We start from the raw sequence: 144,179 nt of genomic DNA, 5'->3' as shown, positions 1-144,179 counted from the left end.
CCCCAGGCCCCCAGATTTTTTTTTTAAATATCCATTCAGCATATTATTTGTTTATATTTCTATTGGTATTTTGGTTCTAAGCATTTAGTCCACCCTACTAGTGAAAATAGGATCATCACTGTAATTTCCACTGGAGATAATATAACCAAGTGCCAAACAAACCAAATTAGAATATAAATAAAACAATCAAGCAATCTATAAAGGGCTGAATATATAGCAAAGTTCAGTAGGCTGTGGATGTAAAACATACATTTGGACAAGATATATATATTTGCAATAGCCATTTCACTAGAGAAGTGAGATAGGAAGTCAAATTATAGCGCTATTTGAGCTCAGTGGTGATTTTGTATATAATTCATTCAAGAATTATGGCAGTATATAGGACAATAAAATAAAGTCAGTCATTTGAGGACATTTTAGGTTCATGGAAAAATTAATACCCATAATGATATGATTTGGGGACATCTGTGGACCCTTGGGTATTTACCAAAGAAGTGGAAGAGACACAATATATATAATGTATACAGAAGTTAATTGGAGGGGACTGTGTTTAAAGGGATGTAAGGGCATTTGGCAATCTATTATTCTTTTATGCTTGTTTTTTTTCTTTCGCATGGCGGTCCTAAGTTTCTGCCTACAACCAACTGCATTTCAGGGCCAAGTTAATGATTTTGTTTTTAACTATTCAGGTCTTGTTTTCTTCTAAAATTTACAGAAAGGCAATGGTTCTATGCTATGATTTATTATTTTTCTTTTATTATTAAATATAGTGTTCCTCTTCCACAATGTTGGTACTTCCAAAGCTCACTATTTACAATTTTCTTTAAAATTTCCTATCATGTAACTTCAGAATTTATTTTTTAGTAAACTCACACATTTAGACCTAAAAAGAGTTCTCAACTTGAAAGATTCTACATATATTTCTATTTTCATTACAATGTTGAAATTCACATTTGAAAAGAAAACTCCCATCTTACCCACAGACATAGAATGCTTCTCTACAAAGCCATATACCTCCCTGGACTATCTTCAGATATTAATAGGTAAAAGGATTCTTTGCATTTTTAGTCGCTTAAGCTTTTGTTCAAGATCAGTAATAATAATAGTAACATTTATAAATTAAATTGGTTCACCAAATATTTTTGAGCATATACTATTAGTTACATTCTTAGGATACAAAATTATGGAAGAAAGATAACATCTATAGCTTAACAGAGGTTATATATATTGCTAGAAATGGATAATTCAGTAATTGCAATGAAAGGGTATATATGCTATGCTCTGGCAAATATAAAGTAAGTATAATATGATTGAAAAGATGTGCTATACAGAGAGAGAGTTTCCAAATCTATGAGGATGTTTCGAGCAGAATTAACAGCATGTTTTAAGTGCTAGAAAGAGAAAAAGTATGTCAAGGTGGAGAATGATAAGTTTAGTAGAGTTTCCTGAGTTATGACAGAAAGATAAAACTGGAGATAAAACATACTCTCTTATATTGTTTGTGCTGTGGGTAATCTAAGCAGTGGGTGACCTTAATCTTGTCCATAACTTACTGTGTGTTTTCAGTGGAAATAGAATTCTTCAATTTGTTTCTGTTTCCTGTTCATTTTAGAAAGAGTTGATCAAAGAAAAAATAATTTCCTATGATTTGTACCTGAAATATGTGTTTGGAAGAAAATCTTTTCATAACAGATGTACTATATAAAGAATATCAGGATGCACTAAAATCACTCATATTCTCCCTTTTATGACATGATTGCTCAGTTAATTATATACGTCTTAAACATGTAAAGAAAAAAGAACAGATGGTAAAGGCTCAGTTAAAAAGAGATAAGTCCATGAAAATAACCTTATTCATCATAACTTGAATTTCCTTGCTCAATTTATGTTGTTCTATGGATCAGAAAATGATGCTACTATTGAAAAAAAAGGAAAATTCCAGAGCATAATTCTAATATCAAACCACCGATGTATCTCAACAAATGTCACTTTACTCCTATTGCTACTGAAGAACAAACAGAAAGCAGTATTTCTTAAGTGTCCATAATAAAAAAAAATTTGCTTGAAAGAAGCTAGTAAACTCTGGGTTGAGAAGACAACTATTTGGAATCTTAGAATCCTTTGTAATCCAAATATTACGGAAACAAAATCATAAACACAGTAAAGCCTCTTTAATCCCATTATACAGAGGTCAAGTGCTTAGGAAATGTGATCCACTCCTCCCTAAAGATAAATACATATATTCTATAAACAAAAAAATTATTGAGCTTTCTTTGCCAGACTTTTCCAGTTCATTAACGCATACTTGTATCCACCAATTTGCTCATTCAGAGACCTGGTGTCATTTTATTACCTCTTTCCCACTACTAAGCTCATGAATTCAATTTTCAAATCACATCAACTTTTCCAAAAGTAGCCCCCTAACTGGTCTCCGTGAATCCATTCTTACCAAATTATAATCCATTCTCCTCAAAGCTTCTCAAAGCTTCTAGGGGGTCCTTGTAAAATGTTGATCAGATTTTGCAACTTCTGTGGTTAGACCTCTTTAATGGCTTGCTATTTCCCTAGGAAAACCCCAAATCTCACTAATTCCTACATTTTCCAACATCTGCCTTACTCTATAGCTACTTCTGGTATTTTAGGCTCAGCTCACTTGTGGTATAGAATAAAGATCAATGTAAAGATTTTTAGAAAGTTAGTTAACCTCTCTAAGCTCAGTTACTTCCTGTGTTAAATGAGATTACTAATAATAACTGTTGTGTACGGTAGTTGTAAAGATTCGATAAAAAATGTGCCATTTTTTCTGATAGAAAATTCTGTTTTAAAAATTTCAGCTTTATTGAGGTATAATTGACAAATTCTAAGATATTTAAAGTGTACACCATGGTGATTTGCTTTATGTATACATTGTGAAAGGATTCCCCCATCTAGTTAATTAATACATCTGATAGAACATTCTTAATATGCAATTTATACATTTAGTTTCTTTAACAATAATAAAGTCATTTGCTCTTTTAAACAGGAGTTATCTCAATTATATATATTCATGACAGTTTGAATCTATGATGAAAAAGGACTATGTTTCATTTACCATTATTTTCAGACGGCCGACCCTCTGCCTGGCCCAAAATGTACAGTCAAAACACTTGGTTGAGTGACTAAATATTACGAATAAAGAGATCACATGAGTAAATATAGAATGGGGCCTAGATCTGTCCTTAAGTTATAATGTTTTCTTTTAGGATAGGTATTAGGGTAACCCACTGATTGATTAAAGTGAATATTGATTACATTTCTCAGACATATGCCTGGCTAGATTCCATGGTCGACTTCTTTTCTCTACTACAGAGAGTCAAACTTTTCCGACCTCCTTCTCTTAGCAGTATACCTCCTTTAGCAGCTTGCTTTACTAGTGTCCCTGCCTCACACAAGACAGGCTGGTTGCCAGGTTTGTGCGGAGGAGAACAATGGCAGAAAGCTATCCCATGAGTGGACCTGAAATTCCTAGAGCCCCCAACACTCCTGCTTCACATTTACAAGAGGTCCTGGCCCTGCTGTAAAATGAAGATCTGATATGAAGGCAGGCTATTCATTTTGCCTTGTGTAATATTCCTTTTAGTATAAAATGGAAACAAAAAAATATTAAAGGAAGGAACACACTAGTCATGGAATCCATTGTTCTGATAACATCTGTATCACATTTTACAGATGGACTTCAAATTTTCACACTTGTTCACAGCACTATTTACCTTTGATATGCTTCTATTAATCTAGGTGGGTGGGGAGGAGCCACAGCACCTTCTTTTCTGTCCTCTGCCTACACAGACCAGAGCTGGATGTATTTAGTTTCCTATTGTTCTACAATATATGAAAATGGAGGAAGGGGGACTTACAGGACCCCTGTAGAATTTTATGAGTGCCACGCTGAGAAGTGGGAAACAGTTCAGGTCTCTACAACCTCCAGCAGGATGAGAAAGGGATCTTGGGGGCTGCTGGCAGCTTTCTCTTACCAATGGAATCAGGTTTCTCCCTCACTAAGAATGCAGGAACTAATCTTCCCCAAATTTCATTTGTAAATTTTGTAAAATATGAAGTGACTTGAACTTTCCCCGTTCTGGGAGCTGAAGGAGTATTTCCAGGATCAGGCCCCACATTTGCATGTGCCCCTGAGCTTCTAGAGCCCAGGACGGCAGTTCAACTTTCATCTGGGTCTGGGATAGGACAGTGTCTGTTACTGACTTGGCTCTTTGAAATGGGCCTTCCTGCTCCTTGCTTTTTGTTTTGAGGCTTAGGCCATTGAAAGCAGCTCCTTATATTTTTTTCTCATTTTCCTTTTAGAAAGAACCTGTGTATTCCATGGCAGGACCGGCAGGATCTTGTCTTTAAGGGTCTTAGGTAAAATTAGCTGGCCTGGGCAGTGTGGCTTTTCCTTTGATTTGGGCATCCCACAATCTTTCTGCCCACTGACCCTCTCTCCTGCTTTGGGGCACATAGTGTCTCTGTCTCAGCCATCTGGACTACCGACTCTATCTGGCTCTTACTTGCAGCCTAAATCTTGAGCTGCTCATGTCACAAGCTCTTCCTTCTGGCCTCCTTGTTGGTCTCAACACCTAGGAAGCTTCCAGGACCCACTGCACCCACTCTGGGTATGCTTTTCTTATAATACATAAATGCCACTTTTATAAACGCAATTAAAGAACAGGATTATATAATTTTTTGCACTAACATGATGCATCTTTACTTCCTGCTGAATAGATATCACCATATCATTTACTATTCCTGATGACTTGTATGTTTTTTACCAAGAGGAAAGAAATGAAGACATTCGTAAAGCAGAAACTGTGTGAATTAGCATAATCAGTTCAAGAGAACGCAAGCAGCTGTGAGGAGTCAGCCATCTCTCAATCCTGCCTCATTTCCCTTTGTTTTACTTTAACAGCAAACTTAAACCTTGGCTGACTAAGCTCCTCATTCACCAGTTCTGCCCTTTTTGGAATTCAAGCTGAGTATGAAATGGGTCATACCTAAACAGACCCAGCCATCTCAATTCCCTTCCAATACTGGATAGTTGCATTTTATCTTCACGGTTAAATTGATTGAGGTTCAATACCCCAGTATAGCATTCCTGTGATGTAATCTGATTTGCAGCATCTCTCTTCTACCTTCCCATATCCCCATCATGTCATTACTGTTCTTAAAATGAAGTTTCTTACTGCATTCCTTTGTTTAGGCCTTCATTCTCAGTTTTTGATAATACTGTCTTATGAAGCAGATCCCTAACCTAGACTCAGGTCAACATTATTATTCAATTTTCCCTGAAAAATATGCGAGTTCTGCCCTTGAACTCCAGTCCATGTCTGGCTCCATTAGAGTAAGTCTTCAGATGTCAAATATTTGATGATTGCAATATGATAGAATTAGACTTTCAACTCTGAATTTTAGAGATATAAGATGTAATCTTTAAAATGTCTCAAACATTCACGTTTATTAAAGTAATTCTATTCAATATGATCTTCTAGCACAGGCAGTGTAATAGAACTAAAGATCGTATGATTCAGTCATGACTCTAGGATATAAGCAAGACAAACTTCATATTTACAAAAGTGTCACTTGCCTGGGGGGAGGACCGTGGTTATTCCCATTAGTGTGTTCCCATTAGTGAAATAGGTTACATAATAAATACACTAAACTCCAACAAACTTATATCTAAAACTTTGGAATTCCTTGACGTGTTAAGATGGAGCATCTAATAGGAGGGATGACTCAGGTAAGTTTGATACCAGGATATTAGTGCAATTAAACATCACTAATTCCCATATCTATAATCGCTTTGGAAAGATCTTACAACTAAATTTCAGCCATTTCTTTAGAAGTTTTTCAGGGCCCACACCATTCCCCCTCTGTGCTAAGTTCTTTTTATCTCTCACTGTGAGGGACGCACCTCACTGTACAACATACGATGGTCCCTACACTCACTGATCTATGAAGGAGCCAAGGTTATATACAAACAACTGCTATACAGAAAAATAGGCGTTATGCTAAAAATTTGAATCATGTAGAGTAACAGTAGAAAAAATTATTAATTCTATCCTAGACCCCACAAGCATTGTCAGAAAATTCTTCCAGGTGAATGTGACATTTATTTCATTTAAGATGTGTACTCTAGGCAGAAAGCAGAGATATGAGGACAGGGAACCATAGCAAAACTTGTACCTCTCTCCCCCAGGACTTTTAATAGATATGTTTTCAACACTTTCTAATACATTTATCTCTGTTTCACATATTCCTAGGTCATAGATGTGGGGCTCTGCTATTTCTTGCTTCATTTCAAGATTTAAATCCATAACAAGAAAGGAAAAACTGCCCTCACGTGACTTTTCAGAACAAATGGCCCATTTCCCCTTTCTGGGCTCCATTTCTTAAGTGTCCTGGTTTTCCACTTCTTTAGACTTCCTCCCCTGCCATCACCATTACCACTCTAAAAATAAGTAAATAACAAACATAAATGTCACCAAAGGTATACATCTTCACTTTGAGATTTTCATACCATTCCCTCTCTCTTGGGTTGCAGCTGCATCCCAGGGTTTTTGGCTTCCCCTTTTTAGCATCATCTTTATCCGTGGACCAATATTTCCCTGTTGTTTTAACTGTAAGAGCAGTGCTGTGGTCCTGTCCTGGCCTTGACAGATTAAAAGATTCCCTGTAAGTGTCTCTACTCTTTATGTTGCATAGAGGGTGTATCCTAAAACCTTAACTATTTTTTTCCTGAAAGAACAGTTGCTGCAATTGTAACTCTTTATAATTAAATATTCAATTCAAGCTTCAGAAGGGTGGTTAGACGAGGTAAACGTGAAGGCTCCTTCCAACCCCAGCATTATATAATTCTATGTGATTTTTCTCTGAAAAGGAGTAACTCTGGTTACTCTTTACCTTTAAAGGCGGGGAGCCTTTATCCTTAAATCTCCACAATTTTCTCTGTCCAGTGTCAAAAAAATGATGACTGAACCAATCTGTATCCTAGAGGAAGGAAAAGGAGGTAGTGCTTTCATGCTTCATGGAAAATTGTGACCGAGTTTTAAAGTGGATATAATAGAATGATACCATGATAATTACACTCAGAGTTTCTATCTAAATATCTTATTTGCATATCTAGTGTTTTTAAAAGATAGACTAATATTAACTAGTTATACACACCCTTGAACGCCTTCTAAATAATTTGTCACTTGAGGAAAGTGCAACAACTTAGGATTTAATCTGTTTTTAATGTAAAAGCAGATCACTGAGAGAGAATGAAGTTTAAGTATCGATTCAGAGGCTTCTGATATCTGAGGATGTTTCTTCCCACTCACACCCTCTTCAATTTTCTGATCTTTTTAAAAAAGGATAATAATTGGAACTTTGATACTCATCGGAAAGGTCTGAAGTTTAGAAAGATAGGTTTCCTTTCCCACTCCAAATACCCGTACACACACACACACGTCCTTAAAATGGTGGTTTGGGGACAATTTTAGAAACTGCTTGAGAACGTTAAGGGAATAAGATGGAATAAAATCTGAAGTAATATTCTTAAATCGTTTGCATTTGAGAGAATTGCTGGGAGTACAATGCAGTTTAGGATTTTTCAACCGGGAGTCCGTGTGTCCCTTACGGTCCTGCCACTACAGACCAAAAGCCTTGGAACTTTTCTTTTTTTTTAACTAGTAAAATAAAAATAACATGGAATTTACCATCTTCACCATTTTTAAGTGTACAATTCAGGGGCTTTAAATACATTCAGTCCTTTAAGTACATTACGTACATTGTTGTGCAACCAATCACCGTCGTCCATCTTCAGAACTCTTCTCATCTTGCAAAACTGAAACTCTGTACCTGTTAAACACTAACTCCCCTTTCTCCCCTCTCCCAGCCCCTGGCAACCACTATCCTTCTCTCTGTCTCTATGAATTTCACTAATCTAGGTATCTCATGTAAGTGTAATCATACAGTATTTGTCCTTATGTAACTGGCTTATTTCATATAGCATAATGTCCTCAAGGTTCATCCATGTTGTACTTGTGTCAGAATTTCTTTCATTTTTATGGCTGATATATATATATATTCCCATACATACACACACCCTACAATTTGTTTATCCATTTTTCCCTCGATGATGATGGACACTTAAGTTACTTACATTTTTTGGGTATTCTAAATAATGTTGCTATGAACATGGGTGTACAAATATCTCTTCAAGACCCTGCTTTCAATTCTTTTGTGTATATACCCAGAAGTGGAATTGCTGAACCATATGTTAATTCTATTTTTAATTGTTTGAGGAGCAACCATACTGTTTTCCATAGCAGCTGCACCATTTTACATTCCCAATAACAGTGCACAAGGGTTCCAAATTCTCCACATCCTCACTGACACTTACTATTGTGTGTTTTTTTAATTTTTAATTTTTTAATTTTTATTTTTTTGTCGAGGAAGATTCGCCTGAGCTAAAACATCTGTTGCCAATCTTCCTCTTTCTTTTTTTTTTGCTTGAAGATTCACCCTGAGCTAACATCTGTGTCAATCTCCTCTATTTTGTATGTGGGTCAGCGCCATAGCATGGCCACTGATGAGTGGTGTAGGTCCACACTCAGGAACTGAACCCGGGCTGCCAAAGCAGAGTGCACTGAACTCAACCTTCAAGCCATGGGGCCGGCCCTATTTTTATTTTTTTGATAGTACCCATCCTAATGGGGGTAAGGTAGTAGTTTTCATTTGTATTTCTTGAATTATCGGCAATGCTGAGCATCTTTTCATATGGCTTCTTTGGAGAAATGTCTGTATAAGTACTTTGCCCATGTTTTAAATGGTTTGTTTGTGTTTTTGTAGTTGAGTTGGAGGAATTCTTTGTATATTCTGGATATTAACACTTTATCAGATGTATGGTTTGCTTATAGTTTCTCCCATTCCATGGGTTGCTTTTGCACTTTATTGATAGTATCCTTTGAGGCATGGGAGTTTTAAATTTTGGTGTAGTCGAATTTATGTATTTTCTCTTTTGTTGCCTATACTTTTGATGTCATATCCATGAAATCATTGCCAAATCCAGTGGCATGACTTCCTCCTATGTCTTCTCCTAAGAGTTATAGTTTTAGCTCTTACATTTAGATTTTTGATCCATTTGAGTTAATTTTTGTCTATGGTGTAAAGTAAGGATCCAACTTCATTGTTTTACATGTGGATATACAGTTTTCCCGACACCATTTGTTGAAAAAAGATTATCCTTTTCCATTGCATGGTCTTGGCACGCTTGTTGAAATTATTTGATTATTTGCTCATGTATACAAGGGTTTATTTCCAGGTTCTCTATTTTATTCCATTGGTCTATATGCCAGTACTACACACATTGTTTTCATTACTGTACCTTTGTAGTAAGTTTTGAAATCAGAAAGTGTGAGACCTCCAATTTGTTCTTCTTTTTCAAGGTTGTTTTGTCTATTTGGGGTCTGTAATGGACTGAATCATTGTATCCCTCAAAATTCATACGTTGAAACCTAGCCCAATGTAATGGTATTAAGAGATGGGGCCTTCCTTCTGGAGGTACTTAGATCATAAAGGTGGAGCCTTCATAAATAGGATTAGTGCTCTTATAATAGAAACCACACAGAGCCCCTGAGTCCCCTTCCATCATGGAAGGATACAGGAAAAAGACGACCATCTAGAACCAGCAAGCCCTCACCAGAAATGAAGTCTGCTGGCCCTGTGATGTTAGACTTCCCAGTCTCCAGAACTGTGAGAAATAAATGTGTTTTGTTTATAAGCCACCTAGTCTATGGCATTTTGTTATAGCAATCTGAATGGACTAAGACAAAGTCCTTTGGCGTACCATGTGAATTTTAGGATGAATTTTTCGGTTTCTACAAAAAACATCATTAGGATTTTGACAAGGATTATGTTGAATTTATAGATCACTTTGGGTAGTATTGCCATCTTAACAATGTTAAGTCTTTCAAACTGTGAACATGGGATATCTTCCATTTTGTTTGTTTCTTTAACTTTCTTCTGTGATGTGCTGTGGTTTTCAGTTCAGGTGTTTTGCCTCCTTTGTTAAGTTTATTCTTAAGTAGTTTATTCTTTTGATGTAATTGCAAGTTGAATTGTTTTCTTAATTTCAATTTTAAAATTGTTTATTGTAGCATATGGAAATACAACTGATTTTTGCATGTTGCCTTTGTATCCTGTAATTTTGTTGAACTAATTTATTAGTTCTAACAGTTTTTTTTATGTGTAATATTTAGGGTTTTCTACATATAAGATCATATCATCTGAGAACAGAGATAATTTTACTTCCTTTCAAATTTGGATGTATTTCATTTCTTTTTCTTGCCTTACTGCTCTGCCTAGGACTTCTAGTACTACGTTAAAGAGATGTGGCAAAAGCAGACATCCTTGTCTTATTCTTGATCTTAGAGGAAAATCTTTCAGGCTTTCCCCATCTAGTCTAATGTTAGCTGTGGGTTTTACATATAAGGCCTTTACTATGTTGACATTTCTTTCTATTTCTATTTGTTTAGTTTCTTTATCATGAAAAGATGTTGAACTTTGTCAAACTCTCTTTCTGCATCAGGTGATCATGTGTGTGTATGTGTATGTTTTCCCCATCATTCTGTTCATGTGGTGGATTACACTGATTTGCATGGTGAGCTATTCTTGCATTTCATGAATAAATCCCAGTTAGTCATGGTGTATAATCCTTTGTATGTGCTGTTGAATTCTGTTTGCTAGTATTTTGTTGAGGATTTTTGCATCAATATTCATTAGGAATATAGGTCTATAGTTTTCTTTTTTTATTTACCTTGGAGTTTTTGGGACTAAAGAATCACAGGCTCCATCCCAGCTCTAGTGAGTCAGAATTTGCACTTTAACAAGATCCCCAGGTGATTTTTAATGCACTGCCCTAGGACAGTTTTTCTCACCATTGTTTTTATTAGGTTTGTTTTAATCACATCCACTTCTAATAAAAATATATATTAAAAATTTCCTTCTCCCCCATCTCAACTCAAATTCCAATCAAGTGCTAGGCAACAGTGACCCTTTTCTTTTATATCTTCATTGAGAATTATTGCTGTAAATGTTCCATTTTTGGTTTCACAGGGCCTTTGCCCTCAGAAGACTTAAGAGAAATTTTATTAATGTAAGTGTTTTTCTATTGACTTTAGCTTTTATCACATTCTCAAGTTGGCTTGAAAACCCCTAACTTGTTCAAACATTATGACTCTAGTGAAAATATATGGACTTGGAGATTACACTTAGCTGCATTTGTTTCCTAAACCTGCTGTTTACTATCTGTGTGGACTTGGGAAAGTTATGTAGTCTACCTAAGACTCTTGTCATTGGATTATGGTGAAGACTAGATGGCAAAGCCTATGTAAAGCTCACATACAGTGCCCTCCTTGTAGTAGCTCAGTAAATTTCAGCTACCACCTCGCACTTCTACTTGCCTTGCATTAAGCGGAGAAAGCGTAACTCTTGTGAGAGTCAGCCAATTCCCCCAATTCAATTCCTCCTTTCTGCTAGAGTAATAGAATCTGATTTTACCTGATCATGTAGTTGCCTAGAATAAAGACTATTTCCAAACTTTCTTAAATGTGGTCATGTAAAAAAACTAGAACTGTATGTAACAGGTGGGCAGTTTTATTAAAGCAAACAGCATTGCTCTCCTGTATCACCTTTGCCTTTTCTCTTAGCTGCTGTTTGGAGAGTGGATATGTTAGCTGGTGCTAGCGCAGGCAGCTTGAATCATAAGCTGTACTGCTCTTGATGAGAATCACAGAATAACAAGATAAAAGAAATTGGATTTCTGGACATCATTGGCTTTCATATCAGCCCTAGGCCACTTGTCTGACTAAGTTAAAGATCAATTTTTATCCTGATTAAGCTGTTAATATTTTGTACTTCTGGCCATGCAGAGCTGAAATTAGTCTTAGCTAATACAAACACTTGACCGAAAGAAGAATACATATAAGAATAAGTATGATGGTAAACAGGTCAAAAAAATGTGGTTTCAAATCACCCCTCAACTTTTTAGTTGAGTGAGAATATACTCAAACATTATGTTCTTCAACATACTAATTTTTAAAGGAGCAATAATAACATATACCTCACATAAATGTTGTGAGAATTAAATGAGATAATTCACTTGCAGTGTCTAGAACAGGAGTCAGTAAATCAAGGCCTGGGGCCCATATCTGGCCTGTGGGTCATATCCTGCTCTCTGTTCCTGTGAATAAACTCTGTCCGTAAATTTTTATTGGAATGCACCCACACCATTTGTTTATATTTTGTCTTTGGCTGCTTTCCTTCTAGAATGGTAGAGTTGTATAGTTGCAACAAATAACCTTATGTCCCACAGAGCCTAAATTATTTATTATTTGTCCCTTTAGAGTAAAAGATTGTGATTGAGACATAGAAACTGATCATTTGGTTATGTATTTTCTCTCCATGAAATTCTATAGTAAGGTGTTGTCTTGCTGTAAAGGGATTACATCACCAATCAACACTTAATTATGCATATGCTTAGGGATGGTTTTTGAGTGATGGATATGAGATTTTACTAATGCAGCAGTGTTTATTGACTAATGCCTTTGAGCCCTATGGCATACATCTGCGGAAGGCTGATATGGATTAAAGCTTAGTAGCCTTAGAGCAGAGAATAACAGATTGGTCAATACCAGATGAAACCCATGATCCATTAATTACTATTATGGGTTTAAAAAGCTAACCGACACACAAGCTCTTTCCCAAGCAATGTAAGATTCTTCTCCTCATGGGATGCAATCCACTAACCTTCACATATTAGAGGGCTTCCAGGCATAATCTATCAATTTAAACCCAATTGAATTGATCTACCTCAGGCCCCAAAAATCAATGATTCAAATAAAACAAGTATCCTGCAACAATAACGTGGTAACGTTAAAAGATCCAGCTCCTTCTTATACAGCTAAGACAGTGTATGATTTGAAGGAATCCTATTTATCCTTATTAGAAACCACCATAGTGTTTTGCATGTCTCTTGCTCTGGTTCTGATCGCAAAACTTTCCAGGTTGATTAACTAAAGTGAGTCTACTAGCCATTACAATAGTACTTTCAAATCAGAGTCAGGCTTTGTTCCCCAAGAAATATCCCAGGCAGTGCAGCTTTTCTCAGTAAACTATTTAAGCACTTAAGTTTGAGGCTTAGCTGTTGAATGGACCTCTGCCCCCCTCCTCAATTGAAGATGCCCATCATATGTTTAATCACATTCACCTTTCTTAAGGATTCAAAATTGTTACTGTCTTATTATAATAATAGGATCTTCAGTGTAGCTCTTTGTACAATTCACTTCTTTTATTTACAAGATTGAGAAACTATTCAATTTAATTTGATTCAATAAACATTTATTGTGTCCCATATATGGCAAAATATTCTGTCACTTTGAGGTGTAGGTTTAAATTACGCATGGTTCCCCCTCTGGTAGATAAAAATGCAATGTTATTGATACATATACGCATATCCACATAGTTAAAGGTAATAAAATGTAGCGAAGAGCCTCAATGAGGCAAAGACCTTAATGTGGGGTCAGTTTATCATAATTCAAATAACAGCTTTTACAATTGCTTGTACTATGATATTAGGTAAGCTTTTTCTGAGCCTCTGATTTCTTACCTGTAAGAAATGAAACTTACTATACTTAGTTTTCTCAGTTAGGATTAAATAAGATGGCATATGTTAGGAGTTTGGCATTTGGCTGGCCTTTGATTAATATTACTTCCCTTCTCTACTTTGAATCTACCTACAGGCATGGAAAAAAGAGCAATTCTAAGGAAGGAAATGCTAACACAAATGCAGAAACCAAATTCAAAACTAGGTATGGTTTTATAGGTAGAAATAGGCCATTCCTAGAAGCCAGAGAGGGTGGAGGCAAGGGTTTTGAAAATACAGGACAGTCTTCTCAATCTGGATGTAATATTTGTGGAATGGTGAAGTAGGAAATAAGGCTGGCTAGTTTTGTGAAAAGGGAAGTCGAAGGGTTAATGGAAAAGAAAAGTATAAAGAAACATCACATTACTGTTATTAGAATAATTACTGGAACATAGTAGCATCTCAATAAACATTTGTTTCAATTGAAGTTGAATGACTTTTAACACAAGTATTTTTACTCTAGTTCTATGTGTCAATTATTATTGAGAATGCAGCAGTCTCCTGTTCTTTGCAAAATACTTAGAAGTTAGAGCAGTGAGGTAGGTGACTTACTGAATGTCAGTCTAATAAAATGCTCCATAGTTTATTCTATTTCCCCACAGTGATTGATTTAATTTCAATTGCAAAATAGAAACTGAGAAATAAAAACACACAAACATACACATACACACACACACGTGCACACACATACATACACCATGTAGTAAGGTCTCTCAAAAAAACTCTTATGACACCGATACTGTTATCTTCTTGTCCTTTTCTGCCACTTTTTAAAATTTTTTTTTTAATTTTTTGTTTATTGCAGTAACATTGGTTTACAACATTGTAAAAATTTGAGGTGTACATCATTATACTTCTATTTCTGCATAGATTACATCATGTTCACCACCAAAATACAAATTACAACCCATCACCACACACATGTACTCAATTATCCCTTTCACCTTCCTCCCTCCCCCCTTCCCTTCTGGTAACCACCAATCCAATCTCTGTCTCTGTGTGTTTGTTTATTGTTGTTATTATCTACTACTTAATGAAGGAAATCATACTGTATTTGACCTTCTCCCTCTGACTTATTTCACTTTGCATAATACCCTCAATGTCCATCCATGTTGTTACAAATAGCTGGATTGCATTGTTTCTTATGGGTGAGTAGTATTACATTGTGTGTATATACCACATCTCCTTTATCCATTCCTCCCTTGATGGGCACTTAGGTGGCTTCCCAGTCTTGGCTATTGTGAATAACACTGCAATGAACACAGGGGTGCATGTATCTTTATGCATTGGTGTTTTCAAGTTCTTTGGGTAAATACCCAGCAGTGGAATAGCTGGATCATATGGTAGTTCTATCCTTGATTTTTTGAGGAATCTCCATACTGTTTTCCATAGTGGATGCACCAGCTTGCACTCCCACCAGCAGTGTATGAGAGTTCCCTTCTCTCCACATCCTCTCCAACACATGTTGTTTCCTGTCTTGTTAATTATAGCCATTCTGACAGGCGTGAGGTGATATCTCATTGTAGTTTTAATTTGCATTTCCCTGATAGTTAATGATTTTGAACATCTTTTCATGTGTCTGTTGGCCATCTGTATATCTTCTTTGGAGAAATGTCTGTTCAGGTCTTTTGCCCATTTTTTAATTGGGTTGTTAGATTTTTTGTTGTTGAGATGCGTGAGTTCTTCATATATTTTGGAGATTAAGCCCTTATCAGATGTATGATTTGCAAATATCTTCTCCCAATTGTTAGGTTGTGTTTTCATTTTGTTGATGGTTCCCTTTGTTGTGCAGAATCTTTTTAGTTTGATGTAGTCCCATTTGTTTATTTTTTCTGTTGTTTCTCTTGCCCGGTCAGACATGGTGCTTGAAAATATGTTGCTAAGACCAATGTCAAAGAGCATACTGCCTATGTTTTCCTCTAGAACTTTCATAGTTTCAGGTCTTACATTCAAGTCTTTAATCCGTTTGGAGTTAATTTTTGTGTATGGTGTAAGGTAAGGGTCTACTTTCATTTTTTTGCATGTGACTATCCAGTTTTCCCAACACCATTTGTTGAAGAGACTTTATTTTCCCCATTGTATGTTCTTGGCTCCTTTGTCAAAGATTAGCTGTCCATAGATGTGTGGGTTTATTTCTGGGCTTTCGATTCTATTCCATTGATCTGTGTGTCTGTTTTTGTGCCAGTACCATGCTGTTTTGGTGACTATAGCTTTGTAGTATATTTTGAAATCAGAGAGTGTGATACCTCCAGCTTTGTTCTTTTTTCTCAGGATTCCTTTAGCTATTCGGGGTCTTTTGTTGTTCCATATAAATTTTAGGATTCTTTGTTCTATTTCTGTGAAAAATGTTGTTGGAACTTTGATAGGGATTGCATTGAATCTATAGATGGCTTTAGGAAGTATGGACATCTTAACTATGTTAATTCTTCCAATCCAAGAGCACGGAATATCTTTCCATTTCTTTGTGTCTTCTTCAATTTCTTTCAGAAATGTTTTATAGTTTTCGGTGTAGAGATCTTTCACCTCTTTGGTTAAGTTTATTCCTAGGTATTTTATTGTTTTTGTTGCAATTGTAAATGGGATGGTATTCTTAATTTCTCTTTCTGCTACTTCGTTGTTAGTGTACAGAAATGCAACTGATTTTTGTATGTTGATTTTGTATCCTGCAACTCTACCATATTCGTTTATTACTTCCAAAAGTTTTCTGGTGGATTCTTTAGGGTTTTCTATATATAAAATCATGTCATCTGCAAATAGTGACAGTTTCACTTCTTCCTTTCCAATTTGGATCCCTTTTATTTCTTTCTCTTGCCTGATTGGTCTGGCTAGGACTTCCAGTACGATGTTAAATAGGAGTGGTGACAGTGGGCATCCTTGTCTGCTTCCTGTTCTTAGAGGGATAGCTTTCAGTTTTTCACCATTGAGTATGATATTAGCTGTGGGTTTCTCATATATGGTCTTTATTATGTTGAGGTACTTTCCTTCTATACCCACTTTATTCAGAGTTTTTATCATAAATGGATGCTGTATCTTGTCAAATGCTTTCTCTGCAGCTATTGAGATGATCATGTGATTTTTATTCTTCATTTTATTAATGTGGTGTATCACGTTGATTGATTTGGGAATGTTAAACCATCCCTGCATCCCTGGGATAAATCCCACTTGATCATGGTGTATAATCTTTTTAACGTATTGTTGTATGCGATTTGCTAGTATTTTGTTGAGGATTTTCGCATCGATGTTCATCAGTGATATTGGCCTGTAATTTTCTTTTTTTGTGTTGTCCTTGTCTGGTTTTGGTATTAGGGTAATGTCGGCTTCGTAGAATGAGTTAGGGAGGTTCCTCCTCTCCTCAATTTTTTGGAAGAGTTTGAGAAGGATAGATATTAAGTCTTCTTTGAATGTTTGGTAGAATTCCCCAGGGAAGCCGTCTGGTCCTGGACTTTTATTTTTGGGGAGGTTTGTGATTACTGTTTCTATCTCCTTACTGGTGATTGGTCTATTCAAATTCTCTACTTCTTCTTGATCCAGTTTTGGAAGGTTGTATGATTCTAAGAATTTATCCATTTCTTCCAGATTTTTGAATTGGTTGGCATATAGCTTTTCATAGTATTCTCTTATAATCTTTTGTATTTCTGAGGTGTCTGTTGTAATTTCTCCTCTTTCATTTCTGATTTTACTTATTTGTGCCTTCTCTCTTTTTTTTTTGGTGAGTCGAGCTAAAGGTTTGTCTATTTTGTTGATCTAGTCAAAGAACCAGCTCTTGGTTTTATTAAGTTTTTCTATGTTTCTTTGGTCTCTATTTCATTTATTTCTGCTCTGATTTTTATTATTTCCCTTCTTCTACTGATTTTGGGCTTTGTTTGTTCTTCTTTTTCCAGTTCCTTTAGGTGCATTGTTAGATTGTTTATTTGAGATTTTTCTTGTTTGTTGAGATAGGCCTGTATTGCTATAAACTTCCCTCTTAGAACCGCTTTTGCTGTATCCCATAAATTCTGGCATGTCGTATTTTCATTTTCATTTGTCTCCAGGTAGTTTTTGATTTCTTCGTTAATCCAGTCGTTGTTCAGTAGCATTTTGTTTAATCTCCACGTATTTGTGGTTTTTCTGATTTTCTTCCTATAGTTGAGTTCTAGTTTCATACCGTTGTGGTCAGAAAAGATGGTTGGTCTTATTTCAATCTTCTTAAATTTATGGAGACTTGTTTTTTGGCCTAATATGTGATCAATCCTGGAGAATGTTCCATGTGCATTTGAAAACAACATGTATTCTTCGGTTTTTGGATGGAATGCTCTGTATATATCTACCAGGTCCATCTGTTCTAGTGTGTCGTTTAAGGCCAATGTTTCCTTATTGATCTTCTGTTTGGATGATCTATCCGTTGGTGTAAGTGGAGTGTTCAAGTCCCCTACTATTATTGTGTTACTGTCTATTTCTGTTTTTATGTCTGTTAATAATTGCTTTATATATTTAGGTGCACCTACATTGGGTGCGTAGATATTTACAAGTGTTATATCCTCTTGTTGAATTGTTCCCTTGGTCATTATGTAATGCCCTTCTTTGTCTCTTTTTACAGCTTTTGTTTAAAGTCTAGTTTGTCTGATATGAGTACTGCTACCCCAGCTTTCTTTTCATTGCCATTTGCGTGGAGTATCTTTTTCCGGCTCTTCACTTTCAGTTTGTGAGTGTCTTTAGGTCTGAAGTGTGTCTCTTGTATGCAGCATATATATGGGTCTTGTTTTTTTATCCAGTCAGCCACCCTATGCCTTTTTAATTGGAGCATTTAGTCCATTGACGTTTAAGGTAGTTATTGATAAGAATGTACTTACTGCCATTTTTTAACGATTTTTTTCTTTTCTCATTGTTTTAGTAGTCCTTCTCTGTTCCTTTCTTCTTCTACACAGAATTGATGGTCACTTTAGTTTGACCTCTGTCTGAAAGCTCTACTCTTTAACTCCCCTCCTCCCTCCTTTTACATTTTCGATATAATATCTAACCTCTTTTTTGTGCATTTGTATCCATTACATTCTTATCATGGAAATAGATAATTTTTCCTATTTGTGGTCTTCTCTTTTCCCCTTAAATCAGTCCCTTTAACATTTCTTGTAGCACTGGTTTCTTGGTGACAAACTCCTTTAATTTTTGCTTGTCTGGGAAATTTTTGATCTCTCCTTCCATTTTGAGTGATAACCTTGCTGGGTAGAGTATTCTTGCCTGTAAGTTTTTTCCTTTTAGCACCTTAAATATATCGTGCCATTCTCTTCTAGCCTGTAAGGTTTCTGCTGAGAAGTCAGCTAATAGCCTTATGGGGTTTCCTTTGTATGTAACTTGTCATTCTCTTGCAGCTTTCAGGATTCTCTCTTTATCTTTAATTCTGGACATTTTGATTATGATATGTCTTGGTGTGGGCCTCTTTGGGTTTATCTTGTTTGCGGCTCTCTGTGCTTCCTGTTACTGGATGTCTGTGTCCTTCCTTAGGTTAGGGAAGTTTTCATCTATTATTTCTTGAAATAGTTTCTCTGCCCCCTTGTCTCGCTCTCCTCCTTCTGGGACACCTATATCACAGATGTTAGTGCACTTGATGTTGTCCCAGAGGTCCCTTAGATTGTCCTCACTCTTTTTAATTCTTTTCTCTTTTACCTGTTCACCTTGGGTAATTTCTTCTAGTCTTTCATCCAGCTCACAGATCCGTTCTTCTGTATCCTCTACTCTGCTTTTGAGTCCCTCTAATGAATTTTTCATTTCCAGTATTGTATTCTTCATTTCTGATTGGTTCTTTTTTATATCTTCCATTTCTTTGTTGACATTCTCACTGAGTTCATCTATTCTTCTCCCCAGATCAGTGAGCATCCTTAACACTCTCAGTTTGAACTCTCTGTTGGGTAGGTTGCTCATTTCTGTTTCACTTAGTTCCTTTTGTGGGGTTTTGACCTGTTCTCTTACTTGGAATGTATTCTTTTGCCTCCTCATTCTGCCTCTTTCCCTGTGCTTGTGTCTACGTATTAGGTAGGTCAGCTATGTCTCCTGTTCTTGGATAGGTGACCTTATGTAAGTGATGCCTTAGGAGGCTTCCAGTGTGCTTCCCTCAGTTCTCAATGTTCCAGGGGTGACCCCTATGTGGGCTACGTGTGTCCTTCTGTTGTGGCCTGTTTGCTCTCCCTGTAGGCATCCAGGGAGGCCGAGTTATGCTCTTGGCCAGCTGTCGTAATGCTCAGCTGCTTGTAGTTGTTGTGGGCCCTTCAGTCTCTTTATCAGGTGTGGGGAGCCGCAGCACAGTTGGCTGTAAGTTCTAATACCACATTTGTGTTGCAGTATTTCTTTTAAGTGAGTAGGCCCCCACCGTGGCAGGTTGTTAGGCTCATGGCCTTACAATTGCTGTAAGCCTCTAGCCTATTAGGTCTCTTGTCAGCTCTCTGAGGATTACAGCTGGGTGGGGCTGGACTCAGGCACAGGAGCACCCAATTGTTTCAGGCTTTGGAAGGTGGGCCAAACCCCCTATGTGGGTCTTTGAGAAGCACAAGTCTTCTGCAGCTGACAAGCCCTGATGCCCACAGGTCCACACACACAGTCAAGAAAGTCCTGCCTCCAGTAAGTACATACTTATCAATAGCTACTTTAAACGTCAATGGACTAAATGCCCCAATTAAAAGGCATAGGGTGGCTGACTGGATAAAAAAACAAGACCCATATATATGCTGCATACAAGAGACACACTTCAGACCTAAAGACACTCACAAACTGAAAGTGAAGGGCTGGAAAAAGATACTCCACGCAAGTGGCAATGAAAAGAAAGCTGGGGTAGCAGTACTCATATCAGACAAAATAGACTTTAAAACAAAAACTGTAAAACGAGACAAAGAAGGGCATTACATAATGATCAAGGGAACAATCCAACAAGAGGATATAACACTTGTAAATATCTACGCACCCAATGTAGGTGCACCTAAATATATAAAGCAATTATTAACAGACATAAAAACAGAAATAGACAGTAACACAATAATAGTAGGGGACTTGAACACTCCACTTACACCAACAGATAGATCATCCAAACAGATGATCAATAAGGAAACATTGGCCTTAAACGACACCTTAGAACAGATGGACCTAGTAGATATATACAGAGCATTCCATCCAAAAACCGAAGAATACACGTTCTTTTCAAATGCACATGGAACATTCTCCAAGATTGATCACATATTAAGCCACAAAACAAGTCTCCATAAATTTAAGAAGATTGAAATAATACCAGGCATCTTTTCTGACCACAACGGTATGAAACTAGAAATCAACTATAGGAAGAAAATCAGAAAAGCCGCAAATACATGGAGATTAAACAAAATGCTACTGAACAACGACTGGGTTAACGAAGAAATCAAAGAAGAAATCAAAAAATACCTGGAGACAAATGAAAATGAAAATACGACATGCCAGAATTTATGGGATACAGCAAAAGCGGTTCTAAGAGGGAAGTTTATAGCGATACAGGCCTATCTCAACAAACAAGAAAAATCTCAAATAAACAATCTAACAATGCACCTAAAGGAATTGGAAAAAGAAGAACAAACAAAGCCCAAAATCAGTAGAAGAAGGGAAATAATAAAAATCAGAGCAGAAATAAATGACATAGAGACCAAAAAAACAATAGAAAAAATTAATAAAACCAAGAGCTGGTTCTTTGAAAAGATCAACAAAATTGACAAACCTTTAGTTAGACTCACCAAGAAAAAAAGAGAGAAGGCACAAATAAGTAAAATCAGAAATGAAAGAGGAGAGGTTACAACAGACACCTCAGAAATACAAAAGATTATAAGAGAATACTATGAAAAACTATATGCCAACCAATTCGACAATCTGGAAGAAATGGATAAATTCTTAGAATCATACAACCTTCCAAAACTGGATCAAGAAGAAGTGGAGAATTTGAATAGACCAATCACCAGTAAGGAGATCGAAACAGTAATCAAAAACCTCCCCAAAAATAAAAGTCCAGGACCAGACGGCTTCCCTGGGGAATTCTACCAAACATTCAAAGAAGACTTAATACCTATCCTTCTCAAACTCTTCCAAAAAATTGAGGAGGGGGGGAAGCTCCCTAACTCATTCTACGAAGCTGACATTACCCTGACACCAAAACCAGAAAAGGACAACACAAAAAAAGAAAATTACAGGCCAATATCACTGATGAACATCGATGCGAAAATCCTCAACAAAATACTAGCAAATCGCATACAACAATACGTTAAAAAGATTATACACCATGATCAAGTGGGATTTATTCCAGGGATGCAGGGATGGTTTAACATTCGCAAATCAATCAACGTAATACACCACATTAATAAAATGAAGAACAAAAATCACATGATCATCTCAATAGATGCAGAGAAAGCATTTGACAAGATACAGCATCCATTTATGATAAAAACTCTGAATAAAATGGGTATAGAAGGAAAGTACCTCAACATAATAAAGACCATATATGAGAAACCCACAGCTAATGTCATCCTCAATGGTGAAAAACTGAAAGCCATCCCTCTAAGAACAGGAACCAGACAAGGATGCCCACTGTCACCACTCCTATTTAACATCGTACTGGAAGTCCTAGCCAGACCAATCAGGCAAGAGAAAGAAATAAAAGGGATCCAAATTGGAAAGGAAGAAGTGAAACTGTCACTATTTGCAGATGACATGATTTTATATATAGAAAACCCTAAAGAATCCACCAGAAAACTTTTGGAAGTAATAAACGAATATGGTAGAGTTGCAGGATACAAAATCAACATACAAAAATCAGTTGCATTTCTGTACACTAACAACGAAGTAGCAGAAAGAGAAATTAAGAATACCATCCCATTTACAATTGCAACAAAAAGAATAAAATACCTAGGAATAAATTTAACCAAAGAGGTGAAAGATCTGTACACCGAAAACTATAAAACATTTCTGAAAGAAATTGAAGAAGACACAAAGAAATGGAAAGATATTCCGTGCTCTTGGATTGGAAGAATTAACATAGTTAAGATGTCCATACTTCCTAAAGCCATCTATAGATTCAATGCAACCCCTATCAAAGTTCCAACAACATTTTTCACAGAAATAGAACAAAGAATCCTAAAATTTATATGGAACAACAAAAGACCCCGAATAGCTAAAGGAATCCTGAGAAAAAAGAACAAAGCTGGAGGTATCACACTCCCTGATATCAAAATATACTACATGCTATAGTAACCAAAACAGCATGGTACTGGCACAAAAACAGACACACAGATCAATGGAATAGAATCGAAAGCCCAGAAATAAACCCACACATCTATGGACAGCTAATCTTTGACAAAGGAGCCAGGAACATACAATGGGGAAAAGAAAGTCTCTTCAACAAATGGTGTTGGGAAAACTGGATAGCCATATGCAAAAAAATGAAAGTAGATCCTTACCTTACACCATACACAAAAATTAACTCCAAATGGATTAAAGACTTGAATGTAAGACCTGAAACTGTGAAAGTTCTAGAAGAAAACATAGGCAGTACGCTCTTCGACATCGGTCTTAGCAACATCTTTTCAAACACCACATCTGACCGGGCAAGAGAAACAATAGAAAAAATAAACAAATGGGACTACATCAAACTAAAAAGCTTCTGCACAGCAAAGGAAACCATCAACAAAACGAAAAGACAACCTAACAATTGGGAGAAGATATTTGCAAACCATACATCTGATAAGGGCTTAATCTCCAAAATATATAAAGAACTCATGCATCTCAACAACAAAAATCTACCAACCCAATTAAAAAATGGGCAAAAGACCTGAACAGACAATTCTCCAAAGAAAAAATACAGAAGGCCAAAAAACACATGAAAAGATCGTCAAAATCACTAACTATCAGGAAATGCAAATCAAAACTACAATGAGATATCACCTCACGCCTGTCAGAATGGCTATAATTAACAAGACAGGAAACAACATGTGTTGGAGAGGATGTGGAGAGAAGGGAACTCTCATACACTGCTGGTGGGAGTGCAAACTGGTGCATCCACTATGGAAAACAGTATGGAGATTCCTCAAAAAATCAACGATAGAACTACCATATGATCCAGCTATTCCACTGTTGGGTATTTATCCAAAGAACTTGAAAACACCAATTTGCAAAGGTACATGCACCCCTGTGTTCATTGCAGCCTTATTCACAATAGCCAAGACTTGGAAGCAACCTAAGTGCCCATCAAGGGACGAATAGATAAAGAAGCTGTGGTATATATACACAATGGAATACTACTCAGCCATAAGAAACGACGAAATCCAGCCATTTGTGACAACATGGATGGACATTGAGGGTATAATGCAAAGCGAAATAAGTCAGAGGGAGAAGGTCAAATACCGTATGATTTCCTTCATTAAGTAGTAGATAATAACAACAATAAACAAACACATAGGGACAGAGATTGGATTGGTGGTTACCAGAGGGGAAGGGGGGAGGGTGGAGGGTGAAAGGGATAATTTGGTACATGTGTGTGGTGATGGGTTGTAATTAGTATTTTGGTGGTGAACATGATGTAGTCCATGCAGAAATAGAAGTACAATGATGTACACCTGAAATTTTTGCAATGTTATAAACCAATGTTACTGCAATGAAAAAAAATAAAAAAATAAAAAAAGAAAAAAGAAAAGAAAGTCCTGCCTCGTGTGTGCGCCCCAACCTCCCCAAGCAGACCCAGTCTCTCCATGGCGGGAGCCCCACACACTCCGCCACCGCCGCACACTCTCCACCCACTCCTTGTGCATGCCCTGCCCCGCTAAAGTTGGCTCAGTTGCCAGGCTGCAGAGAATCCAGTCACCAATCTATGCAGGCCCACAAGTTGCCTGAGGGCTTGTTGTTGGGTGGGGCCAGTCTCTAGGGTGGGCTGCCTGCCCTGGCTGAGCTGGATTAAATCGGTGCTCTAGCGGGTGGAGCAGACCCTGGGCTAGCAGGTCTCAGGGAGAACTCCAATGGCGTCTGTATCAGCACGCTCACACCAGGCCACAACAATAACCGCCGCCAATGTCCCAGTCCCTGGAGAGGTCTCACCCCTCACCGAGATGCACTCAGGGCCTATTAGGTGAGTCTCTTGTCACCACAGCACTGTGCACCTTTCTTTCTGGTGATTTCAGGATGCTTTCTGAAACGGGTGAGTTTGCGCGCGGGCCCTTTAAGAGCCAGTTTTAGTTTCTTTGTGAACCGGGTTTTCTGGGGGTGCTCCCCAATGCTTTAGTAGCAGGCACAGTCAGATATTATGCTGCTGGTCTTGATTGTGCTGGGTCACAAAATGCCCACAGCGGGGGCGCTCCCCGGCTCAGGGCCCCGCGTCTCCAGGGAGGCTGCGTACCTGTGCGCTGCTCCCGGCGGCCGTGAAGCTGGCGGCTTGTGAAGGCGGCGTTTTTCCTCTCCGGAAGGGAGTCTCTGCCTCTTCCACCTCAGTTAGGATTGTCGGTTGTTGCAGGAGTTCCTCTTATGCAGTTTTCAGTTCTATCTCAGGGGTAATTTTTCCACGAGTAGTTGTAAATTGGCTGTGTCCGTGGGAGGAGGTGAGTTCAGAGTCTGCTTATGCCGCCAGGTTGACTTCCCCCGCTCCACTTTTTAAAATTTAAATCTCTAGTTTCCCAAATAAGTATATACCACCCAGTGTGGCATTCATGCTAGAAGCAAAGGACATCTATTATTTTTCCTGACTTAATCCTAGAGTAACGAGGAGGGTCATTGTTAGAAAGAAGGGGAACATACGAAAGTCTCAAATGTTGGAAGAAGAGAAGAAAGGAAATGTTCAAAGAAATCTCCAGTTTGGAAACCTCTAGTTACCATCTTGAGAACGGATTTATCCCCAAAGAAGCTGTTCTTTTTCTCATTTCTTATTTCCCTGTACTAATGATCTACAAACTATGAAAAAATAATTTAAAAAGTGAAGGACCTGCATGCTTGTTTTGATGGAATAAAGAAGAGAGAGAAGCTTAGAAGAGAGAGAAGCTTAGAAGTTTGCTTGCCACTCTATAGCCAGGCTTAAAAGGAGAAGAATCCCCCTGGTAAGGAGAGTAATGAGCAGTGAAATGACCAATTGTGAACAACAGATGGAAAATAGAAAAACAAAATTCTGAAAAAGTCCATCACCTAGATAATCAGCCCCTGAATAATTCATTGATGACCGAATTTCTTTTTCTCATTGCCTAAACATTTAGCAAAACTCACTGAAGTTACTCCCATGACTCTCCTGAGGTCTCTTTTACCAAAACAAATGCTCTTCCATAATGGTCCAATACTAAGTAAGAAAAGAACCAAGGAGGCTTTCTCCATTGGCTATTCATTGGTGATTTTGCAGTCAGCTAGGTTTATCCCTGCCTCCTTCCTTTTGAAATGGTTCTATCTGATCCATCCCCACTACCAATCCCTCAGTACCTCTCTCCTAGATTTTTGCTGCAATGTCCTAATTGTTCACTCTCACTCCAGTCTCCCTCGTTAACTACATGCTAGCTACAAGAAAAGTCTTCTAAAATGCACATCTCTTTAAAAATGTCCAATATCTGTCCTTAGAGAAAGCAGTATACTCCAAAATTTGTATTATTGCTTTAGACCTCCTTTTAGCAATTAAGCACATTTCTTCTCAATCTCACCTTTTTTATTCCAATAACTAGGAACAACTCTAGTCTGCTTACATTCAAAGTATATTTTATATCTTTTATATAGACGTATAGATATTAAAAAAAAAAAGAAATAGTGAGAGGACACTGTGGAGAAATACACTGACTGCCTTGACTTCATGATTGGACCACAATGGATGAAAATAGATCTGAACTTGAATTCCACATTGGTCTATCCAAATAGATTGTGTTCAATAAATCTGCATTTTAGCCTGAAAGTATGAAAGCAAAGAAATTGTACACTGACTTTTAACATAAGTTTTTAAAAATGTTGTCTTCTTGAAAAAGTTGAGCTATATACATAAATAATAATAACGCAAAATGATGAATTTCGTGCCTGATTCCAATATCCCCAGAAGATAAAAATCTTGTTTGATTTTTCATATGTTACTTGAGCTGACAAGGCTGTGAAGCACTGCTAAACCTTTGAGTTCCACCAACTTGTTTGTTTATATATGAAATGTTTCCTCTACTTGGCTGACACTGAATTAACAAGGGAAAAACATTATATTTTCCTTCCAAACTCAGATTACTTTATTCTATTCTGTTTATAACTGTTTGAATTCCATTATCTTCTCTGATGAATGAGAGAATATTATTTTATTTCATTTAAGCTACAGATCTAAACCCACAAGACATTACATTCATTCTTTTTTTGTTTGTTTGTTTGTTTATTGCAGTAACATTGGTTTATAACATTGTGTAAACTTCAGGTGTACATCATCATACATCTATTTCTGCATAGATTACATCATGTTCACCACTCAAACACTAATTACAACCCATCACCACACACATGTGCCGAACTATCCCTTTCGCCCTCCTCCCTCCCCCCTTCCCCTCTGGTAACCCCCAATCCAATCTCTCTCTCTAAGTATTTGTTTATTGTTGTTATTATCTACTACTTAATAAAGGAAATCGTACGGTATTTGACCTTCTTCCTCTGACTTATCTCACTTTGCATAATACCCTCAGTGTCCATCCATGTTGTCACAAATGGCTGGATTTCATCGTTTCTTGTGGCTGAGTAGTATTCCATTGTGTATATATACCACAGCTTCTTTATCCATTCGTCCCTTGATGGGCACTTAGGTTGCTTCCAAGTCGTGGCTATTGTGAATAACGCTGCAATGAACACAGGGGTGCATGTATCTTTACGCATTCATTCTTCAATAGAGAGAAAGCAGTAGGTTTTAATGATATGTAGAGGAAGCTCACAATATTTTAAAGCTCTGAAAGGTCATTGAAATGCCAATAAATGTAAGTGTAACAAAGTAATATGTGAACCGTAAACAAAAAAAGAAAGCAGCTTTTCTACTGCTCCACTGCTTGAACTCAGTTACTTAGTTGGCAATTTGTATCTATCTATATTACTGTCGTTCCTCAAGTTTATTGTAATTGAATGTAAATTGATAGCTAGGCCTGAGTCTTATTGAATATAACATACCCACTGTACATGTCAATGCCTGGCAGATAACAATTATTCTGTAAATGTTTATGTAATGAATTCTGTATTGGTTTCCTAAGGCTGCCATAACAAATTACCGCAAGCTTGGTGGCTTACAACAGAAATGTATTCTCTCACAGTTCTGGCAGCCAGAAGCCTGAAATCAAGGTGTCACAGGGTTAGGTCCTTCTGGAGGCTCTGAGGGAGAATCAGTTCTATGCCTTTCTTCCAGCTCTATTGGCTTCTTGGCAATTATTGGCTTTCTTTGGCTTGTAGACACATCACTCCAGTCTCTTCACGCATCTTCACATCTTCTTCTCCCCTGTGTCTCTGTATGCCCTGTTCTGTATCTTATAAGAGCACTCTCGTTAGATTTAGGACCCATTCTAATCCAGTATGGTCTCATCTCGAGCTTTACATGAATTATATCTGCAAAGACCCTATTTCCAGGAAAGGTCTCTGAGTTTCTGGGTGGGCATGAGTTTTTGGAGACTACCATTCAAGCTACCACAAATTCCATAATGAGTTATTTCAGCTAAGGCATTTCTAACTTGTAGGCATTTTTTTCATCACTCTTATCTGAGAAAGGAGACTAATTTAAATTATCAAATTTTGAGAGAACTCAAAATATATAAAGATAAAGTATAAATTACACTGAAAAACAAGGTTAACAAAGAACTTTTGAGACCTGAAATAAGAGCAATTGCAGAGAGCATGAAACACGTCAACTGACATATATTGAGGATAAAATGTAGTAAGAAATGAGGGCTACTAGTAAGACAATTCTTTAAAGATGTTTATCTTTTATCAAAAGGAGATGCAGGGGTGAGGATGATAGGAGTCTAGTAGAGGGCTCCATGGAATAAGGGAATCCATAAATAGATTTCAACCCATTTAAATGATAATTATATTATATTTTAGAGATTATATATATATATATATCTATTACACACACACATCCTATTAGTTCTGTTTCTCTGGAGAATTTTGACTAATACAAGTATTGAATGAGAATTAGAAAGAGATATAGATAATCCTTTTAGAATTTAGGGATTTTTATATAAAATGTTTAAAAAATTTTTTGTAGTGAATACTTGAAAAGAAAATACAAATTTCCATTAAAATATCAGTATGAACTCTAATGTATAATCAGAGGATAATAATAACTAAGAACTATTGAGAGCTTTTTATAAGTTTAACATTGTTTTAAGTGTTCTATATGAATTAAATCAACTAAGTCTCATACCAGCCCTATGATGTATATACTAGTATTACATTATTCCTATTTTACAAATGGAGAAACTAAGGCAGAGTGGTTGCCTAACTTACCCAAGTTATATATATATATAACTGGCTATTAACAGAGCCAGGATATGAACCCAGACATTTTGGCACCAGACCCTACATTCTTAAACACTGTTACACTGTCTCTCAATAGAAGGGCTGTGCTCAACTGGTGGGTGGGTGGCTAAAGTCTTCTATTCCTGGCTTACAAGGATACTGCCATATTTAATAGACCATAGGTGTATTAGTTAGGGTTTGCCAGAGAAACAGAACCAATAGGATATATATGGATATATAGAAAGAGATTTATTATTAGGAATTGGTTCATGCCATTATGAATGCTGAGAAGTCCCAAGATCTGCTGTCTGCAAGCTAGAGACCCAGAAAAGCCAGTGGTATACTTCCAGTCCAAAACCAGAGGCCTGAGAACCAGGGGAGCCAAGGGTTCCAGTACAAGTCTGGAAGCCTGAAAACCAGAAGCACCAATGTCCGAAGCAGTTGCAGATGGATGTTCCAGCTCAACCAGGGAGCAAACTTGCCCTTCCTCTGCCTTTTCGTTGATGGACTGGATGATGCCCACTGCCTTGGTGAGGCAATCTTCTTAGTCAGTCTACTGATTCAAATTCTAATCTCTTCCAGAACATCCTCATAGAGATAACCATAAATAATGTTTTACCAGCTATCTGAGTATCCCTTAGCTCAGTCAAGTTGACGCATAAAATTAATCATCTCAAAAGGGATCCCAGTTAACTAGAAAGTGTGAAGAGGTTTTATAAAAGTACCGTAGAAAATAGGACCTTTATACACGGTTCTGGTGTTAACTAAAGTATTAGGAGGAAGGACTGAAGACAGACACTCAGAGCAAAAGAGAATAATGAAAGGACCCAAGCAGTTGTTAATAATTTAACCTCCTGGAAGGCGATTCTGCTATGATGCAGATTTTTACAACAGCCTAAACTCTACCAGTTTCAATGTTTTTCTCACAAGAGACATTATAGATTTTGAGTAGAAAGCTTTTCAGGAGAAATGATATTCAAAATTGCGTTAAACACACTATGATGCAGGCTGGAGGTACTCTCAATATTGGCAAAGTTTGGTTTCTAATGCAAAGGACTAGATAACCAAAAGATGGTATTGAACTTGTGGAAGCTTGTGTGACATTCTGTCACAATCTTTCTTATCTAGAATACAAAGGAGGGATTCTGGTGGTCATAAAGGGAACTATGAGTAACAGGTTCATCAGCATCAAGCAACCACTAAAATTTAAGTTTCATGGCTGACTTTTAATCATCACTTTCTTAGAGACTCAGGAAAAGGTAGTTACTTAGCATGTGTTGGTTGAATACATAAGTAAATTATAGACTGTGACTGAAATTCCAGTGCATCATGGTAAAAGAAAATCATATATGCTGAAATCACATCAAAGCAGTAGAGACGGCTGTTATTACAAGTGTAGTAGAACTCAAGCGCCTTAGTGCACTGTGCCTGGTGACTTTAAGGTGAGACGAGATAGTAACAACACTATGCCTGCCCTGTCTTTCAAACTTGATTACCTTAGTTTAGGTTTGATGAGGAGTGAAGGCATCTACAGAGGACACCTTGTTGAAAGAAAGTCACGTGGGAAGCAATATTGCATAGTATTTAGGAGTACAGGCTTTAGAGCTAAATTTGGTATGATTCCTATCTCTCTTATGGAAAGGGAGTTTGGACAAGCCTCTTCTGTAATGTGTGGATAACAATGCCCCTCTCACAGTTAGATGCTATGGTACAGTCTCCTTTAAAGGTCAATGGCTTAACACCCAAAAGCTGTGCATTCCTCTTTCTGCAAAGCTCATAGTTGAAGCCAGGTTTAAACAATTTAATATTTCATATTAAAATAAATGCCAAAGGGCACTGGTGTGCATTGGACATAGTTCAATTCCTCTTCACTACTCTCTACAAGGAGATGACAGCTCATATAAAGTACATGGACACTTTTATTCATATTATTTTTGCAATTGTAATAATCATTAAAGTCAAAGATTTAGAACAGAGAAAAAAAGACCTACCTCTTGATATTGTGCATGGTGATCTATTTTACATTTTGTAGCACATACTTTCCTTACTTCAAATGACATCAACATTGGAAGAAATGAGCTTTTTAAAAGAAATCATAGCACAGATAAAACAAAAGAAAAAGGCCATTTCATTCCGGACAGAAAAGAAAAAAACAAATGTGGGAAATCTTTGCTTGGAATTCAACAAAATCTCATGAAGGGACCTAACAATGAACAGGAAAAAAAATAGCAGAATAAAAACTAGTTTTCTCATAGTTGTAGTTGCAATAAAATCTGACACAAGATTGCTTGGCTAAGAAAGTAAATGCAACTTGATGAATGATGCAGAGGTTAATGGTCTAGAAACTCCAGGACTGCAGCAACACCAGACAGAACATCTTTCTAACCCAGAGAATATGCATCATGATTAGAAGTCAGAGAAACACAAATTAGTGACAAAGACACTTAGACAAAGATGACTTTTGGTAGGATGTGCCAACTGAGAGGACACAGTGACAACAGAGAAATCAAAGAAAATATCAAGGTTCTATGTGCAAGTTAAAATTAGTTATTAATTCCAAACAATGAAGAGCAGATTTCATTCACTAGAATAATTTATTTCCTAGGAATTCTGAAGATAGATGCTGTCTTTAAAAGATATCTATTATTGAGATACAAGATGTTGGAATCATTATGAGCAAGCAGCAGAGATAATTAAAGTATATATTGAGATATATTGAAAATAAAGTTCTCATACTGTAAAAAACTTTGACCTTTACCTTAACAAATTAATAAAATGGCATTAAAATGGGAGAAAGTTAATAAATGTTATAAACATTGTTTTGTTAGCTGTACTCAGTGTTCTAAGTTGGAAGACATGTAATTTATCTATTATCCTAAATCTGTTCTAGGTAAATAGAAGGCAGGGCGTGACATAAATTTGTGAATATAATATGTATCATTTTATCAGGCAAAAGGAAAGCATCAGATTTCAATATATCATTTAATAATACATAATCTTTAACAAAGTAAAAATTTATTGGAATAAATTTGAAAGCTATATTGAAATAAATCTAATTCCTCCTACTAAATTGTTTTTCAAAAGAACTGGCAAATACAGAAGTAAGGTAGAAAGACCATAATTAAGGAGACAGGCAGATATAGGATCAAATACATTAAATATCAAATAGAGTAATATATAAAACGGAGTAAATATATAAAAGAGTAAATATAGCATTTACTGTAGCCCTCTCCACCTTTGTTGTGCAAAATAAAGTTTTTTAGGATGTTTTCTTTTTTTTTTTTACATGAAAGAATGGGTAGTATTATTCAATTACTAAGCATGAGAAATAAAGAGATATAAGCTATAGTCCTATTCCCACTTTCTAAATAGGGAAATGTAAATAAAAGAACAACTGTAATTTACCATGTAGAAATAAGTAACTCTAGTTCATTTACTCCCCCTCCCTGCCCTTACAAACCCCAATAATATAAACACTGCTGTCCCTAACTTCATCACCATATGTGAAAGTGTTTCCAAGGAGCATGCCTAGGGGATAAATTGCTAGGCCAAAATGTGTGTATATCTTTATTTTTACGGAATATTGCCAAACTACTCATGAAGATATTGTACCAATTTACCTCATTTAAGATTCTCCTCCATGTATATTAGCAAACTATTAAAATTATTCTTCTCACAGCATTTCTCAATTGGAGTTTCTTATCTGAATCACAGAACACAGAAAATGAATTGAGTGGCTATCTTCTCAATTCTCCCAAGGATGGAACATAACTAACTAGTACCATTCTAAGTGGACTGGAGAGAAGTAAATTCATTACGTATGTTCAATGCCTTAGGGGAGTATATCTTAATCCTCTCCTGAACTCTGATTGAGAAAAGTTGTATTATGGGTGGTAAGTGATATCCTGTTGAAGAATTAATTTGCATTTTGCTGATTAGTAATGAATTTCACTCCCTCAATTCCTATATATGCCAAGTTTTCAATTAGACCCTCTCTACCTGATGTTCGATTCCAAATTCCTTTCACCATCCATCCTACTCCAACTTAACCTGATCTACTTCTCTCTCTTTTTTTCATAATACTTACACCTTCTAAAACACTACATAATTATTTATCATTATTGTGCTTATTGACTAGTTCTCTGCACTAAACATAAGCTCACAATGCCAGTGATCTTTGTGTTTTTTCACTGATACAACCTAAGCACCATTATGTGGAAAATAGTAACTATCCAATAAAGAGTTGTTAAATGAATGAAGATTGGACATCTTTTCCTACTTATGGGGCATTCAACTTTCCTTTTCAGTGAACTTTGTGTTCATTTATTTTGCCTACTTTCAATTTTTTAATTACTCCTTAGGAGTTTTAATATAATATGGATACTAATCCTTTGTGGTCTTGAGCATTGCAAATATCCCCTGCTAGTTGCATGGTTGCTTCTTTTTAATGGTATTATGTGACATACAAATTTATTTTCCATTTAATCCAATTTATTAGTGTTTTCTATGATGGGTATTACTTTTGTGTCTTGTTAATCCTTATCTTCATAGGTGCAATACAGATTATTGACACTATATATAACAAATTTTAAAGTTTACTTTTCAACTTCACTTATTAATTAGACTGGAATTCATTTTTCTGTCGATAACAATAAAATAATTCAGTATATTTATCTATTAATATAACCAATTCCTTTGCATCTTTTATTGAATGATCCACTTACCTATTAATCTGTAATTCCATGTGTGGTTTACATTAATTTTTTACATATGCAAGGATTTGTTTCTGGTTTCTCTATTCCATCAGTCAATTTGTATATACCTGAACTATTAGAAAGCCTTCAGAATTACCATAGCTTTATGATAAATCTTAATATCTTGTAGAGTGTGTTCCTCTTCTGCTTGAAAATATTCTTCATTCTTCCATAAATTTTTAGAACCAGTTTGTCAAGATCCATAGTTTTTGTCCACTTAGATATAAATGTATATATCTTCTTTGATCTTAAAGGTGTTACAATAAAATGTATAGGGTTTTTTTTTTTTCCCATAACAGACCAGCATACTAACTAAAAAAAACATGTTTGAGCAGCTGATCATGATTATTTAAATTTATAGTATCTAATATTAACACAGCTGAGCAAACATTCTTCATTTAGCATTTTTTTTTAAAAAAATTATATTGAGGTTAAATCCACATAATATAAAACAATTTTAACATGAACAAATAACTTGAACAGTGTATGCACAATACTATACAAGCACACCTCTAGCTAGTTCCAAAACATTTTCATTTCTCTAAAGATTACCACATACCTACTCACCAGTCACTCTTCATTCTCTCCTTCCCCAGCCCCTCTCAAACATTATTCTATTTTCTATCTCTATGGATTTACGTTAGGAATGTAAATGGTATCATATCATATCATATATGGTATATATCATATCATATAAATGGAATCATACAATATGCAACCTTTTGTGTCTGACTGCTGTCACCTAGTATAATGTTCTCAAGGTTTATCAAATAGTAGCAAGGTATCAGTACTTCATTCCTTTTTGTGGCTGAATACTATTCTATTGTATGAATATACCACAGTTTGTTTACGTGTTCTTCCATCCACGGACATTGAGTTGTTTCCACCTTTTTGTTATTGTGAATACTGCTACTATAAACATGTGTTTATAAACATATTTGTTTGACTAACTGTTTTCAACTCTTTTGAGTATATACCTAGGAGTGGAATACTTGGGTCATATAACAATTACAGGTTTAATGTTTTGAGGAATCACCAAACTGCTTTCCATAGCGGCTGCAGCATTTTACATTCCCACCAGCAATGTGTGAGGGTTCTAATTTCTCCATATGCTCATTAATGCTTCTTATTTTATTTTATTATAGCCATCCTAGAGAGTGTGTAGTGGTATCCCATGTGCTTTCAATTTGCATTTCCCTAATGATTACTGATGTTGAGTATCTTTTCATGTGCTTGTTGGTTATTTGTAAATCTTTTTTGGAAGAAATTTCTATTTAAGCCCTTTGCACATTATTTTGATTGGATTGTTTGCTTTTTTTGATGAGCTGTAAAGAGTTCTTTATATTTTCTAAATACTAGACCATCATTAGATTTATGTTTTGCAAATATTTTCTCTCCTTCTGTAGGTTGTCTTTTAACTTTCTTGATAATGTCTTTTGATGCACAAGTTTTTAATTTTGATAAACTCCAATTTATGTTTTTTGTTTTTGTTGTTCATGCTTTCAGTGTCATATCTAAGCATTCATTACTGAATTCAAGGTCATAAAGAATTACTCCTATGTTGTCTTCTAAGAGTTTTACGGTTTTAGCTCATATTTAAGTTGTGGATCCATTTTGAGTTAATTTTTGTATATAGTGTGAGGTAGGCATCCATCTTCATTCTTTTGTATATGAATATCCAGTTGTCCACTACCATTTGTTGAAGAGATTATTCTTTTCCAATGAATGATCTTGGTAGCCTTGTTGACAATCAACTGGTCATAGATGTATGGTTTTATTTCTAGACTCCCAACTCTATCCCATCGGTCTATATGTAGATATTTATGCCAATACCACACTATTTCGATTATTGTAGCTTTGTAATAAGTTGTGAAATCAGGAAGTTGAGCACTTCGTCTTTGTTCTTCTTTTACAATATTATTTTGGCTATCAGGGACCCTATGCAATTCCATATTAATTTGAGTTTCAGCTTTTCCATCTCTGCAAAAATGGCCATTGGAATTTTGATAGGGATTGCATTGAATCTATCGTCAGGGAAAAGGGAGAATCCCCCTCTGCCCTTTCCCTTAAGGTTCTTACGGCTGGCCAAATAATTAAAAAACAGGTTAGCAGGAGAAAGTAATACCAAGTTTAACAACATGTATACAAGGGAGAAACCAGAGAAACTCAGTTTCTCAACAAATGGCAAAGGTTTTCACTTGAAATACTATCTTCAGCTAAAGACAAAGGAGGATGTTGGGGAGGGTAGTGGTTTGGGATTTCTAAGGGGAAGAAGACAATTCATATGGAGAGGAAAATGTAAATGTTTGTCAGACAGTTCTTTACAGGGCCACCTATAGAGAATGTGGCCAGAGAGACAGAAATCACAGTAATCAAGAGTATGTAGATTTAAGTCCTCTCCTTTTCGTACTGATAAAGGGTTTCTACAGATAAGGTGATCCCCCCCTCTTCCCAGTACACACAGGGAGATATTTTTACAAATGTAAATATTCGGTAAACAGAACTTTGAAAAGAATGGGCTTAGCAAGGACCCTGCCAGTCTGTCTATACCCAGAGTTAAATTCCTTTAGGCAGTTAGTGGGGGAGGTCAAATGTCCGTCAGAGAAAATAATCAAGGTAAAGAGACATATTTCAGGGTGGCCAATTTTGATCTCCTACACTATAGATTGCTTTGAGTAATATTGCCTTCTTAACAATATTAAGTCTTCTAATTAATAAACTTAAAATATCTTTTCATTTACTTAAGTGTTCTTCAATATATTTGTAGTTTTCAGCATAGAAGTCTTACTTCCTTGATTAAATTTATGCCTAGATATTTTCTTCTTTCATATGCTATTGTTAATGTAATTTATTTCTTAATATTTTTTTCAGAATTTTCATTGATGGTGTGTAGAAACACAACAATTTTTGCTTGTTGATCTTGTATCCTTTAACTTTCATAAATTTATTAGCTCTAGGAAATTTTTGTGGGTTCTTTAGGATTTTTTATGTATAAGATCATGTCATTTGTGAATACAGATAGTTTTACTTTTTTCCAATTTGAATGCCTTTTTTTAAACCATGTGCAAGGTACTTTTTATTTTATTTTATTGAAGCATAGTTGACATATAGTATTATATTAGTTTCAGGTGTACAACATAGTGATCTGATGTCTATATACATTATGAACTGATCACCACAAAAAGTGCACTAACCATCTGTCACCGTACAAAGCTATTACAATATAATTGATTATATTCTGTACGCTGTAAATTACATCCCCATGACTTATTTTATAACTAAAAATTTGTACCTTTTAATTCCCTTCACCTAGTTCACCAATCTCCCCATCCCCCTCCCCTCTAGCGACCACCAGTTTGTTCTTTTCATCTATGAGTTTCTGTTTTGTTTTGTTTTTTAGATTCCACATACAAGTGAAATCATATGGCATTTGTCTTTCTCTGATTTATTTCACTTAGCATAATACCCTCTAGGTCCATCCACATTGTCACAAATGGCAAAATTTCATCCTTTTTTATGGCTGGGTAATATTCCATTGTGTATGTATACCACATCTTCTTTATCCATTCACCTATCAATGGACACTAAGGTTGCTTCCATATCTTGGCTGTTGTAAATAATGCTGCAATGCACATAGGGGTGCATGTATCTTTTTGAATTAGTGTTTGTGTTTTCTTCAGATAAATACCCAGAAGTAGAATTGCTGGAACGTATTATAGTTCTATTATTAATTTTTTGAGGAACCTCCATAGCATTTTCCATAGTGGCTGCACCAATTTATATTCCCACCAACAGTGTATGTGGTTTCCCTTTTCTCCACATCCTTGCCAACACTTGTTATTTGTCATCTTTTTAATAATAGCCATTCTGATAGGTGTAAGGTGATATCTCATTGTGGTTTTGATTTGCATTCTGATGATTTGTAAGGTTGAGTATCTTTTCATGTGTCTGTTGGCCATCTGTATGTCTTCTTTGGAAAAAGGTCTATTCAGCTTCTCTGCACATTTTTAAATCAGATTGTTTGTTTTTTTGATATTGAGTTGTATCAGTTCTTCATATGTTTTGGATATTAACTCCACATTGGATATATCATTTCAAAATATCTTCTCCCATTCAGTAGGCTGCCTTTTCACTTTGTTGATGGTTTCTTTTGCTGTGCAAAAGCTTTTTAGTTTGGTATAGTCCAATTTGTTTATTTTTACTTTTGTTGCCTTTGCCTGAGGAGACAGAACCAAAAAATGATTGCTAAGATTGATGTCAAAGTGCTGACTGCCTATGTTTTCTTCTAGGAATTTTATAATTTCAGGTCTTATTATTTTTTTTTTAATTTTTTTTTTCCCTAAAGCCCCAGTAGATATTTGTACATCATAGTTGCACATCCTTCTAGTTGCTGTATGTGGGACGCAGCCTCAGCATGACTGGAGAAGTGGTGCATCGGTGCGCGTCCAGGATCCAAACCCGGGCCGCCAGTAGCGGAGCACGCGCACTTAACTGCTAAGCCACGGGGCCAGCCTGTATAATTTCAGGTCTTAAATTTAGGTTTTTAATACATTTTGAGTTTATTTTTGTGTATGGTGGGTGTAAGAAGCGGTCCAGTTTCATTCTTTTGTGTGTAGCTGTCCAGTTTTCCCAAATAGCATTTATTGAAAAGATTGTCTTTTCCTCACTGTATATTCTTGCTTCCTTTGTCATAGACTAATTGACCATATAGCATGAGTTTATTTCTGGGATTTCTTTTTTTTTTTTTTGTGAGGAAGATCGGCCCTGAGCTAACATCTGCCAATCCTCCTCTTTTTGCTGAAGAAGACTGGCCTTGGGCTAACATCCATGGCCATCTTCCTCCACTTTATATGGGATGCTGCCACAGCATGGCTTGACAAGTGGTGCATTTGTGCGCGCCACGGATCCGAACCGGCGAACCTCGTGGCGCCGCAGCGGAGCGCGCGCACTTAACCACTTGCGCCACCAGGCCAGCCCCCGGATAAACTTTTATATGTTCTACATATAAAAAAAAAAATAACTAAATAGTTTACATCCAAGGAACTTATTGAGATAATTAGACATTTTTCTCACTTCCCTTAATGTAAACCATACCAGAAATTAGAAATTTCTACAACACTTATAAAAGACCTTAATATAAATAGTCAAGAAAAAGATATCTTAAAGAAAATTCATAATATTGAGCAGTAACGAAAAAATATTTTCTTGTGACTATAATTTTTGCTTTATATGGCCATTAATCTGTTTGAAAATTTCTTCCCATCAAATATCCACAGAAATCATTTGAACCACTCACCTTCAATTGAGAAGAAAAACTTTTGAGAATATATTGGTGATTAGAGTAATCAGTTTAAGTTCTTTAGGGAAATACTGCCTGCAAGAAAGATGTTAAAAATTGGAGAATTGTGTACCATTAAATTGAGATATTTCTTTAACAGCTTAAAAGGGAAGAACTGTCAGAACAAAAGAAAAGTAAAGCTAAATGTGCATCAATCATTATTTTTAGGCATCATTTTTTTTTTTTTTTTTTTGGTGAGGAAGATGGGCCCTGAGCTAACATCTGTGCCCATCTTCCTCTATTTTGTATGTGGGATGCTGCCACAGCATGGCTTGATGAGCAGTGCATTGGTCTGTGCCCGGGATCTGAACTCATGAACCCCGAGCCACTGAAGCTGAGCTTGCGAACTTAACCACTATGCCACCGAGCCAGTCCCTCCATAATATGTGGCTGGTAAGGAGCTCTCAAATTTATTAAATGAGAATAGAATAAATATGTGAAGACAATGCAAGAAAGCATAATAAAATAAATCAACATTATAGACAAGGATATAGTAATTAAAGTTTGCAAGTTCCATCTAGGTATGTGACTTATTAGATCTATTTGGAACTATTAAAACCTTTATTAAACATAAGTTGTACTCCTGATTCAGTGCTCTGGACAACAGTCCACGTGATGCACAGTAAGGACAGCTTGTGATTCTTAGGATTTTGAGTATACACTTGAGGCTGGGTTAGAGCCCCAGCCTTCTTTGTTTGAAAATTACCATTGGTTTAGAACATGGGAAATTTTCATTGAGATCTCATTTGATTGAACTTTGGTTCTTTGACATTTACAGTACTTTCTTTGTAGAGATTTTGCTTGGATTATTTTAGTTTGTAGAGATCTCTAAGATTTTCTTTCTCTGTTGCTATTATTTTGGTGCCTCCCTTCCCCATTGGAAATTCTCACTCTTCTGATTCTCCTAGTCTGAAGACTGGCTGACCATATGCTCCATCACTATGGCACTAACTCTGTTTGCTTCTTTGTTGGCATGATTTGACTAAAGATAATTTGGCATTTCAATGGCCACTTTGGGGGTAGTTAGGTTCTCCCCAAACTTGCTTATGTAAGACCTTTCCCTTCTCATCACCTCTGCTCCTTTTTACATCTTTGATATTACCTTTGGGTCCCCTAAATCCTTTGATATGTCCTCCTTCAAAACCTCTACCTTCTCCAGCCCTCTGTTCACTCTTGCCAGATCTTTCCTTCCCACCCCAGCCCCTCAGCTTTCTTTAGTACTTGAACTTTCGGCCCCTTACCCCCATCAGGGGTTCTCAAGGGACTCAGGAACCCCAAAGCAACCACTGAGGCTGAAAAGGCTAACTGAAAACAGTCTGTATGTTTTATCCACTCCACGACCTTTGGAGACACCCAAATGCCCACTTGGTGTCTCCTCAGTTCCTCCCCACAATTTTACTCCACAGCCTCCATAAGATTACACATCACGGGCAAAAGAAAATCTTAAACATCTCCATCATAAATATTGTTGGGAAGCTTTAGTCTTCATATTAAGCAGCTAACCTCAACTTATCCCATCTTCCAGAAGCATAATTCAGATAAAAATATAAAGTGGGGCAAAGACAAGAGCCAACTCCTTTATATAAATAAGTTTTGTATTACTGTGTTTATGAATGACTCAGCTAAAATTTTAGAATGAAAGCTATATGATCACTATTTCTCTGTCTGTATGCTTATGATGTTTTTGTATATATGCATGTTATGCATATGTGATATTATCCTACCTCTGGATGGTATTATCAAATTAATTTATGAAATCTCTTAAAGGATTTCATAAAGGAGATCTTTTCTAATTGGCTTAGCGTTAAATAAGTACTTATATAAATTAAATATTCCTAAAACTTCTAGAAATATAGAAATTAACACAAATGTTTTTTTCAAGTACACATAATTTAGGTGAATCTTTGTGAAATAAGAATAGGTTAACATTTTTGGTTTAATAAAAACAGCTGGGCTGCAGATGGTCACCTCCTCGTTGTATCCTCACTTGGCAGAAAAGAGGTAAGAGAGCTCTGTGGGGTCCCATTTATAAGGGCACTAATATCATTCATGAGGACTCCACCCTCATGACTTATTTACCTCCCAAAGACCCCACCTCTTAATACTGTCACTTCAGGGGTTAGGATTTCAACATATGAATTTGGGAGGGACACAAATTGTGACAGGAGCACATGAACATAAGCATGCATTACTTTGGGCTCTTGCAGAGGTGGATTGTAGAATATGCTGTCACTTCCCACCCATTTTCCCTCAGGACATACCATTGTGAGGACTCACTGATTCAATTTCCAACTATTAGCATATGCATCTGTTTTCCTGAAGAATTTCTGAGCCAGCTAAACCTGTTATATCTGTGCGCTCAGAAGACAGAAACACTGAAAATTTAACAGCCCCTGGGAAAAATACTGCTTGATGTGGTATATATACCCCAGTTCCTTGCCCCTCGGGGGAAATAAGTTATCTGCGATGGTAACATGGCTGACCGCAGGGCTTGTATTTGTTTTGTTCACTGAGGTAGCCTGAATGCTGAGAATAGTGCCCAGCACCAGTAGTCACTTGATCTTTATAAAACCTGGCATATAGTAGAGGGTAGCTTATAGTCCATTCTGTTACATAAATTAATTGATGAATAGATTTTCTACAAAATGACACATAAATCAAAAGACAGTGCAAAGACCTGATGACATATGTCTGTGAATTCTAGTAAAACTATTGTGTTTTGGGGCCAGCCCGGTGACACAAGCAGTTAAAGTGCACGCACTCTGCTTCAGCGGCCCGGGGTTCACAGGTTCAAATCCCGGGCACGCACCTATGCACCGCTTGTTAAGCCATGCTGTGGCAGCGTCCCATATAAAGTAGAGGAAGATGGGCATGGATGTTAGCTCAGGGCCACTCTTCCTCAAGAAAAAAGGGGAGGATTGGCACCGGATGTTAGCTCAGGGCTAGTCTCCTCACAAAAAAAAAAACTATTGTGTTTTTGGTTGGTGGTGGTGGTGGTAGGGAATGGATAATACTTGCATTACTATAAATCACAGTAACTTAGTCAGCCATTGCTATTGTCGGGGGAAGAGGGAGAATCCCCCTCTCCCCTTTTCCTTAAGGTTCTTATGGCTGGCCAAATAATCAACAAGACAGGTTAGCAGGAGAAAATAATACCAAGTTTAATAACATGTATACATGGGAGAAAGCAGGGACACTGCGTTTCTCAACACAATAGCAGAAACTCTCGTCTTAAATACCATGTTCAGCCAATGACAAAGGAGAATTTTGGGGGTTGGGGGAGTCAGTTACAGGAGATTACCACTAAAGCACAGTAAACGAGAGTAAGGTTTATTATGCAGCCCCAAGGCCTCACCTTCCACATTGATAAGTCACTAGAAATGAGCTCATCCCCCTCTCTTCTCAAAACAGAGAGGGAGATACCTTTACAAATGGAGATTTCCCTTATAAATGTAAATGATTGTCTGGGAACTCCTCGCAGGGTCATCCAGAGAATGTAGCCAGAGAGACAGAACTCCCGATAAGATGGGCTTGTTGGTGCCTTTTCTATTATAATATTTACCCTACGTTATCTTTACAGCCATCATGATAGATCTGTTCCAGGAAGGAGTTACTATGTCAAATTCTTTAGGCAGTTAGTGGGGGAGGTCAAATGTCCCTAGAGAAAACAACCAAGATAAAGAGATAGATTTCACGGTGGCCATATCTTGATCTCCCACACTATGGTGAAGAAAATATGCATGGAGTCTCTAGTCACTGGAGATAATACAATCAAATTTACAAATAGTTAATAGTTGTAATTAAGTGAACCTGCCTATTGATCTTTGCTTATCTTACTATTGAGTAGTGAAAAGCAAGACTGAATATTCTCCTCTTGTTTTTAGACACTCAGTTGTCTGAAGGCAAAGGGACAGAACTAAGTGATTTATGAAGGTCTCTTATACCTCTTTGAATAAAAGCTTAGCCCAATCCCAATTAAATTAAATGCAAGGAGAAGTTCTAATTTAAAATAGAATTGTTTTTATCAGCAGTCTATATTGTCTCTTCCAATTTCTATGATATCTCGGAGGACATAAGAAATAACAAAAACAAACACAAACAAAATATCTACAAAGCCTTGTTACTCACAAGTAAGATGACATAAAACCTAATGTTAGAATTTTGAAGAACTCTTACAAATAGACAGATAAAACTGAACTGAGAAAATGATGATCTGAGCTCTCTCATGGCATCCACCAGTGTCACCTCATAAAACAGAATACTTTATAAAATATAGAAAGAGGTTTCGTACTCTACCCATCTCTTCCTCTAACTCTGAGTTCCAGGGCTTGGAAAAAAAACAAACAAATAAAGAAACATAAATGAAAAACTGGGCAGCCTTGTCTCTATTGTACAGGTAATATGGTTGGAGAAGTCTGAATCCTGTATCTTTCTGTTCTTCCCACAGTTTTTCTGTATTCACTCAGAGAGAGCAATTTCTTCAAGGAAGACAAGTAGAAGACACTTATCCCACCATAAGTGTGTGGAGAGACAGAGAGGCAACTAGTAGCACTTTCTGCTGGAATGCAATTAGTTCAATGCATCTGAGGACACATCCCCAAATCTTGGTGAAATTTCGCTTCTAAATATTTCACAATCTTTTCTACTCCACTGTTTTCCCCCAGACACTTCACCACTGCAAAAGCTTCCTAACGTCCCTAACTCCTTTCTTCTTTTAAGCTTCTTTTTCCCAAAGACCTTTTGAAATGCATATCTTAATAGATAAATCCTTTTTTAACAGCATTCAATGGCTTCTCAATGGTCTTAGAAATAAAGACAAACAGCTTATGAGGACCTTAAAGGCATGGCCCCACCTACCTACTGAGACTCCTCTCACGCTCCTTTCTACCTCCTCTTTGCACCTCAGTGACACACACTGGTATTCTTTAAGTTCTCTGAATGACATCCTCTCCTCGGCCTAATGTCATGGCATAAATATTGCCTCCACAGGGAATTTTTCCTCCCACTTTCCCTTTCATTTAGATCATGCGCAGTCCCTCCACTGGGGAAGACTTCCCTGACCACTAAAACTAGAGCAGTCTTTTCTATTCTCTTATATTTACATCTCTTATGTTATTTTCAATTATCTACTTATGTGACTGTTTGATTATTGTATTTTCTGCACTCCTTTGCATGCATACTCCAGGAGATCAGAGACTGTGTGTGTTTTATTTACCATTTTGTCCTCAGTAATTAACACAGTGCCTAGCACTTGGCAAATAATATATATGTTGAATGAATGAATGAATGGAGGTAACAGGAAAAGCTGAGGTTCTATAGAGTAAATCTGCATTAGATGAAGCCCTGCTAAGAAAATTATAATTCTGCACACCTAGCTTCACCTACAGCTGTAAATCAGAAAAAGAGAATCGTCGTCTCAGAAACACAGATAGAGAGGAAACAAGGGAAGTTAACACATCATATCAAAGGATTCTAATTATATATAACTTATTCTAGGGCAACTTAATGTTCAACATAAATAGCCTAGAGAAAGTTACCACAGAATACTACACTGAAAGAACAGAATCAAAGCACACCACTGAAAATTATCCATTATAGGTTCAAGTATAAAATTAAAATACTACTGAATATTTAGTAAGTTTTAATAGAATAGAATGAGAAATGGCTGTATTAAACATCACCAGAAAGCCTTATGGATAGGACCAACTCAGTTGAAAACTTGAAGGTTTGAGATGAAAGCACAAAATAAGATGATAAACATGATGAATATGCAAGGAAGATTACAAGGAAAGTAAACATGTAAGAGCACACATAACAGGAATACAGTAAAATACATTTCAATGTAAGGAAAATGAGACATGAGACTGATGGTCATTAATATCGAAAATCCACATTACGTGTATAAATAAAGCAAATTATGAACAAAATACTTGTTAGAAAATAGGCACAAAACTATCATTCTGTGAAAGTGATATCATTATCCTAGAGATTCATGTCAAGAACCGTGAAGGTTCAGAGATTTTAATGAGCTTGCCACAGTTCCATGGATTCTGGCAGAAGACAGGATACTCCTGGGTCAGAGACAAGGGACTTATCATAGAACAACATGAGGCATGAGCTCCATGTTTGCATCACTTTCTCTTATCTCCCAAGTCCCGTAAGTGTGATGTGGAGTATGTAGATGCTGCACACAAGTGGGTTAGTGTTAAAGCAGAGGAAGCCAAAGATTACGAAATCTCAATCCTTTAAAGAAGACTTCTAGTAAATCTTCCAAATCTTTTTCTTTTTACCTTTTGACCCCCTTCACTCATTTCTCCCACACACCACCCCCTGTCTCTGGCAACCACCAATCTATTTTCTCTATCTGTGAGCTTGGTTTTTTTGTTTATTTGTTTAGATTCCACATATAAGAGAAATAATATGGTATTTGTCTTTCTCAGTCTGACTTATTTCACTTAGCATAATGCCCTCAAGGTCCATCCATGTTGCCACAAATGGCAAGATTTCTTTCTTTTTTATGGCTGAGTAATATTTGATCATATGTATGTGTGTGTATATATATATATAAATACACACACCACAATTTTTTTTACACACATACACATATATACACACATACAATTTTTATGTATGTGTATATGTATATATATATATATACACATACATATATATATATACACATACATACACATACCACAATTTTTTTATCCATTCATCTATTGATGGACACAGGTTGTTTCCATATCTTGGCTATTGTAAACAATGCTGCAATGAACATGGGGGTGCATACTCTTTTTGAGTTAGTGTTTTCATTTTCTTCTGATAAATACCCAAAAATGGAATTGCTGGATCACGTGGTAGCTCTATTTTTAATTTTTGAGGAACCTCCATATTGTTTTCCATAGTGGCCGCACCAGTTTACATTCCCTTCAGCAGTGCATAAAGGTTCCCTTTTCTCCACATCCTCGCCAACACTTGTTATTTCTTGTCTTTTTGGTAATAGCCATTCTAACAAGCGTGAGACGAGATCTCCTTGTGGTTTTGACTTGCATTTCCCTAATGATTAATGACGTTGAGCATCTTTTCATGTACCCATTGGCCATCTGTATGTCTTCTTTGGAAAATTTCTATTCAGATCTGCTCATTTTTTAATTGGATTGTTTCTTTTTTTGCTATTGAGTTGTATGAGTTAATTATATATTTTAGATATTAACTCCATATTGGATATATCATTTGCAAATATTTTCTCCCATTCAGTAAGTTGCCTTTTCAGTTTGTTGATGGATTCCTTTGCTGTGCAGAAGCTTTTTACTAAGATGTAGTCCCACTTATTTACTTTTGCTTTTGTTGCTCTTGCTTTTGGTGTCAGATTCAAAATATCATTGCCAAGACCTATGTCAAGGAGCTTACCACCTCTGTTTTCTTCAAGGAGTTTTATGGTTTCATGTCTTATGTTTAAGTCTTTAATCCATTTGGAGTAAATTTTCCTGTATGGTGTAAGATAGTGGTCAAGTTTCTTTGTTTAGCAAGTGGCTTTCCAATCTTCCCAATCCCATTTATTGAAGACACTGCCTTTTCCCCATTGTATATTCTTGGCTTCTTTTTCAAAAATTAATTGACCATATATGCTCAGGTTTATTTCCGGGCTATTTAGTTCCATTGATTTATATGTATGTTTTTTATGTCAATACCATACTGTTAATTATTATACCTTTGTAATACAGTTTGAAATCAGGAAGCATGATGCATCCAACTTTGCTCTTCTTTCTCAAGATTGCTTTGGCTATTCAAAGTTTCTTGTGATTTCATACAAATTTTAGGGTTATTTGTTCTATTTCTTTGAAAGTTCCATGGGAATTTTGATAGGAATTGCATTGAATCTGTAGATTGCTTTGGGTAGTATGAATATTCAATTCATGAGCATGAAATATCTTTCCATTTATTTGTGTCATCTATCTCTTTCATTAATGTCTTATAGTTTTCAATATATAGGTCTTTCACCTCCTTGGTTAAATTTATTCTAGGTATTTTATCCTTTTTGATGCAATTTTAAATGGGTTTGTTTTCTTTATTTCTCTTTCTGATAGTTTGTTATTAGTGTAAAGAAGCACAATAGATTTTTGTGTATTAATTTTCTATCCTGCAACTTTACTGAATTTGTATATTAGTTCTAATATTTTTTGATGGAGTCTTTAGGGTTTTCTATACATAATATCATGTCATCTGCAAATAGTGACAGTTTTACTTCTTTAATTTCAAATTTAGATGCCTTTTATTTCTTTTTCTTGCCAAATTGCTCTGGCTAGGACCTTCCAGTACTAAGTTGAATAGAAGTGGGGAGAGTGTGCATCCTTGTCTTGTTTCTGATCTTAGAGGAAAGGCTTTCAGCTTTTCACCATTGAGTATGATGTTAGCTGTGAGTTTATCACATATGGCCTTTATTATGAGGTACATTCCCCCTATACCTACTTTGTTGAGAGTTTTTATCATAAATGGATGTTGAATTTTGTTAAATGTTTTTCTGCATCTATCGAAATGACCATATGATTTTTATCCATCATTTTGTTAATGTGGTGTATCAGAAGGACTGACTGGTGGATGATGAACCATCCCTACAACCCTGGAATAAATCTCATTTGATCATGTTGTATGATCCTTTTAATGTATTGTTGAATTGGTTTGCTAATATTTTCTTGGGAATTTTTGTGCCTAATTTCTTCAAGGATACTAGCCCATAATTTTCTTTTCTTGTGGTGTCCTTCCCTGGTTTTGGTATCAGGGTAATGCTGGCCCAAAAAAATGTGTTTAAAAGATTTCTCTCCTCTTCTATTTTTTGGAAGAGTTGAGAAGGACTGGTATTAATTCATCTTTGAATATTTGGTAGAATTCACCAGTTAAACTGTCTGGTCCTGGACATTTGTTTGTTGAGAGGTTTTTGATTACTGATTCGATCTGCTTTCTAGTAATAGGTCTGTTCAGATTTTCTATTTATGCATGATTCACTCTTGGTAGATTGTATGTTTCTAAGAATTTATCCATTTCTTCTAAATTGACTAATTTGTTGGCATATAATTTTTCATAGTAGTCTCTTATGACCCTTTGTATTTCTGTGGTATCAGTTGTAACATCTCCTCTTCATTTCTGATTTTATTTCTTTCAATCTTCTCTCTTTTTTTCTTGGTGAGTCTAGCTAAAGGCTTGCCAATTTTGTTTAACTTTTCAAAGAACCAGCTCTTAGTTTCACCAATCTTCTTGGTTCAGTTGTCTGTTGTCTTTTTAGTTTCTATTTCATTTATTTCTGCTCTAATCTTGCTATTTCCTTCCTTCTACTAACTTTGGGCTTCATTTGTTTTTCTTTTTCTAGTTCCCTGAAGTGTAGAGTTAGGTTGTTTATTTGATACTTTTCTTGTTTCTTGACAAATCTTCCCAATCTTTGCTCCAGGAAGAGAAAATATCTTTGTTTTCCTGCAAAGCAAACAAATCTGGCTTATGCCCTACAGGGAGACACTATCTCTATCTTACAAAACTGTTAACTATAGAAATACCTTTGAAAAGATAGCCTGTTAAAACAGCTGTAATGCCTCTGCTCTAAAGATGTCCAGCAAGCCAAGGCCTCCATGGAGAATTGGCTGGTAACAAAAAAAAGTCCAAAACATAAAAAGTTTAAATTTTTCTGCATATACAAGATAAGAAATACTTAGAAATGTATATCTTGTTTATGGATTGGAAGTCTCAACATTGTTGATGAGCACTTTTTCAAAATTTACATCCAAATTAAAAAACTTCTAATTGAAATCTCCAAGGATATAAATTTTTTTCCAAAGAATATCTAAAGTTTAATTAGTAAAATTTGTCAAGAAAAAATTTGATTTAAAGGGCTATTCAGATAATTTTTGCATCGTGAATAGTGATGGCTTTTAAAGTATATAATAATTTTTTAACTGTGTAGTATGATAACAGAAACAGATCATTTGATCAATTGATTAGAATATAATATATGACCTGAGTAACACTATCTCTTCCATATATACATATTTCCATTTCAATATACACTCCAATAGAGTCCTATCTGCATATCAATTTTCAAATGTATTTTAAAATGCATTTTCCTTAATTCTAATAAATCAATTCTTTCACATTTCAATATATCTGAATTCAAGATGCCTCTTAAACTTAACATGACATTGAAAGTTTATGTTTTCAAAGGATAGATATAACTAAATAGATGCTATGTCTAACAAGTTAGAAAATTGAGGAAATATGGGACTATAAAACAAATACTTGTTTTATATAAAGTAGTCATATGAGTTAATTTAAATAAGTATACTCATATGATTGATATTTAAGTTAAATAAGTATACTTATATGGTTGGTTTGTGTCTGTCTATCTATCTATCTATCTATCTATCTCTCTATCTCTTTATCTGTCACACACAAACATCTATCTATCTATCTATCAATCATCTATATATAAAAAGAGGGATCTCGAGTTTAAACCAAAAGAATGTAAACAGTTATTGAATCTTAGAATAAGAACGTCCTAATTTCACTTGCAGACTTTCATATTTAAAGAAATAGACTGATAAATTTAAGATCTCTTTATGCCAAAAATCATTAACAAAATTAAAAAAAACAATATGAGAAACAGTTTCATAGTACAGGAGAGAGAAAGTGTTAGTTCCCTTAATATTTCTTGTGTTCTTACAAACCAAGTAGAAAAAGGCCATATGAGGACACAGGTAGAAGGCAGCCATCTACAAACTGGGAAGATAGCTCTCACCGAAATTCAAATTTGCTGGCACCTTCATCATGAACTTCTAGCCTCCAGAACCATGCATGAGAAAATCAGTGTCTGTTGGTTAGGCCATCTAGTCTGTGGTATTTTGTTATGGCAGCTTGAGCAGACTAATACACTTGTAGACACTTTAAATGTATTTGATAAAATGTCATCTTCATTATTTAAAAAAAAAAAATCACTGAATTGAAAATAATGGGATGTTTACTAACCCTACTAGTAACCAATAGTGTAAAGATTGACATGAGGAGGGCTGTTAATAAAAATCATATTATCATTGTTCTGAAGTTAAGTTAAAAGAAGAAAAATAAATAAAATGTATTCTACAAGCGAAGACAAATAATATTTCACATATTATATGATTTTCACCTAAAAAAAAGGAACCATCTATAGTAAGACTAATGAGATAGTTTAGTAATACATTTGATTGGAAATTATATATTGAGAAACTTATACTGTTCTCTAAGCAAATAGCAGACAAATAGAAATGTAAATAAATGTAAATCTCTCATCAGAGAGAAAAATTTTTAAAGCTTCAAAATAAAATTTAAAAACCTGCAGGCATTTAAGAGGAAACTTCAAATCTTCAACGAAGTACCTAAAAGAACTCTGAATAAATAGAGAGTGCACAAAGGTTTCCTCCAATTTTAAAGATTTTTTAAAAAATTTCTCTATTTAAATGGTCTGTGTACAAATAAACACTACATTAAACCATTAACATTGGTTTACTCCTCTTGAAGATATTTTCGGCAATTTAAGGATTATTTTATATTCTTTTCCAAACTTTTAACATTCAAAATATACAAATGCTTAATTAGAAAAATATTTAAAAGTACAATGTTGACTTCAATTCATCACTAACCTGTAACAATGTGCAAAATACATGACTGCTCTGCAAAGTATTAACTCACATATTTTCCACTGTTTCTGAACAACTCACTCAAGAAAACATTGCTTTTTCCTGCATTGAGCATACACTATCTCAGGGCAAACATTTATATCTTAAAAGTAAATTTAATACTTATAAAATGATTACATGCATGCTATGCTATACAATATGCTGCCTACATAAGCATACACTTGGTTATAGATTGATCCAGGTCAACAACTGGCAAGTCAACAGATCAGTTTGCATAGAGCCCAGTCAAACACATCATTTAGAAATTTAGTAGCATCCAGAGACAGTGAGAAATGGATGTATTTTTTCATTTTTTCTTTTTTTTTTTTCCTAATGTAATATCTGCCTCACTTTTTGACTCAGTCCAAATATTTTTTGTGCTGGTTTCTGAAATGAATGACTACACGGCATCCTGAATTGAAACACTTTCTGAAGTTCTAATACTAATGTTTTAAAAGGTCAGTCTTAAAAAAAGGCAATTTAACTCCAACATTTCCTGCAACTGTGGATACTTTGACTTACAGTGTATTTAAAAAGATCCTTTGAGATGTAGCAATTTCAATATTTTAATAAAAGTGAAGTGATAGAATGGGGCACACATACTTAATCAAATATATCCATTAAAAACATTTAATAGCACATGACTCCTCATTTATGTATTTTTAATTTATGTAAGCAAATGACTCTATTGTGTGAGTATGGTATTATCTTTACTCAACATACCACATAATTCTCTGGTAGAATATTTACTTAATATTTCATATATCATGTTGTTTAGGGTAAAGTAATTCCTTATTGTTTGAATCTTTCCTCAGGGTTTCTCTCTCTCTTTTGCTCTCTCACTCTCTGTCTCTCTCTTTCCATATATTTATATATATATTTCTCCATATATTTATACACACACACACATAAATATACTATCTCTCATTATACAAAGTTCCTTGCAGTCAAGGATTACTCAGTTCTCTAACTCTAGTTCATAGCACAGTGTGCCAGGTTAATATAAAGTAATGAGTAAATATTAGTTGACTTCAATTTTACTCCATTTATTTAGGATTGTTGTTGTGGTACAGGTATTTAGTGCTTGAGATTAAGCTAAATTCATCATATCTGAAAGATTGAAAAGAGATAAATGATTGGTATAATTTTCTTCTGGCTCAATTCTCTCAACTCACTTATTAGCCTTAAAAAGGGAGAGAAGCTATGAGTAAAAATTATAAAACTCTGCATGACATAAGGGATTTATTTTGCCACACCCTCTAAATACAGTCCAACAAAAGTAGAATGCATTATTCTATTCCACCTTGCAATGACTTTTGCAACTTGACATGTAGCTACTAGGTAAATGCTGTTGAAAGGATAATAAATTTAAAAAAAAAATACTTCTGAGAATGTAAGTTTTGATTATTGAATAATTAGACCTTCATATGGGAAAGGAGAGATGTCACTGATATACGAAGAATCCTAGGAGGCAAGACTTCTGAGGACAAAAGTACATGATACTGGAAGTGTAGAAATCAGCAAATGCCTGGCTAGTCATACGTCAAAAGGCTCATCTCTATATTACAGTAAGAGTATATTTCATATACTGTCACCAATGCATTTGTTCCTTCCAAGTCATCAGAATCTATTATGGCATATTCTACAAATAGATGATATACATTTTTAAATCTCTTTTTGAATTTTCATATTTTGATTTATCATTCTCAGTAGACTTTATATGAAATGAAAGGGCAATATATGTTCTTTTTCTATTGTGGTAAAAAACACATAACATAAATTTTACCACCTTAACCATTTTTAAATGTACAGTACAGTAGTGTTAACTATATGCAGATTGTTGTGAAATAGATTTGTAGAATGTTTTCATCTTGCAAAGCAGAAACTCTATAGCCATTTAACAATAACTTCCCTTTTCCCCCTCTCTTCAGCGCCTGATAGCCATCATTCTACTTTCTGTTTCTAAGAGTTGGACTACTTTAGATACCTCAGATAAATGGAATCATGCAATATTTGTTTTTTTGTGACTGTCATATTTTACTTAGCATAATGTCCTCCAGGTTCATCCATGTTGTAGCATATGATAAGATGACCTTCTATTTTAAGGCTAAATAATATTCCATTGTATGTATACACCACATTTTCTTTACCTATTCATTGTTGATGGGCATTTAGGTTGCTTCTACCTCTTGGCTATTGCGAATAATGCTGCAATGAACATGGGAGAGCAGATATCTCTTTGAGATAGTAATTTCACTTCCTTTGGATATATACCCAGAAGAGGGATTGCTGAATTATGTGGTAATTGTATTTTTAATTTTTTAAGGAACTTCTATACTGTTTTCCACAGAGGCTGCACCATATCACATTCCCAGCAACACTGAATAAGCATTCCAATTTCTCAACATCCTCTTCAACATTTGTTATTTTCTGAGTTTTTTTGTTTGTTTTGTTTTCATAGTAGCCATCCTAACAGGCATGAGGTGATATCTCATTGCGGTTTTGATTTGCTTTTCTCTAATGATTATGTCGCTGGTGTATGCCCTAAACATCTCGAAAGAAGTTTCAAAAGTACTTAACACTTCCTCAAGGTTGTTTTCAGAGCTATTTTAGAAAGAGATACCATTGTCAATGGGCCTGAAACAGACCAAGCCCCACTACAAGAGCAGCACCTGTGCAGGTGAGCTGAGAGATGTCCAGAAGTTATACTTTGCTTCATTTTAACATTAAAATCTCCAGGAGGAGCCTAAGCCTTATTAACATAACATGCAATGTAAGTGAGACATTTTCAAACTGCACCCACGTGAGCTTATACTCACCACTTCACGTGATGATGAAACTTCCCTTTTGAATATTCATTCCTCACTTGAAATAAAAGACACCTACTTTCCCTTGCTTGGGGAGCCACAGCTTTGGAAATGATTCCACGCGGTCTCCTTATTTGCTGCAAATAAACTGTACTTTGTGTGACAACTACTTCTGGCGAAGGTTCTGATTTCAACTCACCAAGTGGATCCACTTTGTTTCAATAACAATTAGTGATGTTGAGCATCTCTTCAAATGCTTGTTGGCCATTTGTATATCTTCATTGCAGAAATGTCTACTCAAGTCCTTGGACCATGTTTTTAACCAGTTATTTTCTTTTTTTTATTGAGTTGTAGGAACTCCTTAATTTTGGATATTTACCCCTTATCAGATATATGGTTTGTAAATACCGTCTCCCCTTCCATAGGTTGCATTTTTACTCTATTGATTGGTTCTTTTGCCAAACAGAAGTTTTAAAGTTTTATATTGTCCCATTGTCTACTTTTGCTTTTTTTGCCTGTGCTTTCGGTGTCATACCCAAGAAATCATTGCCAAATCCAATATCATGAAAATATTTCCCTATGTTGTCTCTTAGGAGTTTTATACTTTCAAAGTTTTATACTTTCTTATGATAAGGTGTTTAATCCTTTTGAGTTAATTTTTGGTTTGGGATCATTGGTAGGCCCATATGTCTGGCCCTTAGTATCACTCTGTCACTATAATATGGGATGGAGATATTCCTTTCCCATTGTAATCCACTGCAACCAGGAGATGTTAAGACCAAATATTTTCTATTTTCTTACTATTCCAGTTCTGTTTCTTTTACTTTTTGACAGATTTGTTATCTTCCATCTTCTTTTTTAAAATTTAGATCTGCTTCATTCCAAAGCACTATTAGATTTACTGTTATATTTTATTCCTCATGCTTCTATTTTAGGAAATTGGTAACGAAGCTTCTCTAGAGATACCCATATCTTTGCACACCTACACTGATTAGCTGTTTCAGCTTTTAAGTGAGTACAAAATTTAGAACTTTACTAGATTGTCATCCATCAAAAGGGGTTATTTTAAGTTTCTTTAAACATTTTTTATCTATGGTATAGTCAGAAACTCCCATCACTTTTTTCTTAATCATTAGCCATGAAAGTTTTCCTTTTTTCTTTTGCCTTAAAGTCTCAAGAGTAGAGACTTTGCTCTGCCTTAGGAATGGCTGATAAAGAGAGGTTCATCCATTGCGAAGCTCTGAAAACATGACCTGTTCTCTGCTTCTAAGGATCAAGGTGATTCGATTCTATTTTTTATAGTTGAAATGACTGACAGTGAAAACTATAGCATTTCTTTTTGGGTAAATAAAGTTCTGAGATTCCTCTCTCTTCTCTCTCTCTCTCTCTATATATATATACATGTGTGTGTGTTCATGTTATACGTATGTGTGTAGACAAATTCTCTCTCTATATGTGTGTATATATATGTATTTATAAGATAATACAAATTCATAATTTCTCAGGAAAAAAATGAAGATATTAAAAGAATATCAGGCAGACACATGCTTTCCATCATTCTATTTTGTAGTGTATGAATGATCTCTGGAGAAACTGAATGACATAGGCCTTGCCATACCAAGTACTCTGACACTATCAAAACTATCTTCTTTTGCAGATGACTCAGGGCTTGCGGCAAGGATTCCCCCAGGTTATTCTAGGAATCTCTGTTTCATTTTTATGCAGCAGCAGGAACTCATCTGTCTTGATGATACCGATTCCATTTAGGACAAATCTAAACTCAGAAATAAGTCATTCTTACACAGAGCCAACTTCTGGTTATCCACAAGCTGAGGGAAGTCTAAGCAACAAATCCACAGAACTATGAGAAGTTTAAGTCTGATGCAAAGTAAGCAGAAATAAACATGTTATTGTGGGATTGAGTCATTATTGAAGTACTAAAGCATTCTATGAGTACGGTATCGAGCCTCTGAGCAAACACTGTTTTCCTGTTTCCCAAAATGTGCACAGACCCTCAGTCAGCAGTTCATCATTCAACAATCATCCTGGACCCTGGTTCATAAATCTAAAACCAAGTCATCAATACCATCACATAACATATCAGCCAGCTTTTCTCTTTTAATCAGTGTGAGGGAGACACAAATGAAATATTTCCTAGATACCTAAGCCCTTTAGTTTATACCTATTGTTTCCTAGTCTGTTAAGGCACAAAATCTAAATTCTACACTTTACCTATTTGGGGTACCAAAAATTACTCATACCCTTTTAGCATTCTTCTTAAACTCTTAAGTGCCCCATTTAAGTTATCCAAATAGGGACTTTCTATCCTCCTGTGAAAGAGAAAACACTGACACTTGATACTCCCCTGATGAACCTATTTTGTCCAGTTATATCCAAAATAGCAGGGCCGGCCCTGTGGCTTGGTGGTTAAGTGCGCACACTGCGATGCTGGCGGCCCGGGTTCGGATCCCGGGTGCGTATCGAGGCACCACTTCTCTGTCCATCCTGAGGCCGAGTCCCACATACAGCAACTAGAAGGGTGTGCAGCTATGGCATACAACTATCTACTGGGGCTTTGGGGGCAAAAAATAAAATAAATAAAATCTTTAAAAAAAAAAAAAAAAAACAAAATAGCAAATATTTGCCTCTTTCCACCTGTTTGCTGGAGCAAACTCAGAGAAAGAGGTATGTTATGGTGGGCTGTCAAGATTCATTCTTTGAAAAGGCCAAACTATTTTTGTACTTTTGAGGATGACAGGCAAGAACTCTGGTAAGACCCTTCATTCATTTTGCCACTTTTGCTGGTACACTCTGTTGACTACTGATACATAAATTGTGCATATAGTTGCTCCACCTTCAAACAAGAGATGATTATCTTCAAAAGAGCTGTTCTAGATCTGGAATGCCTGCAAGAAGGGGAGCGTGGCATCTCCCTCCCCAACTGGACGATTCTAAATTATTGGATGGACTTGAGATAGTCTATAAACTGGAGGCAGGAGATGTGAAATAGTTTGTTTGAAGGTAATGATGAGAGCAAAACAAAGCTGTATCTTACCTGTTCAGATCATTCAATAAACTTTTTACACTAGTATTATAATATATTGTCATTGTCTCTTCTTTTATACATCACTCCCAACACCATTAGGCTGTAAGATACAGGGAACAGGGATAACACCTTATTCTCTGTCAAATTTGCAGACACTGGTAAGACGCTAATACCTAAACAATGGGTCAATACACAATGGTTGAATAAATCCATATTGGTGTGATAAATTTATTTTCCTTTTCTTCTCTTTTCATATCATACCTTCAGGTTCTGTCAAGGATACTACTTTACTTTGTGATTTTATCATTTTGTATTACTTTTGTATTAATTCTTCCAGTCAATCTAGGAATGGTTCACTCTGTTCAAGCTTAAGAAGTGAAAATATAGATAAATATTTTTAGTTATTTCCTCAGTTGGTCTTCTTTGGACAAGCTGGGAAGTGATTTTTTTTCCTTGTGTTCTTTCGTGTGTATGTGTGTGTTTTGTAAGAACACAACATTAGATCTATCCTCTTAATGTATTTTAAAGTTCACAACAGGGTACTGTTAACTATAGGTACTGTGTTGTATAGTAGATCTCTAGAATTTATTCATTTTATGTAGCGGACACTTTATATCCTTTGAAAAACAATTCTTATGAAGTATGTTGAATATTTTATTTCCAAACTGCCAAAAATAAAAATAAATAACCACTGAATATTTATTATATACCAAACACTAGCTAGGGGCACTCTTTACTTAAAATTGTTTTTAATTCTCACAACAACCATATGCAGTAGATACAATTAACTATTATTCAAAGTTATGATCACAGGTATAATAAAGTTTTATTTGTGGATACTTGGGGATAAATGACTCATACAGATAAATTCTCATATATGAAACCAGTTATAAACAGATTTCTCGCTTTATATACTTTCACACATATATAAGAAAAAACACAGATTCTGCTATAAACATTAGCACTTGGGTACACCATGTGTATCAATCTTATTCCACTAAGAATCAAGGAACACTCAGAATAACAGCTGTAGAGATCTATATACATATGTACTCTACCAAAAGCCTGAGTTCAATTTATAAATTACTCATTTTGTATTATTTAAATGCTACAAAAGGCGAAGGAAATCTTCCACTTTGTAGGCAATTATGTGACAAATTAATGACAAAGGCCTTATGACCATCCTCTTGGAGGAAATAAATACATGCAAATAATTGTTCACATATTTTTTTAAAAGTTGAACAGCTTATTTCTATCATTTGGAAATACTGCACGAGAAGTGTGAATGATACTTGAGATTGTTATGGGAATTATTAAGATATAATGATTTTTCACAAATTTGTTACAAAGTAAATATATACCCATGTACCTATATTATAATAACCATTCTTTAAGGCTGCATTTCATTCCCTTACAAAGGAATTTCAGATAATTTTTAGCTAAGATTAGGAATTTAATGTCATCATTATTAATTAATCTAATTCAATTGCCTGGGTATCTCTCCTTATTTTTAAAATAAAGAAGTTATAATGATCACTGTTTTTACAACAGCAGTATTTGAGCCGCCTCTGGGTTACAGAATTTGTTTGATAATCTATGAGGAGTATTTTAATTTAAGTTATAAGCTAGAACGTATTGAAATAGAATAGAGTAAAATAGAATAGGAAATGAAAGTATGGTTCATGTGTAATAAGGAGAATTTTTTATAATAAACTTTTTTCTGTATGTATACATATATGTATGAGTATACTGGGTCAAGAAGAAAAAAAGTGTATTGTTATTGTGGATCATAATCAAAATTTTCCAAATCACTATGTTAAATCACTGGCTTTTGTGAAGACTTAGATTCTTTTGAGAATCAGATGAAATTTATGCATATGCAACATTTCCATACCAATTAATTATGATTTGCCTGAAGGTCTTCTATGGATTAACCCCATACCAAACTGAGAAATGCAAGTCAAGTAACAATAGACTATATATGTTCTAATTGCTTCTCCAGCTTTAAATGTCCTAATGATGGTATTTTTGAAGTTATTAAATAGCCCAAGTAGGAGATTAAGTGTCAGATGAAAATAATTAATTATAATAAAAATAAAGAAGGAAAAACACCTGGAATTTCAGCTGAAATGGGATTAGGTTGACTTAGATTGGGAGGTGATGAAAACGTAGCTCCATTGAAGTAATAATACATGGAGTCTAGGAGATGTGTACTGATGAGGATATAAATTCAGGGCCACCATAGGTTGATGAGAAGCCAATGACCTTCATTTATTCAATACCTATATATTAAGCATATACTATATGTCAAGAACATAATAGAAACTAGTGATACAGCAATGAAGAAAAAAAGATAAAAGTCCTCCCTTCGTGGAGCTCATGGGAGCTCCTTAGGGAGCTCTTCCCTAAGGGGAAAGGTGTGTGGAAGATGGTTTTGTAGTTGAGTGCTGACAAGGCAGGCATATAGACTATAGTAAGATGGGTTTTGTGAGAACAGTACTATGAACCAGAGGAAGTTTACATTAATTTGGTAACTTTAACAAGAAATATAGGAAAAGATGTTGGAGTAGAGTTTGTTTGTAGACACCTAACACTAGGTAAGAAAACAAGACATTTTGACATAATCAAATTACAATTTTTGTTTTAAATATAACATTAAAATCTCCTCTTAGGGTGTAGTTTCATTCTTGTTGAACAAGATTGAAGGTCAGGTGAATAAAAGATAGAATCCTAGGGCAACTTAAATATTATTCTGGAGAAAAGACTGTATAATTAATTATCCATCTGACAGAAAAAAAAAAAACCTATACCTATATAATAATCTAGATGAACAAAAAGAACATTGACTAAAATAACAACGAAAAACAAAATCTTCCAACCATATGTCCTCAGGATTGTGTTGTTAAGTATGTAATTTTCAAATAGCAAATGCATTTATAAATGATTTTAACCCTCTGTATGACTTCTCAATTATGTTAATATACAGATCCACAGACAAAAAAAAATACTCATGTCACAATTAGAATTGTTTGAATTTTTCAATAATACTATCAAAATGGTCTAGTCAGTAGGAAAAAATTAAGAATTAGTTCTCAACTTCCAGAAAATATTCTCATGCTACAGAAACATGTCATATATATTCTCTTTATGCACTATTTTAAAATTTTATGTAAAGAATGGAAAATTTAGCATTTTCAGCAAAAATTGAATTTATTTTACAAATCTGAATTAGAACAAAACAACTTTGGAACAATTAGACATCTGTTGTACTGTCTTCTCATTACATTCCTTTTAAAAAAGTTAACTGCAGAAATTTACATATTTGATAAAACACAACTAATCATATATAACTATTTTAGCATTTCACAGTATTTCATGACAGTTTTAGAATATTGAAGGCCAACTTTTGCACTTGAGAATGATATAAGTAAATACTGAATCATCTTTCCAATGGAAATTATTTCATAGTGTGAATTAACAGAGAAAATGTAAGATAAATCATTGATGATTTTTATTTTTACTTTTATCATCAAATTCCTCAAATATCATCAATTCCTCAAATTGGTTTGAAATTACTTACATCCATGTTACTCTATATTAACATATTCAAGAAAATCTATAATATAATTCTTGCATTTGCATATCATAAATAGTACAATTCCTGATGTGCAATAAAAATTCAATGTTTGGTGCGTGAGTGACTAAATGAACTGTATGAGCTGTATGACTAAATGAGCATCTGTAATCCTGTAACAAATGATCTAGGCAAAAATGATTTATCTAGAATCCCACATTCAGAAACACAATGTTTTGACATTCATAGTACAAAGGATACTTGGATTTGACATATATTTGCATTCGAAGAATAATCTCCAAACAAATAAAACAGACATATATTAACATCAGAGTTGAATGGAGTAGTTGGAAAAGAAGATTTTGCAATCACTAGCTAAAATCAATTTGTAAGGGGAAAAAGATACTGAAGGTAATTAAATTTGCAGCTAAGCACAAAGGAAAGAAAGCAACCTCCTAACAATGCAGTTTAGATGATTCTCCAAGCTAAAAAATGATTTACGGATTAATGTCATTGATGATAAACTGTTTATCCAATAGCATTTGCATTCCCTTGGTTGTAATAGAAAAATAAAATATAGCATAAAATGTATTAAAAATAAACAAAAAATTCCTATATACATACTTTTATTTTCTTAGATTACTCCTTATGAAATAGTATTCCAAAAAGATGAGTGAATTTTGAATGTGGGCTTTAATTTTAATGCAGGAGAAGAAAGACATACTACCAGTTTTCCACACACACACACACAAATAGACAAGATGATCTGTCATTACTGAGATATGTTTACACATAGCAATAATGACTTTTCCTACTCCAACAATCTCTTACTAGATTAAATAATCATTTTTAAATTTATCAAATCATGGCAATATGCCTAAAGCAATAGTTTTCAAAGTGTGGTCCCTTGACCAAGAAACATTATTTTCACCAGGGAACTTGTTACAAATGGAAATTCACAAGCCCTACCAGAGAACCATTAAATCAGAAACTCTGGAGTTGGGTCCCAACAATCAATACTTAGCAAGTCCTTCGGGTGATTCTGGTACATGCTAAAGAAATGTTCCCAAATAAAAAGATGCACATTGACACCAGAAGTGAATGGAGGAAAGTAGACATATGTTAACAACCATGTTTAATGGAGCACACTAAACCACTGCTTTAGATATCTGAAGTTCTTAGAGATAATCAATAAATTTTGTATATTTACAGATAAAAATTTGAGGACAAAAGGCGTAGATCTTTTACATACAGATTCCAGTTAGTCAACATTTTAGAAATAGTTTTTTCTATGGAAAAATCTTGATTGCTTCAATTTGTCAAAATTCACCAGGCCTGAAAACACTTAATCTAACTTTATTATTAAACATCTGTTTTATGAGACTAGTTTAACACTTAACTTTGCAACCATTTGGACAAGGGTGTGGGAAGCCCAAACTGACTGCCTCTTTCAAATTCTAAGTTGCGTTTCCAGGAAGACAGTGGGTAAAGACTCTGGCACTTATTTGTTTGATTTTTTACTCAATAATTTATTCAATTTTAAATTTATTAATTTATTCAAAAAATGTTTATTGAGCATTTACTTTATCCCAGGCACTAGATAAGAGGCAGATCTCACCTGTTGCTTCCTAAACAGGTGACATCAGTTTAAAGAAAGGAAATTCTAGTGGGTCACAGGGAGGGCCACAGAGAGGCCCACCTCTGGAATTTTTTTTAATCCCTGGGGACCATGAGTAGGTAGTTTCAAAAAGGCTGTTAGGTATCCTCAGTTTTTAAATATAAAGCTACTGATAATTCAGGAAAAAAATATATAAAAAACTTAGAAGTTTGCTTTTGACATCAGTCATTACATGAAACAGAATAATAATTTAGTTGCTTCTTACTGATAATCCTGCCATATTTGCATGTTCAATTTGATGTAGAACTTCAAAGGTTACTTCTATAGTTAGATAAATTCAAAATTTACTTCAAATCCACTGACACCTTCTGAAACCCACTAAGACTTTTTATAGTAGGCAGTGAACTGAGTACATGACAAAATCTCTAGTAACTTCTCAACACAGAAATATTAAACAAATATATTTAAATATAATAAATACTTAGTCTTCCTTGATACCAAAGAAACTTTTTTTTTAATCCAGAAATAAAGAGATCTTACCAAAAGAAAGCTACAAATAGAAATGCATAGATGTGAGTTGGTGCTACTATATAGCTCACACATTGTAAGTGGTTTGAACCTTGGTGAATCTATAGGGTGAAATCTACTCTTCTTCCAAATATATAAAAAAGAATTTTCTTCCATGTAATCTCTTTCCTCATTCCCACCCATATAAGGGAATATTTTGCTTTCCTATCTGCAAAATGAAAATGTAGCCCCCTTCTACCTCTTCATCTGTAAGTAGACTGTGTCAGAACAGCATATGCCTCGGTTCCCAAGACTAGAAGGGCCTCTAGTCGCCTTCCTCTGTATGGAATCTTTCCCCCCTCCACCCATCCCACATTGCCTGTTTTTATTACTTCCTCACTCATGCTGTACTAGATGCAGAAGTCTGGACACCTCTGGCGGGTGGGCATGTGGTGTTGTTCTGCCTCCTTCCTCCTTCGTCCCAATAAATTGTGAGAGTTGGGGGAAAAAAGCCTTTAGAGAAGTCAAGATGGTGGCATAGGTGGACTCTGAACTCCCTTCCTCCCATGGACACAACAGACTTACAACTATTCTTAGAAAAATTACTCCTGAGAGAGAACTGAAAACTGGATCAGAGGAACCCCTGCAACAAATGACAGTCCTGACTGAGGTGGAAGATGAAGAAATTCCCTTCCAGAGAGAAAAAAAAAAAAGCCACCTTCACAAGCCACAGGGCTTCACGGCTGCCCTGGAGCAATCCAAATGTACCCAGCCTTCCCTGGAGGAGTGGGGGACCTGAGCCAGGGAGCATTGCCACAATAGGCATTTTTTGGACCCAGCACAGTTGAGATGAGTTTCATAATATTTGGCTTTGCTGGCTACTAACAACCACAGGTAATATCTCCAGAAAAGCTGGGACATAAAGAAATTAAAGCTGGCTCTTAAAGGGCCCACACACAAATTCACCCATTTTGGAAAGCAACCTAAAATCACCAGAAAGAAAGGTGCACAGTCCTTTGGTGAAAAGAGACTCATCTGATAGGCTCTGGGTACATCTCAGTGAGAGATGAGACCTCTCCAGGGACTGAGACGCTGGCAGCATCATTGTTGTAACTTGGTGCAGGTGTGCTGACAAAGACACTGGCAGATGCCATTGGAGTTCTCCCCCTGGCATGCTAGCCCAGGGTCTGCTCCACCCACTAGAGCACCAATTTAATCCAGCTCAGCCAAGGCAAACAGCCTGCCCTAGGGACTGGTCCCATCCAACAACAAGTCCTCAGGCATCATCCAAACAGAAGTTCACTAAGGAAACATTAGCCTTAAATGACACACTAGACCAGATGGACTTAGTAGATATATATAGAACATTCCATCAAAAAACCAAAGAACACACATTCTTTTCAAATGCACATGGAACATTCTCCAGGGTTGATCACATATTAGGTCACAAAACAAGTCTTTATAAATTTAAGAAGATTAAAATAATACCAAGCATCTTTTCTGACCATAATTTCTGACGAAACTAGAAATCAACTATAAGAAGAAAATCAGAAAAGCCACAAATACATGGAGATTAAACAAAATGCTACTGATTGGGTCAATGAAGAAATCAAAGGAAAAATCAAAAAATGCCTGGAGACAAACGAAAATGAAAACATGACATGCCAGAATTTATGGGATACAGCAAAAATGGTTCTAAGAGGGAAGTTTATAGCAATACAGGACTACCTCAACAAACAAGAAAAATCTCAAATAAACAATCTAACAATGCACCTAAGGGAACTGAAAAAAGAAGAAGAAACAAAGTCCAAAATCAGTAGAAATAGGGATATAATAAAAATCAGAGCAGAAATAAATGAAATAGAGACTAAAAAAACAGTAGAAAAAAAATCAATGAAACCAAGAGCGGGTTCTTTGAAAAGATAAACAAAATTGACAAACCTTTAGCTAGACTCACCAAGAAAAAAAGAAAGAAGACTCAAATAAAAAAAAATCAGAAATTAAAGAGGAGAACTTACAACAGACACCTCAGAAATACAAAAGAGTATAAGAGAATACTACAAAAAGCTATATGCCAACAAATTGGATAATCTAGAAGAAATGGATAAATTCTTAGAATCAAACAACCTTCCAAAACTGAATCAAAAAGAAATAGGGAATTTGAATAGACCAATTGCCAGTAAGGAGGTCGAAACAGTAATCAAAAACCTCCCAAAAAATAAAAGTCTAGGACCAGACGGCTTCCCTGGTGAATTTTACCAAACATTCAAAGACTTAATACCTATCCTTCTCAAACTCTTCCAAAAAATTGAAGAGGAGGGGAAGCTTCCTAACTCATTCTACAAAGCCGACTTTAACCTGATACCAAAACCAGACAAGGACAACACAAAAAAAGAAAATTACAGGCCAATATCACTGATGAATATTGATGCAAAAATCATCAACAAAACACTAGCAAATCCAATACAACAATACATTAAAAAGATCATACACCATGATCAAGTGGGATTTATTCCAGGGATGTAGCTTCTGCACAGCAAAGGAAACCACCCACTAAACTCAAGGAAAAAAAAATATAAGGAAAGAAATAACAAGTGTGTGTGTATGTGTTCTGCTTGAACAAGATCTTTTATTCTGTAAAAAATAATTATGATATTAGAAAGATCTAATTTTTTATACTCAGAACTTTGATTTATGTAAGAGACATCATTAATCAGTAAATATTTCAAGCTTATTTTAATCTGTAATGTCTCTTCACTATGCTTCTCTGGAGAGTGATTTTATCCCTAGCTAAATTCTGCAATTTTTGAAGCATTCTCATTACATTTATCTTTTGCAGTTCTATAATCTCCTTGTTACTCAGATACATTTATATATATAGTGCTAGAATCTATATTGGCTATTCAAGTTTATCAATGGGAGTTTGGTGTTTAAGAGGAATATTGAGATTCTGGGCATTATCTCTGGTACCAAGACCTCCTTTTGATCTTAAAAAAGCTTTCCAGTGTTGATTAGCTGATGTATATGAAGGGATCATGAGATCCCAGGATATGACACTGGTAAGCATAACCCTAACAAAGTGGGTTCAGATAGCATTTGCAAAATCATCTCTTCTACCTTTCCTTATAATGCCTTCACCATAAATTATGGAATGTGGGTTGTAGTAAATTCATAGAGCATCATTAAATAAGAGACTGTTTAGCTGATCTGTCTGTACCAGGCTGGAAAATAATAATTGCAAATGTCTGATGACTAAAGAGATATGAATAGTTGCTAATGAACTGCACATGGGAACAAGTGAAGGATATTTACTGATAAAACCTAGGCATAGCAGTATCAACACACAGAGCTGTTTAAGCCCAATCCTTCCTCATTAAGGAAATGTTAAAATCCTTTACATGTATGTACAATGTAAATGTAATTTTCATGTGTCTTTCCAGATTCTCTATTCATTTGCTTAGTTCGTTAATTTTTTGACTCTCTCCTGTGAACACTGGTGATTTATGCTAAGTTGGTATTTTATCTGTAGTGATACGATTATTGTTGGAAATTCTTATTCTCTCACCCTGCTATTGCGCATATTTTATAGGTTCATAAATAAGTCACGACAGTGACTTACAGATAGATAAGACTACATAATAAAACATAAAAGTTGGTGTGAAAAAGGATCTGACTAAAATTACAAGAACTGTGATTTAGATCACACTCTCCTCTAACATCTGCAGGGGCTGGGGCAAGAATACAGATGAAAGCCCAAGTGCCATATGTCTAAATATACGACTTGTAAATCAAGTTAAGACCATGGCCCAGCCTGCATTCCTACCGTGAGCCAAGTTGCTCTACACTTTTTCTGATCCAAGGGCTGAATTTGTGATTTCTCTCATCCCCACTCCCCATCCCACCTCCCCTCTCCCAGTCTGGTAAACTCTTTGGAGAACCATGTACACACACACACACACACACACACACACACACACACACACACGGGAGCTCAATCAGCCCCATCCTCTGGCCTAGGGGCAGGTTTGGTTTAAGATCTCAAGATCTCTCTCCTGTAAGTTTTGTTTGCTCAATTGCTCACTGAACTTTCACAACACTCTTACAAGATCAAAATGAAAAAAAAAATGGAAGTTTTTGTTATTTCTGCTTATGATCTGGAGAGTACTATAAGTTCAATGCTATTTTCTTCTTCTTCTCCCCCCACCCTTTTTTTTTTTTTGTGAGGAAGATTAGCCCTGCGCTAACATCTGTTGCCAATCCTCCTCCTTTTGCTGAGGAAGATTGGCCCTGGGCTAACCTCTGTTCCCATCTTCCTCTACTTTATATGTGGGACGCCCGCCACAGCATGGCTTAATAAGCGGTGCATAGGTCCATGCCTGGGAATCTGAACCCGTGAACCCTAGGCCACAGAAGCAAAGTGCGCAAACTTAACGACTACGCCACTAGGCCGGCCCCAGCTTTCTTCTTTTGAGAGAAGCAAAACAAAAATACGACAAGTTTTGTAACAGTAAATTATTAAGTATACATATATAACATTTAAGATGATCCATAAATGTGGAAGAGAATATAGAGTTATATATATTTTTGAAGACACAGAAATTACTAAAGCATCACATTTGAAAAGGTTGTTGTATCAAGCTGTTTTAAACATTTGCCATTTTACTTTGCAATCCGATTGAGTTGCTTGTTTGTATGCAATATAACTACATCTCTGTATTGTTGATTTTTCTATTCAATGTTTTAAATTCAGACTTAATTATTCATGTCAAACGTTAATGATATCGTCTATGTTCCTCAATGTGTCTGCATTTATTAATTGGATTTCTCCTTTAAGGAAGAGCTGTCTCTTCTCTCTCCATTTATTTATTCAACTAGTATTTATGAATTCATGGATATTTGTTTTATTTCATGGATTGTGTCCAAACACTCCTGTTATTTTGTTGCCCAAATTGTTCCAGCTTTCGCTATTGGAAGCTCTTCCCGTTTGGCTCCTGTGTTCTTTCAACCTATCCTCATCCTTTTCATTGAGCAATTCAAATTCCATTTTATTTTAATCTTGCAGGGGTTATAAGATAATGATAAGTCCAGAAAATATATAAAACTGTATTTAGGATGTGATCTCAATTTAAGAATAATTATGTGTGGAACAAATTATATTCCATGATTTAAAAATCTGTTGATTATAATTTTCTACTTATTTTTGGAGTATAAACTATATATCATGATTTCAAAACTGTTATCTCTGTGTGGTGGAGAAAAAGAACAAATTTTATTATGTATATTTTTGTATTTTTAAATTATTTTGTAACGTGTTTTAATTTTATCGCGAGAAAAGAATTTTAAATTCTAAATAAGGACTAGATTGTGGTTAAGAAGCAAACTTTTTTTCCTTCAGTTTTGACTTCTTGAATTTGATATATCTACAGGACACTTTCAGAAATAAATAGATATCTGTAACCAACAGCAACAGTGAGTTTCTGTTAGTAACTGGTTTCTAATACAAGGAACTGGGGCTCTTGGAGAAGTGTTCGATTTTAGAGCCAGGGTAAGGAAAATATTGATGAGCCTAGAGCAACCTATGGCAGCAAAAAGTAAGGAAATACTTAAGGAAAAGGATGGGGCCTGTTGAAAGCACTCATTGTGGAAAATTCTACAAAACAATAGACCAGTGCTCTTTAGAACTGTCAAGGTCATGCAAGTCAAGGAAAGATAGAGAAACTGTCACAGATTTGGAGAATGTGGCTTGGCAACTAAATGCAGTGTGGGATCCTGGGCAGGTACTGAAACAGAAATACATTTGTGAAAAGACTGGTAAATCTGAATGAAGTTGGTGGTTAATTCAACAGGATTGTATCAATATTAATTTCTTAGTTTTAATGGTTGTGCATGATGTTAACATTACTTTTGGTCGTGATGTTAGGTGTTAACATCAGAGGAATCTGGGTGAAGGTTACAGGGAAATCTACATTATTTTGCAATTTATTGGCAATTCTGTTACCACACCAGGTCCGTTTTTGCCCACCGCCCAGAAAGCCAAACATCGAGTCGACGAGATTGCAGCAGAGAGAGGGTTTAATCCCAAGGCAGAAAGTGTGGAAACGGGAGAATGAATCTCAAATCTGCTTCCCCAAAAATAGGGACTCAGGGATATTTATGGGGTAGGGGGCAAGGTGGTCTGAAATGATTGGAAGTGAGGAGAGATGAGGTAATTGATGATCTGCGCAAGCGTAGTCAGGCTTCACGCCTCTTCGTAGGACACCTGTTTACAGAATGGCGGCATTATCATGCCCTGAGGGTGGAGTTCCAATCTCTTGCAATCAAAAGGCCACTTATTGGACACATGTCTGCGTGGGGCCCAGTTGATGGGTTGGTGGTCTCAATCTGGCCTGAAGTGGACAAGGGGTTAGTTCCTGAAAAAAATAGCTCAAACATCCATTACCATGGTGACCCCAGCTCCAGGGGGATGTTACCTATAGAAACCTAGTGGGAGTCAGATAGCATATTGCCCAAACAGCACAGTTAACAATGGGTAAGTGTATCATGCAGATTTAAGTCCTCATCTTCCATTCTGATAAGTTTCTAGGTAAGGCCATCCCCTGCTTCTTCCTGGTACAGGGAAGAAGATAAGTTTACAGATGGAGATTTTCTTTACAAATGTAAATGTCTCTTATAAAGGGCAACCAGAACTAAGAATGGGCTTAGCAGGGACCCACCCAGGTACCTGGAGATGTCTATGGTGATGGCCTTTTCTAGGGGCAGGCCTCCCATCCCAAACTTCTTTGGTTAGTTAGTGGGGGTGGGGGTCAAAATGTCATTCAGACAGAGACATATTTTGAGGCGGCAATTCCAATCCCCCATGGTTACTAGCTGCTTAATCATCAATGGCTAGCTGTTTACTGGTTTCAATTCTAAAATTAGTTTAAAATAAAAAGTTAAGCAAATTTATAAATTCATTTCTGACTTCCTCTTGACGTCTCGGCTATTAGAAGAGTTTTGTTTAATTTCCAAATATTTGGTGACTTTCCACATATCTGTCATTGGTTTCTAGTTTAATTCCATTATGGGCCAAGAATACATTTTGTATGATGTAAATTTTTAAGATTTGTTTTTATGGTTGATAATATGCTCTATTTTGATGAAAGCTGTATATTTATCTGAAAACTTGAAAAGAATAAGTATTCTTCTACTGTTAGACTATTTTAAATGTAAATTAGGGCAAGTTGGTTGATAGTTTGTTGGGTCTTCTATATTTTTAGTGTTTTCTATTTTTCCTATTGATTATTAAAAGAAGAGTGGTAAAGTGTCCAACTATAAATTTCCGATCTCTCTCTCCTTTCGGTTCTATCTACTTTTGCTTCATGTACTGTAAATTCTGGTTTTAGATACAAAACATTTAGGAATATTATGTCTTCTTAATGAACTGACTTATTTATCTTTATGTAATGTTCCTCTTTATCCCTGTTATATTTCTTGCTCTGATGCCTACTTTGTGCAATGTTAATAAAGTCATTCCAGCTTTCTTCTAATTAGTATTTTCACGTTACATATTTTCCTTTCTTTTACTTTTAAAATTTCTATGGCTTGCATAATTCTTGATGAAAAGTTGCTGTAATTCTTACTTTTGTTCTTTGGTATGTTATGGTTTTTTTTGTTTTTTCTAGACTTGTCCTTTCACCAGTGTTCCTAACCATTAATAATCAGGAAAATGCAATTTAAAGGAACAGTGATATATAATCACATACCTTCAAAGCCACTAAAATTAACTCATAGTAACCACTGTTGGTGAGGACATGGATGAACAGGAGCTCTCATACACTGCCAGTGACATAAGCACTTTGGAAAACTGTTTGGCATTGTCTAAAGTTGACTATCACTATACCCTATGACCAAGTACTTTAATATATGTTATACACCAACATAAATGTACGATCGTGTCTGCCAAAATATACATGTAAAATTGTTTGTAACAACATAATTTCTAACAGTTAAAAATTGGAGGTAAAATAAATGCTTATCAGTTCTAGCATATATAAATAAACTATGGTATATACATACAATGCTTACAATACTGCAAATAATAATACATATATAGAAATTATGAACAAACTGAAAATATATGCAGCTATATAGATGAATATCAAAAATGTATATTGAAAGAAACCACATATAAGAAAATACATATTCTGATACTATTGATACAGATTTCAAAAACAGACAAATTAATTCTATTATAAGACAAAATAATGGTCACCTTCAGGGAGGGCATAAATGATAACAAATTGAATAGATCATAGGTTATTAGTAATGATCTATTTGCAACTCAGTTGTTAAAATGTTTCTTCATTTTACGATAATTTATCATGCTGATCACTTATTTTACTCACATTTAAAAATAATAAAAAAGAAAAACTTTAGATATTTGCACAATTTCATGGTTAATTTTTATAATAATGATACAGAGTATTATACTCTACAAAATATCTTAGAATGTATTTAATGATTTTCTTCTTACATTTATATACCCTTGTTAGATATCTTAAGTCTTTTATGCAACACAGAGAAGGATAAATAATTTGAGAATACATGGAGGGATAGATAGATAAGTTAATAGATAGATATACAAATCATACATATATACATAAGTACAAGCATACATACATAAATAAGTGAATTACTGAAATCATCACAAGCTTGAAGAATCTATTTCAGTTATATACATATTGATTTCATGGGAAAAATTATATATCATATTTTTAAATTGGCAACATATTGTACAGTGTTAGGAAATAACTCTGTGAATATCAAGAACCAACTTACCTTTTTACTATGTTATTATATGAAATAAATGAGTTAATGTACACAGATTATTTTATAACCTATAAAGCACTTAAAATAAACTACATATATTTATATTTATATATTTTTAAGTATAATATTTATGTTTGAGGATGCGGTTACTAAGCTCTATGGCCTTTTGAAAAACAACAACAAAAAAGCTTGTATGTGATGATAGTACTGCTGCTAGATAGACCTTGGCAAAATCTCAGGACCTAAAAATAATATATATGAGGCTGATACGTTTCTAATAAGCCTCAAATACTAAAGCAAGTCTTTAGTCTAATTTTGGCTTGTGGTAGGCAGAATTCTAAGAATGACCCCCCAATGACCCTTCCTTTTGAGTGTAGGAGGAACTTGTGAATATGAAAAGATATCATTCTCATGATTATGCTAAGTTATGAAATACAGCTGACTTTAAAGTGGAGAGATTATCTAGGTGGGCCTAGTCTAATCACTTGAACCTTTTAGAAAACCAAGTTTTCCTCAGCTGGTAGCAGTAGCAGAAGGCAGAAAAGTAACAGAGATTTGAACTAGGAGAAGGACTCAATGAAACCTTGCTGGTTGAAGATGGAGGAGGTCGTGTGAGAAGGAATGCAGACAGCTTCCCGGAGCAGAAAGCAACTCATAGCTGATGCTAACAGCAAGCAAGAAAACACAGACATCAGAACTACAGCCACAAGCAACTGAATTCTGCCAACTGGAATGTCTCTTGGAAACAGATTCTTCCTCAGAGCCTCCAGATAAGAGCCCAGTCCAGTCAACAAACTGATTTCAGCCTGTGAGACACTGAGCAGAGGATTCAGTTGAACTTGCCTGAGATTCTGAACTATAGAATTATGAGATTATAAATGTGTTTTGTTTTATACCATTAAATTTCTGGTAATTTGTTATATAGCAATAGAAAACTAAAGCAGGCTTATTATAAAATCATCATTAGATCTCTAAGGTCTTAATAGATCACACACATTTAGTTAAGAATGACGAGAGACTAATTCGAAAGGTCATGGTGCAGAAAGCAAGCATTGTTGGCTGCCCAGTCATGATTTGGATCCTACTACATGCTAAGAGAAGAAATGCATTGGGTATAAATACTTTCATAAACAAGGTATAAAATCCTAAACAAAATATTGTGGATTTAGAAATCATACTTTGTTTTTTGAATCACCACTTTGCAGGAAAACATCAGCATTAATAGTGTTAAGTTAGTGGATAGTGAAGCAATGAGATCAGAGAAACCTGAATTCCTAAATCACCTTATGGAATCTCCCCACCCCAACCCCTCTAAAACTTACCATGGTCTGAGACATGAGAGAAATTTTCATTGAGTAAAACCACTGAGATTTTTGTAGTTTATCTCTTACAGTAGCTGAAGTTTAATAAAACTATTCCTTAAGGGAAAAAAAATCCGTTGAAATTCCCTAAAAGGAGCTAGATAATGGCAACATGTTCAAATATTACTCTATTATATAGTATTTCTATTCATCTATTTAGTGGGGTGGAGTGGTGGGTGGAATAAAAATTATCTGACTCAGCTCTATCAGTAAGTTGATAATTTTAATAAGCATCTAGCCTTCTTTAAAATTTTGTACCTATGAGCAACGCATAAGGTTAAGATGGAAAAGACAATGTAACCCATATTGCAAAGGGTTTAAGCAAAGACACATGAATGTCAGGGAAGTTAGGATTACAACTGATCTTAATAGATACATGTGTAGATTCATCCATTTCTCATATCAGTCAATATATAAAAGCTACATGAAAAATTGAAACATATTTTTAAGATGTAAAATTAATCAATTTTAAAACTACCAGTTGTATTTAGTCAGCAATAATGAGCGAAAGCAAACACCAATCTTAGACTGAATATTAGAGAACATTTTAAAACACAAGTACAAGTGGCCCCTCTTGTTTTTCCCCTTTAACTGCCAGTGCCCTTGGTTTCTTTATGATGTCACCACTCAACATCACTATTTGAACTTACAGTACTGAATTTCTGGCAAATCACAAGTGGGGGAAATGTCTGCACCAAGATTGTAAGTCTTCCTGTCAAATTTTATGTTTTAAAATGATGAAAATATTCTAGTTAGCTTTACATTTATTCTCTTGCATGTAAAGAGATGTTTGTTATATTATTATTATGCCATTAGCAAACAAGAGAGTATGTGTTTAGCAGACACATACATTCTCAAGCAATACCACAGGTTGTTTTGATTCAAGACTTAACTAGTTCATTCACTTCAGTAAAATATATACTTTTTCAATGTGATTCTTCATTTTTTATCATATAGTATTTTGGAACATACAGAATAAGAGAATTCATGGCTCTCATCAGGGATCTCCAGATTTTCCTGGAGAACAAAAATAATCAAAATCCATATCAATAGCTGTGATGTACACTGACACACACACATTCATAGACACACACGTATGCCATTGAATGATTTGGATTTGGTTAAGCATTTTGAGGATCTGATTTTACCTAACCATAGTGTTTTTAAAGGGATGTCTTAGCTAAAATTCAATTGCAAGAGAATTAGGAGTGTGAAGAGGAGAAAAATAATTCAATCATGGTTTTATGATGAAAAATAAATAAATGTCTATATTTCAGATATGGTAAGTTGGTAAGGTATTTTTTCCGGATATTTTTATCCACCTTGTTTTTAGTTCTGTTGAAGTCTGTGCTAAAAACACACATTTTTCTCATTTCTATTTTTCTGGCATAAATTAATAGCACATAACAATAGAGATTTGAGAATGCAAAATATTTCTCTAGTTGATGGTGGCAAGTGCTTATGCATAATAATGATGTTTTTAGAGTGATTTTGCATAAATTAATTAAAACCTTTCCCTTTTATTTTAATAGCCAGAAAGTAAACTTTGGGAGCCATGATAATTACATTCCAGGTAAGAAATAGTTTAAGAAAAAATTTTTTTTAACTGTATGATTAATTTTAGGGATAAGTGATTATTATCCTCCATTGAAAGTGATAAAGCAATAGCTGTCATGCAGTATTATTAAATATCACCTTTTTATTTTCCAAGACACCTTTCTCACGGGCTCAGTGAGCACCTTCTAAGGATATTTTGTTTTTAAATCCAAAGAAGATTAACCAAATATGTTCAGCAACATAAATGTGGACATATTTACAGGTTAGAAATCATACAATCAGATAATCTTACTGTTGAAAGGCAATGTAGAAATTGGATAAACAACTTCTTACCAATATCAGGAATGTGTTCTACCCCATTCCTGATAGATTTTATCAGGCTTATAATTGGTAAAAAAAATTCATTAATTGACAAGGACTGTCAATTGAATTTTGAAGGACGTCATATATCAAGTGAGTTTTCCTCATACACTGAGACTAAATGTGCCTTTCATTGTGCATATTTTCTCACTGATCCTGATTCTGTCTTTAGTAGACTCACAGGACAAGTCTATTTTCTCTTACACATAGTATTATTGCACATATTTAAATAGAGTGGGGATATCTCTCTCATTGGTCTCATGGAAACCTAAATGTCTTTAACTATTTCTAGTATAGTTTCCAAGTAACTTTACCCTCCCAATCCCAATTCTGTAGGTACTCTTTATTTGTCAATTTTCTTCATTAACATGCCACCTATAAAAACGCAGTTCTTGGGTATATAACATTTACTCTTGTAGCTTGGAAAATGATTACCAACTAAGACGATCTTAAGCATCAGCATGTAGATTTAATCATACATTTATGAAATATTTTATAACAGGTACTGTGCTAAGTACTTTAGGGGATACAGAAGTAGTTATCATATTTCTGTTCTCAATAGAATTGTATTCTAAATAAAAGAGTACAAAGCAAAAACCTAGACTGGCAGAGATAGAAAGATGAAAAGGAAGGAGCAAAACTGTTTCCTTCCATTTATATTACAGACTATATTAGTTTCACAATGACTACTTTATATAGTCATCTGTAAAGCTGGTCAAAATAGAAAAATCAATTTTTATTTTCTCCTATTATTAGCAGAGAATCTCAAACATCACCAAATAAATGAAGTCACAATTTGAATCATTTGTTTATTCATTTACATGAAATGTATTACCTTACCGATTTTAATTCTGAAGAAATTCTATTTACTCCAAAGTGTGTGCTTAATATTTTCTCATCTTAGTCAGTGAAGTAAACAGAAAATCATGGAATCAGCAATACTTTGCCTTGGCATTTCCCAAACCGCCACGGCCAGGAAGAAAACGGAGATCAATGCCTTCCCTATTAAGAGATAAGAGAATTCCTGTGAGTACTGAAAAGGTCACATAATTTTACTAGTAATAAACTTGTGAAAGCATATACAGTTATATATGTTACAGATAAACACTGACCGATGAGGTTTCAATGATGCTGGAAATATTTTATATCTTTGCATTCCAGTGTGGCTCTTGAGCATTTGAAATCAGGCTAGTGTAACTGAGGAACTAAATTTTACATTTCATTTCAATTCAGGTGTGACTTTTGAATACCAAATTGAATAGCACAGTTAAAGGTAATTCAAATTTTACTATTTGGAGAAAGTAGAAAGATCTATTTTACCTGCATTTTGCTGTGTAAAAATTGTCCTCTTATTTCATATTAGCGATTTGTTCAGTAACCCCACATTATAGAAAATATGTATCCAAGGAGCACAAAAGTCTGGAGATCCTAATGCTACAGTTAATATGAACATTCAGAAAATTTTCTCCTGCTGGAGAAACTCCCTCATTAGAATCATGGAGTTACTCTATAACCTGATGAAGTTTCCATGCTTCCTCATTTCCTGTAACAGAGAATTTAGGATTCTGAATATTGGAAGATAAATATCTCCCAATGTTTCCAGAGTCATCATGGGATATGAAAATGTTCCAAGAAAAGTTTTCACAAGACAAATGTATCATCAACTCTGGTTTATTTTAGAAAATGTATCCAATCTGTAGTGATCCAGGTTTCTTCTGTCTTCTCATGTTCTTTTCCATTCCTTTCTTTCTTCATTCAATTTATTTTTCCATTGTTTGTTAACATTCTTTCCAGAATTTGCTATTTTTGCAATTAAGCTTTTGCAAATATTTGAAGTTGAAAACAAAATGCACCATTCTATACAAACTAATGTGCATTAAATGTTACAGGTTTCATTATTGCAATTGCCTATCTGATAATACTCAATTTATATCTTGCCAAACAGGAGGAGTTTCAGGCTTTTATTTTTAACCACAGGTAGCCTTCTACATTCCAGAAAACTTGAATGTGACGATAGAGACCAGCATATACCTGAACATGAAACTATTCAATATTAGAGAATAATTAGTTTCTGAGTTAGCACAGTAATGGAGAGTGGGCAAGACATCCCAAGAATTCTCAAGAACACAGAATCAAAAAAAAAAACTCTCTCCTGATTGTGAAGAGAGGTTCAATATGTCATTAGTTAGCGGAGGTCTCTACCAATCTTAATGTAAAATCTTGAGGAAATAATGAAGATCCTCTAAATTGAAATTAAGCCCAAAATGAGGCATGACTATCCATTAGTCCAAAAAAGAATGAATTTGGAAAGGCAAAATAAACTATGAACTCTACAATTTATCCACTATTTATCAAAATCTAAGATCTTTTCATGGTTGAAGTTAGAATGTATTTGATATGGTGATAAAGGCTATTCACTCACACCCAAGTTGTTCATCATTATTTTAACCAATATTTCAGGAATATAATCAAGATAAATCAAGGGGAGGCCGCAGACAACCGTTATGGATGCACCATTCTCTAATGACAATTTCTGAAGGACCATCTGCTTATTTAGCTGCCAGGACACAGCCTCCATCTAAATCAACTCGTCGCCCCAAGGAAGATGCTGGTGTACAGAAGCCCTTAGGTAAGAAAGATAGAGAAGACAAGAAGGCAGAAAACAAGAAAAAGTCAGATTCAGAAACAGAACCCACAGCTTTACAGGAGTTAAGAAAAGATGCAAAGAAAGACAAGGATATAGAAATAGGCACTAAAGGCGAAAAAGACATTACAAAAACAGATGCCAAAAAAGACAAGAAAGATGCAAAGAAGGGCAAGGAGCCAGCTACAGAATCTGAAAATGAGAAAAAGGATGCAAAGAAAGATGCCAAAAAAGATAAGAAAGGTTCAAAGAAGGGCAAGGAGTCAGCTACCGAATCTGAAGATGAGAAAAAAGATGCAAAGAAAGATTCCAAAAAAGATAAGAAAGGTTCAAAGAAGGGCAAAGAGTCAGCTACCGAATCCGAAGATGAGAAAAAGGGTGTAAAGAAAGGTTCCAAAAAAGATAAGAAAGATGCAAAGAAGGGCAAGGAGTCAGCTACAGAATCTGAAGGTGAAAAAACGGATGCAAAGAAGGATAAGGCCGAGAAAAAAGACACAAAGAAACCCAATGAGAAGGGTGATGAATCAAAGGACAAGAAAAATGCAAAGGGGAAGGGGAGTAAAAAAGAAAAGAAAGATGAAAAGAAGCCCGGTAAGACAGATAGCAAATCAAAGGACGAGGCCAAGAAAGATGCCAAAAAGGATACTGACACAGAATCTGCTGATGCAAAGGATTCAAAGAAAGATGCAAAGAAGGATGCAAAGAAGGATGCAAAGAAGGGCAAGTAGCCCTTGGATAATAATTCAAAAGCATAGTTGATAAAACAATTTTAGTAGTCTGCAACTGAATCTATGAGAGTAAAGGGGAGTTCAATGAATTAATCAAATATTTTTTTAAATGGAGTAAAGAAGAATACAAAGAAAGACTCAGAGAAGCTTCATTAAAAATGTAACATGTTAATAAAAATTAAGAGATAATTCATTGAAGGACTTGAAGGATACTTATGCTAAATTTGGGGATATAAAGGATTCAGTGAAAGATCCCTAGAAAGATTCAAAGAAGACTATTCAAATAAGGATGTAAAAGTTAATGACGCTGAATCTGCAGATCCAAAAAAATAAATCAACAAAGTCTTCAAAAAAATCCAAGTAGGCGTATGTTGAATCCATAGATTCTAATGATCTGAAGCTGCATCCAGAGATTTAAATAAAGAAATATAGGAGCCATGTGAGGAAGTTAAACGAATTTCAGAAAGTTCACTTTCAAATAAATATGAATACAAATTAAAAGTAGCATTCCTCAAAAAAAAAAAAGAAAATATTATTACTTCCATGTGAGCCTATACCACCCTCTCTGAAGTGTAAACAGCCACAACCAGGTGGATGGATGTCGAATGTTCCACTTGCACACTCAGCTAAATACAACTGGTAAGTTAGTTTTGTTTTATTTCAAGCCAAATGATAAATGAATAAAGAATAATCGAATCAATTTAAAGGTTTGAATTGAGACAACATTCTTAAAAATATCTCTGTAATCTGCTGATTAGGTTTTTACTACAGTTTTATCAAGTTTGGGTTTTCTCATTATAAGAAATATTTGAAGAATCTGGTGGGAACACTACATGAATGAAGATTCAGAAAGTGTCAGTGAAAAGGTTAAAGGAAGTACAGACATTTATCGTGAGGGAGAAGAGACTGGCTTATGTTGTATGATAACTTTAACAATTACTCATTTAGAGTTTTTTTTTTTTTAAACAGAAAATAGTGAACAACCTCTCTCTGTTTAAAGAAGGATGAAAATCAAAATTTTCCAAATTACAAATGTGAGTAAATTTAAATGAGGCATATTAAAGAGATTCCTGATAAATTGCTAAATGTGTATACAAAACCAAATTAATCAGAATTCAACAGTCTAAGAGTGAAAATATCTACATGATATTATTTATATGTGAAAACAATTAACTTTATATGTTTATAACTATATTAAACTCTTTTGTGACCCATAAGCCCTATTAATATGAAGAAAAATAAAAAATAATATAAAGCAAAATGCAAAACCCTTGGACTTCCCAATTAGTGGCAATTAAATCTTTTCTGATTTCAAATGTTCTCTCTCAGTCTAAACTCAACATTGTTGCAGAACTTGCTGATTTTCTCTGCCCTTTATCCTTCACAGTATAAACTCTGCATGCAAGATAAAGCTTCTCCTTGATATTAAACAAAGGGACTCCTATTTCACATGCTGTCAAGAGCTAGCTTTCTATGAACAGTGAGGTATAATTGTTTCGCCTGCTCTTTAAACATTGGTCCCTGTCCCCTACATCAACTACTCAAGGCTTACTGGCTATTGTAACTCATGGTCTTCCAGGAGGCCCTACCTTGCTGATTGAGATCAGCTGTAATGACAAAGCGAGTCAAATCCTGACCCACTGTTCTCTCTCCCTTCTAGGAAACTCCTCATTCTCCCTCTGCTTGTAGTAAAATTCTATGTTCAGATTTTCAAACTTTTCTGGAAAGGTTAGCATCTCTCTGAGAATTTAAGGAATCATTTTAAATCCCCCTTTTCTTCTAAAAACAAAGTCTTTAAGATTATTATTTCAGTCTATCTAACATGGTATTCAAAAGTCAACTTTTAGATTCAAATTTAATGTATAGGGAAAGAACATTGAGCTTCTGCCTTTACCATTCTGCTGAAATGCACCAAGGTCACCAAGAACCTTCATGCAGCCAATTTCAAGAGCAGTGTCTTTTTATCTTAGCCTCTCTTCTCTTTTCTGTCTATATATTTCACTGAGTTATTCCACACATTCCCATGGCTTTATATACTATTCTTATGCTGTTGAATCCTACATTTTAAACCCAGTACTGACTTCTCCACTCAGCTCCAAATTCATATATACAAACATTAAAGCATCTACTCGACTCTCTTTCAGGTATCTCAAAATTAACAGGTCCCAAAGAGAACTCTTGACACCTGTCCACTTTACATTGCTGACTCCTTCAAATTATCCATTCTCAGCTTAAATTTTACCTTTCCAGACATTTTTAATAGATTTTACTTTTTTAGAGCAGTTTAGGTTCAAAAAAATTGATAAGAAGGCACAGAGATTTCCCATATATCCCCTGCACCTGGTACCTTCCCCCACTATCAACATCCCCCACCAGAGTAGTACATTTGTTACAAGTGATGAACCTACATTGATTATCATTATCACCTAAAGCCCATAGTTTACATTAGGGGTCACTCATGGTGTTGCACATTCTAAGGGTTTTTAAAAATGCGTAATGACATATATCCACCATTGTAGTATTATACAGAGTAGTTTCACTGCCCTAAATATCCTCTGTGCTCTGCTTCATCCCGTCCTTTCCTGTTACCTCACGGATCTTTTTACTGTCTCCATAGTTTTTCCTTTTCAAGAATGTCATAGAGTTGGAATCATAGAGTATGTAGCCTTTTCAGAATGGCTTTTTTCATTTAGTAATATGCCTTTAAGCTTCCTCTATTTCTTTTCATGGCTTGATAGTTCATTTCTTTTTAGTACTGAATAATATTCCAATGTCTATTTTATTTATCCATTCACCTACTGAAAGACATCTTGGTTGATTCTAAATTTTGGCAATTATGAATAAAGCTGCTATAAACATCCATGTGCAGGTTTTTACATGGACATGAGTTTTCAACTCCTTTGGGTAAATACCATTGAGTGCAATGGCTGGATTATGTGATAAGAATATGTTTAGTTTTGTAACAATACAATATTTTACACTTACAAATTTGCTAAGAGGGTAGATCTTTTGTTAAGTTTCCTTATCACACAAAAAATGGTAATAAACAAAGAGGATGGGAGGAAATTTTTGGAGGTTATGGATATGTTTATGGCATAGACTGTGGTAATGGTTTCACAGGTGTGTACTTAGCTCCAAACTCATCAAGTCATCAAGTTGTACACATTAAATATATACAGCTTTTTGTATGTCAAAAAATAAAAGGTATATATATACACATATAATATATATTCTCTCACACACACACATATATATACACACAGGTACATACATACATACATCCAAAAGAAACCTCCAAACTTTCTCTATACTGGCTGTACCATTTTGCATTCCCACCAGCAATGAATGAGACTTCCTGTTGCCCTGCATCGTCCACAGCATTTGGTGTTGTGAGTGTTTTGGATTTTGGCCATTCTAATAGGTGTGTAGTGGTATCTCATTGTTGTTTTGGTTTGCATCTTCCTGATAACATACAATGTGGAGCATCTTTTCATATGCTTATTTGCTGTTTGTATATCTTCTTTGGTGAGGTGTCTGCTAGGATCTTTGGTTTATTTTTAAATCAGGTGTTTACTTATTGTTGTGTGTTAACAGTTCTTTGTATATTTTAGTTAATATTCCCTTATCAGATATGTCATTTGCAAATATTCTCTTCCAGCCTGTGGCTTGTCTTTTGTTCTCTAGATAGTGTCCTTCACAGAGCAGAATTTTTTTTTATGTTAATGAAGTCTAGCTTATCAGTTGTTTCTTTCATTGATTGTCATTTGGTGTTGTATCTAAAAAGTCATCACCAAACCTAACTTCCTCTAGATTTTCTCCTATGTTATCTTCTAGGAGTTTTATAGTTTTGCATTTTTCATATAAATCTGTGATCCATTTTGTTCCAGACACGTTTCCCTGTCCATCCTCTCACTGTTCACATCCCTATTACCCAGCTACTTCTATCCTCCAACATACTTTATTTTTCTATGTAACACGTACAACCATATCTGTCTGTCTATATCTATCTATCTACTTATCGTCTAATCTAATTTATCTATCATATACCGATCTATCTAATCTAAATCACTTATTGCATATTACCTGTCTCCCTGACAAAAATAAAAGCTCTGCCAGGGAAGGAAAATTGTATGACTTATTTACTGCTGTATCTTCAGTGCACAGAACCATCTCAAATATGTATATACACGCATTAATCATACGTCAGGTCAATGATAAATACAATTTGGAGCACCTAGTGGAAATAACTTACTTGGGGAGGGCCTCTCCATAATCCCAAACCAAAATATACCAGTCTTAGCAAAGTCAAAGTAAAACAATTATCAGTGTCCTCTCGGAAAGGAAAAAGTCCCAAAGAAGGTAGTTGTGATAGTTTGTAGCAATCTGGAAATCAGGCTACACTGTTCTCTTATTTTGGTGTGCTGACTTATGGGAAATTTATAAACTATGTTGTGATTCTAAGGTTCTGTCTATACAGGCTGGCTTGTTTTTCTCCCTGACCAATTACGTTTATTTTTAAATTTTATCTATTTATTTATTTATTGCATAGAATGATGACTACTGAACACTGCAAGATTCCTAATTATGGAACAAGGATTTATTTATGTCCTTTATTAAGATGAAAACATGGATTTCTACATGCTATGTTGATTTGTTTTCTTTAAAAAAGTTGTAGCTTTTTCAAATTTTTATCATTTTATAATTCATACTTTCATAGTATTCTCAATGCAAAATAACCAATAACCATTCTATAGATAAGAGAAATGAGGTGCTTTACTTGAGCCAGAGAGTTATAACCACAGAAAGCCTCTTCCAGAAAGGAAGAAAGCATTCCAGAGAGGCATGGTTTTCAGTACAGTCTTGTACCTTTTTAGAACAAAGAACATACATTAAACACACCCAGGATACATTTTCACCAAAGTTTCAAAGAGGTATTTAGTTGCAAATTAGCAGGTCTATATGACCCTGATGTCTGGAAAGGGGCTAATATGGGCATTACCAATAGGGCATTACCAATAGGGTGTAAGAGGGGAAGTATGCATTCTTATCTTAAGAGAGTGCATTCTTTACTTTAATGGTTAAAGCAGATGTACAATGTATGTTTGATAGGCCATAAGTCAAGCTTCTTTAGTTCAAGGGAAATAAATTTTAAACCTAAACAGTTACCCCATAAACCTCAATATGCGAAAATCTCTTGTCAGTACTCATGCTTGCAACAGCATTTAAAAAAAAATACAGAAATAGACAAAGAATAGACCAATTTCCCCTTTTTCTCCACTCCCATCCTCAACTGACAATCTATATATCTTTTTTAAAAACAACTTTCCAATTGTTTGTCAATTTATCTGGACTGCTTGTCATATTATTGAATTGTAGAAAGTTCTTTATTGGAGAGATTTAATTTGCCTTTTTTGGAGGAGAGAGAGAAAGGGGGAAGGCAAAATTGTCCACTGACCATAAAGTAAGGTAAGTATTTTTCTTTCTTAAGTTGAAATCCCTTCATCTCTCGAAGTGGTATTGAACTAGATGATATAAAATTGAAGCTGGTGGGCCTACAGAGCAAGAAGGTTGAAGAATATAAAAATGGGTATCCTCTTGAATTTCACTGCTTTAACATACTCTCAAATTGTTTCCCTTTCTGCCCAGAAACAAGAATTATTCTTTTCACATTTGAAAGGAGATAAAGCACACAGAGTACTACCCATAAGATTCTAATTCTGCAACTATTTAACTCACGAGGATGTGGCCCAATCTCATTTCACACGGTTCTTCCCAGTGTAACTATGTTCCATCTCAAATGGTTAGCTCAGCTTGGAAGTTATGTTACCTAGCTTCCTACTCTTCCTATTTAGAGACTGGCATAAATAAGTAAAAAAAGTTTTCTTTGTGTCTCACTACATAAGAGCAATGAAGGATTTTATCCCCTCCAACATCCAGGGAAGAAAGCACAGGTGTAGTCTTTTGAGTCTTTACATGTAGCTCTGATTTCTGACCTAAGTTACCCAGTTCTTCCATAAGGACTACTAGGATCATCTAAAAATGACTTTACTCATCAGTTTAGGCCCTGACGTGTGGCAGAGGATTTTGGCTTTTTTCCAAAGCTGTATTATATGACCCAAATATGGGTTTTGAGCTCTGTTAGAAATATATGGAAATGATTAAAGAAAAAAGTTTAAAATTGCAACTCAAATGAGATACAGGCATTTGGTCAATAAAACAAAAATTTTATAATAAAACAATTGTTTATAATAAAACAATTAAAAAACTCCTCCAATCAATAAGAATTAATACCATGTCTCTAAGAAGTATCCAATTTTCTAACTTTTATTTATCTGCTGACTTTTTCTTCCTATATGACAATAAGCAGCAGGAATGACTGGCTGTCTAACCACAGGTTGTTTCTCTGATCTTTCTTTGCCTGATCTCCTTAGTACTAAGGCCAAAAGGGAGGTGAAACAGGATGGGACATAAATTCAAAGGCAGAAATCCACGTACAAGACAACCTCCTATTCAATAATCCTGCCATATGTTTCAGTTCTCAATTTAGAGTTTTCATCGCACAATTTGTATGTGGAAGATACTTTTCCTCTTTTACTGATTAATTTTCCCTTGAGTAAAACTGAGAACTGTAAAAATGAAATACAGATGTTCAAGAATTGCTACTTGTGTAGGCTTGTTGATCAGTGAATATATGATGAAGTCACTGTAAAGACTTGCAGTGATGGTTACAGATTTTCAGATGTGACTAAAATCACAGAAGAAATGTCATAAAAGAAAAACAAATCTTGTCTTTAGAAATGTATATGTTCTGAAAGAAATATGTCAGACCTCTGGACTCCTTATGTAGAATATTAAAGTGGCCCAATAGATCATTATTTAGGCATCTCTGATATTATAAGATGCTATAAATACTCCATAATATGACTTATCATCAGCAATTGTATGGATATTTGCAAGAACTTTTTGGTTGAGGATTTTTTTTTTCTTATGCATGTGTGTGCATATGTGTGTCTGTGTTTGTGTAATATTGTCAATATGACAGAGCAAGAAAGAAAAAAATGTTAAAAGTGAGTGTCATGAAAAATGAAACAACTGGTTGACTTGATACTTTGTAAGAAGTCTATTTTATGTAAGAGAGAACAAACATCACATTATGCCCAATGTAAAATGTACACTGATTTTCTGAAATTATGTGAACCTTTAGATATTACTAATTTTAGGTCTTAACATTTAAGTCTTTAATCCATTTTAAGTTAATTTTTGTGTATGATATAAGTAAGATAAGGGTCCAATTTCATTCTTTTGTATGTGAATATTCAGTTCTTCTAACAACATTTGTTGAAGAGATGATCTTTTCTCCATTGTGTATTCTTGGCACCCTGGTTGAAGCTCAGTTGACCATAAATGTATGGATTTATTTCTGGGCTTTCTATTCTGTTCCACCTGCCGATATGTCTGTTTTTATGCAAGTTATCACACTGTTTTAATTACTGTAGCTTTGTAATATATTTTGAAATCAGGACATTGATTCCTCCAGCTTTGTTCTTCTTTCTCAAAATGGTTTTGGCTATTTGGGTTCTTTCATGATTGATTACATGTGAATAATAAAATTGTTCTTTCTATTTTTGTTTAAAATGTATTCATATTTTCATAGAGATTGCAGTGAATCTGTAGATTGCATTGGGTAGTATAGTCATTTTAACAAAATTAAGTCTTCCAATCCATGAACTTGAGATGCTTTCCATTTTTTTGTGTCTAATTTCTTTCATTAATGTTTTATAGATTTCACTGTACATGTCTTTCACCTCCTTGGTTAAGTTTATTCGTAAGTATATTATTCTGTTTGATACTATTGTAAAAGGAATTATTTTCTTAATTTCCTTTTCAGATAGGTTATTGTTATTATTGAAACACAACTGATTTTTGTATGTTGATTTTGTATCTTACCAAATTTCTCAATTTATTTATTTATTCTAATAGATTTTTGTGGAGTCTTTCAGGTTTTCTACATATAAGATCATGTCACCTGCAAACAGTGGTAATTTTACTTTTTCCTTTATGATTTAGATGCCTTTTATTTTTTTTATCTTGTCTAATTCCTCTAATTGGGACTTCTATCACAATGTTGAATAGAAGGGCAAGAATGGGCATCCTTGCCTTGTTCTAGATCTTAGAGGAAAAACTTACATTTTCAAGGTTGAGTATGTTGTTAGCTATGGGCTTTTCATATAGGGCCTTTATTATGTTTTGGTAAATTCCTTCTATATTTAGTTTGTTAAGAGTTTTTATCATGAAAGCATGTTGAATTTTGTCAAATTCCTTTTCTACATCTGTTGAGATGATCATGTGACTTTTGTCACTCATTCTGTTCAAGTTGTGTATCACATTAATTGTTTTGTGAATGTTGGAACATCCTTGCACCCCAGGGATAAATCCCACGTGATCTGGTGTATGATCCTTTTAATGTGCTGTTTAATTTGGTTTGATAGTATTTTGTTGAGGAATTTTGCATCTATGTTCATCACAGATATTGGCCTGTAGTTTTATCTTTTTATGTCTTTATCTGGTTTTGGTATCAGAGTAATGCTGGCCTCATAAAATGAGTTTGCAATTGTTGCCCCCTCTTCTATTATTGGAAGAGTTTGAGAAGGACTGATGTTAATTCTTCTTTAAGTGTTTGATAGAATTCACCAGAGAAGCCATCTGGTCCTGGGCTTTTTTTTGTTGGAAAGTTTTTCATTACTGATTCGATCTCCTTACTGTTATTGGTCTGTTCATATTTTCTGTTTCTTCATGATTCAGTCTTGCTAGGCTGTATATTTCTAGGAATTCATCCGTTCTTCTAGGTTATCCAGTATGTTAGTTTATACAGACATACCTCATTTTATTGTGCTTCGCTGTATTGTACTTCACCGATATTGCGTTTTTCACAATTGAAAGTTTGTGGCATACCTGCATCGAGCAAGTCTATTGGCGCCATTTTTCCAACAGCATTTGCCCAGTTTGTCTCTCTGTGTGACATTTTAGGAATTCTCGTAATATTTCAACCTTTTTCATTATTAATTATATTTGTTATGGTGATCTGTGATCAGTGATTTCTGATGTTACTATTGTAATTGTTTGGGGGCGTCATGAACCACACCCATATACAGCAAACTTAATGGATAAATCTTGTCTGTGTTCCAACCGCTCCACTGACTGGCCTTTCCTCCATCTCACTACCTCTCCTCATGTCTCCCTATTCCTTGAGACATAACAATATTGAAATTAGACCAATCAACAAAAAATTAAAAAAAAAAGAAATTAGGCCATGTAATGACCCTACAATGGCCTCTAAGTGTTCAAGTGAAAGGAAGAGTTGCATATCTCTCACTTTAAATGAAAGTTTTAATTAGAAATAATTAGCTTAGTGAGGAAGGCACGTCAAAAGCCAAGACAGGCCAAAAGCTAGGCCTCTTGCATCAAACACTTAGCCAAGTTGTGAATGCAAATGAAAAGTTCTTGAAGGAAATGAAAAGTGCCACTCTAGTGAACATACAAATGATAAACAAGAGAAACAACCTTATTGCTGATGCGGAGAAAGTTTTAGTGGTCTGGATAGAAGATCAAACCGACCACAACATTCCCTTCAGTCAAAGCCTCATCCAGAGCAAGGCCCTAACTCTCTTCAATTCTATGAAGGCTGAAAGATGGGCAGAAGCTGCAGAAGACAAGTTTGAAGCTAGAGCTTGGTCCACGAGGTTTAAAGAAAGAAGGTTGGCCCATGAGGTTTAAAGAAAGAAGCCGTCTCCATAACATAAAAGTGCAAGGTGAAGTATCAAGTGCTGATGTAGAAGCTGCAGCAAGTCATCCAGAAGATCTAGCTAAGATGATTAATGAAGCTGGCTACACTAAACAACAGATTTTCAATGTACACGGAACAGCCATCTAGGACTTTCATAGCTAGAAAGGAGAATCAATGCCCAGCACCAAAGCTTCAAAGGACAGGCTATCTCTCTTATTAGGGGCTAATGCAGCTACTGACTTAACTTGAAGCCAATGCTCATTTACGATCCCAAAACTCCTGGGGCCCATAAGAATTATGCTAAATCTACTCTTCCTGTGCCCTATAAATAGAACAACAAAGCCTGGATGACAGCACATCAGTTTACAACATGGTTTACCAAATATTTTAAGCCTACTGCTCAGAAAAAAGATTCCTTTCCAAATATTACTGCTCATTGACAAAGCACCTGGTCACCCAAGAACTCTGATGACGATCGACAACAAGATTAATATTGTGTTCATGACTGCTAATAGAACATCATTCTGCAGCCCATGGATCAAGGAATTATTTCAAATTTTAAGTCTTATTATTTAAGAAATACATTTTGTAAAGCTATAGCTGCCATAGAGAGTGATTCCGCTGATGGATTTGGGCAAAGTAAACTGAAAAACTTCTGGAAAGAATTCACCATTCTAGTTGCCATTCAGAACGTCTGTGATTTATGGGAAGAGGTCAAAATATCAATATTAACAGGAGTTTTGGAAGAAGATGATTCCAATCCTCATTAATGACTTTGAAGGGTTCAAGACTTCAGTGCAGCAAGCAATTGCAGATGTGGTGGAAACAGCAAGACAACAAGAATTAGAAGTGAAGCCTGAAGATGTGACTGAATGGCTGCAATCTCATGATAAAATTTGAACAGGTGAGGAGTTGCTTCTTATAGATGAGCAAAGAAAGTGGTTTCTTGAGATGGAATCTACTCTTGGTGATGATGCTGTGAAGATGTTGAAATGACAACAAAGGATTTAGACAATTATATAAACTTAGTTCATAAAGCAGTAGAAAGGTTTGAGAGGACTGACTCCAATTTTGAAAGAAGTTCTACCGTGGGTAAAATGCTATCAAACAGCATTGCACACTACACAGTAATCATTCATGAAAGAACAGTTGACCGACGTGGCAAACTTCGTTGTTGTATTATTTAAGAAATTGCCACGGATACCTCAACCTTCAGTGACCACAACCTTAATCAGTCACAGCCATCAACATTGAGCCAAGACCCTCCACCAACAAAATGATTAAGACTTGCTGAAGGCTCAGATGATGGTTAGCATTCTTTTTGTAATAAAGTATTTTTAATTAAAGTATGTACATTGTTTTTAGACATAATGCTATTGCACACTTTGACAACAATATAGTGTAAATATAACATGTGTGCACTGGAAAGCTAAAAACTTCATATGATTCGTTTTATTGCAATGTTTGCTTTACTGCAGTGATCTGGAACCGAACCAGCAATATTTACAAGGTATGCATATAATTGTTCAAAATAGTCCCTTATGAACCTTTTTATTTTTGAAGCATCCCTTATAATGTCTCCTCTTTCATTTCTGATCTTGTTTGTCTTCTCCATTGTTTTCTTAGTCTAGTAAAATGTTTTTTAAGTCTGTCTATCTTTTCAAAAACCAACTCTTAATGGATTTTTCTTCATTGTATTTTTATTCTCTATTTCATTGATTTCTTCTCTAAACTTTATTATTTCTTCCTTCTGCTAACTTTAGGCTTAGTTTTTTCTTCTTTTTCTAGTTCCCTGAAGTGTAAAGTGAGGTTGTTTATTTAAGATCTTGCTTCTTCTTGTTTTTTTGTGTGTGTGTGTGAGGAAGATTAGCCCTGAGCTGACATCCATTGCCAGTCCTCCTCTTTTTGCTGAGGAAGATTGGCCCTGAGCTAACATCCATGCCCATCTTCCTCTACTTTATATGGGATGCTGCCACAGCATGGCTTGATAAGCGGTGCATCGGTCTGTGCCTGGGATCTGAACCTGCGAACCCCGGGCTGCCGAAGTGGAGTGAGTGAACTTAACTGCTACGCCAACGGGCCTGCCCCAAGATCTTGCTTCTTTTTTAACGTAGGTGTTTACTGCTACAAACTTTCCCCTAGTACTGCTTTTGCTACATCCCATATGTGTTAGTATGTTGTGTTTTTGTTTTCATTTGTCGTGAGATTTTCTAATTTCCCTTTTGATTTTTTCTTTGACCAACTGGTTGTTCAAGAATATATTGTTGAACTTGCACACATTTGTGAATAAACATATGCATATACAGTCCACCATGCTTTTGAGATATGTACCAAGATTACACAATGAGGAAATGATAGTTTCTCCAATAAATAGTGTTCAAAAGAAATGGATAGCCACATGCAAAAGAATGAAAGTAGACCCATATCTTACACCATATACAAAAGTTAGCTCAAAGTGGCTTAAAGACCTAAACATAAGACCTGAAAGTGTGAAGCTCCTAAGAGAAAACATGGAAAATCGTCATGACATTGGTCTTGGGAATGATATCTTGAATGTGATATTAAGACACAGTCAATAAAAGTAAAAAATAGACAATGGGACTACATCAAATGTAAAATCTTCTACACAGCAAAGGAAACAATCAACAGAATAAGAAGGCAACCTAGGAATGGAAGAAAATATTCACAAATGATATATCTGATAAGGAGTTAATAGTAAAAATATAAGGAACTTCTACAACTCAACAACAAAAAATCAAATAACTCATATAAGAAATGGAGCAAGGACTTGAAAAGACACTTGTCCAAAGAAGATATACAATGGCCAACAGGCATATGAAAATGTGCTCAACATCCCTAATCATCAGGAAAATGCAAATCAAAACCACAATGGGATATCATCTCACACCTGTTAAGATGGCTATTATCAGAAAAACAAAAGATAACAAGTGTTTGTGAAGATGTGGAGAAATTGGAACCCTGTATTCTGCCGATTTGAATGTAAAATGGTGTCAGCACTATGGAAAACAGTATGGATTTTCCTCAAAAAATTAAAAATAGAACTACCATATGATCCAGCAATCCCACTGCTAGGTATACATGCAAGAGAATTGAAAACAGGATCTCAAAGAGATATCTGCACTCCCATGTTATTGTAGAATTATTCACAATAGCCAAAACATAGAAACAACCTAAATGTCCATCAATGAATGAATGGATGAAGGAAATGTGATACATACATACAATGGAATACCATTCCACCTTAAAAAAGAAGGAAATCCTGTCATATCTGATGATATGGTTGAACCTGGAGGACATTATGCTACATGAAGTAAGTCTGTCACAGAAGGACAAATACTGCATGATTCCACTTATACAAGGCATCTAAAATAGTCAAACTCATAAAAACAGACAGTAGAATAGTGGTTGCCAGCAGATGGAGGGAGAGAGAAATGGGGAGTTGCTGTTCAACAGGTATTAAGTTTCAGTTAAACAAGATGGATAAGTTCTAGAGATCTGCTATACATCATCATGTATATGGTTAACAATACTGTATTGTGTATCTAAAAAGTTCTCAAGAGAGTAGATCTCATGTTAAGAGTTCTTATCACAATGGAAAAAAGAAGAGAGAAAACTAATGGATTATATAGCTCACCTTGGAAGTGCTACCCCCTCTACTACAGAATCTCTTATTTTGTACCTTTTTTGGAAAAGTACTTTTCTTGGCTTCTCAATTTTTGCCCATTCCTTATGATACTCCTTTTAGATCTACCAAATTTTCCAAGCTTTTGGATTTTATAAACTTTGTAAATATTTTGAGAGATGAAATCTGAGAGATTATCTCTAAATACCCACTAATGAGGAGACTGAGGTCAATAAAGATTGAGTTATACATCAAGTTTCCATAGCCTTTCAGTGACAAAATTTGGAGAGACCTCTGGTCTTCAACCTCCCATTCCACTGTTTCTGCTTATGCCTACTAAAAAAAAGTTTGATTATTGAATGTATGGCTCTACTCTCCTTTGTCACCAAAACATCTCTAATTTAACTTTTGCTTCGTAGCTCTATTTAAACACAGATAAATGGAATCACTATTTTCAGGCTTTATTGAAGAAAGGGAAATAAATTAATGTTCTAATCCAAACCATAGAAATACATACATTTTAATTCCACTCAAGAAAAATATATTTGATATGCAGAATACAACATTTCCTTGGTAACAATCAATATATTTTATTTCATCATTAATATGAGTTAAATGGCTGATAAAATTGCCTTTTTATTTTATGCTTCATATAGAACTGATTTTTAGTCCTGAATATATAAATTCTCATAAATGTACTTAGATATATTGTTAGTATTTTTTCAAGTGGAATGCAAATAAAACGTATAAATGTAAATGAAGATTTAAATAAAATTTAAATTATAATTCATTAATCATTAAATTTCAAGAGAAATAAGATTTTCTTGCAACAAATTTGGATGAGTGATACATTGTCTTGTTGCTTTCAACAAAACTTTATAATTTTAAGATAAATTGCTTTATGTTATTAGGTTTGATAAATAATGATTATTTGCTACTAAAAGAAGTAGGGAAAACTAATCTCTGTTATTGCAACTTTTCTGAAAATTGAAATTATGACAAAATATAAAGTGTCAAATAAGCTTCTATAAACTATTAAATGTTTTGATTTAGGTATCATCACCAGAAAAATATTATATTCTTTGTATTTGAAGAAAATCTCGACAAAATATATTATCAGAGAATTTAAGAATGTTTTCGTTAAGGAATTTTTTCATATGGATTGAATTATGAATGTAATATCCAAATATTTAGCCAATTTCTTAAAATAGTTTCTACTCCTTTCCTGATTGTCAAACAATTATGTTCATTGTCTCTATTTTAGACAATTAAAAATCTTCAATAATCATGCTGTCATGAAAAAAAGCATTAAAAGGTTTGTCGTATTGGCAATTTACTTATTTCTATTAATAAATACATATTTTAAAAAAGTAAATGTGTGACCATAAAAATACGTATATGTAACTATAGCTCCTGATTTTAGCAGAGTAGTGTATCCTGAATTTTAAAATATATTTATTATTGGATAATTTCAGTTTATCTGAATATTCCAAAATTTCTTAAATGATTTTTGTTGTGGGAGAATTTAGTTGTTTTTGAAATTATTTTTATTACACCTTAATGAAGAAAGCTTATATAATTTTGTCATACATCTTACATAATGTTCTCAAACATATTCCTAGAAGTGGAATAATCAATTATTTGAACATTTTAAGGCCTTTTGAGCCTTGCCACATTTTTTCTTCATTAATATTGTGCTAATCAGCATTCCCAGTAGTAGTTCAAACGTTTTACTCTCATTCTGCTCCCACTCAGAGCTAATATTGATATTGTACTTTTTAATATCATCTTCTTTTGTTGCGATATCAATAGCATGTTGTCAGTTTTATATTATTATTTTTAAGAAGTTAACTTTAAATTTTTATAATATATAACTAACATATTTTGTCAATGAAAGGGTAAGAATATTTTTGTTTCCTATGCCATAGCATGATTAGTAATTTAATCATTTTGTTTTCTCCTTTCTCCCGATTGTCCATTTTAAACCATATTCAGTTGCTTTTAGATCATATTTTTCACTTTTTATTTTATATAGCTGTTCTTAAAACACTCCTTGATAGTTACAATGTTTTTAATAATATTCACAGAAGTTTTATCAGTTTAACAGAAATAAGATTTCCTACAGTTTAGTTATTTAAGGAAGTGAGCTCTGAAGTCAGACTGCCTAGGTTCAAATCCAGTCAGTGTGTAACACTGTATAGACTACTTCATATTTCTCAGTTGGCCTCATTGTGGCCAAGTGTGTAAAATGTGGATGACGGTAGTGACTTAGGTAGTTCTCAGAATTAAAAACAGAGTTAATGTATATAACATAATTGGAACAGTGCCTGGTATATAATAAGCACTTCATAAAGGGCAATGCCAATTAAAGTAAATAAAGTAAATATAGGGTTTCTAAATGCAAAGCATAGAGCTAAGTGTTTCCCAAATATTATATTTCCCGAAGGAGAGAAGAGATTGGGCAAGATTTCATATTTGATATGGCTAAGAATGCTCCTAAACCAACATCAATCCACAGATACAAAAAGCTCTATAAAGGCAAGACAGGATAAACACAAAGCACAAGAGTGCAAGTGATGAAATCTAAAGATAAAAACAGAAGTCACTGAAACAGCCACGGGGTTGGGAGATACACTGCTCTCAAAGGAAGCTACAGATAAGAATGATGGTTGATTTTTCCTCAAAAACCATTGAAATCAGAGAAAATCACATCTTTAAATGTCTGAAATTAAAGCAAGTCAAAATTTCTATATCCAGTTCAAAAATGAAAGTTAAATGAAGGAAAAGAAACAGAGAATACATTACGGGAAATATATCCCTCCAAAAATAACAAATGTAGATATTCAGGCAAAAGAATAATCATATTAAGTGTAAGTAATTAATTATAAAACATAATGAAAAATAACGGAAAGGCAAAATGTAGATAAGTAAAAATTTAAAAAGATGATTCAGTAAATCAATAATAATAATGGTTTCTGGAGTTAAAGCATGCAGATTTAAAATAAAGGTTAATAGTAACAATGAAGATGGGGATTGGGTAAATATCACTAATGTGTTCTAAAATAAATGTAATATATTCTACAAAACAAACAAATATGCAAAAAGCTACATGCTGCTTACAAAAAACACAGTAAAAGAACAGAGAAAGAAAACTGGTATAGCTATATTACTCTCAAACAAAATGGACTTTAAATTAAGAAGCATTGCTACAGATTAAGAGGAACACTTCATAAAGACAAAAGGGTCGATCCACAAGGAAGATATCAGGAATCCAAATTTAAATGATCCAAAAAAGGCAGTATCATTATAAATACAAAGAGAAATATACAGACAAACAATTACAGTGGGGCACATCAATGGTCTGAATAGTTGATAGAATAAACAGGACAAAAAATTCCCTACACATTTTGAAGATGTACACAATATCTAAAAATATTTAAATATACCTTAAAAAGATGCAAGCTAATAATAATGACAGAATATATTTTATTTTTATTAAAAACAGAAACTATACCAAAATTGAAAATATGTTAGATACAGTGCAGCCCCAATAAATTTTAAAGATTTGAAATCATTCAGTGTAAAGTGTCTCACAACAGTGAAATTACACTAGATATTAATAACCACAAGATAATCCGAAAATTAAAAAAACCACTTGTAATTAAAGAAAATGCTTCTAAGTAATCCATGGGTCAAAAAAAATTTTAAAAAGATTTGAATAAAATTTGAACTGGATAAAACAGAAGATACAACATTTCAAAATGTGTGCAATATTGCAAAAGAAGTGAATAGAAGGAAATACATATTCTTAAATGTATATATTAAAAAAGAAGAGCTAAAAATCAGTGATCTATGCATCTATATAATGAAGCTAAAAAAAAACACAGAAAAACAAATCTCAAGAATGTACAAAGGAATAAAAATATTAACAGCAGAGAGTACATTAAAATTAATCAATAAAGAAAACCAGGAAAGATGAGTTGGTTCTTTTAAAAGAATAATAAAATTTCACATACTCTTAGCAAAATTGATGAAGATAAGAGAGAGAAACATAAATTTGCCAATATCAGGAATGAAAAGAAGTCACTGCAGACCCTACAGCCCTGACAGTGATAACAAATACAGATAATGAGCAATTTTATGTCAATAATTACGACATTTAAACAAATGGATAAATTATTTGAATAACATCCCTCAAAAAATTGAATAAGTAATGTAAAATCTGAATACTCTTCCATTAAATTAAATCTCCTATTAAAACAAAACAAAAAAACATTCCACAAAGTAAGCTCAAAACCAGGTAGAAACATTGGTGACTTCTTCATACCATTAAAGGAAGACATATTCCTAATTCTGTACAAAATTTGTCAAAGAAAAAAAGATGCAATACTTTACAAACTTTGCAACTCACTTTATGAAATTAGCCCACCACAATACCAAAATCTTAACAAGAACTTCTGAGAAATTGAAATTACAGATCAATCACTCTTAAGATTGTAAATACGAGAATTCTAAACCAAACAGTAAGCAAATAAAATCCAGTGATTTATAAAAATGACAATACATCATGACCAAGTGAGGTTTATGTTAGAAATATAAGGGTGGTTTAATATTAAAAAATCAATTTATTTCATCACATTAAGAGAAAGAGGGAAAACATCATATGATTTTCTCATTAAATTCAGATAAAATAGTTAAAATTAAATATTTATTTTTAATAATAAAATTTGATCATAAATCAGTAAGAGAGGGAAACTTCTTTAATCTGAAGAAAATGCTAAAAACCAAACAACAGTCACCTAAATTCTCCTCCTCAGATAAGAATAACAGATTAAAACAAAGAGGTCCTTTATATCACTAGTGTCCAACAATGTCCTGACTGGAGGTCCTATCCAGGGCATAAAGACAAAAAGGGGAACAAAAAGCATAAAATTGGAAAAGAAGGAATATAATTCTCAGTATTCATAAATGATAGTAGTTATTGCTTAGAGACTCCTAAATAATCTGCAAACAATTTAAAAAGTGAGTTAATTGACATCATTGAATAGAAAACAACAGAAAATATCAACAAAACTAACACATGGTTTTTTCAAAAGATTAATAAAATTGACAAACCTAGGCAAGACTAAAACAGAGCAAAGACTCAAATAAACGGAATCAGAAATGAAAGAGACATTATAACTGATACCATAGAAATACAGAGGATCATAAGACATTACTATGAACAATTATATGCCAACAAATCAGATAACTTGAAAGAAATGGATAAATTCTTAGAAACATACAACCTACCAAGACTGAATCATGAATAAATAGAAACTCTGAACAGACCAACGACACGTAAGGAGATTGAATCAATAATTCAAAACACTCCAACAAAGAAAGCCCAGGATCAGATGGTTTCACTGGTGAATCCTATCAAATATTTAAGGAATAATTAATGCCAATCCTTCTTAAACACTTTCAAAAAATGGAAGAGGGGGAACACTCCCAAACTCATATTATGAGACCAGCATTACCCTGATACCAAAGCCAGATAAGGACACCACAAGTAAAGAAAACTACAGGCCATTATCCCTGATGAATATAGATGTAAAAATTCTCAACAAAACATTAGCAAACTGAATTCCAGGGCATATTAAAAGGATTATACATGATGATCAAGTGAAATTTATCACTGGGAGGCAAAGACACTTCAACATATGCAAATCATTAAGTGTGATATATCACATTCATAAATGAAAGATAACAAATCATATGATCACCTCAACAGATAGAGAAAAAGCATTTGACAAAATTCAACATCCGTTCATGATAAAAACTCTCAACAAACTGGGTATAGAAAGAATGTACCTCAACATAATAAAAGACACATGTGACAATCCCACAGCTAACATCATACTCTACAGGGAAAGGTGAAAGTTTTCCCTCTAATATCAGGAACTAGACAAAGGTGCCCACTCTCACCACTCCTATTCAATACATTACTAGAAGTACTGGCCAGAGCAATCAGGTGAAAATAACAATAAATAAAAGGAATTGAAATCAGTAAGGAAGAATTAAAATTGTCTCTATTTGCAGATAACATGATTTTATATTTGGAAAATCCTAAAGATTCCATCAAAAAATAAATGTTAGATCAAATCAGGAATTTCAGTGAAGTTGCAGGATACAAAACCAACAAACAAAAATCAGTAAGGTTTCTATACACTAACAATGAATTATCTGGAAACGAAAGAAAACAATCTCATTTACAACAGCATCAAAAACAATAAAATACTTAGGAATAAATTTAACTAACAAGATCAAAGATCTCCACAATGAAAACTGTAAGACATTGATAAAAGAAATGGAAGAAGTCACAAATAATGGAAAGATATCCCATGTTCATGGATTGGAAGAATTAATATTGCTGAAATGTCCATACTACCCAAAGCCTTCCATAGACTCAATGCAATCCCTATCAAGATTTCAACAGCCTTTTTCACAGAAATAGAAAAAATAGCCCTAAAACTTGTATGGAACCTCAAAAGACTCTGAATAGTCAGAGCAATCCTGAGAAAGAAGAAAAAGCTGGAGGTATCTAACTTCCAGATTTCAAACTATACTACAAAGCTGTAGTAATAAAAGCAGTATGGTATTGGCATAAAAACAGACACTTAGGCCAATGAAACAGAATCGAGAGCCCAGAAACAAACCAATGGATACGCGGTCAAACAGTATTTGACAAGGGAGCAAAAGAATACTCAGTGGGGGATATGAGAGTCTCTTAAATAAATGGTTTTGGGAAAACTGGATAACCACATGCAGAAAAATGATGTTGGATCCCTATCTTACACCCCTCACAAAAATTAGCTTGAAATGGATTAAAGACTTAAACATAAGACCTGAAATTGTAAAACACCAAGAAGAAAACATAGGGAAAAACTTGACATTGGTGTTGGCAATGATTTTTTGGATATGACACCACAAACACAAACAACAAAAGCAAAGATCAACATGTGGGCCTATATCAAAATAAATGTTTCTGCATAGCAAAGGAAACCATCAACAAAATGAAAAGGCAACATATGGAATGAGTGAAAATATTTGCAAATCATGTATTTGATAAGGGATTAATATCCAAAATATATAAAGAACTCATACAACTCAATAATAACAAAACCAACCAATTCCATTTAAAAATGGGCAGAAGACGGGCCAGACCTGGGGCATGGTGGTTTAGTTCACTGTGCTCCGCTTCAGCGGCCTGGGTTCGGATCCCGGGAACAGAGCTGCACCACTCGTCAGCCATGCTGTAGTGGTGATCCACGTACAAAATGGAGGAAGATTGGCACGGATGTTAGCTCAGGGCTAATCTTCCTCAAGCAAAAAAAAACAAAAAGAAAAGAGGAAGATTGGCAATGGATGTTAGCTCAGGGCCAGTCTTCCTCAGCAAAAAGAGGAAGATTGGCATGGATGTTAGCTCAGGGCTGATTTTCCTCACAAAAAAAAAAAAAGAGAGCGAGAGAGAAAGAAAATACACTAGAAGGAATAGATTAAAATATATAAAATTAGCCTTGGTTTTCAATTTAACTTTAACATTTAAAGTTAGAGATTTTCAGATTGGATAAAAACAAAACTTGCTTCTTTATTTTAATAAGCAACAAACAAAATTTAATTTTATAGAAAGGTTGAGATTAAATTATACAAAAATATATACCCATCAAAATCTAAATAATGATATAGCTATATTAATACTAAACAAAATATAGTTCTAGTCAAGGCAAAAGTTGTATTAACTATAAAGGCAATCATAATACTTTTAAGAAACTTAATTTTTGAGAAAGTCAAAAATTATAAATAAAGTTGCATCTAGCAATAATACCTTCTATTTATATAAATAGAATAGAGAATCAAAAAAATGGCAAAATGACAAAATGTCTTGCCTACATTAAACCTCACCCTTTGGAAGATGATAATATATTTTTTTCTACTAACTGATACACGAGGGAGAAAAAAAGTAAGATTTTTGACAACAGAGTTAACAAATGTGTACTACTGGACATGTATTGAAATTACTTTCAACAATTAGAGTGTGAATATTTTGCAGCTTACATAATTTGGATAGTTACCAGGTCAGAAACAAAGTCTGTAAAATACAATGCTTTTTTAGAGGACAAGGATGACAATTTTATTAAAAATTTATAAGCAATATCTCAGGATATACATCTACACACATATACACACAGATATATACACGTGTGTATATGTATGTGTGTGTGCAATCAAATGTCTTAATCTTTCCTTCAGCATTTGAGAATTTTTGCAGTTATCTATAAAATATTCACCACTTATGGATATCCTATGATAAAGCCTTTAATTAAAAAAAAAAAAAGTATGGTTATTGGCCCCTGCTGTAGATCCAATGATATATACATGTAATTTCTCCATATAAAATCATCACATAGAATAATTATTGGAATAAAATTGGCTTTGAATTCCTAAGGCTTACAGTCAATGATTTATTTTCTTTTCACTAAATTGAAATGACGTATTGCATAGACATCGCTATGGCAGAGAACTTTTGAAAGTAGAGACAATGTTTAGGAAGAGTAGTAATAGTCAAGACCCCAGGTACATCAAGTTCTAAATTAAGAAACATAAGAAGTTCAGCAATATAGGTGTATTTTTGAAGTATAAATTTTTCTTCCATTAACACTGGCTATATAGCTTATCCCCAGCTGCAAACACTAATCCTGTCTGCACTGATCTATCATTTAGAGAACGTTACAAGAAGATGTCAAACAGCATAGAGATAATTGAGAAGACGAGCATGGAAAAATATGAAGGAAAGATACACAGAAAAAGGAAATTTATAAAGATCCTACTGGAAGTATAACAGAATCTTGGCTATGAAGACTTTTCAAGATGTTATTGTTCAAAGTCTATGGTATGTACTGAATCTTAACTTTGCTGAATTTTAATAATGTTTAATGGTAGAGTGGTATATGAGAGTCCATGACTTAGCTCAGATGTGATCCTTGTCTGCTGGCAGTCAAATCTCATCAACACATCCTCTGTCCAATCTTTGTGGACTATGCGTTCACTTTCTCAATGAGTTAAAATGTCTTTAAATGATCATCAGTTGAGTTTTGTAGATTTAGGAACATTTTTTATTATTGGCACTACAAAAATGAATTTAAAATAGTGAACTTATTTGCACAGAAAAATTTAATAGATTTTCTACTATGACTAATTAATATATATAACTACTTAGAGTAGGAGATATTCACATCATTTTCCCCATAAATATCTTCCTGCATAATCTAGAGAAAAAAGTAGCAGGGACAGTAATAAATGTAGATTTTATTACTAGACCACTGTCAGAATTTCTCTTCCTCTAATGGAAAGGGACTGACTTGTACTTTCAGCCACTCTTGAATTGTATTTATAATTATGTTTCCTAAAAGAAAAGAAATGCACAAGTTCCCTCTATCCACCCAAGTACTAATTAAACTTTATTTGTGCTTTTCAGTAGGACTTTCAGTTATATAACACAGAAAAAAACAGAAATTATTTAGACTCTAATTGTAATTTTACATTTTAATATTCCTATTTCTCATATTATTATACTATACAATAAACATTAAATTGCCAGAAGACTACAGTTGGTGATAAAAATAACAAAATATTTCTTAAATATATATTCAATATTGAATTTAATGTGAATCATATGAAAAACAACATCATTTCACATTCTGAAAATGTGAATAAACATGATAATAGAGTTGGTTGAAGCGCCCATTTATGAGCTTTATTAATTGAACAGTAGTAAAAATGTAAGAAATTTATTTTTATATCTGTGGTCCTAATTCCATATCAGAAATATCAATAATAACAAAAAAAGGAAAAAGTTCCAAATTAAAAAAGACAACTAATACAGATATATTTAAAATGTATATCACTACCTAATATCTACTTAATCTTATTTTCACGAAGTGTCAAGTACTGTTAATGAAAAAAGCAAATAGGAATCACAGAAAAGAGACAAGAAAGTTAGACGTCATCTACTAAATGAGAATTCATGTACCACATTATTTTATGATCAGAAAAATACTTTTAAAAGCAATGGCAAAATCCAAAAAGATTTCAATACTATAATCATACTTCAAGTCATTATTCAAATGCTTAATCTATAAAACATTTTTAAATTGAATTAACAGCAGCAGCAAAATCAACTAATATTTATTGATCATTATTTGCTAAACTTTTCTTATATTGTCACTAAATCCTCAGAACAATCTTAATATGTTACATCTGCTTAATTGAAGCTTAAAGAGATTAAGTAACATGAATAAATTTGCACAGCTAGGAGTAAAACCAGGATTTGAGTCTGAATTTGAATCCTATATGACACTAGCATTTAGATCATGGTTTTATAGCTTATCTTTTCTGAGATTTAGGGGAATTTTTCTTTAACATCTCAGCCTCAGTTTCTTCATAGCCTCATTTCTTTATCTGAAAAAATGTATAGTTATGCTAAAATTACATCGTATATGTAAAGCTCCTGCTAGAGAGTTTCTTAAGAAAGGCAACTAAGTGTTTAATGCATAATTGCTCACCTCCATTAGTCTCAAAGGAACCTCTCCCGCTGCCATTCTTCCCCCTCCCCGTAGCCTTTGGTGTGTCTCCTAGTAAGTACTGCACTCTGCTTGTAGTTTACATGAGTTGTATTTGCAAGAATATGCCGTGGTGAACAAAAATAGGGGAATTGAAAATATGCATTTGAATCCTAGTTCAAGCATTATGTAATCATAGGGGGGACGGGAAGAAGAATATAAAACACTGAACTCAAAGCAGAATGGAAGAATATCATTCACACCCAAATAGTGCTGATTCTAAACAGTATTAGAAAAAATGAATTGTACCTGGAAAAACAGGTAAAGATTCTTTTATTTATCTACCCACAATATTATTAAAGAATCAGCTCTAGCTAACAGGATATTTTCCAGAATATCTCATATGTCTCCGCCTTATCTTTACATATGTTATCAAGAAGTACTTCTGTGAGTCCTATTTTTTTCACATTTTTAATCAGTTTGTATTGTCTTAAATTCTGCTAACAATTAAACAGAATAAGAGGAAATTGATATATCTAATATCATATGAATCACGATGGCAAGTACACATATCTTATAAAGACCACTATAAAATTCTGTTTCATGTATGATTTCTGAAAGTAAGTAGTGAATATTGTTAACAGGCAAATTGTTGTTACATTGTTTTACTTTGACACTGATACTTTTTTAAAGTCACACTTATATCCATAAAAGGAAATTTAAATGAATGAGAGAGTTGGAGGTCAACGGATATTTTAAATCCACATACAATCAGACTCATACATTATTGAAATGCACTCGTCTAAATTAGAGGGACCTTAGGTTGGTTAACTGGTAATTAGGATAGTGGGGTTTAAGTCTAAGGTTTGCCTAGAGAGATGATTTAATCATTACTGGACTTTAGTTTTTCTTAATAGCATGAAGGCATTGAAAGAAACTTTAATATCCCAATGAGTTAAACTGTATAGTTTTAAAACTCATTAATAAGCTGAAAACAAATATTTTTAATAAACGGCAAGTCATACATACCAAAGTCAATCCTGCATTGCATGTGATATTTTAATCTATAGTAACATAAAATATTATAAAAGCCACAGACATAAAATTATGACAGATAAGTGATTTCTTGTAATCCTTCATAATGCCCAGGTCAACCACTGGGAATTATAAAACAATGAGTAGTAAACACATTATTTCTGACAAAGAAACATTTTCAAATATCAGACACTCTGCTGCTTCACTGACATTTTAGAAGACTGATACCCAAGATTTTATCTCTGGTAAATTTTAAATGCCAGCATGTTGTCTATCACTATCTTTATGTGCTATTTGAATCCAGTTGCATGCATCAAAAAATAATAATGGAATTTAGCTCATCACGGCAGAGCATAACAAAATCACTACAAGTTAAAATTAAATTGAGAGGATCCTAATATTGTCCCATTTTAGTATGAATCTAGGAAAATATATTTTTCATTCATAATAATTGTATTAATTTAACATATTTTCTAATTAGATGATTTTACTCTTCTTTGAATAAATGTTTTTTATGCATTTTAATTGTCTTCCTAGAGTGAGGATTATGCAATTAAGGTCAATAGAAAGAACTTTAGAAGTCAGGTGTTACACTATACAAAATTAACGAATAAACTAAATTTCCTGCAGTAAATCCAACTACTTACAATAAGAGATGTTAATAATTCTAAGACATTTTAATGATCATCACTAAAATCTCAATCTAGAAAGCTGTATATTTGACTTGAAAAATAAACTATAGATTTTAATATTATGCCTCTAAAATTATATAATATTAAAATAAATTAAAATTTATGATAGGTGGATTTAGGGTACAACGGGAGTCATAATACATAGAAATATTTATTAAATAATTACAACAGTGAACTTATCCTTTCATTGTAAGAGAATATAAACTAGTATTTTGTTTTACTTTTATGAATAATTTTAATTAAAATTGATTCTATATGCATTAAAAAGCATTTGAAAAATTTAAGTGAGTCTATGTAAAATATGAGCTGCCCTGGTGGTCTACTGGTTAACATTCGGCAATCTCATAGCTGTGACCTGGGTTCCTTTCCCTGTCAGGGAACCAACCACGTGTCTTGTCGGTTGTTATACTATGGCAGCTGTATGTTGCTGTGATGCTTAAAGCTATGCTACCAGTATTTCAAATATCAGCAGGATGACCCATGGTGGACAGGTTTCAGCAGAGCTTCCAGACTAAGACAGACTAGGACAAAGGACCTGGCCACTCACTTCCAAAAATTGCACATGAAAACCCTATGAACAGCAGTGGAGCACTGTCTGATAGAGCGCCAGTAGGTAATAGGATGGCACAAAAATACCAGGCAAGGATCCGCTCTACTGTACACAGGGTCATTAGGAGTTGGAATCTACCTGATGGCACTAAAATATAGAGTATATATATGTATGTATGCATGTGTCTGTGGATGCATGTGTGTGTGTTCTATTTCAGAAATGCTACATTAGAGTTTTAGTTTGTTTCCTTGGAACTCTTTACTGTAGACGTATAGAAATATCTTTAAAAAATTGAAACATATATAAATCAAGTTCTGAATCACAGGTAAATTCTGGCAGAAATAAAGGTTTTTCTAGAGAAATTTCTAGTGAGACTGTAAGCACTTACAGAGTAGATAGTCCCTCTCTCCAAAATAAGATATAACTACTCAGAATAATGTCGTTTATGTTTGAGTGCTATCCATTTACTTCTTCAGAAGTCTATGATGTGGCAAGTTTAGTCACATTTCTTTTTGTACCTAGTTATCTTTCCCCGGATCCCTGTGTGTTGAGATAATTCAGGGCAAGCTGAGGAAACGGAGCTCTGACCAACTTTAAAAATATTCTGTCTACAATTCTCTCTTCTCCCTCTCACTTTATGTGTGTGTGTGTGTGTGTATGCGTGTCTCTCTCTTCTCTCTCTCACTTTATATGTGTGTGTGTGTGTACGCGTGTCTCTCTGTCTCTCTCTCTCACTTTATATGTGTGTGTGTGTGTATGCGTGTCTCTCTGTCTCTCTCTCACTTTATATGTGTGTGTGTGTGTGTATGCGTGTCTCTCTGTCTCTCTCTCTCACTTTATGTGTGTGTGTGTGTGTGTATGCGTGTCTCTCTGTCTCTCTCTCTAACCACCATTGTTTTTTCTATACTTGTAACAGTTCTTATGGGTTGGCGAAGACAGGGCAATGCCTTACGGTGGTTTGCTCTATCTAACGAAATTAGGACCTTGAACTCCCAGAGAATGAGGGAGACACATCTGAATCCCAGTAGCACATTCTGTTTTTCCCTAAAATTATCGTGTAGCTGTATGTGAACAAATATTCCAAAAATAATGAACGACCAACACATTATATTTATATATTATTTTATATAAATGTTACATTGCACACTAAACAATAAACAGCTTATTACCAGTATTTTTAGTATTAATAAGAATTAATTCTACAACAATAACAGATTTAAAAAATTGTAGGTTTACCAAAATATCACTGTTTTTGATATTTGAAAATAAATCAGAAGAATCACTAATTGGGAAAATAAGAGATTTGAAATGAAAAGAGAGTCACTACCAATAACATAAGTTTCAATTAACCAGGAAGATATAATGATTCTAATCTTTTAAGCACCTAATAATAACACCTAAAAACTATAAAGCAACAATTGACTGAATTAAATGGAGACACAGATCCAACATCCTTTTGGGAGAATTTAGTTCATCTCTCTCTGTAAATGATAGACATTAAATATCAGTAGGAATTTTGAAAACTTACCATAATTAATACCTGCATATACTGGATAAATATATAACTTTCCACTTAATAATTAAGAAAACATATACCTTTTTCTCTATGATGCAATGTCCACTCATAAATATTGATCTCATTCAAGCCTCTAAGTCTCAAGAAATTAAAAAAAAATCTTTGGCCACAAATTGATTAAGTTAAAAATCAAGAACACACATAATTTAGGAAGATTCCAAATGTTTCAAAATTAATAAATATCCCTATATAACTCAAGGAAGAAAGGAATTTTAATAAAAGCAGAAATGAAAACTAATGACAACACTCTGTAACAAAACTTGTGGCTCTAATTAAAATTGTACTAGAGAAATTTCTACAATGCAACTTAACAAGTTACAAAAACTAAAGCAGAATAAAATTAAATATCAAAGGAGAAAGGGAAAAATTATAAAAATAAGAAATAAAAAGAGAAGATCAACATATCAACAAAAGTGAGCTTTTTAGAAAAAACAAACAAGATTCACAAGCCTTTAAGATTTCAATACTAAGACTGACTAAGAAGAAAGAGAGAAGGCAAAAAATAGACCATGTCGGGAAACTAAAACACATATAAAAACAGAGGACAGTAATATTTTTAAAATGACAGATGGAAACTGTGAAACCTTTATCCCAATAAATTTGAAAACTTACACTTCCTGAGAAAACATATTGTTTGTCAAAGCAGACTCAAAAGAAAAAATGGTTACCCTAGCCATTACAAAACCCATAATGGTTTTTAAAAATCATGCCACAGAAAAGGTCAGGTGGAAGCAGTTTTTACTTCCTAACATTCAAGGAAAAAATAAATCAAATTTAACACAACTGTTGCAAAAAGTGCAGAGAAACACATCCATATCACTTTAACCAAATCTCATAACCTTGGTACCAACTCTATAAAGACAATATTACAAGTAAAATTACAAGCAAATCTCACACTTAAACATAGGTGCAAAATCTTAAATATCCTCAAATCAAATCAAGAACAAATAAAAATGAAATACATCCTGAACAATTTGAACTTATCAGAGGAATGTATTGTTTTTTAGTATTAGAAAATAAAATAACATAAACTAATTAACCTGTATATGAGAAAATCAAGTAATCATCCCAATAGTTATAAAAAAAGGGGATTAAAAAATCACAATCTGTTCATTATTTTCAAAAAATCTTACCAAAATAAGCATAAAATGAAATGTTCTCCCCTTGATAATCCTTAACTATTATAAAACTTAAAAGTAAATACTATATCTATAATGTAAAACATTTAAATTACTTATTTTACAACCAGAAACGAGTAAAAGGCATACATTCTTACTGGTGTTACTTCATATTTTACTGAAGACACTGACTAGTGCAATAAGTCAAGTAAAGAAAATAGAGAAGGGGATAGGAAAAGATAAGTCAGAGCCTTTATTTTTACAGATGATGTAGAAAAAAGAATCTACAAATAGATTGTTAAGATTAATAATGGAACATAGTAGAATGTATACAAAATAAATATTTGAAATTTAATTGCACTTTCATATTACAGCTAAAAATATTTTGAATATCTAATTAAAATATATCACTTAATATAGCACCAAAAATTCTAATGTACCTAAGCGGTAAAATCTAAGAAAATGTAGGTAACATTTTTAAGAAAAAAACTCATATATAGTATTTATAATATTTCTATATAATATAAAATTTATATAATTTATGTTTAATTTATATTTAATATACATAAATTTTACTGACATATATTAAAGGAGATATTAATAAATCAAGGGATATCACGTATTCATGAATTAGAAAGCAATATCACAAGATGCCACATTTATCAAAAATTAGATATAAATTCAATTTAATTCCAATCAAAATCCCATTAGGATGATGGAAATTAACGAGCAGAATATGAATTTTAAGCAGCAAAGGGCCAAGATTGTCAAAGAACTCCTAAAGAACAAGACTTATCTGCCAGATAACTATCAAGTATTATTTTTAAAGATGCCATAATTTTGGCAGTCTCATATGACAGTGATATAAACTAATCAATATTTTCAACACATATGACTGCAGAATTCAAGATTGAGATTATATACAGGATTCCTATAAATCTATAAGACATCCACAAAGTATCCAGAAGATAAATGGATACACACAGAGACAATTTACAGAGGAGGAAATATGAAAGCTCAGTAATTCTAGTATGATATTGTGTATTTAAATGTCAAAAACACACACCTTAAAAATATAATTTTTAGGAATTCATACATACGTGATAAAATTCTAAAGAGAGATAAGCAAAAGATAAAAACAAAATTGAGGCTGGCAGTCCTCTGGGTGGGAGAAGTGGGAGTTGTAGTCAAGGAAAGGCTACTGGGGAGTCCATGAAGACTGGAAAGTTCTGTATTGAAAATGATGGTGGGCTCACAGATATTTATTTTATTCTTATTCCTTATATGTTTCATATTTTTTTTTACATTTCATATAAAATTGAAAAATTTAAGGAACATGATGGTAAGTTACACAAAGAAAGTAAAAAATATGAAAATGCAATATAAAAACTTTCCAGAGAGAATAAACATCTCCACTCATAACAAACACAATAGCATCACAAGATTATCTACAAAGAAACAAAATTCTGACTGACATCAGACTTAACATCTAGTGGAATTCTAGCCAGCAATGAATCAATATTAACCAAGATAGTCAGAATCTAGACTCTTATACCCAACCAAAGTAGCATACACCACTGAGGGTGGAATAAAAATATTTTCAGAAATGGAAGCACTCCAAGTCAACCACCCAATGACTTTCTAAAAGTGAATTACTATTACATGTATTTTTGCAAATGATTAGTCAATGAAGAATCAGGAACTATAAGAAATAATGATGAGAAAGAAAGACTGTAAAATGTATAATTAATTCTAACCATTATTAACTAAAAAAGAACCTAACAAACAAAATTGGGTCTTTTTCTAATTTTTAATTATATTATGCTTCTTTTTGCTTTGTTTTGTTTTGTTTTGCTGAGGAAGATTTACCCTGAGATAACATCTGTTGCCAATCTTCCTCTTTTTTTGCTTGAGGAAGATTAGTCCTGAGCTGACATCTGTGCCAATCTTCCTCTATTTTTTATGTGGGTCACTGCCACAGCATGGCTGACAGTGGTGTAGGTCCGCGCCTGGGATCCAAACCTGTGAACCTGGGCAGCCGAAGCTGAGTGTGCCAAACTAAACCACTATGCCACGGGACCAGCCCCAATGTTATGCTTCTTTAACACTTGGTCCTGAATGGTAATAATTTTGATTCAAGAGAGACTTAGGTGGTCTCATTTTAATCTGTGGCACAAGATGTATTTTTCACTGCAAGTTCTGCCGGAGTCTTTCAGAGGTGATATAGGAAGATTGTACAAATTAAACACACACACATACATGCATACACACCTGCACTTGTGTCTATGTGTGTTATACATTCAACAAATCCTAAAGAGGAGTGAGCATAAACAGAAGAACACCCTGCACCCTTAACACAGAGGCACTATGGCTAGGCTCCAGTAAGTACTATATGCAATACTTTCAATGTTTGGTACCTAAATGCCACATGGGAAGATGAAGGGCTCTGTCGTTCAAATTCTGTACAGTTGTTTTAATCATTCTCTCTCCTTGCTTGTCTTTAGTATACACAGGTAGATTATTAACATAGTTATGACTGTTGTGCTCACTCACAGGATCACAGTTGGGGTTAAAAAGAATAGAAATTCATTGTGGGAATCAAAATGTGCTTATCTGGAACTTTAAGGGGCAAAGATCTCTTTATGGATAGAGGTGCATAGATTACTTCCCTGAGATGAAGAAATCCTCTCCTGGAGGAATTAGAATAAAGAAAGATTTCATTTTTCCAGAAATTTCAAAGTATTATTTTGAGAATGGAGGCCTTTTCTAGGGCTAGTAAGATGTATCTCAAATCAAGCTTATCTCACAATTGGCTTCAGGCATTAAGGAGTAGGTAAGGTCCAGTAGGTCTACTGTGTGAGATTTCTTTTGAAGTACTAGGTATCAATAAATGGAAATCTGAATTATTTTTCTAGACTGTTTTTCTTTTTACTTTTTCTCTCATGAAATGCTAGGTGTCTGTTAGGGCTGCAACTTGAAAATAGGAGCCAAAATAAGCTTCTGGTTGTTTTTGGAGCAGTGAAGTTTAACCAAGACCTAGTTTATGAAAAATCTGAAGGGGATATAAAATTTGTGAGGAAGAGCAGACAACACACTTTTCATTGAAATCCTGAAGGCTTGGAGAATGTGCCAGTTGGAACTGAATCCTACTATAGTGTAAATGCTGCATTATTGAATATCTGCTTATATACTTCCGTGCCTTGTAAATATAACATTGCTGCTAAGCAACTATGGAGCTGCTTAATAAAAATCAATTCCCCTGGAAGATGACCCAATATTGAGCTGTTGCAGAACGGGTGAGTTGACACAAAGCCCTGGGGGGAAAGCCCTGAAGTTTAAATTTGAGGTAAAAAGAAGAAAGCTTTTCTTCTGCCATCAGCCTTTGCCATGTTCTGTAGCCACATTTTTTAAATAAAATTCTTGCTAAAATTAATTAAAATCGATACTTGTTTTCCATATCTAGTGATCTATGCATGTAATGCTTACTGGTCATAATCCTGTAGAAGAGGGTTAGAGGTAGAATGTGTTAATTCTGAAAAATGTGTTCTAAAAAATTTTTTCCAACTCCTCTCTGGCCATGACATCACCATTACTTTTGATGGCTCCCTTACAGAAATCCACTCTGCAAGCCCAGCACCTCTCTGCTGGTGACCCCTGCTCTACCTCCCCTTCTCTACTCCCATGCTGAAGAAATGGCAGGGTTCTCTGTATATCCAAAGCACGAGTCCTGATTCCTCACGGTTCTCACCAGGGAGATGGCATCTTCAACTCCGCTGGGTTACTCCTTTGAGACTGACTGAAATTTAGAATTTTTCAAAAATAGGTTGCTTTTCTGCTTTATTGATTTGGTGACGCTACCATAAATTGCTTCTGCCACTGATGCTGGAGGAAAGAAAAGGACAGTGGTACCGCTAATTTCTAATTTCTATTCTGACATGTGTGTCCAGGGACATCTCACTCTCTCCCCACTGTGATTGCCTATGACTTTATAGTCCTATTAAACCTGGTATAGGAGAAAATGTCTATTCTTGTAGTCCAAATGTTTGCCTCATATTCTGCCCTATTTTCCAGGATAAGTAAGAGTAGGAACATCCATTCTCTTCAAATGAAAATCCTTTATCCTCAATGTTCAGTTTGTGCCATTTACAAGATTCCAATGGGACAAAATAAGTACATTTCTCATGTGAAATTTAATAATTTTTAACATAGTTGAATCTTTTGATCAATTAAAATATTTCCTCTAGAGATATATTACGAAAGGCCAGTCTATCTTTGTCAGGAAATATTTTATAATAGACATATATTCAAATTAGCTTATGTCAATAAAAATGAGAATTATGGGAAGAATTTAGAGATATCTCTCAGAACCCAAGGAAAGAAATGTAGCAAGAATCCATGAGACTCTGGAGCCGGGAAATAGAATGTTGGGAACTGAGGGAATGTATCAACCCACAGCTATATATATATATTTTTGTGTGTGTGTGTGAGGAAGATCAGCCCTGAGCTAACATTCATGCTAATCCCCTTTTTGCTGAGGAAGACCGGCTCTGAGCTAACATCTATTGCCAATCCTCCTCCTTTTTTTCCCCAAAGCCCCAGTAGATAGTTGTATGTCATAGTTACACATCCTTCTAGTCGCTGTATGTGGGACGCAGCCTCAGCATGGCCGGAAAAGCGGTGCATCGGTGCGCGCCCGGGATCCGAACCCGGGCCAACAGTAGCGGAGCTTGTGCACTTAACCGCTAAGCCACAGGGCCGGCCCCTCAACCCACAGCTATATAGACTCTCATCTACACATCTCTGAGCATATCCTTTTTCCACTCTTTTCTTTGGAGTAGATGAGTTTGGTCTGTTTCTGAGAGTATACTGAAAGGAAATGGCTTCCCTAATTCTGATTTTAAATAATTTCTTTTTACAAATATCCAACATAGACCAACTTGAGTCTCTTAATCTCAACTTTAAATTTCTGGGAGGTAAAATTTGGTTCCACAGGGTAAATAAATCATACCGGTCTGTGTGTGTGTGTGTGTGTGTGTGTGTGTGTGCATATTATCCTTTCAGTGAACAATAATAAAATAAGCTGTTGTCACATTTATAAAGATGTAGTACAGGAATGGAGAGTAAATGATGGACGGAAAAAGTGTACTATGAATTCTAAACTACTATCTTATATCTCACATTATATCATTATTCATCTATATCATTTTCTATCTTATTTAAAGTTTTATAATTTTACATTTTTAAGTCTATCTACAATTTAATTTGGTAGAAGAAATTAGGTAAAAATTTAAATTATATAATGGCTAAAATCAAGGGGTTATCTAATAAGAATAGAGAAATAACATTATCAACAATAACAAAGGAAAATGACAATAAAACAATATTTATTTATTGCTTTATCAGAACCAGCCACCATTCAAAATATTTTATATAAATGTCTTGCATAATCTTCATAATTACTGATTAAATAAATTATAACTAATAATTATTCAATTTTGCAGATGATGATACTGCAATTTCATCTGAAGTCTATTTTGCGGGATTTAAACAGAGCTAATATTAAAAAAAAAAAAGCTGTCATACTCAAATCCTGTATTTTCTACCATTATTTATTCTGCTTTTTATAAAACAAATGTGAACTACATCATTTCCTACTAATAAACAATTCATTCCAACAGCTATTTTTTAATCTTTATTCACTGAATTTGGAGGATTTTTTTAATAAGTATACGAGAGAAAGAATAAATTAGAAATAGCTGGTTATTAGAGTAATATGCTTCAGGCAGAACTTAAATCATATGTATTCATTATCTGACCAAAACGCAAAGATATCTGCGAAACTCTTTGTCTCAGTCCTATGTTTTATGTGATACTCTTTTATGAAGAAAATTTAGGTAAAGCTATGCATTGAGATTTCAGGCTAGAAACAATAAACTATATCTGTTGGAGGGATTTGGAAGTGATTCCAAAGCAGAAAGTATTTACAAGCCTTCAAAAATTTCCAAAGCAATTTAAGGACAGCATATGATAACTCAACCTCCTGGAGTTATTGAGCTGATCTATGCAGCAATAACTAAGAAAACAAAGAGCAAACAATGTTGGTATTCACTTGTTATATCATGTCATGTAAAATATGACAGATCTTTGAGGACTTATAGCCTTGGACAGTGGAACCTTGTTAAATTGCTTCTAAGACTATCAAGAATAGGTCAGCTTTTAGGGAACCAGAAAACAATAGAGAACTGGGGTGAGCTTGTCATATAGGGTATCATGTAAGATGAGAGGATAGAAATAAGACTATCTGCTAATGATCAAGAAAGTTCTCGAACCCCTCCTACATAAGGATTTCCTTGGTATACATGAATTGAAAAATTGACAGTTAATGCCAAAACTTTCCATGCATGCATGTACACATCCCTGTGTACAATTAATTGACTGGATTTTTCATTTCTGTTGTTTTTGCATCATAAGGACAACATGCATTTCTTCTGCATTTTTTGCTTTTATAAAGTTGAAAGTTGCTTGGATTTTTTTTTGTTTTAAGTTTCTATGTAACTTTGATAAGGTAGGTTTTCCAAGTACTACAAGACATGAAATAGTCATACTTTTTTTCTCAAAAAAATGTTTCATGCCTTACATTGTCACATAGGTTTGATGGCTAAGTCACTTATTATTGAACTTTGGTACTTCAGGTTAAGGGAATTTAAGTTATTTCTGTAGAAGAGTTGACAGTCATTCTGTAATGATACTTGAAACCTGATGAAACCACCTAAGTGACAAATATGGGGTCCAAGTAAAGCTAACCGATTTTCAAAAGAGGGGTAAGGGAGGAAGGCTAAGAGGAAAAAGTGCTATTAATACAGTTATAAGTAGCTCAGTTTCACAAGAGATGGCAAAGATCCAAAACCATTACTCTGTGGGTTTACACAGTAAAGTTTTCCAAAGTTTCTTCTTGAAGTATACAAAAAAGTTTGCCTCAGAGAAGGAGGTATTAACCTAAGGTCTATAAACATCCAAAACTGTGCAAGTTTTGTGGGTATTTGCATTATTTTTTACACAAAGTTTAGCCTCTTTGAGAAAGTGATAGTCCAGGGAAATCATGAAAGCAATTCTGAAAAGAGACATTCAAATTCCCTTTGCAACAGATATCTTTGTCAAGTCATGAAGGAACAACTTAGTAAAACCTGGATCATTCTCTTCAAAAATGAGAGGGGAGTGAGAATTGTTTTAAGATAAAGAATTGCTCAAAAGCTTACTAATAATGTGGAATACCTATGTACCTATCTACCTTGGTCTTCTTTCAGTCATCTTGGCATTTTGACATCACGCTCTGTCAGATCTATTTTTTTTAATCCCTCGGACAATAATTCATTAGTAAATGTACCAGACGGAAGAATTCTGGAGCTTTGATCCTCATTCAATATGGTATCTGGGAGATCTAATAATTTCTAAGAAAGCATAGCTTCCTTTTCAAGCTTCTCCTTGTTAAATGATTCAAATAAAACTCCTGCTCTCAGCCTAATCTGGAGTGTAATGCATAATAAAAATAAAATTTTCTGTGGAAATAAAGTTTAATATGTTATGAATGAAAAATATTATTATGAGCAAATATTAGGGGGGATATCAGGAGAGTGACTCTTAGTTCTCCTACCAGACTGAAGTATCAGGGGAAAAAATAACAGGAAATCTACTCAAGGTGCCGAATCTGTTCAAGAATTAATTTTACATTTCTCAAAAAGTTATAATACATGCTAAATTTGTTTACATTTCTTAAGTTACTGCATGCATAAGAAAATAGCTGTCATAATTACGCTTGCAATTTTTATAATTGGCAATAATAAAAGAAAGAAGTTTCATAGCATATAGAGAGGGTCAAAGAGTGACAGAACACAGAATGGTGGGGTTCAGCCTTGGGATAAAGGAAGTTAAATCAAAAACATACATGGGCATTGGAAATGCATTTTTGTAGAGAAAAAGATAAAGGTATGATTTTTTGGGTACCAAGATTAAGAACTACACAATATGTTTGAAAATCTAATGATATATCTAGAATAAAAGAATCCTTGAGACAATTTTAACATGAATCACCTCTAAAATATTTCTCTTGATTGTTTCCTGGAGTGTCTACATGAGCATGTCAAGTGATATGGATCACTACCTTTCAGAGGAGAACATTTTTGTCTTTGACTATCTTTGACTTTTAGATGTTCTCTTTACATCCAGATATAAACTGTGCCTATGCATATTCTAATCTTCTAGTTTCATTTCTTGTTCTGCCCCCCAAATGCAACATCTATTCAACTTCAAATATATGTGAAACCAGACAAAATGGAAAGATGGAGACTAATCTCAACTGCTGGTTCCTAGTCCAAGCTCAGATCTAGAGATATAAATGAATGAATGTCAAATGAAAGCTAATAAAAAACTCGAAACCTGGGTAAAGAAAGTGGCCAAAGATTGAGGGAAAGCAGCAGCCTCTGGTAGCAGAAGTTCCCCACCATGGTCGGAGAACAGGCTGTGGGACAGCTTTTCTCTCAAGCACATTGCCATGGGAAGATCCCTGCCCTCTGCTGCTCCTTCTGGGCAGAAAAAAGATGCAAAGTAAGCATCACGGTGGCACCAGCATTGTGAGGTGCAGGTAGAAATCAACATAGGATGATTCTTCTTTTCCTGTCCTTCAATCACCCGAGCATCTTAGCCAACCAAGGAGAACAGCTCTCAATGGGAGTGATTCCCTGAATCACCTAATGGGAGTGAAGCCAGAGAGGGGAATCAAGACTATGACGAAGGGAAAAGTCTCCCACCCATCAGGAGCCCTATCGGGAATCGCATGTAGATGAAGTGTATTAAGAGTCTTCAACCACAGCATTTTTGACTTCTCAATTATTTTTTTAACTCATATCATTCATTTATTATTTTTTAGAATTTTAATAGACTTCGTGTGTGTGTGCAAGGCAGTTATCCTACCACTGTTATATTTTCTTCTTTTCATTACCCTATACTATATACTATACTATATATTCTAATATAGGATTTCTTTTTTGGTTTAAATTCTTTTGTCCTCTCTGTCAGTTCTCTTTTAATTTCATATTGTTGTATTAGCTTCTCATTAATCATTGCTTGTAGAAGAGTAACAAAAAAGAAAAAGCTTCATGCCAATTGATTCAGATGATTTAGCAGGATAAGTAACTTCCTCCCAGGAACAGAAATTTTCTTTGTCTCAAGTAAAGCACCTTAATGGAATAATGGGATATTTGGGCACAAAGTGGCCTTCGAAGCATAGCTCACATAGAAGACATTTACATTAGAGAAAGTTAATTTCAATCAAGAAGAGATAAACAGGGATTTTTTTCTTTTTTTGGTGAGGAAGATTGGCCATGAGCTAACATCTATTACCAATCTTCCTCTATTTTGCTGAGGAAGATTGGTCTTGAGCTAACATCTGTGCCCATCTTCCTCTATTTTGTATATGGGATGCCACCACAGCATGGCTTGATGAGCACTGCGTAGGTCCCCACCAGGATCTGAACCTGTGAACCCCGGGCCAACAAAGCGAAGCATGCAAACTTAGCCACTATGCCACCAGGCCAGCCCCCCTTATTTTTTAAGGGAAGGGAGGGAAGCCGGCAGTCGGTGCTGGAGACAGTTATCCTAAGAGATAAGGGTCAGATAGCAACAACAAAGGGCATAAGAAAGCCAGAGGAAAATTCCCCTGTATGTGTAATGGACATCAAATTTTAGGACAGTGATGTTCCGTATGTAAGTTTTTCTTGCCACATCTATTATTATCATCTGCTGCCTCACACCTGCAGTGAGGACCATTTGCACCAGTAGCCTGTTTTAATGGTATTTATGGAGAATAAAGGAACAGTTAATTGGGAAAATGGTAATAGTAAAGAGGACAGAGAAGGAAATTTCAAAAGGGGATTTAGGTGGGCAACATTTGTGAAAGAAGCTTAAAAATGAACCAACTATTAAAATATATCCTATTTATACCAAATCATCCTGAAATTCAAAATAATTTAGAGAGTTAGAAAATCTCAAAGTTCATTTGATTATACAGTTTTCTTATTTAGACATAAAGGGCATCTGTAGACTGCTGAAGGTTTAGAATCATCTGGAATATATGTCACAAAAGACTCTAATTTTCAAAGAAATTATTTTATTTATTGTCTCTAATTTAATGAATAAATGGATCTGGAAAAAAAAAAGTATAGTCCTAAACTATATTCAATATGTTCTGTTTATCTCTTCAGAAACTTCTCTTTCGTGGCATTTCCCCCTACTTATACATACTTGAATGTAAGTATATTCAAAACATATATTTTCCTAAACCCAGCATAACTGGATATCAATGGGACCCCTTTAACTTTTTCTAGGTATAGTTGATAAGTCTTTCCTAGAATTATGTGGGAGGGGCATATCCGTTTTCCAGGGCTTCCACAATAAAGTACCACAGACTGGGCAGCCTAAACAAGAGAAATTTATTTTCCCACAGTTCTGGAAGCTAGAAGTCTGAGATCAGGGGTCTGTAGTGTTCATTTCTTCTGAGACGTCTCTCCTTGGCTTGCAGATGGCCATCTTTGCCCTCTTTCTTCACATGGTCTCTCCTCTGTGTCCTAACCTCCTCTTCTTATTATAGGGACATCAGTCGTGTCGGATAGGGGCCCACCATAATGACCTCATTTAACCAAAAAAACTTCCTCAATGTCCCTGTCTCTAAATATAGTCACATTCTGAGGTACTGGGGTTAGGATTTCAACATATGAATTTAGGGGGGAACAATTATGCCCATGAAAGGAGGTGTATGAGACTGGTTTATTTTATGGTTTTAATCATTCAGAATACTAATGTGGTGGGTTTGGAACTCACAGCTTCAGTAGGGGAATTTGTACACACTCTTTTGGTAGAAATGGCTGCATCTGGGGAGAAGCTTTAACATCTTACTTGACTCTGGTCTGATTATATTCCAGGACTACCATGAAGATGTATTGAAAGTTCTACCACCCTGGAGAGTGCAATATCCATTCAGTGGGTGATTTTCTTTTCAAAAAAGTTGTTTGCCAGCTCTAATTTTGAATGAACACACTATTCACAATGGTGAAAACATCAATTAAAAGAAAATCTACTCTCCATACTATGTGTGTCTATTTCCATGTGTGTTCTGACCTAATTCACTACCTACACACAGTTGTCTGTGGTTTCTAACTAAAATCTAAATCAATCAATATCAGTCCATATCATTTCCCTTTAATGGATCACTTTTGAATTTCAAATATTCTTTCAATAGAATGCAAACTATTTACCATCTGGTCCTAACTTATTTTTCACTCTTACTCCCATTATTTTTCCACCTTTCTTCTTTAATCTAACAATATATGTCAATATTCCTTTTATTCCAATACACACTTTTTGCTTCCCTTCCTTGTTGTTTTTATTGTACTATTTACTTGATCTGGAACGTCATTTGCTTTTGTGGTATCTGTCAAACATTTCTATATCCCTCAGTGTCCATACTTAGGCAGCTAGCTTCACATCAAGTTTCCAGTCCATCTTCTATAATCTGAGCCTAAGGCTCCAGATGGGCATCTACTAGAGAAATATTGAGCTCTCCTTATCTTCATAAGCAGGAATCAGGGTTAGTATCGATAGCAGTATAATTCTTCCAAAGGAATAGTGTTTAAATTCTCCATCAGTTCTTCTCATCAGGGTTGGCTTCATTGACCAGTGAAGTTGCATGGGGCCCAGCACTCAAAAGGGCCCTGCACTTGGGGTTTAATGTTCTCCAGTCATCATTTTGAAATTCTCAGCTTTGCATTTCTGTTTTGTAAATGAGTCCTACCAGACAATGCAGGATTGGAGTGGGTGGGGTCCGATTTTAGTGAGGGCCCTGCACGACCCGGGGACTGAGCAAGGTGGCGGCTATCCCTAACTCAGGCAGGCAGCTCCATGGTGCCTTCCAAGGGGATCTGGTGGGGGCCTCTCACCCACTCACCATCCAGATACTGAGCGCATCCCTTCATGGAAATTGCCATCCCTTGGGGGTCTGCAAGGCTCAGGGTGGTGGGCTCTGGGAAAAAGGAAACTGATAGCCTGCCCCCAGCCAGGGCCCTGCATTTTCATTTTGCACTGGATCCCTCAAATTATACAGTCAACCATGCCTCCAGTGAAACCCCCAGCAAAGACCTTCTCATACCAATTATTCTAAGGTAATAGGAGCTCCTTTTCTCCCAGCTACTCACACAGTTCAACATTTAAAATTAAACAAGAGCAAGACAGAGGTGTAAAAGGCACTCCACAGCCACCGATTATACTTTTTTCTCTTGAATCGTTTCAATAAATCTTGTCATTGTGTTAAACTGAGTTAATACAGTTCTGAAGGTAAGATTTGTACATATCTGAATAATTAGAAACCACATATCAGTGTAATCTGAGAAAAAATGTTCTATATATAAGCTCTAAAGGGACATTTCATCATAGTGTGGTACACAGAACGCTTCCAGATTCTGGACCTGCCACTTTCTAGATGTCTATTCTTGCAACATGCTTTGGTTCCCAAATATCATATTTTCATTATTTATTGTTTTTTATTTGTTTAAACCTAAACATATGCCTGAAATAAAATAGATGCTCAATAAATTTTAATTACCTTCTTACTCTAAAACAATTATCTTCTATTATTAACTCAGAAAATCACATTGAACTGCTAATTGGCTCATAAAATATATCACATAGGAAATAAACGCATTGACACAGAAAGAATAAAATTAATTATCATAATTAAGTAAGAAATTTAGAGTTTCCAGGAGGATCTGAAGAAAGGGTAGATAGAGCCTTAGAGAGAGGGGGGACAAGCAGAAGATGATGTCATGGCACACTGTAAGTGTTGATGGTTAGTGTGAATTACTGAAAGAATTTTTAAGAAGATGGGTGAACTCTTCATTATATAGTAATGGCATATAGTACCCTTCAATAAAATATCTCCCAATGCTCAATAAAACTCACAACTACATAAAGCCTTGGGCAGTAATTTTAAGAGTGACAAAGTAAAGGGTGATCTACTGAAGAAGGGCACCACGGTGCAGACCATCGACAACCCATGAGCCTGGTGTAGTCCAACAACAGTGTTAATTCACCACAAGTAAGAACTCAACCCAAATATGTAAGCTTCCTGTACCACCTTTGCTGCACAGAAAATAATGAACTATCATGAAAAATATCACTTAGATAGCATTAAATAAGCAATAGACACTATTATATACAACATAAAACTACTCTAAAATGGCTACTATTAACATACAGATAAGGATCCTAAGGCACAGAAAGGTGATTTGCACACTATCACACAGGATATAAGTGGGACAGCCTGGATTTGAACCATGACTCTTCATCTCCAGAGCCTGTGCTCTTAACCTCCACATCACAAGATCTCTCTCCCTCTCTCTCTCTCTCCCTCTCTCCCTCTCCCTCTCTCTCCCTCTCTCTCTCCCTCTCTCTCTCTCCCTCTCTCTCTCCCTCTCTCTCTCTCTCCCTCTCTCTCTCTCTCCCTCTCTCCCTCCCTCTCTCTCTCTCTCTCTCCCTCTCTCTCTCTCTCTCTCTCTCTCTCTCTGTACTGATTCAGTTTCCTGATATAGGTGAATGGGGTGTCAGTTTTTCCCCAGATAATATCTGACTTTTGCTAACTTGGATCTTTCTCTCTTTTACTTAATCAACATGGGGAAATAGGTAGCCAGAAGTGCAAAACCATTGTAATGCATTTCTTTTTCCCCCACAATAGGTTAGGAGTCACATCTTTTTTCTCTCTCTCAGTTGCTTGGGGCAGTGCACATTTCTTATGGCCCAGCAGCAATAAGATTATGGATTTTTGAATCAGTTTATATTAAACTTATTTTTATGTTTATTTCAGCCTGAGATTTGTATCTTTTCAAGTGATATGTAAGTGATATTATTTGTTCATGATGGTTCAATATACATAATATTTTCCAATTATTATTTCATTTTCCAGTTATATCCAAATTTTCCAATTATTTCCAATAATTATTTTAGCTTCTACACCATTTTTCATGGTATGTTGTTTGAAAAAAATGGTAAAAGGGTCTAGAAGAGACTTTTCACTTACTACTGCATTGCTGGGACTGTTACTGAGGACTCCACAACATAATATTTGACAGGTAATGTTTATTTGATAGGTGACATTATACAAAGCAGAAAAACCAGAGGCAGAGACAACACAGCAAACCTGTCTGGATTGTGTTTCACTCATGAATGTAAGTAAGTAAGCTTTCCGTGGCTGTGGCAGTTAAAACAAGGCAAGGCTCTTGTCACTGCTGAAATTCTTTTTTTTTTCAGTTTGTTCAGAAATTCATTTTGTTTACTTTAGAGCTAATGAGTCAGTGTTTCTAGCAAAGACAGAAAACAGGGTCACACAAAGTGTAGGAAACTGCATAGAGTGTACATAAATTATTTTTGTATCTTCGACTAAAGATAAAAACATAAATTTTCATATTGATGTATACTAAAAAAACAAAATTTATTAAACACCTAGTACGTGTCAGGAAATATGAGCCTTATCACAGCACTCTCTTTCTCTGCTTAAATTGTCTTAATATATTTTCCTGATCTACCCTAAAAATACGCTCCACCATTCTGCTCTTTATTCTCCCTGCTCTGACTTCATTAACATAATCATATTCTCCCTGTATTTGATTTTATGTTTTCATTAAAAAAATGACTGTTGATTAGTTAATCACCCTTTTCTCCCTACCTCTCAGGAGTCAGCCTGTCTGAGAGAGCACTCAAGCAAGCTTCCTCCTCTGGACTGTAAGTTCAATAGGGTAGGCTCTGCCCCTCTTTGTTGAGGGGGATGAGGAGCCTGAAGCCTCAACTGACGAGTGTACTGCTGGACCTCATTCAAATGGCCTGGGGACTGCACTGGTGGATTCAGACAAACAGTAGCGGCCTTTGCAGTATGAAATCTTGACGTTTAATTGTATATATGTAGCTTTACCTTGTATCGCAGGAGATGCTGAAGCTGAATGCAGTCTTCCTTAGGCGTTGTTGAACAAAACAACACGTGCTGCTTTTTTTAAAGCTGCTGATTTGAATGAGCGCCTCAGAGCAATTACTGTGAGCTTCTAGCTTTAACTTGTCAGTGCTCCTTGCTGGGCAGCGCTAGACAGGTTACCCCCATTCCACTTGGGATTAGAAGTCAGGTAGGGAACAGGAAATATTCACCTTAGGTGCATGCAGTTGTCCCCGGACACAATAATCAGGGTCTTATGTGGTCTCGAGTTAATTCTAAATTATGTCTGAGACCAAACATGAGTTTTCCCATGAAAAGGTATTAGATTTTATTAAAACATAAATAGAAAGAAATGGTGGTTCTTATTGCAAAAATATGCCGATTTCTTAAGCCAAGTTAGTTAAAATATCCATGAAATCATTGCAAACCCAAAGGATAAGAAAACAATTTAAAAGGCCTGAGATTGGGGCCCTGCCTCTGGAAATCAAGTTTGCAAATAAATCAACAGAGAACTAGAGTGGATTCTGTCTTACTGTCAGAATAAAAACAAAACAAAAGAAGAGAGAAAATAACTAAGCTAAAAGTGGAGAGAGGTTTCCTTAAGAGAAATGAGGAAACATTAAGAGACAGATTGGATACATATGAAATGAAAAATGAGCTACTGATGGCCAGAATAGGCCAATATACAAGGAAAATGTAGGCTTACATTTAACTGTTTTTAAGGAAGACATTAGACAATGTCTCTTAATTTTTAATATGGTCCAGGATTAAGAGTGCAGCGGATTCACGGGGCAGATCTCTTTTGGCACAAACATGGGATTCAAAAGGAAAGTGGAAATTAAGTGGTTTGATTATACCAGATTCTTTTCACTCTTTAGGAGACAATTTGCACATGTGGGTTTTTTCCGTTCAGGTATTTTAAATAAAGCACTATATCAAATATCAAATGTTTAAGTCAATTTAGTTTAAGTTCAAAATTCGTCGATTCTGAAATAGACTATAGTTTTGATGATGATAAGTATTAGATTTTTTTCTCTATTCACTATCCATCACTCAGATACCATTGAGTCTCTGATATGATCCTTAATACTACTGAATTTACGTTCTAGAACATAAATTTTCCTGGGAAACGTTGAGAGCTAGGATGATTTTTTTTTTTAAATATCTGGGAGTATGGGGCTAGTGCTATAATAATTTTATTTCATGTTAGATGAACTCTTTAAAAGTGATATTCACGAGAGGCTTGGCATTGGATTTAAACAACTTCTGACGTCCTAAGTTGTTTAGGACCCCTTCACAGAGAAACACCTAAGATTGAAATTGCTGTTGAACCCCAGCTTTACCAAGGCTCTTCTCCAAATTAACCCATCATTTCAGTCCACCAGCCATTTCCCGAAGTTCCAGCAGTGAGCACCTTCACTGAGGCTTTTGGCACTTGACGCCAATGCCAAAACTGCTCAGTTAACCTGACGCCAAATTCTTGCACAGAAATTGAGATGATAAATGTTCACTGCTGTTTGAGCTCATTAAGATTTGGTATAATTTATTACTCAGCAATAGTAAGTGATGGACACAGCCAAGGGTTTACATAAAAAGCTTTGGCTTGACTTCCAATGTCCTGCTTTGGCGAGCTAGCCTGGACCATGCTGTGAATTCTTTTACCCAAACTTGAGGTCCTCAGTTCTAAAACAATGCAGTCAAAAGGCTTGCCATGATTCTAACCCCTCATGTAAGTCTTGGATGGTAAAATCTGCATAAATTTAGACAAGGAGAAACAACAAACTGGAACAAACCATTCCACTCAGATTTATCCTGTTCAAACCCAGTTGTAAATATTTTTTTACATTTTTTCACAGCTGTGAACGAAACATTTTATTCCACATTATTCTTCTTACTATCACTCTGGTACAAAAGAAATCGACAGTATTTGTGCATTTATTTCACTATGAAACACTTCACTGAAACACGTATTATTTCTGATATTTGTCTATCACCTGCAGTGTGGGCAAAAAAAAAAACAGTTTTCTTTTTTTTTTTTAATTTTTTGTTTATTCCATTAACATTGGTTTATAACATTGTATAAATTTCAGGTGCACATCATTATACTTCTATTTATGCATAGATTACATCATGTTCACCACCCAAATGCTAATTACAACCCGTCACCACACACATGTGCCGAATTATCCCTTCCACCCTCCTCCCTTCCCCCTTCCCGTCTGGTAACCACCAATCCAATCTCTGTCTCTATGTGTTTGTTTGTTGTTGTTAGTATCTACTACTTAATGAGTGAGATCATACGGTATTTGACCTTCTCCCTCTGACTTATTTCACTTTGCATAATAGCCCCAATGTCCATCCATGTTGTCACAAATGGCTGAATTCCATCATTTCTTATGGCTGAGTAGTATTCCATTGTGTATATATACCACATCTTCTTTATCCATTCCTCCCTTGATGGGCACTTAGGTTGCTTCCAAGTCTTGGCTATTGTGAATAATGCCGCAATGAACACAGGGGTGCATGTATCTTTACGAACTGGTGTTTTCGTGTTCTTTGGGTAAATACCCAGCAGTGGAATAGCTGGATCGTATGGTAGTTCTATCCTTAATATTTTGAGGAATCTCCATACTGTTTTGCATAGTGGCTGCACCAGTTTGCACTCCCACCAACAGTGTATGAGAGTTCCCTTCTCTCCACATCCTCTCCAACACTTGTTGTTTGCTGTCTTGTTAATGGACATGAGGTGATATCTCATTGTAGTTTTGATTTGCATTTTCCTGATAGTTACAGATGTTGAACATCTTTTCATGTGCCTGTTGGCCATCTGTATACCTTCTTTGGAGAAACGTCTGTTCAGGTCTTTTGCCCTTTCTTAATTGGGTTGTTAGTTTTGTTGTTGTTGAGATGCATCAGCTGTTTATATATTTTGGAGATTAACCCCTTGTCAGGTGTATGGTTTTCAAATATCTTCTCCCAATTGTTAGGTTGTCCTTTTGTTTTGTTGATGGTTTCCTTTACTGTGCAGAAGATTTTTAGTTTGATGTAGTCCCATTTGTTTATTTTTTCTATTGTTTCTCTTGCCCGGTCAGACATGGTGCTTGAAAATATGTTGCTAAGACTGATGTCAAAGAGCGTACTGCCTATGTTTTCTTCTAGAAGTTTCATAGTTTCAGGTCTTACATTCAAATCTTTAATCCATTTGGAGTTAATTTTTGTGTATGGTGTAAGGTAAGGGTCTACTATCATTTTTTTGCATGTGGCTATCCAGTTTTCCCAACACCATTTGTTGAAGAGACTTTCTTTTCTCCATTGTATGTTCTTGGCTCCTTTGTTGAAGATTAGCCGTCCATAGATGTGTGGGTTTTTTCTGGGCTTTTGATTCTATTCCATTGATCTGTGTGTCTGTTTTTGTGCCAGTACCATGCTGTTTTGGTTACTATAGCTTTGCAGTATATTTTGAAATCAGAGAGTGTGATACCTACAGCTTTGTTCTTTTTTCTCAGGATTCCTTTAGCTATTCGGGATCTTTTGTTGTTCCATACAAATTTTAGGATTCTTTGTTCTATTTCTGTGAAAACTATTGTTGGAACTTTGATAGGGATTACATTGAATCTATAGATTGCTTTACGAAGTATGGACATCTTAACTATGTTAATTGTTCCAATCCAAGAGCATGGAATATCTTTCCATTTCTTTGTGTCTTCAATTTCTTTCAGCAATGTTTTATAGTTTTCAGTGTACAGATCTTTCATCTCTTTGGTTAAGTTTATTCCTAGATATTTTATTCTTTTTGTCGCAATTGAAAACCACTTTTCTAATACTTACATCTTACATAATTTTCCTGTAATTGCATTGCCTAGCACTCCAAGAACACATATAAATAAGAATACTAATAAAGATTACGCTTGGAAATAGTTTTGTTATAAACTTTAATGTGGACAATTTTAAGGTCCATAGTTTCAAGCCGTTACATGCTTACTTGACATGTTTTGCTTCGCTTATACAATCTATGGTTCATTTTTGTAAAATACAAAAATAATCCTAAATCCTATAATTTTATCAGTGGACTTTTCAAAATTTCTGCTTTACCTAGTTATCCCTTTCCCTATTAAAATGCTGGGACTGGAATAATAAAATACATGAGACTGTTATAAAAGAAGTCCAACCATGTTTCTGACTCTCTTCTTTTCTATTCCTGTTTCCATCTAATGTTAATTTCACCCTGTCAAAGCAGAGTCAGCAACTGTGACTTGATACCTGCTTTAGTTTGGATTTTATTCTAATTATTTTAGAAGCAAAACAAGTCATGAGAAGTATAGAAATTGTTGGATCTTATACTGCTAGCCTCTTGCCTTTTTCATTGATACTTTCATAGAAGATTGCTAAAAATTTAAATGGAAGATGAGCTGGATACTGCACTAAAATATCTTATCCTAAAACTTCCAAGTCACTAATCCACTCAAAGCATTTCAGCTTCTATATTAGTTGGACAGAATCAACACTAACCATATTCTTATAAAAGCACTCTCATTCTTAAACACTGTAAAAGAATAGCATTGTGATATAGTTGTGCCATGCTACTTGTTCCTTTCCATTTCCATTGTCATCTCCTCCGTCGGCTGATCTTTAAAAGTTGAAATATTTATAGTCCTTTTTTGTCTCCCCTTTTCTCTCCCTCCCCACACCTTACTATATAAACATTCCTACAAGGAGAGATCCTATCCACTCTCATGGTTTGAAGTGCCATAATTACCATCTCTTAAATATCCATCTTGAGCTTGAAGCTCTCTCTTGAACTCCAGATCTGAAAATTCTCCTGGTTCAAGTTCCTTAATTTGTTTCCTAATTGGTACTCCAAACTAAAAATGTCCCAAGTTAAATTTTTTATGTTCCTTTCCAAACCTGGTCTTTTTTTTGCAATATCCTCTATCAGAAATTACAACTACTCCTCAATTAATTGTTCAAGCCAGCAATTTGAACGTCATTATTTATTTCTTCTTCAAACTCATTTCCCAAATCTTCCCTCAAATCTCTCTATTTATTTACTTCTTTGCAGACCTATTGCCACCACCCTAGTCCAAGCACCAACACGCATCACACATAGACAGAACAGCCTCATCCTCCCGCTTATATTCCAGTCCCTTTCCACACTCATCTCCCCACTGATAGGCAGAAAAGTGGTGGTATTTATAGTACAAACCTAATTATAATCTCTGTGATTAAATTACTTAATGGCTTTTGATTTTTGAAAGCTGAAAACATATGGCTTTCAAGATCTCTCAAGTTCTTACACTTAACTCTTTCTTACATCTTTCAATAAACTCTTCAATGATTCACCACAATTCAGCGATGATGGACTACTTCTTGTTTCCTCAATGCAGCATATTCTCCCTCAAGGTTAAAATATTTTATCAGAGTGACCTCCCATGATGTTTTATGCTCACATATTTTCCTGTATCTTTTTTCTTTATAACATTTGGTCTACTTTATTTGGCTTTATAATATCTCTCTTTGTCACTAATTGAATTTCATTCCACTACAGTTTTAAGCATTTGACTTAATGTCACACTTACTACAGTTACACTTGTGTTCCATTTTTCGAAAACACTTTTTTTTTTGTGATGAAGATTAGCCCTGAGGTAACATCTGTTGCCAATCCTCCTCTTTTTTCTGAGTAAGATTCACCCAGGGCTAACATCATGTCCATCTTCCTCTACTTTATATGTGGGACACCTGCCACAGCATGGCTTGATTAGTGGTGCATAGGTTCGCACTTGGCATCCAAACCTGTGAACCCCAGGCTTCAGAAGCAGAGCGCACGAACTTAACCACTATGCCACCAGGCCAGTCCCGAAAACACTTTTGTAATCCTTGTTCTCACATACACAAATATGCACAGACACTCACTCCTATACAGTTTCATGGACATTCCCATACTAAGATTTTATTAAAATTGTTTCTTATGGATTATATCAGTTTTTACAATAACCTAGGCCAAAATTAATGGCTGAGTTCTAACCATTGTAAGTAAAATAATTCTTTGTCAAAATGCAAACTGTATTCTATGTTTAATAAAATCAGCTTCCAAATACCTGTGTTAACTCTGTGAAAATTAATAAAAGGAAACTTCATTTAAAATGGAGGCCAGAAATGGGAGCTCCATCGCCCTACCACTGAGGTCAATTACAGGAAACATAGTCAATTACAGATCTCACCTGAAAGAAGTCATCAACAAACAGGAAGATAGTCAATTACAGACCCCAACAGGAAAGAATTATCAATTACAGGGAGAAATGTACATTGCATCCAAGACAGAAATCAACTACCCCAACAACCCAGCCAATGAGAGGCCATCACCACTCTGAACTCTTAGCTCCAATAGACTTTCGCTCGAAACATCCCCTCCTAATTTTCTCCTGTTTCTCTATAAAATAATATTCTTCTCCTTTGATTGTTAAATTTGCCTATGGTTTACTATAGCATGCAAACTCCAAATTGCAATTCTTTGGTTATTCCCGAATAAACTCATTTTGCTGGTAAAGTAACTGGCTGTTTTATTTTTAAAGTTAACTCTTTTGCCGGAGGGATATGGTAACCATCATGATGCTATTTTTCATTATCATCATCTTTATCTCTTCTTCCTTTTTTATGAGGCATATTTTTGTCTATTTTCTTGTCTTTAGAATCATTTTTTGTTATAAGCTATATTTACTTTATCTACTACTAGTGGCAGTAGGCATTTGTTATGCATGTTAAAGTTGGGATAGTACCAGAACCTTAGGCATTATTTGGCACTTCTCCAAATCCATGGGAATTAGATGCATCCATTGCTATGGGAACCATTGATATTCCAGAGATCTCACATTTCACAAAGCATGTTCTAATTTTAGAATATCTCAGTGTCCCAAATTCATGCTATATTCTGCACCAAAGTTTTAGAAATTTGCCACTCTCTCCTTCAGGGTATACTAATACTGGCAAAAAGTAGGGCCCCTAACATTTCACGGATATTTCATCCAAAATCAGGCCTTTCGCTGTTGTGTATGTGTGTTAATTTTTCTGCTTACACCACTGTTTTTCAAATGGTTGATTGAAAATCCTATGGAGAAGTGAGACTTCCAGAATGACAGTGTGAGGAATTTGCGGAAACCTCTCCCCCTGGTAAGATATCTATTAAGCTGTTCAAAATTTGCAATGACAAATTCTCTGGAAATTTATGCAAAAACTTACAATCATTTGACAAAACTGACAAAATTAACAAAAATCTACAGAGCTTAATATAGACAGCCTTGGCACTTGAGCTAGAGGCTGCTACCATCCACCCACAGCTCTGCCTTGTGGAAGACCTGTCCCACAGACTCCATAGCCAAAGGGCAGTTCTCATCTCCCAAGACTCTCTGGGTGGAGGAACTTTTCCAGATGGATCAGGCTGGCAAACATCAGCAGATCCCATTTTCCACAGCTCCTTACTGCAGAAGGCCTATATCGTGTGGGTGGTGGCAGCGAGGACACGGTGCTATCCTCCTCTCTCCAACTTCTAACACCTAATAAGGATCTGGTGGGGCAGCTGGTGATGAGTATAGTCCCCCTTTTCCTACATGGTTTACCATACCATGCCAATCTATGTTATGTGCAGAGAGAGCACTGTGTTGCAGAGCTCTGTGTTGCAGAACAGTTGCTCATGTGGGCTCCATAGTCAAGTGTCAGCTCTGATATCCTCTCGCTTCCTCGGGCAGAAAAATTATTCCTAATAAATTTGGCAGCCAGTGAACATGGCAGCTCCCTTCCTCCTGGTTCTCTTCTACAGAAAGTTCATACTGGACAGTTCCCAGCCCACAACCCAACAGTTCCTCTCCACATTGAACATATCTGTGAGGCAGCTGTGGAAGGTCAAACTCCCCCCTCCAATTCCCCCAAAGATGCAGTTTCTGCTGTACAGCTAAAAGTTTCCTCCCAGGAGGGGATCTGAGCAAGCCTCAAAAACTAGCAACTCCACAGACACTTCCAAGTGATCTGACTTTAATTGGATCAATTTGTGGAGCAATTTATCCCCCAGGACATGGTTCCCAACAATAGAGCAATCAGCTAGCAATTAATGGAGGCTAACAGCTGGGTTTGATACCAATAGAAGCAGACAAGCTGGAAGCTTAAGGGGAGACCAGGAAAAGAAACTGTCAAAAACTGCCCAGCTAGATCCAAAATGAAATTAAGAAAACACACACATATATATAAATATTTTTAAATGCTTAGGAATAAGTTGAAGATAAGAAGTACAAGATTTTACACTGAAATTACAAAATATTGTTGAGAGAAATGAAATAAAATCTAGATAAATGGAAAGATATCCTATATGCATAGATTGGAAGATTTATTATTGTTAAGATGCCAATAGTCCTCAAATTGATCTCCAGATTCAATGCAAACTCAATTAAAACTCCAACTTGCTTTTTTGCAGAAATTGGCAAAATAATCCTAAAATATTTGTGAAAATGAAGACCCAGAATAGCCAAAATAATATTGAAAAAGAAGAACAAAACTAGAAGACTCACACACTTCACAATTTCAAAACTTACTACAAAGGTACAGTAATCAAGACAGTGAGTTACTGGCATAATGCTAAACATATAGAGCTATAGGATAGAAATGAGAGTCTAGAAAAAAAAATCTATAAACTTATGCTTAATTGATTTTTTGACAAGGGGGCCAAGATAATTCACTGTGTAAATATAGTCTTTTCAACAAATTGTGTTGGAACAACTAGACATCCACAGGTAAAGAATGAAGTTAGACCCCTACTTTATATCACATACAAAAATGAACCAAAAATGGATCATAGGCCTAAATGTAACAGCTAAAACTGTAAAATTCTTAGACAAAAACAAAAAAGTAAATCTTTGTGGCTTTGGGTTAGGCAATGGTTTCTTAGATATGACACCAAAAGCACACACAACAACAACAACAAACATAGATAAACTGGACTTCACCAAAGTGAAAAAAACAAAACAAAAAACCTCTGTGATTCAAAGAACACCACATGAAAAAGAAAACCCACAGAAAGGAAGAAAATATTTGCAAATCATATATTTGATAAAGAATTTGCCTTAAGAGCATATAAAGATGACTTACAACTCAATAACATAATAAATAATTAAAAATGGACAAAAATCTGAATACATATTTCTATAAAGATGATAGACAAGAGGCAAATAAAGCATATGAAAAGATGTTCAACATCATTAGACACTAAGGAAATTCCTCAATGAGATATTACTTCACATCCACTATGATAGTTAAAATAATACAATAAAAAGTGCAGACAAGGATATGGAGAAATTGGAAGCATCATGCATTGCTGGGTAGGTATATAAAACAGTGCAGCCACTTTAAAAAAACTGCTTGGCAGTTCTGCAAATAGATATACACAGTCACCATATGAACCAGCAATTCTACTCCAACAGAAATGAAAATATATGGCCATACCAAAAAAAATGTATTTGTATGTTCATGGTAGTATCATTTACAAGAGCCAAAAAGTGAAAACAACTCAAATGTCTGTCAACTGATGAATAGATAAACAAAATATATATCCACAAGATGGATTATTATTTGACAATAAAAAGGAATAAGTATTGATACATTCTACAACATGGACGAACCCCAAAAAATTTAGGCTAAGTGCAAAGATCAAGTCACAAAGAATAATACAGTTTATGATACCATTTATATTGTGGAAATTAATAAAAAAAAAAAAAACCTTAACTAAATTGGAGTCAGGAAGGCCTGTAGGGGGAGCTCTCACACCCTATCACACATCCTCAAATACACCAAACAGGAAGAGATGGAAGCTTGCATCTTGGACAGGAAGTAAACCTGCTTTACTACTGAAGGAAGATTTCTCTCCCCACCCAGCAACAGCCCAACCAATGAGAAATGCCACAGCTCAGCCAATGAGAAGCCATTGCCACCCTGAACAGTTACTTTGCCCCCAATGGACTTTCATTCAGTACAGCCCCTCCCTACTTTCCCTTTTCCTCTATAAAGGCGGCTCTCCTTTGTTTTCCAGATTTGCCTATGGTTTGTCATAGCATGCACATTCCAAATTGCAATTGTTTCGGGTATTCCTAAATAAACTCGTTTTGAGATAAAATAACAGACAAATTTGCTTTTTAAGTTGACATATATGGTGTCAGACGAGTGGGATCCAAAGAAGGCGACCCCTGAGAGATAGTGACCCCCAGAATCTAGGGAGGTACCCGCACTGAGCCCCTTGTGTTCAACACTTCTGTGACTTGCTGCCTGGTTTCAGTTTCGTGAGTCTCCTCTTGGATTTCAAGCTCTGCTGCTCTCTTTGTGTTTTGAGCTCTTAGACTTGATTTGGGATCTGGAGAGGCTTGTCATCTCAAAGGAGGGACTCTGTCCTCCAGGTTCAAGACTCTGCCCTTGGGTTCAAGGTGTTGTCCTTGGTGAGTACTCAGTTATTTTCTGAACGCAGCACAGTTCCTTTTGGGGCTCAGCCTTGCTGAAAATCCAGTTTTTCTTTGGCTTTCTCATTCCTTTTGGAAGCAGGGCTGGAAATCCAGCAACATTTTTGTTTTTAGATTCCTCTGAGGATCAGGGATAGGACTCTAGCAACTTTCTTGGGTGTTCAGAGGAAATTTCAGAAGTGGGATCCCAGTCCATCTAAAGGTTCCAAGGGAAACCCTCCTTCCGGTACCCCAGCTGGGTTTATATTTAAGAACTTTGGGCCCTCTACATGCGCATTTTTAACTAAGTGGACCAAACTGACCAAAACCAGTCCAAAATTGCAATGGCCATTATGGGGAACTTTCCATCTCCCCAAACTAGCTTTTCTTAAAACCAAATTGGAAGAGCACGGCTCTAAAACTAAGCGAAACAAATAGTATGTCTATTTTCATTGGTATCCAGAGGCTTCTGGATATGCACAAAGCTCTAAAATCACTCAGTACAAAGTACCTTGTCTAAATTAGTCCAAAAAAACTGAAAAAAAAGAGGGAGAACAAAATGGCTTCTGATGCCTCATGTTCCCCTCCCCCTTCTCCTTTATCTCAGGCACTATCTTGTTTGTCCCCCCAGACTCCTTTGTCTCAGACTCCACCTTGGCAGCCACCTTGTGCCCAGGCCCTGCCCCCTGATGCCATCTTCCTCTCTGCAAAAACCTGCCCCCTTTAAAATCAGACCCTCTGAGGATTTCAATACTAAACACCTAATTACTATTTCTAAGTTAACTGAAACAAATAAACAACTTAGAAGGAAAATTTTAAATAGCAATTACCCTAGATTTTGATAATGGACAAAATGACTCCAAAAACAGCTCTAAAAGGACCCTTACAGCATGCAAATAAAAATCTTTAGTAAAAGACTTTGGCCACTTGAACAAGTAACCTTATCTTAGTCTATCTGCCAGAAATATAATTTGGATCCAACTATTCTTTTGAGTTTGGACCTGAGACATGGTTAAATGTTGTTTTTTTTTTTTAATTCTTTTTTCTTTTGGTGAGGAAGATTTGCCCTGAGCCAACATCGGTTTGGCAATCTTCCTCTTTTTGTTTCTTTTGTGCTTGAGGAAGATTAGCCCTGAGCTAATGCCTGTGCCAGTCTTCCTCTATTTTGATTGTGGGATACCTCCACACTATGGCTGATGAGTGGAGCAGGTCCGAGCCCCATCCGGGCCCGCAAACCCAGGCCACCAAAGGGGAGCATGTGGAGCTTTAACCACTCAGCCACGAGCCATGGCTAAACGTTTTAAAATGAAAGCTATGAGATCTCTGTTTATGTCTGCATAAGTGTATGCGTCTGTATTTTATAGAGATGTGATATTTTTCTAGTTCCAGATGGTATTGCTAGAATTGATTTGTAAAAAGCAATATTTAATTGACTTGAAAATAAGTGCTTATAAATTAAGTATTCCTAAATATCAGAAATAGAATAGAAACTAATTTAAATGCTTTTCAGGTTCAAATGATCTAGGATTAGTCTTTAGTACATAAAAGCTAGCTTAATGTTGTTGGTGTAAACAAAAAACAGACAGGTATTCAGAGTTGTTAGTATTGGCTTTAATGCAAATGTGCAAATTTTTCTCTGCCTCGGCTACTAGTCAAGTAGGCTCACACTGTCTCTGTTACAAAATTTGTAAGCAAGGTGCTGGCCTGGTGGCATAGGGGTTGGGTTCACGCTCTCCGCTTTGGCGGCCCAGGGTTTGCAGGTTCAGATCCCAGGTGGGGACCAACGTACTGCTTGTCAAGCCATGGTGTGGGAGCATCCTATATAAAGTAGAGGAAGATGGGCATGGATGTTAGCCCAGGGCCAGTTTTCCTCAGCAAAAAAAGGAGGATTGGCAACAGGCTAACAGGATTGGCTAACAGGATGTTAGTTCAGGGCTAATCCTCCTCACAGAAAAAAAAAAATTTCAGCAAGAAATTAACTTAAAATGATGGTTGGCTATTTAATGTCTCATCCAAGCATGATTGTTAAAAACAAATAATGTAAATAAGATCAAAGTTTATGCTAAGTTAAACTAAATAATGGATAGTCATTGAATACCCAAATCATTTTCCAAACAAGATGAAATACTCAAACATTAATTACTGAACATAGGTTTATCTACTTTTGGTATCCTATTGCAAAGAAACTAAAGATAAATTTGGTTTTGTTGGTAACCACATCTTGTAGCACATTGAAAGACTGCAGTATTCAAAAGGGCAGATAGTCCTAGAAATTATGAAATGTATTTATAAATCTACCAATCCACGATTGCTCACTTCTTAGTTTTTACTAGGAATTGGGGATTCTAAGGGTTAAGAATTCTAATATCTGTAACTAAAGCTACTAGAAATAAAAGGGAAACCTCTCTGTATGCAAGGAAAGTAGGACGTGTGTCTTGGTAAAAGAAAGTCTGAGGAATGGAAATGCATTCTGCAGAGGGGAAAGAATTTTATGAGTGGGCAGGACTCGCTAAGTTTGAAATAAATAAATTTTAATATCAAAATAAGCTGATGTAAAATAAAAGTTTAGTTTTCTTTTCTGTTAAGAGGACAGGATTTTCTTGGGCTACTGGTCTGCTCTTCATACCAGATTGTGAAAGCTTCTTTACATTTAAGCAATACACCTAGAAAACAGAGATTTTGTGTTTTCTTGTGTTGTTTGTATCAGGTCTTTACTTAAGAAAACTCAGTCTTTTTTTTTTTTTTAATTTTATTTATTTATTTTTTCCCCAAAGCCCCAGTATATAGTTGTACGTCATAGCTGCACATCCTTCTAGTTGCTGTATGTGGGATGCGGCCTCAGCCTGGGCAGAGAAGCAGTGCGTCGGTGCGCGCCCGGGATCTGAACCCAGGCCGCCACTAGCGGAGCGCGCACACTTCACCACTAAGCCACGGGGCCGGCCCGAGAAAACTCAGTCTTTTTAATATTAGAGGAGTTAAGTTTTTCTTACAACTATGTAATCTTTCATATTTACCTTTGAAACCTGTTATTGTTATTTTTGGTCAAAAAGATACTTAAGATTATTTCATAATGATCTGTGATCCTATTTGGTCAAGTGTACAAAATTTTTAATATTTTTGACAAGCTTCCCAAAATATTCAATTCTAAATGACATTTTTTTGGCCAGGATGTAACTTTGGGATTTTCCACCTGGGACATCTCAAAAGTTTATTCCCTCTCCTCATAAAAAGAGAGATATTACACTAATTAGGCTTACTTGGTATGTCAAATTACATGAGAAGCATGGTTGAAGAAGCAATTCTGAAATGTATCCTAAATATGAGAAATTCATGCAGTTGATGTGTCATCAACTGAAGGCAATAATAAACCTTTTCAGATTATATTGTACTGGTGAATATTACGAAAAAGTGTTCTAGAAATTGTATAAACTTCCTAAACATCTGATATGTCCTAATATAATGTTATTACCTGTAATTCTAGTCACTATCTAAAGTATATGTCACAAAAATACTCAAGTTTTTCTGTCAATTGCATTTACCCATTGCCTTGTTTTAAAAAAAAGTCGTCAGTTACAGTTATTGTTTTACTCAGAATTTTTAGACCCAATTTTACAGTATAATCACTACATATTCAACTTCAATTTTATATTGCTTAAATAGTAATCCTTCTCCTATTCTTATTTTCATTCTCAAATTCTACTTTATTGCCTAAAATTATAGTTAAAATTGATATGTGAGCCACAAAGTACTTTTGTTTGCACTTATTTTTTTTCACAGAACTCATTATTGTATATCCCATATTGCTAAGTAGCAGTCTGGTTTTGTCTTCCAATAGTAGAGAAAACACACCTGATTATATTTGCTGTTTTTTATTTCTGAAATAAATATGAATTTTATAAGAATAGTTTAACATGTACACTTATTGTGTAACACATATTTTCTGATTATATATTTACATTTCTCCTCCACCTTCCCTCTTCTTCCTCCACCACTTTCCTCTCCTTTTACTTCTTCTTTTGCTCCCCATCTTCTTTCCCGTCTTGGGCTTTCTCCTCCTTCTTCTATAATTCCTGGATTTTTTTTTTTTTTTACACTTTTGAATATAAAATATTTTCCCATAAAGATCACTATTTTTGTTTATTATTTTCTTACAATTTGGAAGCCAAATAGTGATTCATTACGTTTGTTCGTTACACATAAAGCCATACATTCACATTTGAATCTTTACTTCTCTAACTCTTCATATTAAGGATTTTTTTTCCATTGCCTTCTTTCCTGGTAAAATAAAGAAACTGACACAATTGTACACTCGCAGGCCATACTTCCTCCTGCTTAAGTTTCTGGTTGGTTAAATTTGGGATGGTTAAATTTTGACTCAGTTGCTCCTATTTATTCTCTTTTATTTTTCTTATGGCAATTATTATTATATTAGTTACATAGATAACCTAATACATGCAAATATTTTGAATTCTATTAGGATTCTTATTTACACTTAGTTCTGAGATTCAATAAGTTTATTTCTCAGTATCTGTCATTTTACCTAATTAAATTTTGATTCTCTGTTTTTATTTATTTCCTTATTGGTTAGAAAGTTCTTCTTGATACAGATTTTCAGGAAAGTCGTTTTTTGTGACACCTTCACTGATTTCAGCTCAATAATGATGTTTTGTTGTTTCCTTTACAAGTAAATAAAATATGGCATTTAGGTCTCTCTCTCTCCTCCTCTGCCTCCTACCCCTGTCCCCTGAATTACTTGGTAGATGATACTCTGTTGAACTGTGGCTCTGATATTCATATGTTCACTGGAGTAACATTACAGAATATCCCACTAGAAGACAGTACTAAGGGTGGACGAGTAAAGGTATGAGATTAAAAATAAAAACAAAAAATCTTAAAAACACAAAAAATTAATTTCCTCAGAACAGACTTTTTTTTCATCATATGTCTAGAAATTTGACTGATTCAATTATAGCATTTATTCAATCCAGGAAAGGTTTCTTATAATAAAATCTTGATTATTATTTGTTTTATATGTTCTTGAATCAAATACAGTGCTATTAAGTTTTTATACTTTGGATCTGATCCTTCTCCTACATATTTGTTTCCTCTCTAATTGCTTTAGACTTTTGCCATATTAATTTGCAACCCGTTAGAGTGGCTTTTTTGTACTCAATATCACTGAAAATGTTTTGTTGTGTTTATTTTTCTATTCAGAGTTATTATTTAAGATGTAAATATATTATTAAATTCACAGAATCTTTAATACTATATTATTTCATCCAGATCTTCTTTATTTCTAATACTATTTTATGAAGGCCATTCTTTAGTATCTATTATCTAATTTTTTTCATCACTGATTTCATAATACAACAATATATAATACAATGTATATGGTATCTTAAATTTACTTTTTTATACTGATGTAAATTATTTCTTAGAAGTACTTTCTTTTACTTCTCAAGGTTACTTTCCCTTTGTTCTACATGGTAAATTATTTCAACAGTTCTCTTTCAGTATCGCTTTCTGTTTGTCAATATTAAGTGGGAAAGGCATATCTGTACCTGTGAGTAGATTCTCTTCTATCCCTGCACTTTTCCCCTGGTAATAGTGTGTTAAAAAAAGAAAAACAAAACTAAAACAATTTCTTTCCAATCCTAATACTAAAGGCTGATAGTTGTAAAAGCATATTGACAAGTTAGAGATCCAGAAGACTAAGAGGAAAAAAGGAATTAGAAGCCAAAGTTAACTCAGCCACAAACATCTTTGCTCTCTCTCTTCTTGGTACTTAGTTTACTAGCTATACTAGAAGTCCACTTTATGTATCCATATATCTATTTAATCTGATACATAAATAACTGTCTGATCTTATTCCTAATGTTACACATATTTTGTCATTTAAATGGGGATATTTTAAGGAATTTTTATTCACCTATGAGTTTCATGGAACCCAATATTTCATTTTAAAAGGAATTAGTCTTTAATCTAATTATTTAGAACACTGAATCCTGCCTGTTATTTTTCCTCTATAAGGTTACTAGTGTTCTGCCCGTCAAAGCAAATAAACAAAAATACATAATTCAATATTCACACACACACACACACATACACACTCACAAAAATCAACTTTAAGAGAGGACATTCCCTTCAACCTCACCCACAGCAGCAATGCATAATTTAACAAGTTTGCTCCAAGTACAGCCTCTGATCCGCCCTCACTCATAACCAGCCAAAATAGCAATAGATTAAATGAATTATTTAAAAAATATACAGACTTCTGGTTTTATCTGTGACACATGAAGAGCTTGGAAGTAATCATTTCAAGTTGTCCTCATAACAAGGAAAAGCTGGACAAACTAAAAATCAGTAACTTTTCTTGAATCCTTCAGAGAACTGAGCTTACAGGATACACTATCCACCCAAAGTCAGGAGGGAAAGATGAATCCAGAGAGTTAGAGCTGAGATCTACTTACGTGGAGCAAAAGCCTCTCAAACCAGAAAACGGTAAGAACTTTTAAAAGGCAATTGTGATGAATTGCTGAGTATTGACTAGTATGAGAGTGAGAAACTCCTAGAATCCTTTGGAGGCTGCAGTCTTAGGTGGGTCCCTACACTTCCAGGGGCTTTACCTCCAGGAACTTCACCAGGCACTTGTAGTAAGTACAGTGCTGAGAACAAACCCTTCATATTGCTGGAAGGAGGAAGAAAAGAGTAATCATTGTGAAATATGCCCAGAGCCTTCTCTATAAGAAAGGCTTACTCCCTAGGAAAAAACGTTTTCTAGAGCCCTATAAAGAATTATTGGTAAAGGCATCTCTCCCATTCTGGCACCCTCTAGCCTTCTTGTCTCACACGAGGGGAGAGTATTCTGCAAGAAGAAACACTATTGAAGTTCACAGGCCAGAAATACAGGCCCATTAAAAGATGAGTTATAATTAGAAGATTATGGAATCCTCCACCTCCCCTATACCATACAACCACACCCACAGAGCTCCAGTATAATAATAGCGGATTTCAGAAGAAAGGCACAGACTCTCTCTGTGTGGAGGAGTACTGAGGGAAGCCCAGTCAAAACAGAGGACAAAAATAGGTCACTAGAAGAATATGGAGCCTCTGACAACTCTAGCTACAGCAAACATTTAATATAGACTAACTCCTAGCAAGATCAACATAAATAGTCATACTACAGACCTATTTACCTCTGTTACTATTACCCTAAATAACACGCCTGAATTACAACCAAAATTTACAAGGCATGCTAAAAGGTAAGAGAAAACACAGTCTGAAGAGACACAGCAAGCATTACAACCAGACACAGATATGACACAGATCTTAGAATTATCAGACCAAGATTTTAAAATAACTTTGATTGATATGTTAATAGCTCTAACGGAAAAACAATACAACAAATAAGAATGGTTCAGTAATATAATCAGAGAGATGGAACTTTTAAGTAAGAACCAAAAGGAATACTAGAAATAAAAAACACTCTAAGAGATGTGCTCATCAGTAGACTCAATATGGCCAAGAAAAGAATCAGTGAGCTTAAAATTATCTCAACAAAAACTTTCCAAGGGAAATTTAAAGAGGAAATAGAATAAGCAACAACAAAAAAATCTAAGAACTGTGATCAAGGGGCCGGCCCCGTCACTTAGTGGTTAAGTGCACACACTCCACTACTGGTGGCCCGGGTTCGGATCTTGGGCGTGCACCGATGCACCGCTTCTCCAGCCATGCTGAGGCCGCGTCCCACATACAGCAACTAAAAGGATGTGCAACTATGACATATAACTATCTACTGGGGCTCTGGGGTAAAAAAAAAGGAGGAGGATTGACAATAGATGCTAGCTCAGAGCAGGTCTTCCTCAGCATAAAGAGGAGGATTAGCATGGATGTTAGCTCAGGGCTGATTTTCCTCACAAAAAAAAGAAAAAAAAGAACTGTGATCAATTACAAAACTGTGACACATGGATAATTGGAATACCGGAAAGAAAGAAAAAAGAGAACAGAGAAGAAATTATTTAGATATTTGACATAATAATGTCCAGGGAGTTTCCAAACTCAATGACATACACCAAACCACAGATCCAGAAAAATGAGAGAAGACCAAAAGTAGTAAAACAATAACCACCACCTATCTAGGTATATCATCCTCAGATCATGCAGAATACCAAAGATAAAGAGAAAATCTTGGCAGAAGCCAGGGCAGAAGTGTAGGGGTATCTTATCTGTAGAGAAAGAGGGAGAATAATTGCAGTGGACTTCACATAAGACAGTGAGTGAAATATGTAAAGTATTGTAAGAAAAATGCAACCAACCCAGAATTCTATATCCAGTGACATTATCCTTCAAAAGTGAGGAAGAAATGATGACTTTCACAGACAAACCAAAGCTAAGGAGATTCATTGACAACAGATTTGCCTTGGAAGAAAGGTTAAATGATTTTATTCAGGCAGAATGACAATCATATAGGTCAGAAAATTGTTTCTACATAAAGAAAGGAAGTGTGTCAGAGAAGCAATAAAATAAGATAAAATAAAATGTTAATTTTTCTTTTTTGCAATCTAAAATATAACTGTTTAAAGTAATAATAGTAACAATGTATTGGGTGATAATAGCATATGGAGGGTGAGAAAAATGAACAGAATGTCATGAGGGGTGGGAGAAAGGAACTGGAAATGCTCTCTTAGAAAATATCTCCACTATACATGAAGCAGTATAGAATTATTTGAAGGTGAAATTTATAACTTCAGATGTTTATTATAAACAGTAAGACAAAAACTTTCTTTTTTTTTAAGAAAGCATAAGCAGATATGCTAAGATAAGAGATAATATGGAATCATATAAAATATTCAATCAAAACCGGAAAGAAAGAGAAATCTCTGAAAGCTACAAACATGGTTGGCATTAACCCAAATATATCAATGATCATCTTATTTACAAATTGACTACAACAATTTAAAGCCAGAGATTGTCAGAGTAGATAAAAAAACGAGATCCAACTATAAGAAACAACAAGATCCATTGTCTAGAAGAAACTCACTTTATATATAAAAACATATAGGTTAAAAGTGAAAGGATGGAGATATATCATGATACAATAATTTGTTGAAAAGCTGAAGTAGTTATATTAATTTCAGACAAAGCAGTCTTCATAACAAAGAAAATTATCAGGTATAAAGATAGATATTACATAATGATTAAGGGGCCAATTCTCCAAGAAGACATAACAATCCTTAATGTGTATACACCTAATGGAGCATGAAAATATGTGGGACAAAACAGACAGAACTGCATGGAGAAATAGACATATCCACTTATAATTAAAAACTTCAATACTCCTCTAACAGTAATTGATAATCAAGCAGGAAGAAAATCAATAAGGTATAGTTGACCTGAATAGGACAAGCAATCAACCCGATCTAATTGACGCTTAAAGAATATTCCATCAAACAACAGCAGGATACATACTCTTCTCAAGCTCACATAGAATGTTCACCAAGAGACCACATTCTAGTCCACAAACATGCATTAACAAGTTAATAAAAAAAGAAATCATACAAAGTATGTTCTCTGATCACAATGGAATTAAACTAGAAATCAACAACGGAAAGATAGCAGGAAAAAAATCTATATATTTGTAAATTAACAACATACATATAATTAGCATATGAGTCAAAGCAGAAGACTCAAGGGAAATTTAAAAATATTTTGAAGTAAGTGAAAATGAAAAATCAACTTACCAACATTTGTAGTGAATGCAGAGTGTAGAAGGAAATTTTTGAATTAAACGTATATATTAGAAAAGAAGAAAGATCTAAAATCAATAACCTAAGCTTCCATATTAGGAAACTGGAGAAAGAAGAGCAATTTAAGCCTAAAGCAAGCAGAAGAAAATAAATAATAAAAATTACAGCAGAAATCAGTAAAATTGAAAATGCAAAAAATATAGAGAAAATCAATAAAATACAAAAGCTGCTTCTTTGAAAAGATAAATAAAAGATGCCCCAATTAGAAAATCTGAAATGAAAAAGGGATCATCATTGCTGACCCCACAGACATTCAAAGGAATACTACAGACAACTCTACAAATTTAATAACTTTGATGAAATGATCCAATTACTTGAAAGAAACAAACTAATAATTTCACAAAAGGAGAAACAGATAATATGAATAGCCCTATATTTAATAAAAAAATTAAATTAATTATCAACTTTGCAAAAAAGGTATCACCGAGTCCTGATGGTTTCATTGGTGAATTCTACCAAACATTTAAGGACCTTTTCCAGAAAATAGAATCAAAGAGAGAACTTCCTAACTCATTCTGCGAAATCAGCAATATAACCACTAATCTCAAATCCAGATAAAGACAGTACAATGAAGGAAAACCACAGACCAACATATCTCATGAACATAAGCACAAAAATCCTCAAAAAATACTAGCAAATGGAATCCAACAGTGTATATGATGAGTTATACAACACAACCACAACTTTCAACCTTATTGAAGGTATGCAAGGCTGGTTTGATATTGGAAAATCAAATTCTCACATTTCATAAACATATCAATTGACACAGGAAAAGCATTTGACAAATCCAACACACATTTATGAAAAAAAATTAAAATTAACAAATTAGCAAGAAAGGAAAACTTTGTCAATTTGATAAAGAACATCTACAAAATATCTACAGCTAAAATCACACTTAATTGTGCAAACTGGATACTTGTCCCCTAAGATCAGGAACAAGGCAAGCATGTCCTACTTCATGACTCCTAGTCAACATCACCATGTATGTTCTAGCTACTGTAATAAAACAAGAAAAGGAAATATGAGGTGTATAGATTAAAAAGGAAGAAATAAAACTGTCCCTATTTTCAGACAATTGTATATAAAGAAAATCCCAAAAGATTTACAAAAAATAATAATAATAACCTCCTTGAACTAATACATGAGTATAACAAGGTCACAGGATACATACACCCCACCCAGATTCCGCTATCATTGACATCTTTCTTTAATATTTGTCACAATTAACAAACTGATATTGATACATTATTATTAACTAAAGTTCATACTTTCTCAGAGTTCCTAAGTTTTTCCTTAATGTCCTTTTATTAATTATTTATTATTTTATTATTTATTTATTAATTTCCTTAATGTTGATCCAGGTTATCACATTAGGATCTTCTCAGGATCCTCATGGCTATGACAGTTTGCTAGACTTTCCTTGTTTTTGATGACCTTGATGGGTTTTTGGGAGATCTGGTCACATATTGTGTAGACAAAACACTGTCACTGTACTGATAATTGTCTGATGTTTTCTCATGACTGAGGTAATATGGGAACTCTGTGCTTTATTTGCAATAATGCTGTAAATCTAAAATTGTTGTAAAAGAAAACATTTACTAACAAACTACATATAACCACACAGCAAAGACAAGGCAAAAGAAAATTTCTGAGTGTAGCTTTTTTTATTAGATGAATAAATGCAATGTGATTTGAAGGCTATACAGGCCTAATATTGGAGTGTAAAAATTACAATCAAGGTAGGTATAATTTTAGACCTTCTATCTCTCATTTGTCCTATAAGCAAGAAGCCACGCATAGCTCTCTGAATTGTGAATTAGCATTCCCTTATAGAAACCTCTCATCATTCTAAGAATTTGAGCCTAAGGATAAAAGTAGGACACAGTTGGATTGACCCACAAGCCAGAAGGCATTTTGCCCAGGA

General features: G+C 34.8%; 1 protein-coding gene and 1 long non-coding RNA gene across 2 annotated transcripts; both read left to right on the top strand.

Moving 5' to 3' along the window:
• The first annotated feature begins 24,589 nt into the window (after positions 1-24,589).
• LOC101397993 (uncharacterized) lies at positions 24,590-82,632 on the top strand. The gene is made up of 6 exons (XM_087419390.1): positions 24,590-24,809; positions 74,206-74,246; positions 75,495-75,616; positions 77,051-78,601; positions 78,932-78,996; positions 81,302-82,632. Exons 1-4 carry the CDS (start codon positions 24,700-24,702, stop codon positions 77,960-77,962), a joined length of 1,185 nt encoding a protein of 394 aa, XP_087275516.1. The 5' UTR covers positions 24,590-24,699; the 3' UTR covers positions 77,963-78,601; positions 78,932-78,996; positions 81,302-82,632.
• Positions 82,633-85,549: 2,917 nt separating this feature from the next.
• Positions 85,550-118,297, top strand: LOC106800746 (uncharacterized). Its single transcript, XR_001390116.2, has 4 exons — positions 85,550-85,787; positions 100,153-100,321; positions 117,218-117,263; positions 117,935-118,297. It is a non-coding gene; the product is annotated as an uncharacterized LOC106800746 (long non-coding RNA).
• The last annotated feature ends 25,882 nt before the right edge of the window (positions 118,298-144,179 follow it).

This window comes from Ceratotherium simum, chromosome 29 (genome assembly GCF_057802395.1).
Source record: "Ceratotherium simum simum isolate JZ-2026a chromosome 29, ASM5780239v1, whole genome shotgun sequence".
NCBI lineage: Eukaryota > Metazoa > Chordata > Mammalia > Perissodactyla > Rhinocerotidae > Ceratotherium > Ceratotherium simum.
Note: the sequence above shows the minus strand (reverse complement) of the source record. Positions and strands in the feature narration are given on the sequence as shown.

Coding starts and splice junctions, on each gene's coding strand:
- LOC101397993 (XM_087419390.1), top strand. CDS start 24,700: ATGGCGTCTGTATCAGCACGCTCACACCAGGCCACAACAATAACCGCC. Junction 24,810..74,205: donor ATGCACTCAGGGCCTATTAG/GTGAGTCTCTTG, acceptor TTATTTTAATAG/CCAGAAAGTAAACTTTGGGA. Junction 75,617..77,050: donor TAAGAGATAAGAGAATTCCT/GTGAGTACTGAA, acceptor CCAATATTTCAG/GAATATAATCAAGATAAATC.